General features: G+C 39.7%; 2 protein-coding genes and 2 pseudogenes across 4 annotated transcripts; all 4 read right to left on the reverse strand.

Moving 5' to 3' along the window:
• Positions 1–4,714: 4,714 nt before the first annotated feature.
• LOC118828299 (cytochrome P450 2C19-like) lies at positions 4,715–25,821 on the reverse strand. 3 transcript variants are annotated; one of them, XM_036734856.1, is made up of 9 exons: positions 25,642–25,821; positions 23,603–23,765; positions 17,756–17,905; positions 15,124–15,284; positions 14,069–14,245; positions 11,063–11,204; positions 10,140–10,327; positions 6,250–6,391; positions 4,715–4,926 (listed from the first exon to the last, which is right to left on the reverse strand). In XM_036734856.1, exons 1-9 carry the CDS (start codon positions 25,819–25,821, stop codon positions 4,736–4,738), a joined length of 1,494 nt encoding a protein of 497 aa, XP_036590751.1. In that variant the 3' UTR covers positions 4,715–4,735. The 3 variants fall into 3 exon arrangements, with proteins under 3 accessions (XP_036590751.1, XP_036590752.1, XP_036590753.1); XM_036734857.1 differs by having other exon boundaries at positions 23,603–23,761; positions 25,638–25,821; XM_036734858.1 differs by lacking the exon at positions 14,069–14,245.
• Positions 25,822–45,442: 19,621 nt separating this feature from the next.
• Positions 45,443–70,638, reverse strand: LOC118829564 (annotated as a pseudogene).
• Positions 70,639–72,627: 1,989 nt separating this feature from the next.
• Positions 72,628–81,437, reverse strand: LOC118829565 (annotated as a pseudogene).
• A 13,138-nt stretch (positions 81,438–94,575) lies between these two features.
• LOC118828301 (cytochrome P450 2C19-like) lies at positions 94,576–115,345 on the reverse strand. The gene is made up of 10 exons (XM_036734859.1): positions 115,256–115,345; positions 114,715–114,952; positions 112,642–112,804; positions 107,361–107,510; positions 104,625–104,785; positions 103,812–103,988; positions 100,824–100,965; positions 99,914–100,101; positions 96,221–96,362; positions 94,576–95,075 (listed from the first exon to the last, which is right to left on the reverse strand). The coding sequence occupies exons 2-10, from the start codon at positions 114,892–114,894 to the stop codon at positions 94,885–94,887; spliced, it is 1,494 nt and encodes a 497-aa protein (XP_036590754.1). The 5' UTR covers positions 114,895–114,952; positions 115,256–115,345; the 3' UTR covers positions 94,576–94,884.
• Between the last annotated feature and the right edge of the window lie 28,834 nt (positions 115,346–144,179).

Genomic DNA, 144,179 nt, shown 5'->3' on the forward strand with positions numbered 1-144,179 from the left:
ATCATGATACAGGGAAAGAATATAAAAGAAGTGGAGGAGAGTTTGGCATTATTAATTGACCATATGAAAAGCAAAGGATGGGAAATCAACGCCGCAAAGGTTCAAGGGTCAGCTCAAACTGTAAAATTCTTGGGGATACAGTGGAATAGAGGACTGTGAGAAATTCTCCCACAAGCTCAACAAAAAATCCAGGATTTTCCCACCCCTACTAATAAGAAAGAGGCCCAAAATTTCATAGGGCTATTTGGTTATTGGAGGCACCACATCCCACATTTCAGACAGATTTTATAACCCTTGTATAAAGTCACCAGAAAGAAATATGAATTTGATTGGGGCCTTGAACAAAGTAGAGCTTTTGAGGAAGCAAAGGCTGCTATACAATTAGCTCTGGACTTATGGCCTATGCAAAATGGGCCAGCGGAGTTACAAGTGACTGTATAAGATGACTATGCGAATTGGAGTCTGTGGCAAAAACAACAGAGCCAAAGTGTACCTTTAGGCTTTTGGTCAAGGAAACTGCCCTCATCTGGAGCACAATATACACCTTTTGAGAAATAGCTGTTAGCTGCACATTGGGCTTTAGTAGAAACTGAGCAACTAACTCTGGGTCATGAAGTGGTATTAAGGCCTGGAATTCCAATTATGACTTAGGTAATGAATACCCCAGCTTCTCACAGAATTGGACATGCACAAGAGGCAAGCATAATCAATGGAAGTGGTATATTCAGAATAGGTCCAGAGCAGGCAAATGAATCTGTGGCAAACATTGACACTGAGAGGAATGAAAAACCCCTTGAATCTAAGCAACAGATGGTACCATCCTTAGTGAAATGGAATAATGAATATGATGGACTAAATGAAGAACAGAAGAAACATGCTTGGTTTACTGACAGGACAGCAAAATATTTGGGACAGAAGAGACATTGGAAAGCAGTAGCCTATAACCCCTGTACTAGGCCAACTGTGGAAAATTCTGGAATAGGTGGAAGTAGCCAATATGCTGAACTGATGGCGGTGCATCAGGCCATCAGAATGGAGAAAGGAGGACAGTGTCATATATTTACTGACTCATGGGGAGTAGCTAATGGATTAACTACATGGATGCCTATATGGAGGAATCAGAATTGGGAGATTCATGGCAAACAAGTTTGGGGTAAAGAGTTATGGGAAAATATATGGGGCATGTCTTTGGTTACGGATTTGTCAGTTTTTCATGTTGATGCTCACGCGACCCTGACCACACCAGAACGTGAGTACAATGCACATGCAGATCAACTAGCAGAGATTGCTACTAAGTGTATTGTCCCTACTCCAACTCCAACTGATGACCCAGCCTTAGCAAGATGGGTCCACCAGACCGCCGGCCATTTAGGGGTCCAGGCCACCCATCGATGGACACAGGATCGAGATGTCAGTATCTCTCATGCATTGTTAAAACAAATAACAGAGGAGTGTTGTATATGCCAATTAGAAAAAGAACAAACTCTTCCTAGGATAGTAACTGGAGAAATAGCAAGAGGAAAAGTTCCAGCCCAAATTTGGCAGATAGATTGTATTGGCCCACTACCCCAGGATAAAGGATGTAAATATGTATGTACATGTGTTGACACCTATTCATGTGTGCTAGTGGCTTGTCCTTATAAGGATGCAACTCAGAAAAACACCTGTAAAACCCTAGATATTGTAAGTTTATACTATGGAACCCCTACACAGATTCAAAGTGACAATGGGTCACATTTCAAGGGCAAAGAAGTGAAAAGATATTGTGTGTTGAATAATATAGAATGGATTTATAATATTCCATATTACCCACAAGCATCTGGGCTAATTGAAAGAATGAATGGATTGTTGAAAGAACAGCTGAGAAAATTAAGCTCTAATAATTCATATCGACATTGGAAGGATAATTTGTCTATTGCCTTACCTAATTTGAATAATAGGCCCTTAGAGGGGAGTACACCTCTAGTCAGAATGATGACCCCACATCTGCAGATTAGAAAACAGCAAACACGTGAGATCCAAAATACTGAATTTTGGACTGTGAGGGAAGATGTCCCACTACCATGTCCAGGAACACATGGTTCAGCAGGATATGATTTACATTGTATAGAAAATTTTAGGTTGAATAGGAAAGAGATAAGAAAAACCCCTGCTGGAGTATGTATGAGAATCCCAAAGAATCATTTTGGATGGCTATTACCTAAACCAGGATTAGCAGCTCAAGGAGTACATGTATTGGCTGGAGTGATAGATGCTAATTACCAAAAAGAAATTGTTGTGACACTCCAGAATTTGGGTGAAAAACCTGTACAATTTTGTAGAAATGATAGGATAGTTCAAATGATTATTATCCCCTGTGAAAAAATACCCTTTGTGAAAACTGACCCTCCTCCAAAAATAACTACTAGAGGGGGAAAAGGGTCCTGCTCCATTGATAGAATAAAGTTTGGAGCTAAGGTATGGGTAAAACAGGAGCCAGATGATATTCCAAAGGCTGCAGAAGTCATAGCCCATGGGAAGGACAACACTGTAACAGTTGTCTGTTCAGGGGAAGATAATTACCAAATCGTACCCCTGAACCATATATTTTACCGCGAATCGGGCTATAGTAATAGATTCACGGACTCCACAGGTATGGCTGATGCTGATAAATGCCACAAGCCACTTGGAGGGAAGGTGACCCTGTGTGATTAACGGATGAAAGCTTGTACATCTGGGGAAAGGCTGGGAGGACAATCTTAGTCTCTATCTAGGATGGGATCCTCTTAGTTTAGTTTTCCCCTTGTGTTCCCTTGTACATCTGGGGAAAGGCTGGGAGGACAATCTTAGTCTCTATGTAGGATGGGATCCTCTTGGCTTAGTTTCCTCATTGTGTTCCTTTTGAAAAGAAGCATTTCCCACCTGAGTTTGGCTCTGATATTGGATCTTTGCATAACTGGAATCTCAACCAAACTGGAGATGATTTTATTTGAAGGATAATAACCCATACTTGCCTACTCTTTTTGTTCTTTGTTTTGGTTAACCTTGTTGCTAGTTCTGCCTCCTTTAGGCTTAAGCACCCAGCACTTTCCGGTGACTGCCTAAGCACATAGCATTCTTGGAATTCCTGCCAGCTCGTTAAAGAACTGACCTCTGGAATGGGACTCTTGAGGCAGGGACAGCTCTACGTCCAATTTCAGCAAGAAAAAGTTATGGAAAATGAGACCTTCACCCCTTACCCCAAGATTCTGAGCCCCAATCATTTTGGGGGGGGGAATGATGATACTGTTCTGTGTACTTATTTTGTATTATCCTTGCTGTATTGTTTTATTGTTATAAAATTATTGATCTTATGTAATGGATACAAAGATCTAGGGGTGGACATTTGAATTATTAACAAGTATTTTGGGAATGATTGATTGAAGAGATTATCTTGCTGGGACCTAGGGGTGGGTCACATTTGAATTGTAAACCAATATTTGGGAATCTCACTGAATGATATGTTTTGCTTTATTGTGAATGATATGTTTTGGTTCCCTTCATAATTAGATCATAATGTGTGTTCTGGGATACATAATCTAATCAGTCACATATCCTAGAACACAAAGGGTGGAGTGTGTTGGTAAGGAAAATGGTCTTTGTTTTCTTTGAGTAACTCAGTTTATCTCATTAAGCCTTACTAGGTGCTGGGCCCCAGGCCCAGAGCCCTATTAGGTGTAAAACCTTAGTGGGTGTGGATCAGCAACTAAGGTGTGGCCCAAGGTAGGGCTAACTCCAGGGAGGGCCTAGTTTACATGTCTGGGACAGCAGAGGCTTTTGGACCGTGGGTTTAAGTCCGCCTCTTTGTGACAATTCATGGGGCTGGCTAAGGGGAGGTGTTAACTCCATAGCCATGCCCTATTGGGTGTTAACCTAATCTATGTGGATGTGAACCTCCCAGGGTCCTAAGGGGAGGGGCCAACTCAAGAACCAATCGGCTCTGATCATTCAGGCAACACTTGGTGATGTCAAAAACTCTATAAGAGGAGAGGAGACAGCTTGAAGATCCCTTTTTGCCTTTGGAGCCAGATACAGCTACAGCCAAAGCTGAAGCAGGAGCTGCTGGTAGCAGAGCTGACCCACATGTGGACCGAGGAGTGCTGAGCAAGGACTTGAGGCCTGTGGGTAATCTTCTTACCGTAGAGGGGAAGCATGTATATGATTTTGCTTTATACCATCATGCTTCTCTGTGGCCTCCTGGTTACTCTTGTGAGGTGGACTTATTGGGCCTGCAAGCTTTTGATCAAAATATCAAAATGCGGACACTGGTTCGTGGGTCGGTTACTTTGGAGCTTAAATACATGCTTTAATTCTTCTGCCTTCTACCTAGAGAATTCTTTATATCCTGCGGTTCTGAACCTTTCAGACATATATATGATTCTCTTTGAAATCATAAATTCAGCCTTCATAATACCATAATTGAGGCTGAAATTGTGCAGTACAGACCGTAAGTACTGAAGAGGTAGCAGGGATATGGCATCTGAACTATTATTTGAAGGATGGGTAGGATTCCAATCAGTAGAGTTGAAGAAAAGAAATATTCCAGGAACAGAAAATTTCTGGGGAATGTTGGGGAAGATTGGGATTATTAGATTAAGCAAGAAGGGTATATTGGGCTGAAATCATAGAGGGCTTTCATTGCTGGGCAATGGAATGAATACAGTTTGTTCTTAGCACGTGAAGAGACTTTACAGCATTTGGAACCAGGGGTGGTCCTTCACATGTTTTTGTAAGGTAGAAAGCAGAGCTCATAGAAGGAGGGTATTTTGATAAATCCACTGGCAATTGGGGAGGTGTCAATATCTTTTGGGTCAATGAGAGATTTCAAGGTAAAATTCTGCAAGATGGTAGTAAAAAACAAAAATAATTCCATCCGAGCCAGGCTCTCACCAACACACATCCGTTTTCCTGAAAGTGAAAATACAAGGATTTAATATCCATACACTTCAAAATCATCTAGAGCAATTCTTCAGACTTATAGGGAGCCCACTAACACTCAGTGGCCTTAGTTAAAAGAGTGCATGCAATCTTTTCCTCTCCAGTCCTAGATTCCTTTGAAGAGCTAGTTCCTCCTAAACAGAGAGAGATGACCCCTCCAGTATCCACACTCTAAATTAATCCCCCTGAGCCAGAATAAATCATGAGATTTATATTCAGAGAAAAAGAGTCATTGCCCTAGGGAGAAAACAATCACTCATTTATAATCTCAACAATTAAATTTATGGCTATCCAGAGTAACTGCAATGGGGAAAGGTGACAGAAGAATGATCAAAGTTCCCATTGGGAAACTCCTGTCACCATTCTGGACAGAAATGCCTGTGGATTCTACCCTGGAACTTAATGGCCATCCAGCCACTTCTCTTAACTACTCACTCCTAGCTATAACACAAAAATTAGAACCAAGTGAGCAAGGCATGGCACTGGAGACCACAATATGAGGGACAGTTAGCTGCCTGCCAACATTCGTGTCTGCCAGTCCCAGACTTAGCTCTCACCAACATGACCTGATAAGCAATACAATCCCCCAAGACTTGGAAATGAAAGGACAAGACAGACCATCATCTGTAATTGAGTACCAATAGATCCCCATTAAAATCTGCATCACTAGGAAAGGAGGTTCAATACCTATGTGTCCTAGTCAGGAGTCATAGTTCTACAAAATTGTAAGCTCTCAGATTAGACCTTCAGTGTCCTTAGACATAATGGTACTTGAGTAATGGGACAACAGGATAGCCCAATCCCCTTCCTTGGCCTGATAAGATACAAGATTGTGCCATGCTAACATAAAAGCCTGGAAGACTATCTGAGAAGTAGATCCTGACTGAGGATGACTGGGAGGATAGTTTTTAATATGGAGAGACAGAGGAAGCTTTAGTTTTAGGTCTAGATGCAGAAGAGAGTGGTCACTATCTCAGTCCCGACACTTATTTACAATAAGCTCAGATAACTACCCTGAAACCCAACTGATTTAGTTGATGAACCATGGCACAAGGAAAATTAGAAGAATGATGTACTACGTCTCCACTGAGCCCCCAGGTTTTAGAACTTGGAAGGACCATAAAGGTCATCTAGTCCAACACAATCTTTTGGCATATAAGCTAACTAAAGCCCAGAGAAATGAAATAATTTGACCAAGGTCACACAATTAATTAGTTGCAAAGTAGGATTGTAACACAGGTCCTCTGAGTTATCAAACCAACTTTGATGCACACCTTTAGATGAATGTCTTACCTGCTGAAAAAGGCATGAAATAGTCACTCTTTTTAAACTTGCCACTTTTGTCCAGGAAGTGTCCTGGGTCAAACTTGTATGGATTGGGGAATTCTTCATCATCATGCAGAACAGAAGATAGTAATGGTATTATAGTGGTACCCTGAAATGAGAAGATAAAAACAAATAATTAGAAAATAAGAACCATAGAATGTTAGAGTTGAAAGAAAACATAGAACTATCATCTAGTCAAAACCCCTCATTTTTAAGTACAGAAAGAGTCAATAGTTTTAAATGCCTATGCTGATAGTAAAATAGAAAATCTGCAATATTATTGCAAAAAATAAAACTGAATTTTGACACCTTGTGGGACAGGACCAGTACTGATGAGTAAGAGACACAAGGAGGCAGATCTCAGATTATTAAAAGTTAAGAAAATAACTTGACCATTAGATCTATTAAAGAAGGAAAGAGCTGCTTGGGTGGACAATAACCGAATCCATAGATAGTAAATTCAAATATATGCCAGATGATCTGAAGAGGCAGAAATGAATTCTAACCTGTGTCAGGATGTTGAAGAATAACATAGTGCCACAAAGAAGAATAAGGATAAACAAATTAGTAGGGCCTCTTAAAGATGAAGAAAACAGATGCTTTGAGGAAGAAGCACTTGCTTGTATTCTAAAAAAAGGTAAAGTATCTTCACAGGTGTTATCTGGTAAGTTATCCAGGAAGAAGAGAAGAATAATGGTTGGTGACTCCTTGTGGAAACATACTGAAACATTGTTTGCTGACAAGCATAAAAATAGAGAGTTCTGCCATATTCTCAGACCACGTATCAAAGACATAACAGAGAACTTCCAAGACTTGGCAAGGGGGATGACTACTACTTGCCTCTAGTGATTCACATAAACAAAAATAATACTTCTCTAAGGAATCAGGGAAGCATTTCCATAGGTTTTGAGATTTAGGACCAAAAAAACCTAAATACCTTAGGAGTGCAGGTAGTTTTTTCATTGTGGCTATAAGTGGAAGCAAAAGATTCAGGAAGGAAAGGCAGATTTCAGAAATGGACATCTTGTAAGAGGGTGTTTGAGATTTGGATTTGGGTTTCTGAACCACATTTTCATAAAAAATATAAGAATGATAGACTCTTGGCCATGAATGGAATGATGCACCTAACAGAGGCTGGAAAGATTATTCTTTTGATTCCTCATAAATATAGTCAAAATGGGTTTTAAATGCTTCAAGTGTGCCTAATAAAAGAAGATGGATTGGATATTTTAAGACAAGGAAACAAATTCAACCTCAAAGCTATAACTAGGACTTGTTAGTAGAAGAACCTTAACAAGACTGAAGCTCTGGAATGAGCATACCTTATCCACAACAACCAGGATAGGAAAAAGAGGGTGGTGTAGTATAAATCAAGAAGGTATAAGAAGAAGAGGAAAGAAGAATGATGAGATGCACCTAGGTAAAGAAGAATGGAGGCAACATCAAGGGTGACATTGTCATGATAGTACTCTACAGACCTCTTAGAGAGAGAGAGAGAAGAAATAGACAAGGAATTCAGAAAACAGAGTATAATCCCCAGTTGTTAGACATGATAGAGCAGTGATGAAAGATTTCAATTATTCATTCACTTCTTTAAGTTTCTTTTCTGTCAAAAACAGAGCATCTCATAATTCCCTGACTTTCCTTAATGATAACTTCATCTTGCAAATGTAGCAGAACCAAAAAATGAAATTCTTTTATTGATCCAATTCTCACCATGTGAGAGGAACTTGGACAACATAGATGTGAATAGGGATAAGCGGAAACCCTCTGGCACATGATGTGTTGCAGTGGATACTATCACACTTGACACACTTTCTGTGCACAATATGGATGGTAATGATGGGAATTTTGTGGAATGTGACCAGTACATCTTAGAGTCTATAAAAGAGGCAATAAATGCCCCAATGTATAGAGTAGAGGACTTGGAGTCAGGAAGACCTAATGTGACCTCAAATATGCACTAATTGTGTGACCCTGGCCAAATTACTTATCACTTCTCAGACTCGGGTTCCTCATCTGTAAAATCAGAATAATAATAATGCCTACATTTCAGGGTTGTTTTGAGGATAAAAAGAGATAATATTTGTGAAAAGCTTCACAAACCTTAATGCTAGTTATTATTATTATCACCAAGAAAGAGAAGAGATATACCTCTGATGATGGAGGAAAAAGGACCATTCTCTAAAGGTACCAATGTGGATAAAATAGCCCGGTGGTACAGTGGAGACACTGTGAGACTTAAAATCAGAAATACCTTAGTACAAATCCTGACTTAGACACTTACTAGCTGCCTGACCCAAGAAAGCCAGGTGGTCTCTCTAAGATTCAGTTTCCTCAACTGTAAAATGGGGAGAATAATGGCATCTACACCCACAGAGTCATTGTAGAGATTAAATGAGATAATCCGTGTAAAGCAGACCTCAAAGTACTTTATAAACAATATATATTATTATGACAGGGAACTAACCAACCAACCTAGATTTTATTCAAAGACAAGGATGAGTAAAAGAAACATGTCACATTTCGATAAGAGTGACAGAAGTAGTAAAGCCCAGAATGAACAGAGGCTGGTGAGGCCAACAAAGGGCAACAAGAAGGGGTTTTAAAAAACTATATTGTACAAAGGAGGGGGATTAAAGAAAAGATAACCCAAAACTGAGAGGGTTATAGGATGAGGATGACAAATGACAAGAGAAGATACTAAACTTCTTAATTTTTCTTTTCATTTTGTTTTTTTTCTGACAAAGGAATGATCTGTGAACTGAAAAGGATAGAATAAATAAATCAATATGGGTGATAGGGATTTACTACCCAGAGAAATAAGAAGAAAATAAGAGAGCACCTAGATATCTGTGAAAGAAAAATAAAGTGAAAAAACTACATTTCAATGTGCACTCAGAGTCTAGAATATATTTCTAAAGAGATAATCTAGATAAGGAAGGAATCATAAAATTACTGTAGATAAGGAAGTGGTGGTCAGAAAGATCTGGAGAGGCATTATGATTATTTCTTTTTTTCAGGGTGTTAATACACTGGTAGATCAGGAGAATGCTGTACATAGAGTTTACTAAGATTTTACCAAAGCATTTGATAAAGATTTTCATGTTCTTCTTCTGAAAAAGATGGAAATATACAGGTTAGACCACCAGACAATAAAGTGGATTTAAAACTGGTTGACCATATACAAAGATTAATTATTGAATGTTCAGTGGCAGCTTGGAAGTAGGCACCATTGTACTATGATCTCATCAGCTCGCCAATGAGGATTGTATTCATTCTAGGAGTCATAACTTAGGAGGTTACTCAAAGAAAGACAACAAGATGGTAAAAATAACAAGTCCATGCCGTGTGAGGATGGGTTGAAGGAAATGGGGATATTTAGACAAGACAGCAGAAGACATAATAGAACCGGAGACATGATAGCTGATTTCAAGTGTTTTATGGACTGTTACTAGAAAGAGGGAGTAACTTTGTTGTTTTGTTCCAGAGGACAAAACCAAGAGCAATAAAGTTAGAAAACTGCAAACTTGGGCCAAAGGCAAGAAACAAAAATTACTTCAAATTAGGGCTGTGGAAGATTACAATGGAATGCTGCAGCATTCCATTAAGTGGCTCCTCCTCATTGAAACTCTTTAAGCAAAAATTAGATGACCACAAGGTGAACATAGTGGAGATGGAATTCTTTTTCAGATTGGGGATGGAAAATATGACCACTGAAATCCCTTCAAATTCTGAAATTCTGTGATAACTTCTCAAGGATGTAGATTGGCCTGAGGTTCCTTCTAACTCTAAGATTCTATAATTCAATGGGAGAGTGTAGAAAATCTTGTATTATGGTGAGAAGTGCTTCTGACCTTCGGGATAAGATATTGTCTAAATTGAACATCTTCTGATACTGCATGGGGCAGGTTGGTGGGAACCAAGTCAATGTAGCGCTGGATCTCGTGTACCACAGCATTGGTGTAAGGCATCTTGTTTCTGTCCTCCACACAGGGAGTACGATTTTGGCCAATCACACGATCAATCTCTTCATGAATTTTTCCTGTCATAATATGAAGGAAAATTGATCTGAAAAATTGAGACAAAAACTGCCTTCTCTCTTATTTCCTCTGAATTTGCACCAAGAGCTACCCTGGTAAATAATGCACTTGACCCTCACATTCTGATACATACATAGATACATAGATAGAGAGATAGAGATAGGTGAAAATTCCATTTTAGTCTCTTAAGCCAGCTCAGAATCCCTTGAGGGACTTATGCCCCATGCCCTCAGGACAGGCTCAAGTTGTCCTTTAAAAAATACGGGCCAAGCAGCACTTGGTTAAGGAAATGAGGATGGGTCTCAGTGTGGACCTGTTGCAGAACTCAACATGACCAATCATAAGCCCAAGGTACTGCCCTGAGTGGCTCTATGAGTGACAAGAATTCAGATGCACCAGCTCCTCCTGTGGCCAGGCAGGATCAATGAGCAATTAGGAAATACTGCCTCTCAATCACTCAGTTCCTCCTAATTCTATCAGTGGGCTATAGTCTCTATCCCTATCACTATCTCTATGCCTGTCTTTAATAATACCTCACAATTACATACCACTTAACTAAGTAGGTTGGAGGTAGTAATGAAGGCAGAGGAATAAGTAAACTTGAACCTATGATGACTTAAATACATGAAAATGAAAACAGAAAAGTTGCCAAGGAAAGTATCAAAAGGACAAGAAACTATTTCATGTTGACTAAATTATGGATATGTATTATTGCTTATATTCGCCTGTTATCCTACCTGTTATTTCAGGGTGTTTCAGGAGAAGCAGGAGTCCGTATCTCAGGGTGGTGCTTGTTGTCTCTGTTGCTGCACCAAATAGATCAACACCAGTACTGACCAAGTTTTCAATGGTAAATTCAGATTGTGGTTGTTGCTTTTCCTAGGAATAATTTGGATGATTGATTGAAAAGAAAGGGAGGCAGCAGGGCACAATGGAAAGTGTGATGGATTTGAAGGCAAACGTCTTTGGTTTGTATCCAAGTTCACATTTTTTTAAAAGACTGAGGGTGGGGGCAATCAGGATTAAGTGGCTTGGCCAGGGTCACACACCTAGTGGCTGAGGCCACATTTGAACTCAGATCCTCCTGACATCACAGTGCTTTGTACCCTATGCCACCTAGATGTCCCCACCCCAGCTATCTCTGATCTTGACCTTAGGAAAGTCATTTAATCTTTTTATCTTTCAGTTTCCTCATCTGTAAAATGAAGGGGTTGGATTCAATGACCTCCAAGATCCCTTTCAGTTCCAAATCTATGATCCTATAAATAAATTAAGTTTGAGCAACACAATCCAAAGAGGAAGGAGAAGCTGGCAGTTATTAAGGAAGTTTGGCCCTTGCAGATAATAAACTTGGGAGAGAAACAGAGAATAAAGAGAAAGAGAAAGAGACAAGGAGGGAGAGGGAGACGGAGAGAGAAAGGGAGAGAGAGAGAGAGAGACTAGACCTGCAATTTCATTGGCACAAGGAATTTCCAGGTTAAAAAATGCTCTCTATCAATGCAAGTAGACCCTTTCTCTGAAAAACTTAAAGTCTCAAGAGAGTTGCTAGCCCTAGGGTGTTATAAGGTTAAGTGACCTGCCCAGGATCACACAGACATTTTGTGTTAGAGAGGGGACTTGAACTCAGTTTTGCCTGACTCTGAGGCCAGCTCTGTATCTCCTACATCAGGGGTGTCAAATTCTCAGCCCTCAGGCCACAACCAACCAGCAAAACTGTGTAGGGCACAAACCAGATTAAAATGCAATTGGGAAATGTCTAGCAAAATAAATAAAGATACAATACAACATAGGTAATGTTAATTTGTGAGTTTTCTAAGTCAATATGAGGCCCACTGGGATCCATTTCTATTCATCTTCAAAACAACTATCCTATATCATGCTATCTCAGGATATCTATACCTATGTAATATATATCAATAATGTCTGTGGATATACACAAGCAGCTAGGTGGTACAGTGGATTGAGTGCTGGAGCTTGAGTCAGGAAGACTTATCTTCCTGTGTTCAAATCTGGCCTCAGACACTTACTGGCTGTGTTGCCCTGGACAAGTTATATAATCTTGTTTGCCTCAGTTTCTTCATCTTTAAAATGATTTTCAGGAGGAAATGGAAAACCACTCCAGTATCTTTGTCAAGAAAACACAAAATGAAGTCATGAAGAGCTGGAAACGTCAGTAATGATTAAACAACAAATACACAGGCGCCATATAAATGTAAGCTAGTACATTTTCCTCTTGATTTACAAGCCAATAAATCCTGTTATCAGTTTAGTGAAATATGAGATAAACTCTATATAAGTTTAGTTAGATAAACAGGATGTTTTCATTCAGCAAATAAAGAAGGAAAAAAATTATCAACTTACATATATATATAACAATTTATACAAAAAGGGTCCACGTATATTTTCCCATTTTATGAGCATCAAAATACTGTGATAGAGGTAGTGCATTATTATTGTCATTTTACTAATGAGGAAATTGAGATGCTAAATGCTTTGATCTTGACCATGAGGTGTTGGTATTGAGGAAAAGTCACCACTGAGGTCAGAAATTGAATATATAACACACACCCTATGGAATAAAAATAAGAAGAGTAAAAACATAGGAATACCAGACATGTACTAGAGGATATAAGTCAAGTTCAAGTCAATCAAGGCCTACTCCCACTGTGGGGATGAGGGGGGAAAAGCATATGGCATTCTTGAGATACTTATAAACTAAACAGAGAAATCTCTTGCTCCAGTCTACATATTTACCCTCTCCCATATTCCCTCATCTACAAATGGATTGGGAAACTGTGGGAGAATATGCCCTTATGTGCACGGGCTGAGGAAGGAAGGATTTTCCTTGGCAGTTATGTTGCTATATTGCTAAATTAAATGAGTTACCCTTTGAATTAATGTGTCTTCTGGTTGGTCTGGTAAGAAAACCATAAGTAGTGACCTCAGGGTTCACATATTCCTTTAAGTAGGTCATTGATCCATTTCAGGATGGCCAACAGCATTTAATTTACCTTCTGCCATATTTCTGGTACTTTTGAATCTTCATTTACTCCATGGGAATTATATTAACGTATTGCTTTGTTATAGTTTTCATTCTAATTTCATTGATTTTTTTTCTTTATGTAACTTTTCAGTAATTTTTTTTCCCTTTGGTTTTGCTCTTTGTTTGTGAAGGGGATGGAAAGTGAGGAACCTCTAACTCCAACATCTTGATTATAAAACCCACCAGCCTCCCCACAAGTACCTACCACAGAAGCCCCTCCATTCCAATCAGGCTGCTTAGACTAAAGTTCCCTATACCCCTCTATCTTTGCAGAGTTCTGAAATGTCTTGCCCGGTCCTTAATGCCTGGCTCTAGGACCTTCTTCAAGACCCAGAACAAAACCTAATTCTTCTAGAAGGAAGCTTTATATTATCCCTCCCCAAATAGCATATTTCTTGCCAATTTCAAATTCCTTCATCACTTAAATCTTCAATTTATAATTTATTTTTGTCTTTCCCTACGCAATCCAGATAATTATTCTCTTGTCCTTAAATGTGCTTCCTTCTTTTTGCTGGGTTAGAAATTCTATTAGGGCTTGGGCCATGTCTTCTAATTTGTCTATCTGCCCCGTATAGCTCTCTGAGCACGCTATGAATAATATGATTGTTTACTGCTGTATGTTTGTAAAAATTTCAGCCTCTAATACACAAGCCATTTCATGAACAAGAACTGAGATTCAGACCCACTGTTCACACTGTACCTGCTCCATTTTCATCAGGAAACAATCAATGAAGTCCCGAGGATTACTGGGGTCCAGTGTCCTTTGGTGTTCTTTCACTTCTTCCAAAATAAATTCATATAGTAAATGAAAATTTTTAATTGCCTTGTGATGAGATCCGGGGAGATAATGTGCTAGAGATGGAAAAAGATTGTAGACCTGAAAAGAAGAATTTTATATCATACTTTATTAGAGAGAAAAAAAAATTCTCTACTCTAGCATTTGGATAATGTTCAGAAAAGGGCTGAACGAGGGTGGGATAAATGTACTTTGTGAAATAGTGACTTTTCTCATAAATTCCTATACAAATTCCATAAAAATAATTTAGTATTCTGTTCCTTGGTTGCCTGAGAATATTTTGGCCATCATTCTCAATTCTTACTTCCTACAGGAAAGTTCTCATCCTTCTCATTATGAGGTCTTCTAAGAGCTCTACCTAAATGAGGTATGGAAATCTATCTTGCCCTACAAGAAAGTAAGGGGGAAAGGGATTGAAGGGTGGGGAGTGGTGATATAAAGGAGTGTAGATTGGGGAAAGGAGAAATTAGAATACATGCCACCTTGCGGTGGGGGGAGGGAGAGATGGGGAGAAAATCTGTAACTCGAAATCTTGTGGAAAATGAATGTGAAAACGTAAAAAAAAATTAATCTTAAAAAAGAGCTCTGCCTGCCTCCTTCCATAAGGACAGCTAGCTCATCTGCTAACCTGATCCAAACTCAAGTGCCCAAGGGAAAGGTCAGCTTCTCTATAGTAACATGAATTTTAATTTTAGTCCCTGTGATCAGTGAACTACCAAGTGAAGTACTCCAGGGAGGGGCTGTATAATGTCCCTCAAATCAGACCATATCGGGGTAACCTTCTCTGACTTTAGTCCCTATCAAAGAAGAAGAAAATGTGACCCCATCCCAGCGTGGCACTGTTGTACCTCCCAATGGAATGCATAATGAACTCTAGCCTAGCTCTTTGCTGCAGTTTCTTCAAAGTAAAGAAAAAAAAACATACTGTGAGTTCCAAAAGAAGAAAACACTACTCTCACCCGAATCCATGGCGAACTTGAAATCCTGATGTTTTCATTTAAAAGATTCAATAAACATAGAAATTTCTGGTCTTTATATTCAAAATGTTTCTGGAAGATGATAGAGCAGACTACATTGCAAGGAGCACACTCAAGGACGAACGTGGGGTCACATGGTAATCCTAAAGAAGAGAGAGAGACAGAAAGACTTTAATTCACCCTCTGTGATCAAAAGGAAGGGTTGCCTGCCTTTAGGTAGGATGTAACTGCCCTGCTTTCCCCTCTAGCTTACATTCTAGCTGACATTTATCTGGCAAAGCAAGGTTGAAAATAAAAAATTCTTTATGAACACTGATTTGATCCACATAAGAATCCTAAGTACAAATAGAATAATCCCCATTGTATAGACAAGGTTGCTGAGGTTCAAGAAAATTAGCTAATTTATGCCACAGGTAGGAGAGATCAAGAAGTAGGATCCAACCCAAATTCTCTTCCGGCCCCAGATACACTGCTCTTCCTACCATACTGCATCACTTCTTATTTCTAAATCCCTATTCGCCACCTCACCCAAACCTGCTTTTGCTTTCAGACTTCTTCATGTCTATTTTTAAACTATATTTCATTTTATTTCAATCAGTAATCCCAGGATGAAGGTTCCAGGCTGGAAGTCTTGCTGTTAGAAAAGCTTTTAGGTTCAGGGTCCTGTGACATCTAAGTAGTAATGATGTCAAGGTGGTGATGGTAGTTTGCTTGACTGGCATATGTTGCCTCTTGTCTCTCCTTCAGGGTGCTCCACTGCTTTAGCCATCTTGCTTGTTCCAGTATTGTTTCTAATTTGGTTGATTGTTTTAATCTACCTTATAGATAGCATTTGGCTGGTAATTGGCTGGCAATTGGTGGAGATGGCCAGCCTCTTCTCCATGGCAGTTGTTTCCTTGGATGGGAGCTATGAGGGCTGTGGTCTAAAGGATCAATGATCTAGAGATTTCTGCCACCTCTATGAACCTTGTACTTAGTATCTACATGTTGGTGGTAGCTGGTCAACAATTGTTGCTAGTGGTAATGAGAAAGATTTCTCCACAATGATTTATCCTCTCAATGAGAATTGGAGAGACTGGCCTAGAAGTGATTTGGTGGTTGGGAGGACACTGCTACTCCCAAGGTCTTAGGCTCAAGTGCCTGGGCTGTCTCCATCAGAGTCAGAAGGGAGATGATCTTCAAGGCACAGGTGGTTTCACCAGTCTGGATCATTCAGGTGTTCCCACTCCCCAAACTACTTTGTATTCATTTTGTAAATATTTTTCAATCTAGGTGACTTAGTCTCTGAGGGAGCAGTTGCTAGGCTGTATCTCCACAAGGGAGTGGCTATGGACACTGGAGTGAAAGTATTGCTTTTATCCAGGCTCTTGGTTTTGAAGGTCCTGGTCTGTCTCCATCAGGGTCATGGGTGAGATGGTTATATTAAAGAGGGCCAAGCACAGAGTCTTGGAGATATTTACCCTTAGATGACTACAAGTGGATAGTGATGCAGAAAAAGAGTATTGAGAAGCAAAAATCAGGCTGGAAGAAGATGCAGTAGAGAAAAGCATTATAGAGACAACTGAGGAGAGAGTATCAATCAACCAATCCACCAGCAGTTACTGAACTCTTACTGGGCTCTGAGATAAGCACCAGGGGTTTAGAGAAAAAAAGGAAACTGTCCATGCCCTCAAGGACCTTACATTATAATGGGGGAGAAAACATCTACACAGAGTAGTGGCAAAAGTCTCACATTCCACAGTGGGGTTGGAATATTGCTCTCATTTTATTCCTGTTATTCCTGGTGAAACATTCTGGAGTAGGAGAGGTCTTATAGCTAATTAGAAGCAACATTTGACAGTATCTTACTACTGCTCAGTTGCTGCCACCCAGCACACACATACACAAATTCACACATACACAAACACACACGGTACACATGGGCTTTGCCTTTTATGGTTAAAAAAGCAGTTGTCCCATAGAATTTATGGCATTGTAATCACTTTTTATGCCCTCTTCCAGTGCCCTGTGACCCACTAACTTTCAAATTTAATAAAATGAAGACAACGCCCCTGCTAAATGACTTACATAAGGGAAGAGGCGGAAGCCTGAAGAGAAAGAACTAACAAAAGAAGCTGCTGAGTCAGCTCATTGCCTTCCCAGCAAAGTTCTCAGTTCTGCTTCCCTTCCTTCAACTAGTCAGCAAAACATCAAGAAAATCCCTGGAGTCCCCAAAATGATCCTAAAGCAATGCCTTCTCCCCCTAGAACTGTTGACCTAAGGTAACAGAACCAGTGCTGCTAGGTTGTTGTGAGCTCTGCTCCATCTGAAAAAGAATAAAAACACAGAAAGTCATCTCCCTAAACTTTCCTCACCACACTGCCTCCCCACAAGATTAGCAAGAACTCATTAGCAGAGCTGGACTTCCTCTTACCTCCTCTCCAGGCTGTCCTGACCTTTCAGGGCTTCTAGTAATGAGCACATGGGTATGGGCATACCCCTGGATGGGCCCAAAGTACAAACATGGTGGTTTCAGACTAAAGTAAATTCTTGGATCAACCTCAGTCTGCAGAAGTTACCAGGGATAGCATGGATTTTTCTAAGGTCAGTGGTAACAAAGTAAAGACACACCAACCTTTTGTTTTTTTTAACTCCTCCACAAGGTATTTTGCTTCTTCTTGGACTCGTTCTTCAATGCTCTTCTTCCCCATCCCAAAATTCCTCAGGGTCATGAGGGAGAAGCGCCGGATTTGCTTCCATCTCTCTCCATTGCTTGCAATAATGCCTATAAAGGGGAGCAGGAAGAAGAGTAGCCTTAGACTCCAAAGTTCCTTATAATCCATGTAAAAATGTCCATGTCCAAGGGACCTTGGCCCACACCCCTTGTTCTAGGGGAATAGAATGAAATGGAGAAGGTGTCAATTTGCTTTCTCCTCTATCAATATTGTTTCCTGTCCCATCCCACACAACATTCTCTCTTCCCCATGGTCAGGTGGCCCTACACCCACATCTTCCTCCTAGAAATGAAGTGGCTACAAAGAGGGAGGCAAGGATAAAGACATATTTTGGAGACCCTGAATGGTTGTAGGCTTAGTTAGTTTGTATCTCGGCATCTTCTGACCCAAGGAACCTAAAGGATTAGGATGTCTTGAAGTACTAGTCTCCCTACTTCACACAGGGACCAAAGAGGGAGAGTCTCTGTTTCTGGTCTTTTTGTGGGTTACTAGGTGGTTCAGTGTATAGAATACTGGCCCTGGAGGCAGGAAGACTCATCTTCATGAGTTCAAATCCAGCCTCAGACACTTAGTATTTACATGACCCTGGACAAGTCACTTAACCCTGTCTGCCTCAGTCCTTCATCTGTAAAATGATCTGAAGAAGGAAATGGCAAACCATTCCAGTACCTTTGCCAAGAAATCCCCAAATGGGGTCACAGAGAGTTGGACAGGACTGAAATGACTGAGCAAAAAGATGTACCTTCAATAAGAATGGAAAGTTACATAAGTTCAGTAGCAATCCCTGTATCACATGGCTTTTCCAAGCTTCCTTTGTTCCTAAGGAAGCAAACAACTATGGAGCATGTTGTGTGTGAGGAAATGATTGTTGAGTCAGAACAAAATATAACAATTACATAAAAAATTGTAGTTAATTTGAGCGATGGCCAAGGTGTATACTTACCTTTATTGTACACACATGATACACACATACAAAAGCTTAACATATCATGTCCTTCTTTCCCTGAATACATCACACCTTCCTACCTCTAGATATCACCCTCTGATTCCAGACAGAGGATGAGGCCTTCACCCAATGACCTTTGAGATGGGAACTACATTTTTGCCTGTAATCTTATTTCCATAGGACCTTTATCAGGATCAAATTCTTCACCCTCTACTTCAAGATCCTTCATAAAGAAGCCTCAAACAAGAAATTGACTGATATTCTGAATGGACTTAAATTCATGTTGACTTCATTAAATACCTTCCGAAAAAAATAGAAGCTAACAGTGAGGCCTCCTAGCATCTGTGGCAAAGTTGAGATCCCCAACAAAGGGCTTCTGCTCTCTGCTCATTCTGTTAATCAATATGCTCATTGATGACAATCTCACAAATTACATTCACTAACAGATACTCTTGATTTCATAACACAACAAACTCTGGACCTTAAATAGCTCCTGCTCTGCCTCAGAATTACCTCAAAAAAAAAGAAAGAAAAGCGAGTCTCCTTCAGTGCAGCTGAAGACCTGAAGAAAGGGCTTTGCAAAATTTTGCTTCAGAAAATTTTAACTTTTGCCATTGTTCTGTACCTGACTTCACTAAATCATAGGCTGATATAGACAAGGGAGCTTAGAATTTGTCCGGTCCTCTCCTCTCATTTTATATATGGAGAATCTGAGAAAAATTAAGTGACTCACCTAAGGTCAGGAATGCTTATGTCTCAGACTAAGCCTAGAACTCAGAAATCCTGACCAAAATCCTAGATTCTTGCCACCCCAGATCATGAAATGAAATGAAGATAACAGGATAAACACTACCCTTCACAATCCCATGTCTTTACCTCTTATAGACATCTCAAATTCATTACATCAAAAATTCAATTCACTGTCTTCCTCACCCAAACCTCCCCTTCTTCTGTCCTTCCCAATTTTTGTTGATGGAACCACCACACTTCCAGTCACTCAGGTTACCAACCTCAGTGGGATCCTTGTTTCTTAACTCTTCCCTTACCTTCACATACTCTAGTCCATGCCATCACCACTGTTTTGCCTGGAATACTGCAATATTTCTGCTTCCAGTCTACTCTCTCTAATTCATCCTTCACCTAGCTACCAGAGTGATTAGACTGATCAGCCACAGTCAGACACACTGTACCTTGACCCTGATGCAGTGATACCATTTTAGTCCACTTCCAGCACGAAAGACAACAAAGTGATTTTGATAAAGTGAGAAGCTGAACATATCATTACCCTACTCAACAAACTCTGTGGTTCCATATCACATTCAGGATCAAATACATAAAATTCTGTTATGTTTTTACAGGCCTTCACAACCTGGCCCCAACCTACCCTTTCAACCTTACTACATATTATTCCCCTCCAAGCACACTAGGGTGAACAGGTCATTTTGCTGTTCCTTATACATGGCGCTCCACCTTGGTATCATGCCCCATTCTTGCCTCAGTCTCCCAGGATCCTCAGCTCAGGTCAAGTGCCACATTGTAGAATCAGATATTAGCTGATCTCCACAGCTGCTAGTGTCCTCTCCTTGCATCCATTTTGTGTGTGTGTGTGTGTGTGTGTGTGTGTGTGTGTATAATATGTGTATATAAATATATACATGTATATATGCATATATATGTACAGATATATACACATATATATGTACATACATATATACATATACATATACATATATATATATACATATATATATATATATATATATATATATATGACAATGTTCATGTTGCCTCTTCCCCACCCCATTCAATTGTAAAATCCTAGAGGGTGCTGACTGTATCCACATTTGTCTTTCCATCTCCCAACACCTCACCCAGCGCTCTGCACATGATAGGGGCAGATCTTCCTCCATCTCACTGCCTCCTACGAACTCTATGCTCTAGTTCCTCCCACACGGCACTCCATTTCCCATTTCTGCACCATCACACTGGCTTTCTTCTTCCCCTTTCCCTCCACCTGTGGCTTTAATGCTCTCCTTCATCATACTGTCTTTGGTCTTCTTTAATACTCAGCTCAAATCCCACCTTTTATAGGAGGTCATTATTGGCCTCTGTGGGCTTGTAACCAGAATGGCCTTTGTTTTCTTGAATGACTCAGCTTACCTCATTGAGCCTCACTGGCTGGATGCTGGGGCTTGCTCTTCCGGGGCAGGAAGCCCAGCGACCATGCCAGGAATCAGAGAACTTCCTGTGTGATGAGTCATGGGGCTGGCTGAGGGGAGGTGTTAACTCCAGAGCCACGCCCTATTGGGTGTTAACCTGGTCTACACTAGGGGGAGGGGCCAAGTCAAGAACCAATCGGCCCTGGTCATTCAGGCGGCGCTTCATGATGTCAAAAGCTCTATAAGAGGGGAGAGGACAGCTTGAAGATCCCTTTTTCCTTTTCCTGTTGGAGCCAGAGACACCTACAGCCAAGTTGAGCTGGCGGTAGCAAAGCTGAGCTGGCGGTAGCAGAGCTGACCCACGTGGAGCCAGGAGTGCTGAGCAAGGACTGGAGGCCAGTGGGTAATCTTCTTACCATAGAGGGGAAGCATGTACACGATTTTGCCTTATATCATCTCACTTCTCTGTGGCCTCCTGGTTACCCTTGTGAGGCGGACTTATTGGGCCTGGAAGCTTTTGATCAAAATATCAAAATGGGGATGCTGGTTTGTGGGCCTGTTACTGTGGAGTGTAAATACATGCTTTAGTTCTCCTGCCTTCTGCCTAGAGAATTCCTTATAGCCTGTGGTTCCAAACCTTTCAGGCACATATGAGATTCTCTTTGAAATCATAAATTCTGCCTTCCTAATATAGGGCTACCCTTTTGTGTTGCTCATTTATGTCAAACCTGCAATCCATTAAGATTTCACAGATCTTTCTTTCAGATAAACTGTTGTCTAATAACCAAAGCAGCTAGGTGGCACAATGGATAGAACAGTAGGCCTGCAGTCTGAAGATCTGAATTCAAATCTAACCTTAGATACTTTCTAGGTGAGCTAGTCACTTGACCTCTTTTTGCCTCAGTTTCCTCTCCTATAAAGTGAAGACTAACAATAGGAAGCACCTCCTGAAGTTGTTGCAAAGATCAAGTGAGATAATATTTATAAAGCACTTAGGACAGTTCCTGGCACATAGTAGGTACGGTATTTGTTGGCTGTTGTTGTTGTTACTTTTGATTCATTCATTCATTTCCCACCTTGATTTACTCAAGTATTCCTACCCCAAATATTCTACATTTGCTTTAACAGAGAAAGGGTTTTGCCTTCTAGTCAGTTATCGGGAGTGGTAATGAAAAATATTATCAGAGGCTTTTGCCAACCTGTAGCTGATAGAATGACATGAGAGAGGGATTTTTGTCCTAATTTTAGCTTTAGTAGCCTAAGCAAGACTACCCATTCCAGAAGTACTCAGATTATTATAATTTTTAACACTACTTCAAAAAGCATACATACCTTTCCTTCCTATGGATTCTGATCCACACTGGCTATACTCCACCTTGCTTAGTCTTCAAAGGCTTAATATTTTGGATGATCATTATCCTTGCAGACTGAAGTAATTTTGATTTACCTGTTACTGGTGGCAGGTAGCAAAATCCCTGACCACCAGCTTCATTTCATCCATTTTGTAGCAAAATTTCTAACCTTGTACATCTATTGGCTGCCACTCATCCTTTTCTGCTATGCCCAACAAGAGATAGCACAGGGAAAGACAGAGGTCTCAATGTCCTACACAGTGTGGGCTCTTGTCTCAGTTACCCGCTTTCTCACTACTCTTAAGGGAGGTAGATTTGTGAAAACTTACAAACAGTGGTCACTACAAGTCAGCATTTGTTCATCAAGAATAGGTCTTGCAAGCTTATCTAATTTATTTTTTTACAATATCATCAAACTAGTAGATCTCGGCAATGCCTTCCCAAACTAGAAACTTATTTCAGCAAGGCATCTGACAATGTCTCTTAATGACATATTCATAGAGAATATGGAGAAGACACTGGTCAAATTGCCAGAAGACATTTTCCTATGAATCACAGGCTACATAAAGTTGTGGTCATTGTCCACTAAGAAGACACAAATGGAGGTACTAGATAGCAGAGCACTGGATCTCTGAAAAGCAAGGAGAAACCTCCAACCAACTGGAAAATGAACTAGTGTAACAAACAGATCTTTGAAGATAAAAGTCACATGTGAAGGGTGAATGATTACTGTTTTCTTTAAAGGATAGGTGTGTGGGAGAAGTATGTCTCTCTTCTACCTCCAGGACTCTTCCACCCCACAATCATTCTCTTTCACTTTCCCTCTCTCATTCTTTCCCTCTTTCTTTCTTTCCTTGGTTCCATCTTTCCATTATTTCTCTCTCTCCCCTTCTGCTTTCTTCCTTCCTTTTTTCCCTCTTTCTTTCTTCCTTCCTGTCTCTTTCTTTCCCTCTCACCTTTCTTTTCTTTCTTTCCTTTTCTCTCTCTATCTCCATCTCTGTCTCTCTCTCTATGTCTCTGTCTCTGTCTGTCTATCTGTCTCTTTTTATTTTTCCCTTAGTCCATTTCTTCCTACTTTAGCTGCCTATAACATATAACATGACATTACACAGCTGCTGTCCTAGAGAAAAGAAAAATGGCTTCAACACCACTCATTATATCCTCCCCAATACACCACTTCTTTGGTGGATTTGGTTTGCAAGTGGGCTTATTTCCAACAATTTCTCAGAATACTATTCTTTTCCATATTTTTGTCTTTCTCTTCTCCCTCTTCACCAAGCAGAAACTTACCTAATCCTTTGCTTGACAGTTCAAAAAGTGGTTTATGTGCTCTGTCAGCAAACTTGTCCCCATGATCAATCAGAGCTTCTTTCACTGCCTGGTACCCATGTAACACGACAACACACTCAACACCCAATTGCAGAGTGAACACTGGGCCATACTCTTTTGCTAGCTGTGAAAAGAGAGGTGGGCACTGGTGAGAACATCATCACTGAATTAGGTAATAAACAGCTTGGATTACTGTTGTCGACCTTATTGCAGAAGTTGTCAATCCATTATCATCTCCTTCAAAACATTTCTGACATTTATTACAGAGAGCATGATGCAACCCATGATCTCAACCCAAAGCTTAGATGGTTCAAAAGGCTAAAATTTCATTCTGTTCCTTGGGCTAGAAGCCAGATGACTAATGAGGCACAGGATATGACCTCATTGCAGTATCCTCAATCTTCCTGAGAGGTTGAGCTTATCTTTCATAGCTGGGTGCCATAGTGGATGCAGGACTGGACCTGGAATCAAGAAGACATTATTCAAAATCCAGTTTCAAATAATTAAGAGCTATGTGAACCCAGGAAGTCCCTTAACCTCCATCTGCCTCAGTTTCCTCATCTGTAAACTGAGGATAATGATACCATCTAATTCCAAAAGTTCTTATGAGAATAATTAGATAATGTTTGGAAAATATTGGGTAAACCTCAAATCACTAAGTAATTGCTATTATTATCATTTTTATTATAATTCACTTAAAGATTTGAGAATAGCAGAGTTGGCAAATAGGGTCAATGCTGTCAGTGAAATTCTGGAGCAGAAAAGGGTCATGATTCCAAAACAAACACTACAAATCAGTATCATTGCATCATGGGTATAGATCCAGAAGGGACCTTAGAGAGCATTTAAAGCAGTGATTCTTATCCCTTTTTTCTCATGGACTCTTTCAACACTCTGGTGAACCCTATGTGCTCCTCTGAACAATATTTGTTTAGAATAAAATACATAGGATTACCAAGGAAACCATTTATATTAGAACAAAATAAAAATGTCATATTTCCCATCCAATCTCACAGATCTCTTGAAATATATCTATGGACCCACTGGGAGTTCATGGTCCAAAGATGAAGAACTCCTCTTTTAAACCAACTATAATTTTACAGATGAGGACACTGAGGCCCCAAAGATCAGGATATGTCCGGGGAGGATATGGCAAGGATATCAGTTTGGCAATCTACCAGGTCAAAAGGAAAACATATTTATCTTTTCACATGTTAACCTCACCTAATCTTTTCTCACAACCCTGTGAGGCAGATATAAAATTTATCGATCAAATCCTCACAGAGACCTGGGAAACTGAGGTCCACAGAGGTGGTCATGGCTTGCTCAAGGCACAAAGCTAGTAAATGTCAGAATCTGGACTTGAACCCAGGCCTTTCTACTCCCAAGTTCAATGCCTTTCCTACCACCCCAGGCTACCTTTCAAAGGCTTTGAGATCTACAGGTCTGAGTTCAGAACTTGCTAGTTCCTCTTGAGGCTGGGCTTGCTTTCCCCCAGTCACACTTCAGATTACATGCAAGGACTTGGATTGCAAAGGGAGGCTGCCTGACTCCTCCACTCTGATCCAACAAAGGCTGGAGGTCCCTACCTGCAGGCAGGACCTATTCCTTCCTCAGGCAGCAGAAATAACCAAGCACTTAAAAAACCCCCATTCTCCCTATGGTAGGCAATGAGCATTTTAAGTGGAAATGATGGCATTTTCTCCTAGAACTTGGCAATGCCAATGTGAGCAGTAATAGCAGAAAATAGCACTTTTTGTAGAATGGATCTCATCCATACCTACAGGGACTTGAGAACATCCAGCTACTGCTGAAACAGTGGGCCCAGACGGCCATTACAGTGAATCAAAAGATCGCCTAGAAAACCTACAAGATACCTACCTACATACTCTAACATGTTGTACTCATTAGAATAAGCAGCTTGAAAACAGTCTCCTAAAACAAACCGACTGCCACTAGAGTCACAAATGAAATCCACAGAAGAAAAATTGTTTACTTACCCTGCAAAGAGATTCTGGGATATTCTTAAGGTCCAATTGCAGTATATTGCCAATAATGGGAAGAGGAACAGGACCAGGTGGAAGCTTTCCTCTTCCAAAGCCCTTTTTCCATGATGAAATGAGAAGCAGACATGAGATACAGAGCAGTAAGCCGAGAGCAATGGCCACAGATGGATCCATTGATGCTCTTCCTTACTGCTAATGAAATACAGGGCTTAGAATCCAAAGCTGGGAAGGACTGTAAACATGAGATCAAGCAGCTAATAATTCCTTGGTATCCTGAATAAGCGTCCAACAGACTGGGGCCTGCCCATCAGATAAAGAGAACCCTACCCTTGTTCCAAAGCAGGGTATTTTAAAGTATCAGGAGACATTCAATTTGTTGTTTCAAGTTTTACTGATACTTTTTGTTCCTTATATACCACAGTTATTTCTTTATATGCCCCCACCTCCCCTTACAATCAATACTTTCAACAAATATTAAACAAAACAAATGATTTTAGGACTTTGAGAGTATATGTCATATCCTATAATACCTTACCACTCTGTGAGAGGAAGTGTATCTTGATGTGTTCCACATATGTGCCACTTTTATAACATAAAAAACTTTGTTGACCCATTGTTATTTATCTTTGCTTCTCAAAGAGGACCATGACAACAGGGAGGTGTTGCCATGACTTGCAAGTGAATCAGATTTAAGTGAGGGAGGGCTGTGCAAGGTCAACAGCCTCAGGTTCTCCTCTGGAGTCATCTGGGTCCATGGACAAGATATAGATCAGGACAACTGAAAATTACCTCAGATGCAGTGGGAGATCTTGGCCTTTATAAGCTGAGGTCTCTCCCAGGACTCATTGAAAGGACTTGGAGGACCCATTATACTTTTACTCAGGAAAACTTGAGTTGGTGGGAAGGAAGTGGCTAATTGTGGGTTCCTTCTTTATGAAAATGTTTAACATTTACAATGAACATCATGGAGGCATTTCATGTACATCTTCATTTTTTAAACAGATGCCAGCAGACCCTTTAAAACCAAGAATGCATAATTAATTTGCATAAGATCAAAGTGGGCATGGAGTAACAGTGTGGGACAGGTCAGCCATTCATTGTGCAGGTATAATATGTGAATGAGAGACAAATATATGACAACAAAGGCCAGGCCACAAGATGCTCCTGAATAACAGCAAAACACAAAGCTCATTGTGTTAATATCCTTCTGGGGTTTTTCAGCTTTGCAAATAAAACACAGCAAGCTTTTGATCTCTTTCCATCTGAAAAAGTAAGGAACTCATAGCAGATGAAAAAAGGCACTAAGGTTTAAAACATTTAAAATTCTTCATCAAGAAGATGGTGGCTGGAAAGCAGGGACCAGCTTGAGCTCCCTGCCGAGTCCCTCCAAAAACCTATAAAAAACGGCTCTGAACCAATTCTAGAACGGCAGAACCCACAGAACAGCAAAGGGAAGCAGGGCTCCAGCCCAGGACAGCCTGGATGGTCTCTGGGTGAGGTCTATCCCACACGAAGCTGGGAGCTGGGAACGGAGTGGAGCAGAGCCCAACCTGAGCAGCGTGGACAAACCAAACCAGAAGCCAGGCCCTAGCGCCCTGAATCAGTGAGCTTCGGCAGTTACCAGACTCCTCAACCCACAAACACTAAAGACTGCGGAGAAGGTTAGTGGGAAAAGCTGCAGGAGTGGAAGGAGTTCGCGGTTTGCTTCCAGCCCCGGGAGCAGTGGAGGTGGGGCAGCTACAACTGCTGCTGCTTCTGGCCCCAGGCCCACCTGGTGGGAGGAATTAAGTGGCGGATCAGAGCAGGGGTGCACAGCCTGCTGAAGATCTAAGCCCAGTTCGGGCTGGGGGTTCTTGGGGAAGGAGTAGTGCTGGTGTGACAGAGCTGGCACCTCCCCCCCAAACGTGGAACATAGAACTCATTAGTCTACAAGCAGTCATACCCCACTGAAAAACTCAAGGGTCAAGTTAGTTGGTTGGGAATATGGCCAGGGAGCGAAAACGTGCTCAGATTCAGTCTCAGACTTTGGATTCTTTCTTTGGTGACAAAGAAGACCAAAACATACAGCCTAAAGAAGACAACAAAGTCATAGAGCCTACACCAAAAGCCTCCAAGAAAACATGAACTGGTCCCAGGCCATGGAAGAGCTCAAAAAGGATTTGGAAAAGCAAGTTAGAGAAGTAGAGGAAAAATTGGGAAGAGAAATGAGAAGGATGCAAGAAAACCATGAAAAACAAGTCAATGACTTGCTAAAGGAGACCCAAAAAATACTGAAAAATATACTGAAGAAAACAACACCTTAAAAAGTAGATTAACTCAAATGGCAAAAGAGCTCCAAAAAGCCAATGAGGAGAAGAATGCCTTGAAAGGCAGAATTAGCCAAATGGAAAAGGAGGTCCAAAAGACCACTGAAGAAAATACTACTTTAAAAATTAGATTGGAGCAAGTGGAAGCTAGTGACTTTATGAGAAATCAAGATATTATAAAACAGAACCAAAGGAATGAAAAAATGGAAGACAACGTGAAATATCTCATTGGAAAAACCACTGACCTGGAAAATAGATCCAGGAGAGATAATTTAAAAATTATTGGACTACCTGAAAGGCATGATCAAAAAAAGAGCCTAGATCTCATCTTTCAAGAAATTATCAAGGAGAACTGCCCTGATATTCTAGAGCCACAGGGCAAAATAGAAATTGAAAGAATCCATCGTTAGCCTCCTCAAATAGATCCCAAAAAGAAATCTCCTAGGAATATTGTCGCCAAATTCCAGAGCTCCCAGATCAAGGAGAAAATACTGCAAGCAGCCAGAAAGAAACAATTTGAGTATTGTGGAAACCCAATCAGAATAACCCAAGATCTGGCAGCTTCTACATTAAGAGATCAAAGGGCTTGGAATATGATATCCCGGAGGTCAATGGAGCTAGGATTAAAACCTAGAATCACCCACCCAGCAAAACTGAGTATTATGCTCCAAGGCAAAATATGGACTTTCAATAAAATAGAGGACTTTCAAGCTTTCTCAGTGAAAAGACCAGAACTGAATAGAAAATTTGACTTTCCAACACAAGATTCAAGAGAAGCATGAAAAGGTAATCAAGAAAGAGAAATTGCAAGGGACTTACTAAAGTTGAACTGTTTTGTTTACATTCCTACATGGAAAGATGATGTGTTTGATTCATGAGATCTCAGTATTAGGGTAGCTGAAGGGAATGTGTATATATATATATATATATATATGTATGTATATATATATGTTTATGTATATATATATAAGTGAATGTGTATGTATATATCTATATATCTATGTATCTATATATCTATATCTATATGTGTGTGTGTGTGTGTGTGTATATATATATATATATATATATATATATATATATATATATATATAAGAGAGAGCAGACACAGGGTGAGTTGAAGATGAAGGGAAGATATCTTAAAGAAATAAAATCAAATTAAGGGGTGAGAGAGCAACATACTGAGAGAGGGAGATAGGGAGAGATAGAATGGGGTGGATTATCTCACATAAAGGTGGCAAGAGGAACCAGTTCTGGGGGAGGAGGGGAGAGGGCAGGTGAGGGGGGAATGAGTGAACTTTGCTCTCATCAGATTTGGCCTGAGGAGGGAATACCATACATACTCAGTTGGGTATCTTACCCCACAGGAAAGAAGATGGAGGAAGACAAAAAAAAATAAAAGGGGGGGAATGATGGAGGGGAGGGCAGATGGTGGTGGAGATAATCAAAAACAAACACTTTGGAAAGGGGACAGGGTCAAAGGAGAAAATTCAATGAAGCGGGATGGGTTGGGAAGGAGCAAAATATAGTTATTCTTTCACAACATGAGTATTGTGGAAGGGTTATACATAATGATACGCATGTGGCCTATATTGAATTGCTTGACTTCTTAGGGAGGGTGGGTGGGAAGGGAAGAGGGAAGAGAATTTGGAACTCAAAGTTTTAAAAACAGATGTTCAAATACAAAAAAAAAGTTTTTGCATGCAACTAGAAAATAAGATACACAGGCAATGGGGCATAGAAATTTATCTTGCCCTACAAGAAAGGAAGGGAAAAGGGGATGAGAGGGGAGGGGGGTGATAGAGGGGAGGGCTGACTGGGGAACAGTGCAACCAGAATATTTGCCATCTTGGAGTGGGGGGGAGGGTAGAAATGGGGAGAAAATTTGTAATTCAAACTATTGTGAAAATCAATGCTGAAAACTAAATATGTTAAATAAATACATTTAAATTTAAAAAAAAAAACAAAAAACAATTCTTCATCAAAATTAATATAAAACATTATTTCCAGTTCATCTTTATCTGATATTTTTGCCAAAATATCTATCAGTGACTGTAGATACATTCCTAGATACATCTCTAGATAGATTTCATTGACCCATAGATTATAATTTGACTATTAGTATTCATTAAAAACAAGTGATTACAAAAAGAGTATTTATATATTCAGCAATGAGTTTAAGTTAATTTTGTTTTTTAAAAAAAGTTGACTATAGTTTTGAAAAATAATATATATAGGTGTAAAACAATATTCTTTCAGTCTCTAATGCTTATTTTGCTATATCAAACTTTTTAAAAAAAAATGACAGTTCTTGGTGTGCATTTTTGATCTATGAGCCACTTGCAATTATTCCATTAGGTACACATAGCTTAGGAGAAAATGACCTTGAGTAAATTTTCATTGGAGACCACAACAAATAATAATAACTGTTCTTCCATGAGAAAAATGGTGCCTCAGCTCAAGGGGCATTTTTTTAAATGGCGAAACCTTCCCTTTTTATACATAGTGAATTTAAAAGGTGCTAGCAGGAAATAATAGCCAAGTGAAGAACAAAAAAGAACTCTAGTCTTAAAATTCTCCTTAATTTTCCTTAATCAGTTTGATGCCGAATCATTAAATGATGACAAAATGTAGTTTTCAAGTGCCTATTGCACACATAATGGAGAGCTGTAGCACTAGCAGTTTCTGAAGGGTAGAGGCAGGGATGTGCTGATAAATGTTTAACACTCAAAATTACCAGGAAAAAAAAATGCGTGTGTGTGTGTGTGTGTGTGTGTGTGTGTGTGTGTGTGTGAAATTATATAAGTTTAAGGTATATTATTAACAATTTCTTCTTCAATTTCTTAAGGCTAGACAATCAACAACAAAAAACTCACTCCATGATTTGTAACATTTGCTATAAAAGCTCACACTGGAAATTTGAGAATCAGATCCCATGAAATGGTACAGGATGGCTATAACATTTGTTCAGCCATTTCAGTTGTTTCTGACTTTTTGTGACCACATTTGGGTTTTCTTGGCAAATATACTGGAGCAGTTTAATATTTCCTTTTCCAGCTCATTTTACAGATGAAGAAACTGAGGCAAACAGGGTTAATTGACTAGCCTAGGGTCAGTGTCACACAGCTAGTGAGTGTCTGAGGGCAAAGTTAAACTCAGGTCTTCCCAACACCAGACCCAATGCTCTATCCACCGTGCCACCTAGCTGCCTGAGATGCAGCATACTCCTGGTCATACTCAACATAACCTCTAAGGTCCTTTTCAGGTCTACCCTTCTGTATTCTCTGATACTTTATAAGAAATTTCAAAGGGAACTCCAGGTAGGTACAGCATGGTGAACAGAAAGTAGAGAGTTCACCAAACAAACAGGCACAGAGAAAGAAGACACCTGTTCTGGACTAGGCTTAACTCAAGCCCATGGAAACATTCAGGTTTAGGACTGAAATACAAGGAGACACTTGTGGGACATGAAATATTGAACAAAATCAATCCTAAGGGACATGGTAAATGAACTAGAAACAGTCAGAATACATGTTCATCCTCCAAAGTAGAGAGTGGGATCTCCACTTTGCCCAGAAGCAGGCTCACCAAAGAGCCCTATGATCCCAGGACTGGGATTTTACTGGCCAGTCCCTCATTATTCCTTCCAACACCTCCCCACCACCATTTAAAAACTTTGCTGTCCTCAAAAACAAGCCATGAGGTGTTCTGAACAGATTACCCAGGTCCTCAATCCATAACTGTTTCCTAGGATGTCAAGGAAGCATATATTCTCTTTCTCGAAACCTGTCTCCTAGTACCATATGAGTCTAAAAGCAGTCACTGTGGCCCAGATCTTAAACAATCCTACATGTTTTCTTGAAAAATTACAATTGCCACGAATGCAGTTCTACAGATTCAACAAAACAAACTCAGGAACTATGTGAACTCAATTATAAAGCTCTTTTCACACAAATAAAGTCAGATCTAAATAATTGGAGAAATATGAATTGCTCATAAGCAGGCCAAGCAATATAATAAAAATGAAATTTCTACCTAAATTAATTTACTTATTCAGTGCTATACAATCCAATTACCAAAAACTGAAAAGATAACAACAAAATTCATCTGGAAGAACAAAAGCTCAAGAATATGAAAAGAATCAATGAAAAAATGTGAAGGAACGTGGTCTAGTAGCACTAAATCTCAACTGCATTACAAAGGGGTAATCATCAAAACAATCTGGTACTGGCTAAGAAACAGAGCAGCGGATCAGTGAAATAGATTAGGTATACAATAGATAGTGGTAAATGACTGTAATAATCTAGTATTTTTTTTAAAAAACACAAAGATCCAAGCTTTTGTGACAAGAACTCACAATTTGACAAAAATTGCTGGGAAAGCTGGAAAGCTGTGTGGCAGAAAATAGGTATAGAACATCTCATAACATATACTAAGATATAGTTGAAAGTGGTAGATGACATAAAGGGTGATCTCATAAGTAAGTTAAGGGAGCATGGTATACTTTACCTCTTAGATTTATGGTTAAGGAAAGAATTTGTGACCAAATAGGAGTAAATGAGCATTACAAGATATAAAGTAGGTCATTTTATTCCATTACATTAAAAAGTTTTTGCACACAGACACACACATACAGACACACCCACAAACACACACACACACAAACGAAACCAAGATTATAGGTAATGTAGGAAACTGGAGGATAGGGGAAATTTATAGAAAATTTGTCTGATAAAGGCCTCATTTCTCAAATATAAAAAGAACTGAGAGAAATATCTATTAATTTGAGTCATTCCCCATTTGATAAATGGTCAAATGATATGAACTGGCATTTTCCAGATAAAGAAATCAAAGCTATCTATATTCATATAAAATACTCCAAATTACTATTGATTAGAGAAATGAAAATTAAAACAACTCTGATGTACCACCTCATATCTATCAGATTGACTCATATGACAGAAAAGGAAAATAGCAAATGTCAGAGATGTAATAAAACTGAGACACAAATGCACTCACTGTTGGTAACAATGAACTCTTGTGAAATGATCTAAACCATTCCTGAGAGCAGTTTGGAACCATGCCCAAAAGGCTACAAAACTGTGCATACCCTTTGACCCAGCAATACCACTACTAGCTCTGTACCCCCAAAGAGATCAGAGAAAAGGAAAAGGTCCATATGGACAAAAATATTTTTGGCACCTGTTTTTGTGGTGGCAAAGAATTGGAAACTGAGGGAATGCCCATCAGTTGGGGAATGGCTGAACAAAGTGGTACATGATTGTTATGGAATATTATTGTGATATAAGAAATGATGAGCAGGGTGTTTTCAGAAAAACCTGGGAAGACATACGTGAATGGATGCAAAGAGAGATGAGCAAAACCAGAATATTGTACACAGAAACAGCAATATTGAATGATGACCAACTAGGAATGAGTTTAAAAATTGTGAGTGAAAGAGGGTCTGAGGCCCTTCACTCACAGGTAGGAGTATAGCAGCCCATGCCCCTCACTAGTCACTAAAAGGGTAAGAGACCAAGTGGCACCAAAGGGAATCTTTTGTATCGACTTTGGGTTCCACTAAACATCCATGTACTTCCAGGACTTCACTGGCCAGTTGCTTGTTATGCAAGGAAGGGAAGGGAAGAGAAGGGAAGGGAAGGGAAGGGAAGGGAAGGGAAGGGAAGGGAAGGGAAGGGAAGGGAAGGGAAGGGAAGGGAAGACAGAGAGGGAGAAAGGAGGAAAAGGAAGGGAAGAAGGGAGGGAAGAAGAGGGAAGAAAGGAAGGAATAAAGGAACAAAGGAAGGAAGGGAAGAAGGAAGGGAGAAAGGGAAGGAAATATAAGAGGGAACTATGGGTAAATGGCTTCAGTTCTTTCAGTGAAATATGAGATGAGGCAATATATGGTGGAAGTGATCTTACCCAGACTAGAACTTGGCAGGGTAAGAATAGAGAAAAGACAAGGGAATTTTCAATTAACATTAACAAACAATAATTGCAAAAGAGAGAGCAGTAAAGTTTGTTGTTGCAATCCCTTATACTTCAATGAACCCAAGAAATGATTACCTTATAACCCCAGAATAAAAAGAAGTTACTGGGGGAAAGGGAATAAGCATTTATATAGTGCTTACTAGGTACAAGACACTGTACCAAGTGCTGCACAAATATCATCTCATTGAATTCTCACAAGAACTTTGTGAGATGGATGATGTTATCTCCATTTCACAGTTGAGGAAACTGAGGATAACTGACTTGCTCAGAGTCACACAGCTAGTAAGTGTCTCAGGTCTTCCTAACTCCAGGTCCAGCTCTATCTACAGTGCAGCCTTAGTGGCTGGCTGCCTACTGGAATAATAGGGCTTGTAAAGCTCTGAATTCTAAGGGGATTGTCTCGTTTATAACTCAGATCCTAACAGGGTCAGACCTCTAGCAACGTAACCTCAGAAGTCCTCTTGCAGGGTAATTTCTGTCTTGTGCTTGTTTTTCCTTTCTCCTTGTAGAAATGTCTGTGTATGGTATGTCAGCCAATTAACATTTATTAAGTATATACTATGTGAGAAGCACTGCTTTGTGCTGGGGGTACACAAAGAGGGAAAAGACAAGCCCTGCACTCAAGGAGCTTACAGTCTAGTGGGGGAGACAACAGGGAAGCACAAACAAGCTATATACAGAATAAATAGAAAATAATCAAAAGAGGGAAGGACCTAGAAGTCAAAGGGGTTGGGAAAAGTTTCGTGTAAAAGATGGGATTTTAGTTGGTACTTAAAGGAAGTCAATAGCCACTGATGAGGAGGGAGAGCATTACAGGTATAGAGAACAGGCAGGGAAAATGCCCAGAGACAAGAGATGGATCATCTTTGTTGGTGGAACAGTCAAGAGGCCAGTGTCCCTATATGAAAGTACACGGTGAGGAATAAGGTATAAGAAGACAGGAAAGAAGGGAGGGCATTAGGTTATGAAGGACCTTGATGCCAAACAGAGGATTTTGCATTTGATCCTAGAGGGGATTGGGAGCTACTGGAGGTTATTGAGTAGGGGAGGTGACATAATCAGACCTGCACTTTAGGGAAATTACTTTGGTAGCTGAATGGAAGATGAATTGGATCAGGTAGATTTGAGGCAGGCAGATCCACTAGCAGGTGCAATAGTCCAGGCCTGAAGTGATGAGGGCCTGTACTAGAGTGGTGGCAATGTCTGAGAGAGGGGTCCTATTCAAGAGATGTTGCAAAGGTGAAATGGCTTTGGCAACAGATTGGATGGATATGGGGATGAGAGATAGTGTACACTGCAGGATGACACCTAGGTAGAGGGCCTAGGAAAATGGTGTTGCCCTCTACAATAAGAGAGAAGTTAGGAGGAGGGGGAGGGCTTAAGGGGAAAAATAATAAGTTCAATTTTGCACATTTTAAGGTTAAGACATCTGAAAGGCAATGGGAGATGGGAGATTGGAGGTCAGCAGAGTGACTGTGGTAGAATAGGTAGATTTGAGAATCATCAGCATAGAAATGGTAATGCAACCTATGGGAGCTGATGATGTAGAAGGAGAAATGAACCCAGAGATGTAGAGATCCCAAACCAAAATTCCCAAGGCAAGGCCACCTGGAATGAATTCACGGACCCAAGCATTCTTTAAGTCAAGGAGGCAAAGATACATTATGCTTTAATAAAGCAGGCAAGAGTTCTTAGGGAACCTGCAACCATGCAGGGCTACAGGGAAAGTTTAAGTACAAGATTTAGGGGTGAAATCTGTCAATCAGGTGTGTTGGGGTGGGATTAGAGAATGGTCAGGGCGTGCTTAGGGGTGGGTCAGTTCTTAAAGGAACATGCACTTTTTGTATCTACTGTGCAGGTATCTTACCCAGAGTTCACTGGGAAATAGCCCAAAGTGGGGCTAGCAGGAGGTGTGGTTTTGCCTGTGTAACATCAGTAGGTCACCAGGAGTTCAGGGCTAGCTGGAGATACTGGCTAGGTTCCATTCAGTGCCTTGTTAATGTTGTACCAGAAGCGAGAGAGACACACCACAGAGTATAAGTTTTAAGTGGAGAATTTATTAGCCGGCGGCCATTGGGGTACGGCACCACAAATCAATGGCAAATGTGTTGGGGTGATGGCTTGGCTTATATAGGATATGGGGGTACAGAGTGGGGGGGGAAAACAGGAACAAAGGTCCTGGCTGATCAAAAGATTCAGTCAGGTTATCGTACTAGTGGGATAATCTCATTTACATTCCTTGGTGGAGTCATGGAGCCCCAGGGATATCTCCTAGACAGGGTCTGCCAGGTTATCCTTCAGTAGGATGGTCCTATCTACTGACATTCCTTGGTGGAGTCATGGAGTCCCAGGGGGTTTGCTAAATGCCAAAGATATCTGATTCCATTCTTTCTGGGGGGGGCTTGTCAGTAGCTAGGGGTTACTCAGGGGTTCCTAATTTTCCTTGTATTACATTCCCCACTTTTTTTCTTCATGGGAATATCAAATCCTTGAAAAAAGGAACGATCTGATGGGGCATAGCAATAAAACTAGGAGGCCAACCAAAACGCTAAGCAGGGGTGACAATAAAAGGAACACTAGGTCGTTGGCCCCAGGGGAAGGCCAGACCTAGTTGGAAGACTCAAGGAGAGTCCAAGGAGCCACCCCAGGTACTGCACTCCATAAATTTTAAAAAATGGTATAAAACATCCCACATTTCCCCCTTTTTGGTCAAAGGCAAACTGAAAGTTTCACCTAAAGACCAAATAAAGGTATGGAAAAAACTCTATTTTCCACAGGGTGAAGTTTTAAAATCCCTATCTAGGTGGAGTCAGGTTTTCCCCTTTTCTGTATTTGGACATCCCCAGGGATGGGCAGAAATTGTAAACTAATTTTAAATAAGCAGAGGGAACATAATAAAAATTCAGGAAAAACGGTCTTGGGAACACAAGGACGCAGAAGGGAAAAAAGCAGGTCTTTGCTCAGGTTCTGGTTCCGGATCCCGTGAGAAAGCCCTCCGCGTCCGGTGCTGTCCCTCTCAGGCTCTTGGAACCGCAAGGTGAGGCTCCTATAGGCCCAGATGTCCACTCCTCACACAGGGTTCCCAGAACACATGTAATTTGATGATTAAGAAAGAAACACAACATAGGTCCCAGCCACGCAGGGCTAAGTTCTGCCTCTCTGGTTCAGATCTAGAAATTCTCAGACAATTTTAACTTACTGTAACTTACAGATACTTTACAAAGGGGATATATTTTCACTTGTACCATTATCTTATACGATTTTCTTGTATTAGCATCCAAATTTAAGATCTTATTACCAAAACACACTTATCAGCTCGAATTTCCAGAATTGATAAATTTTTAGAGCCAATCATACACATCTGTACATAATTGCCTTTTTCAAAATTCGCTGTCCCTTCCTTTTATTAGACATTGATCACATTACATCTTGGCCTTATTGCTTTGTCTAATCATTTTCCCTTTTTGGAGGATGTTATCCCTATATTATTTCAATGTTTTATTTGGTCATGAACATAGGTTAAAATTGTAAGCTATTCATACCTATATCCTATTATAATAACTCAGAGATATTTCAATATTCATCTATCTATTACCTAACAGATTTAGCATAGTGCTTACAAAACTTCTTGATAATTTAAATTTGCTATGAAAGAAATGAGGGACTATGTCATATAACTTAACAGAAGGAAAGAACTTCCTTAGCTCTGTTTGATTCCAGGCACGAGTCATATCTGATAGCCAATTTTATAGTCATCAGGTGCTGAAAGCAGGACTTAAGTGTAACCAGGTGGGGACTTTCCTTTTCAGAAAGGAAATAGCAGAGTTGGGAAATAAAGTCAGGAAGATCCTACCTAGGCTGTGACCAAGGTCATCTTCACGACTGCTCCCAGGCAGATCCACCTTAAATTCTCAGCTTGCAATGCCTGCCATGCCATTACCGGCTTCATGTGACCTAGTCCTGTAATCAGAGCTTAAGACAATATTAAATTGTAGTCCCATAAAATCTTAAATAGCAGATAAATATCCTTCAGATAAGACTGCCCAAATTTTATTGAGCTAATAATTATCAAATCAAGCTACATAACTTTTCCATCTTCTAAATACTTCCTCACACTCATCTCCAACTTACTTTGACCATCTGAAACTATCATTCTCGGGACAGGAGAGGCTTAGCTAACTCCCATTTGTCTCCAAACTTTCTTATCTGCCTTTCCTATTTTCCCTCAACCTTAATTTACCTTTCCAAATCTTTCAAACCCATTACTCATTTGTCTTCCTTTACATTTCAACCATAAGACAAAACAACTCATAAGTTAGTACTTTCATTGTCATAACTGTGTATACTGGAATCCCATTCCAGCTTCTTAAACACACAAAGACACAAAAAAAGGGGATTTGTTTTTCGTGATAACTCACTCTAAAAGAAGGGAACACTTATTAAGAGATCTTCCATCTCATCTCCCCCTGAGGGTGGGTTCTTCTCCATCAGATGGCAGACTTCATTAATTAAACTACCAGGCCAAACCCATCTCAAGTCTTAGTCTAATCTTATCAGTTTTTTAAGAAGCCAGGTTGGAGGCTTCTTGGCCCCTACTGTCCTCTTATTGCTACCCCTCCCCTTTCCTTCCCTTCCGACAGGTGGGCTAAGGTGAAATTCTTTTCTTCTTATCTAAACTAAGGGTGGGGAGGAGTAAGGAATTTAGACTGTCCTTTGGAACCTCCTTACTCAAAAAAAAACTTAAATAAGACATAGAATGGACACTTCTATAGATAAGCATTAATTCTAATAATTCTAATAAGGAAAAAGGCCTGCTCGCTAAACTTTCCTGAAGACAATTATTTAGAAGGTTTTAAAATGATAGACATCTCCTTCTTTTTCCTTAAAGCAAATTAACCCTTAAATGCTGGAATTCATTAACTAAGTTGGTGCCAAATGTCCTCATTCTCAAATATTGCACAGAATTCCTAGACATTACAAAGTTCCTTAATTGAAAAGTGTTATAATGGGAGAACGCTTAATTTCTATAAATTACATACTCAATTAATTAGCCTTATCACAATAGTAAGGTTTACCAGGACTTAAAAAAGCTTTTTTTTTTCCATAACAATTCCTCTAAAAAGAAAACCACACAAAATTGATGAGAATTCATGACTATATGGTTTCAAAAGTTCTTTAATCTAACAACATCCAGATTATAAGAGAAATTATTCTCTAACAGCACAGGTAATGCGATGTTAACCAATTTGTATATAATAACACTACAAGCACTTATCATGTACTTAAAACTTGAAACAGATTCCAATTAATTACCAATCTAGTGATCATAACTGAGTTGGATAAGCAAATCAAATCTGATTCATAACCACTAGTGGTAACATTTAATTTCTAAGGCCCAATACTCTCTGCATTGTAAAAGATTACCGCATTTTTAGGCAAATTTCACAATCTAAGAGAATTTTGGGAACGCAATGCAAGTTTAGAAATACAGAAACAATAATTTTCAGATGACATCTATTGCATTTCCAGATACACATATAAAAATTATTCAGCTTATTACTTTTGGTATTATATATTAATGTATTAATATATAAATACATGTATCACATATATTAATACATTAACATCCCAAATACACTTTATTTAGCTGTATATTCTTCAGCACCACTACCTCTGGCCCAGGTATAGGAACTTTTGCCTGGCCATGAATGAACTTATGAAAGAAAGAGAAACTTAATTTTGCACCCACTTTTTCCAAGCTTCATCTTATACAAAAATGCCTAAAAGGATTTTTTTCGGACTCCCAAGGAAGATAAGAGCAGGAAAAAAATCCCTTTTAGTTTTCTAAAGGGCTCCTCCCTAGGTGGGGCCTGGCAGCCCCTTGAGGGCAAGGAGCCTACCCTTCCAAGCACTAACTAACCAGCCCTATTTCTTTACAAGTTTCCTTTAGCTTCAGCTAAAGGGGGGGAAGGGTGAGGCCAGGAGCACATGGAGGAGCACATGGACTCCTGACTAGACAGGTAATCTCAAACTGCTATTCTACAACCCCCCTAAATTCCTTATACAGGTTTTCTATCTCTCTCTTTCACAAATTTACCTTTTAAACTTTACCACCAGGACGGGCTACAAAGGTACTCAGGGGCACAGGACTGACTGTCAGTCTGTGAATTTCTGTCCCTCTCCTCATTGCCCGGTGGGGAGGGCAATTTAAGTTTTTCCCTACAGTTCTCCAGCATTCTCTTCAAATCTGATCCGGGAGGAGAGGAGTTTGATTTAACTGCTCTAACTTTTACTGCAGCCCTAGTGAAAAGATCTCAATGATTGTAATTCAAGTAAAATTTCACCCCCTTGCTCACTCCCAAAAACCTCTTTTGTACTTGAATCTAAGGGAATCCGGGACTAAGACAAATGCAAGAGTCCCTCTGAAGACTTTAACTGAGGTTTTAGCCAGAAGGCATTCATTGAGAGGAGATGTTTTCAGCAAGAGTGAGCTCCTGGAATGGATTTACAATTTCAGGAGTTCTTTCTTCCCAAATTCAACTAACCAATTTCCAAACTTTTTAACAATTTAAAACCCAGAATTTGCCAAATTTTTAACCCATTCCCGTAGTTCCACGCTGGTCAAACGGGAGCCACAAGGAAGGGAGTCTGTTTCCCTAGTGGCAGCCTGATATCTCTGGCTGCCTATGTTTCAGATTTTTTTTTATATTTTTAACAAAACATAGACATTTCACAATTTTGACATAGACACACGAACAGAGACAAACTCAAAACGTAACAAAATTCGGGGCAGCTGGGTGGCGCAGAGAGTAGAGCACTGGCCCTGGAGTCAGGAGGACCTAAGTTCAAATCCGGCCTCAGACACTTGACACATGTACTAGCTGTGTGACCTTGGGCAAGTCACTTAACCCCAATTGCCCTGCCAAAAAGCAAAAAAATAAAAATAAAATGGGGATAATAGTACCTGCCAACAAAAAAATAAAGTTTAAATTTAAAAAAAAAACAAAACGTAACAAATTCACGGTGTGGATCGAATTGAAGGCTAAGCAGGCCCCCTCAGAGGAAAGATTTCCTCCTCAAAGATACGACCCCTAATCTCTCTCACACCTCCAACACAAAACGGAGACCAACAGCATGGGTTAATTGGAGGCTAAACAGGTCCCCTCAGAGGAAAGAAGATAAACCAGGTTTCCTCTTCTAGGAAAATACCCCCAATCTTCCCACACCCCAAACAGACCCGGTAGCATGGGTTAACTGAGGCTAAGCAGGTCCCTTCAGAGGGAAGAAAATAAACCAGGTTCCCTCTTCAAGGAAAACACCCCAATCTTCCCATACCCCAACACAAAACAGATAACCAATAGCATGAGTTAATTGGGGCTAAGCAGGTCCCCTCAGAGGAAAGAAAATAAACCAGGTTCCCTCTTCAAGGAAAACACCCCAATCTTCCCACACCCCAATAGGAAGGGTGGCGTCCCAGCCCCCCTAGCTCTGTACCACAGCCTCGTCAGGGTTTAGCATGGTATCAGAAACCCAAATGGCTAGCCCCAAACCAGAAACCAAACCAGAAAAACCTTACCTCTAGAGGTCTACAAAACCAGAATTCTCCGTAGGCCAAAAAGGGACAGGTCAGCAAAGAGCCCATTCTCTGAGACCATCACTCCACGTCAGAGTCCTAGGAAAAGAAATCCCCAGGAGCCGGCCCTCTGAAGTGAGAGAAGGTGGATCGGGGGCAGAGACTCCCTGTTGAGGTCCCGAATTCTGTGTGCGTCTCCAGGGCGGTAACACGAAATACCGCCTCATCTCGCTGGAGCCTCCAAAATGTTGTACCAGAAGCGAGCGAGACACGCCACAGAGTATAAGTTTTAAGTGGAGAATTTATTAGCCGGCGGCCATTGGGGTACGGCACCACAAATCAATGGCAAATGTGTTGGGGTGATGGCTTGGCTTATATAGGATATGGGGGTACAGAGTGGGGGGGGAAAACAGGAACAAAAGTCCTGGCTGATCAAAAGATTCAGTCAGGTTATTGTACTAGTGGGATAATCTCATTTACATTCCTTGGTAGAGTCATGGAGCCCCAGGGATATCTCCTAGACAGGTCCTATCTACTGACATTCCTTGGTGGAGTCATGGAGTCCCAGGGGGTTTGCTAAATGCCAAAGATATTCTTTCTGGGGGTGCTTGTCAATAGCTAGGGGTTACTCAGGGGTTCCTAATTTTCCTTGTATTACATTAGTCAAGATTAATGTAAGGGAGTATACATTTGAGAACTATGTCTAGGATACATGTAAGACTCAGTATATGGTCAGTTATCAACACCTGGGAATCAAACTATAATTGGGCATAGCTGCTTACTAAGGAAGAAGCAGAGATAATTTGGGAGCATGCTGTCCTTTAGTGAGAGAGGCTGCCTGGGAAAGAATGTTTGAGAACTAGATGTGTTCTGAAATTGGAATTCTGCCACAGGCACAGGCACCCAGGCACAGGCTAATGGGAAATGTGATGTTAGAATGAGGGTCCAAGCACAAGCACCCCATCAATGAGATCACCAAGTGAAGTAGTATAGCTGGAGAAGCAACCTGAAAGAATCCTCTGGGACACCTAGAGTTAAAAGACATCCTCTAGAAAAGGATCCATTGAAGGAGACTGAGAAGCAGACAGATTAGTAAGAGAACCAGGAATGATGTCTTGAAAACCTAGAAGAAAGTATCAAGGAGAAAAGTATCATTAACAATATCAAAGATTGCAAAGAAGTTTAGAATTAGGATTGAGAAAAGGCCATTGAATTTGGCAAATGAGATCCTTGGCAACTTTGGAGAGAGCAACTTTGGTGGAATGTTGAGGTTGGAGGCCAGATTGTAAGAATTAAGAAGAAAGTGAGAGGACAGAAAGTGGAAGCACCTATGAAGACAGATTTGTCAAGGATTTTAGTCGCAAAGGTTAAAAGAGACATAGGATGATCACTAGGAGGGATGGAATAATCAAGTGAAGATTTTTTTTGAGGTTGAAAGAGACTTGAGCATGTTTGTAGGTAGTAGGGAAGGAGCCAGTAGAGTGGGAGAGATTAGAGATGACAGAGGTGGAAATATGTTGAAGGAGATGGGATGGAATAAGATTACTTGTGCAGGTAAAGAGGGGTTAGCATTGGAAAGGAGTGAGATCATGTGAGACAGGGCAAGTCACTTAAACACTGTTTGCCTTGATTTCAATTGTAAAATACAGAATGAAGCACCCACCTGTATGGTTGCTGTGAGGATCAAATGAAGTACTTGTAAAGCACTTAGCCAATGCCTGGCACATGGTAGGCACTATTAAAAATTCTTATTCCCACCCCTCCTCTTCAGGCAGGTAGACCAACCAGAAAGCAATAGCATTAGACCAGTCATGAGGTGATGACCAATTGTACTAGAGTGGTGATAATATCAGAGGAGAGAAAGGGTTTATGAGAGCTATTGTAGAGAGAATTAAAAGGATTAGGGAACAGATTGGATATAGGGGCTAAATGTGAATGAGGAAGAATATGATGTCTAGGTTGGAAATCTAGGTAATGGTAAAATAGTTTCCTTAAGAGTCATGGGGAAGTTAGGGAGAGGGGAAATATTTGGGAGAGAAAAGCAGCACTGGACTCCTGTTTAGAAACCATCTGCATAGAGATGTCAATCCACAGGGAGCTGATGAAATAACCAAGTGCTACAGAGAAAGAAGGTCCATGGCAGAAGCTTCGAGGACATGTATAGATTATCAAGTATGTGGAGGGGGAGAGGCTATTACTCAAATTTTGTTGAATTGCTAGACAAACAAGGGGTGTCTACATGGCCCATTTGCAGTAATTACTCTTAGAAATCCAATATTTGTATGCGGTCTTGGTGAACTACAGATTGGTTGTCATTTTACTAGAAGACACATGTAACTGCCAAGATGTAAGCACTGTTTTTGACAAATTAAAGTTCATATCATTTCTGAATGAAATAAAATAGGAGGAAAATGAAAAAGATATCCAAGTCTATTTTTTTAATATTTTCCCGTGTGGATTTGTGCATATTTGAAAAACATTAAGTTTGCCCAATAACTGCTAGAGTTTGGACTACTGTTATTATTAATTATTGACTGAACCAAAAAGCTTTTTGAAAATCTGAGAACAATACCACTTCTAGGGTTATATCCCAAAAAGATCACACAAGTGGGAAAAGGACTTATATGTACAAAAATATTTATAGTGGCTCTTTTTGTAGTAGCAAAGAATTGGGAAATCAAGCAAAGATTGGAATTCCCATCAATTGGGGAATGACTGAACAAGTTATGGTATATCAATGTAGTGGAATACTACTGTGCTGTAAGAAATGGGGAAGACATGGACTTCATAATAACCTGGAAAACCCTACATGATATAATGCTGAGTGAGCTGAGCAGAAGTAGGAGAACATTGTACACAACCACAGATATATGGATTCTGTGATGACTAGCCTTGGTGGACTTTGCTGTTCTCACCAATACAAGGTTCAAAGACAACTCCAAAGGACTCATGATGGAGAGAGCTATCTACATACAGAAAAAGAACTATGGAATCTGAATACAGATTGAAGCAAACTGTTTGCTCTCCTTTTTTTCTTTTGTTTTTTTTTTCCTCTTTTGCTTTTGGTTTTTTGGGGGGTTTTGTTTCTTCATGATTCATTCCATTGGTCATACTTTTCAAATACAAGAATCAAGAGAAGCATGAAAAGGTAAACAAGAAAGTATTAGGGTAGTTGAAGGGAATATACATATATATAGACAGAGGGCATAGGGTGAGTTGAATATAAAGGGATGGTATCTAAAAAATAAAATAAAATTAAGGGGTGAGAGAGGGATACATTGAGAGAGGGAGAAAGAGAGAGAGAACGGGTTAAATTATCTCACATAAAAGTGGCAAGAAAAAATGTCCAAGGCTGGAGTTTAACTCAGGTCTTTCTACCTACAGGTCCTATACTCTGTTCAAGGTACCACCTCACTGGTATCACATTGTTAAGTTAAGCTGCCATCAGAGCAATATATATGTATGAATTGAAGTGTATGGCCTGAGACAATTAAGGAGTAGAAAAAGGCTTCTAACCCATTGGTGATGGATTATTACACACAAACATAGAATAAATGCCCTACTAATAAGGAGCTTAAGATACAGTAAGGAGCACAAGACAAGATAAACTAACGTATATGAAAGAATACACAATATAAGATGGGTATATAATTCAGGCTTAAATTGTATAGTACAGACTGTAAGTACTAAAGAGGTCACAGGGATACAGCATCTGAAATGTGATTTAAAGAATGGGTAGGATTCCAATCAGTAGAGTTGAAGAGAAAAAATTTTCCAGCAACAGGGAATTTCTGGGGAATGTTGGGGAAAATTGGGAGTATTAGATTAAGCAAGAAGGATATGTTGGGCTGAAATCATAGAGGGCTTTCACTGCCAAGCAATGGAATGAATACAGCTTATTCATAGAACATGAAGAGGTTCTACAGCATTTGGAACCAGGGGTGGTCCTTCACATGTTTTTGTAAGGTAGAAAGCAGAGCTCATAGAAGGAGGGTATTTGGGTAAATCCACTAGCAATTGGGGAGGTGTCAATATGTTTTGGGTCAATGAGAGATTTCATGGTAAAATTCTGCAAAATGGTAGTAAAAACAGAAATAATTCCATCCCAGGTAGGCTCTCACCAATACATATGCATTTTCCTGAAAGAGACAAATACAAGGATTTAATATCCATATACTTCAAAATCATCTAGAACAATTCTTTAGACTTATAGGGAGCCCACTAACACTCAGTGGCATTAGGTAAAAGAGTGCATGCAATCTTTTCCTCTCTGGTCCTAGATTCCTTTGAAGAGCCAGTTCCTCCTGAACAGAGATGACCCCTCCAGTATCCCCTCTCTAAATTATTCCCCCGAGCCAGAACAAATCCTGAGATTTATATTCAGAGGAAAGGAGTCATTGCTCTAGGGAGAAAACAATCACTCATTTATAATCTCAAGAATTAAATTTATTAAATTTACCCAGAGTAACTGTGACAGGAAAAGGTGACAGAAGAATGATCTAAATTCCCATTGGGAACCTCCTGTCACCATTCTGGACAGACAACACTTCTGGAATCTGCCCTGCAACTTAATGGCCAGCCAGCCACTTGTCTTATCTACTGACTCCTAGCTCTAACACAAAGACTAGAACCTAGTGAGTAGGGCATAGCTTTGGAGACCAAAATGTCAGGGACAGTTAGATGCCTGAGAACATTCATATCTGCCAGCACCAGACTTGGCTATCACTACCATTACCTGATAACTATTAGGATACTCAATAATTGAAGTTGTAAAGACAAGACATACCATCATCTTTAATTCAGTAGCAATAGATCCCTGTGAAAATGTGCATAATTAAGAAGTGAGGTTCCATACTTATGTGTCCTAGTGAGGAGTCACATTTCTACAAAATTGCAAACTCTAAGATTAGACCTTCAGTGTCCTCAGCTATGATGGCACCTGACTGAGTAATGGGCCTACAAGACAACCCAATCCCCTTCTGTGGCCTGATAAGAAACAAGATTGTAGCATGCTAACATAAAAGCCTGGAAGCCTTTATCTGAGAAGTAGATCCTAGTTGAGGGTGACTGGGAGGATAGTTTTTAATATGGGGAGATGGAGAGTATTTTAGTTTTGGGTCTGGATGCATAACAGAGTGGCCTCTGTCTCAATTCTCACACTTATTTGGAATAAGCTCAGACAACTACCCTGAAACCCAAGTGATTTAGTTGAAGAACCATGGCCCAAGGAAAATTAGAAGAATGATGCACTATGTCTCCACCCAACTCCAAGGTTTAAGAACTTGGAAGTAATAAGGGTCATCTAGTCCAACCCAATCTTTTGGCATATAAGGTATTGGAAGCCCAGAGAAATGAAATAATTTGAGAAAGGTTGCACAGTTAATAAGTAGCAAAGCAAGACTGAAACACAGGTCCTCTGAGTTATCAATCCATCTTTGATGCACACTTTTAGGTGAATACCTTACCTTCTGAAAAAGGCATGAAATAGTCACTCTTTTTAAACTTGCCACTTTCATTCAGGAAGTGTCTTGGTTCAAACTTGTATGAATTGGTGAACTTTTCTTCATCATGCAGAACAGAAGATAGGAATAGTATTACAGTGGTACCCTGAAATGAGAAGATACAAACAAATAATTAGAAAATAAGAACCAGATTGTGGAAGGACGGAGCCAACTTGGCAGCATGAAAACAGGGACTCCCTTGAGCTCTCCCCCAAATCCCTCCAAACACCTGTAAAAAATTACTCTAAACAAACTCTAGAGCTACATAACTCACTAAATGACAAAGTGAAACAAGTCTCTAGCCCAAGAAAACCTGTATGGTTGCAGGGAAGGGTCTATCACTGCTTCTAGGAGCAGAGCACAGCCCAGCATGGGCCACACCAGAAGATACCAGCCAGAGTAGACCAGGCAGAGCAGGCTTCAGGGCCCTGAATCATTGAGCTCTGGCACTTTCCAGACTTCTCAACCCACAAATGCCAAAGACAGTGGAGCAGGTCAGTGGGAAATCTGTTGGACCTGGGCGAGAGAAGTGCAAGGTCAGGCTCCACCCCCAGGCTGGCGGAGGTGGCCACAGCTGTGGTGGCTACTTCTGGAGCTCTAGGCCCACAGATGGTGGAGGGAATCAAGCAGTTGATCACAGCAGGAGTGCAGGGATCTCTTTGATGGCACTGAGGCAGGGCTTTCTTGCTTTGCCCTGTTTGGATCTGGGTTGCAGTCTTGGTTGGCAGTCCCTGGGGGAGGAGGAGCACTAGTGTGGCAAAGCTAGTGGTGGCTGTGGAAAGGGAGTCTTCCTGGTAGTTACATGGCAGAAAGGAGTTCTTGCACTCACAGACCAGAACACAGGCCAGGAGAGGAGTATCATACCATCTCAGAATGGAAATAGCTCTGAAAACAGCAGCACAAAAACCCTGAAGCTTGGGACAAAGCACTCTCCACTCTGAAAGCAGTCAGACCCTGACAAAGACCTCAAAAGTCAAGTAATTGGCAGGGAAAGTGAGCAAAGAGCATGAAAGAACTCAGACTATAGAATATTTCTTTGGTGACAAAGATCAAAATATACAGCCAGAAGAAGTCAACAAAGTCATAGAGATTACATCAAAAACCTGCAAGAAAAATATAAATTGGTCTCAAGCAATGAAAGAGCTCAAAAAGTATTTGGAAAATCGAGTTAGAGAAATAGAGGAAAAATTGGGAAGAGAAATGAGAGTGATACAAGAAAACCATGAAAAAATGCATCAACAACTTGCTAAAGGAGACCCCAAAAATACTGAAGAAAATAACACCTTAAAAAATAGACTAACCAGGGCAGAGCCAAGATGGCAGTTGGAAAGCAGGGACTGGCATGAGCTCCCTGCAAAGTCCCTCCAAAAACCTATAAAAAATGGCTCTGAACCAATTCTAGAACTGCAGAACCCTCAAAATAGCAGAGAGAAGCAGGGCTCCAGCCCAGGACAGCCTGGATGGTTGCTGGGTAAGGTCTATCCTGCACAGAGCTGGAAGCGGAGCAGAGCAGAGCAGAGTCCAGCATGGGCCGCACAGACCAACCAGACCAGGAGCCAGGTGGAGTGGGGCCTAGCACCCTGAATCAGTGAGCTGTGGCAGTTCCCAGACTTCTCAACCCACAAACACCAAAGACAACAGAGAAGAACTGCAGAACCCACAAAATAGCAGAGGGAAGGAGGACTCTAGCCCAGGCCAGCCTGGATGGTCTCTGGGTAAGGTATATCACACACGGAGCTGGGAGCCGAGCGGAGTGGAATGGAGCAGAGCCCAGCATGGGCGGCGTGGACCAAGCAGACCAGGAGCCAGGCAGAGCGTACCCTAGCTCCCTGAATCAGTGAGCTGCAGCAGTTACCAGACTCCTCAACCCACAAACACCAAAGACAACAGAGAAGGTTAGTGGGAAAAACTGCTGGGGACAGAGTGAAAGAAGGGGTTCGTTGTTCAGCCACCACCCCAGGGGCAGCGGAGGTGGGGCAGCTACAGAACTACAGCTGCAGTTGCTTCCGGACCCAGGCCCACCTGGTGGGAGGAATTAAGTGGCAGATCAGAGCAGAAGTGCAGAGCCTGCTGAAGATCTGAGTCCAATCTGGGTTGGGGATTCTAGGGGAAGGAGGAGTGCTGGTGTGGCAGCGCATCCCCTCAAGCTTGGAACATAGTACTCTTTACTCTACAAGCAGTCACACCCTGACGAAAAACTCAAGGGTCAAGTAAGCTGGCTGGGAACATGGACAGGCAGTGAAAATGCACCCAGATTCAGTCTCAGACTTTGGAATCCTTCTTTGGTGAAAAAGAAGACCAAAACATACAGCCAGAAGAACTCAACAAAGTCAAAGAGCCTACAACAAAAGCCTCCAAGAAAAACATGAGCTAGTCTCAGGCCATGGAACAGCTCAAAAAGGATTTGGAAAAGCAAGTTAGAGAAGTAGAGGAAAAATTGGGAAGAGAAATGAGAAGGATGCAAGAAAACCATGAAAAACAAGTCAATGACTTGCTAAAGGAGACCCAAAAAAATACTGAAAAATATACTGAAGAAAACAACACCTTAAAAAAAAGACAAACTCAAATGGCAAAAGAGCTCCAAAAGCCAATGAAGAGAAGAATGTCTTGAAAGGCAGAATTAGCCAAATGGAAAAGGAGGTCCAAAAGACCACTGAAGAAAATACTACCTTAAAAATTAGTTGGAGCAAGCGGGAGCTAAGGACTTTATGAGAAATCAAGATATTATCAAACAGAACCAAAGGAATGAAAAAGTGGAAGACAATGTGAAATATCTCATTGGAAAAACCACTGACCTGGAAAATAGATCCAGGAGAGATAATTTAAAATTATTGGACTACCTGAAAGCCATGATCAAAAAAAGAGCCTAGATATCATCTTTCAAGGAATTATCAAGGAGAATTGCCCTGATATTCTAGAGCCAGGGGGTAAAATAGAAATTGAAAAAATCCACAGATTGCCTCCTCAAATAGATCCCAAAAAGAAATGTACTATTGTTGCCAAATTCCAGAGCTCCCAGATCAAGGAGAAAATACTCAAGCAGCCAGAAAGAAACAATTTGAGTATTGTGGAAACACAATCAAGATAACAAAAGATCTAGCAGCTTCTACATTAAGGGATCGAAGGGCTTGGAATATGATATTTCAGAGGTCAATGGAGCTAGGATTAAAACCTAGAATCACCTACCCAGCAAAACTGAGTATCATGCTCCAAGGCAAAATATGGATTTTCAATAAAATAGAGGACTTTCAAGCTTTCTCAATGAAAAGACCAGAGCTGAATAAAAAATTTGACTTTAAACACTAGAATCAAGAGAAGCATGAAAATGTAATCAAGAAAAAGAACAAGAAAAAGAAATCACAAGGGACTTACTAACTTGAACTATTTACATTCCTACATGGAAAGATGATGTGTTTGATTCATGAGACCTCAGTATTAGGGTACCTGAAGGGAATATGCATGTGTGTATATATATATATATATATATATGTGTGTGTGTGTGTGTGTGTGTGTGTGTGTGTGTGTGTGTTTGTGTGTGTGTATGTATGTATGTATATATGTGGGTGTATGTGTGTATATATGTATGTGTATATATATATATATATATATATATATATAGAGAGAGAGAGAGAGAGAGAGAGAGAGTGGGCACAGGGTGACTTGAAGATGAAGGGATGATATCTAAAAGAAACAAAATCAAATTAAGGGATGATAGAGGAATATATTGAGAGAGGGAGAAAGGGAGAGACAGAATGGGGTAAATTATCTCGCATTAAAGTGGCAAGAAAAAGCAGTTCTGTAGGAAGAGAAGAGAAGGCAGGTGAGGGGGAATGAGTGAATCTTGCTCTCATCAGATTTGACCTGAGGAGGGAATACCATACACACTCAATTGGGTATCTTACCCCACAGGAAAGAAGATAAAAAAGGGGGGGTGATAGAAGGGAGGGCAGATGGGGGAGGAGGTAATCAAAAACAAACACTTTCGAAAAGGGACAGGGTCAAGGGAGAAAACTGGATAAAGGGGGATAGGTCAGGAAGAAGCAAAATATAGTAAGTCTTTCACAACATGAGTATTGTGGAAGGGTTATACATAATGATATGCATGTGGCCTATGTTGAATTGCTTGACTTCTTAGGGAGGGTGGGTGGGAAGGGAAGAGGGGAGAGAATTTGGAACTCAAAGTTTTAAAAACAGATGTTCAAAAAAAAAACAAAGGAAAAGTTTTTGCATGCAGCTAGAAAATAAGTACACAGGCAATGGGGCGTAGAATTTATCTTGCCCTATAAGAAAGGAAGGGAAAGGGGGATGGGAGGGGAGTGGGGTGACAGAAGGGAGGGCTGACTGGGGAAAAGGGCAACCAGAATATATGCCATCTTGGAGTGGGGGAAGGATAGAAATGGGGAGAAAATTTGTAATTCACACTCCTGTGAAAATCAATGCTGAAAACTAAATATATTAAATAAATTAAATTTTAAAAAATAGACTAACCCAAATGGCAAAAGAGCTCTAAGAAGCCAATGAGGAGATGAATGCCTTAAAAAGCAGAATTAGCCAAATGAAAAAGGAGGTCCAAAACACCACTAAGGAAAATACTGCCTGAAAAATTAGAACGAAACAAGTGGAAGCTAATGACTTTATGAGAAATCAAGAAATTATAAAGCAGAACCAAAAGAATGAAAAAATAGAAGGCAATACAAAATATCTTATTGGAAAAACCACTGACCTGGAAAATAGATCCAGGAGAAATCACTTTAAAATTATTGGACTACATGAAACCCTACACACCATCTTTCAAGAAATTATTAAGGAAACCTACCCTTATATTCTAGAATCAGAGGGCAAAACAGAAATTGAAAGAATCCATTGATTGCCTCTTGAAAAAGATCCCAAAAAGAAAAGTCCTAGGAATATTGTCACCAAATTCCAGAGCTCCCAGGTCATGGAGAAAATATTGCAAGCAGACAGAAAGAAATAAGTTGAATATTTTGGAAATATAATCAGGATAACTCAAGATCTAGCAGCTTCTACATTAAGGGATCAGAAGGCTTGGAATATGGCATTCCAGAGGTCAAAGGAGCTAGAATTAAAATCAAGAACCACCTACCCAGCAAAACTGAGTATAATACTTCAGGGCAAAATATGGATTTTCAATGAAATAGAGGAGCTTCAAACATTCTTGATGAAAAAACAAGAGCTGAATAGAAAAGTTGACTTTCAAATATAAGAATCAAGAGAAGGATGAAAGGGGGAGGAGATGGTCAAAAGCAAACTCTGTTTAAAAGGGACAGGGTTGAATGAGAAAACCGAATAAAATGTGACAGGATAGGATGGACGGAAATATAATTAATCTTTCACAGCACAACTATTATGGAAGTGTTTTGCATAATGATACATATATAACCTATATTGAATTGCTTGCCTTCTCAAGGAGGTTTGGTGGGGAAGAAAGAAGGGAGAGAATTTGGAACCCAAAGTTCTAAAAACAAATGTTTAAAAAAAAACTCTTTCTTACATGCAACTGGGAAATAAGGTATACAGGCAATGGGGTATAGAAATCTATCTTGCCCTAAAAGAAAGTAAAGGGAATGGGGATAAGGGGTGGGGGAGTGGGGTGATAGAAGGGAGGGCAGATTGGGGAAAAGGGCAATCAGAATGCATGCCATCTAGGAGTGAGGGGGGAGGGTAGAGATGGTGAGAAAATTTTTAACTCAAAGTCTTGTGGAAATGAATGTTTAAAAGCTAAAAATAAAAAATAAATTTTAAAAAGAAAATAAGATTCATAGAATGTTACAGTTGAAAGAGAACTTAGAACTATCATCTAGTTAAAACCCCTCATTTTTCAGTAGGGAAAGAGTCAATATTTTTTAAATGCCTGTGCTGATAGTAAATTAGAAAATCTGCAATGTTGTTGTGAAAAATAAAACTGAATTTTGACACCTTGTAGGACAGGACCAGTACTGATGAGTGAAAGACACAAGGAGGCAGATCTCAGATTATTAAAAGTTAAGAAAATAACTGGACCATTAGATATACCAAAGATGGAAAGAGTAAGCTGGGTGGACAATGACCACACCAAAAGTGGATAAATTCAAATATATTCCAGATGATCTGAAGAGGCAGAAATTCATTCTAACCTGTGTCAGGATGTTGAAGAATAAAATAATGTCACAAAGAAGAATAAGGATAAACAAGTTGGTAGCTCCTCTTGAAGGCAAAGAAACCAGATACTTTGAGGTACAAGCACTTGCTTATATGCTAAAGAAAGGTAAAGTATCTTCACAGGTGTTATCTGGTAAGTTATTCAGGAAGAAGGGAAGAACAATGGTTGGTGACTCCTTGTGGAAAGATAATGAAACAGTTGCATGCTGACAATAACAAAAATAGATAGTTTTGTCATATTCTCAGAACACATATCAAAGACATGACAGAATCTCCCAAGACTTGGCAAGGGGTTGACTACTACCTGTCTCTGGTGATTCACATGAGCAAAAATAATATTTCTATAAGGAATCAGGGAAGCATTTCCAAAGGTTTTGACATTTAGGACCAAAAAAACTAAAGGCTTTAGGAGTACAGGTAGTATATTTATTATGGCCATAAGTGGAAGCAAAAGATTCAGAAAAGAATAGCAAATTTCAGAAATGGACATATTGTAAGAGAATAAGACTGGGATTTTGGTTTCTGGACCACATTTTAATTAAAATATAGGAATGATAGACTGCTAGCCATAAATGGAATGATGCACCTGACAAAAGCTGGAAAATTTATTCTTTTGATTTCTCACAAATATAGTCAAAATGGGTTATTAACTGCTTAAGGTATGGCTAATTAAAGAAGATGGATTGGATATTTTAAGACAAGGAAGCAAATTTGATCTCAAAGTTATGACTAGGACTTGTTAGTAGGAGATCCTTAACAAGACTAAAGTTCTGGAAAGAGTATATCTTAGTCAAAACTAACAGGACAGGAAAAAGAGCATGGTGTAGTACAAATTAAGAAGATATAGGAAGCAGAGGGGAAAAAATGATGAGAAGCATCTAGGTAAAGAGAAGTGAAGGCAACATCAAGAGTGATATTTTCATGATAGTATTCTACAGACCTTTTGGAGAGAAAAGAAATAGACAAGAAATAAAGAAAACAGACTCTAAGCCCTGGTTGTTAGACATGGTATAGCAGTAATGGAAGATTTAATTTTTTCCTTCAGTTCTTTAAATTTCCTTTCTGTCAAAAACAGAGCATCTCATGATTTACTGACTTTTCTTAATAATTTTATCCTGAAAATGCAGCAGAACCAAAAAAGGAAATTCTTTTACTTATCTAATTCTCACCATCTGAGAGGAACTTGGACAACATAGATGTGAATACAGATCTGTAGAACTCCTGTGGCACAACATTCTTCCTCTGAAGGGATCATGCTGTGTTGCAGGGGATGCTATCATACTTGACACACTTTCTGTGCACACTATGGATGGCAACGATGGGAATTTTGTGGAAAGTGACGAGTATGTCTTAGAGTTCATAACAGAGGCAATAAGTGGCCCAGTGTATAGAGTACAGGACTTGGAGTCAGGAAGACCTGCTCTGACCTCAAATACACACTAGCTGTATGACCCTGGACAAATCACTTAACCTCTCTCAGACTCAGTTTCCTCATCTGTAAAATGAGAATAATAATAGTGCCTATATTTCAGGATTCTTTTGAGGATAAAAAGAGATAATATTGGTTAAGTGCTTCATAAAGTTAATACTAGTTATTATTATTATCATCATCATCAAGAAAGACAAGACTTAGTTTCTGACATACAAAGAAAAATATTTCTGTTGGTGGAAGGAAAAGAAACATTCTCTAAAGACACCAATGTGGATAAGATAGCCCAGTAGTGCAGTGGAGAGACTACCAGACCTGAAATCAGAGACCTTAGTACAAATACCAACTGATACGTACTAGCTGCATGATCCTAGGAAAGCCAGGTAGTATCTCTAAGACTTAGTTTCCTCATCTGTAAAATGGGGATAATAATGGCATCTACTCCTACAGAGATGTTGTAAAGATTAAATGAGATAGTCTATGTAAAGTAAACCTCACAGTCCTTTATAAACGATAGCTATTATCACTACAGGGAACTCACCAACCAACTTAGATTTTTCAAAGACAAGGATGAGTAAAAGAAGCATGTCACCGTTCCATAAGAATGACAGAAGTAGTGAAGCCCAGAATGAACAGAGGCTGGTGAGGCTAACAAAGGGCAACAAGAAGCCATTTTTTAAAAACTATATGGCGGAAAAAGAGGAGGATTAAAGAAGGATTGCCCCACAACTGAGAGGATTATAAGATGAGGATGACAATGACAAGAGAAGATACAAAACTTATCAATTTTTCTTTTGATTCTGTTGTTGTTTCTGACAAAGGAATGATCTTTGAACTGAAAAGGATAGAATAAAAAATCAACAATGGCGGGATAAGGATTTAATACCCAGAGAAGTAAGAGAAAACAAGAGAGCAACTTGTAACAACAATGTTGCTAGCAGCTGCTGTGGAGGTGGAAAGACCAACAACATCACAGCCCACAGGAGGGCTGCTAGCACAGGTTCTTTGATCTGCTTTTTAAGGAAAGCAACTTTAAGAGGTTTACAATCTCATTTTAATCAAGTGTGTGTGTGGTGTGTGTGTGAGATTCACCTAGCTCAAGGGAAAAAGGTCAGCACCCTGAACTTCAGAACAAATACAGAACAGAAATTACCAAACAGAGAAAATATAAACAGAGAGATACATACATATTTACCAGAGAGAAAGAACACCAACATCTGTGTTTTCAAAGCTGGGGGCTCCTTAATGGCTACACCACCAATCTTCCAAAGAACGAGCATCAAACAAAACCTCTCCTCCCACAGTTCTAAGAGCTCTTAATTCTCAATTCTCAGTTCTGACTTCAATGGCTATCCTCTGGCTATATACACTCTTTTTCAGCACCCCCCATCACTTCACACCTCTTAAGGATTTCATACCTCCTAAGGGTTTCACACTTCTTGAGGGATTCACACCTCTCCTGACCTAACTAGCTAAAGGATGTGAGCCTTCCTACAAACAAAGGCAAGACTCAATCAAAGGCACTCGTTGCCTTGCTGCTGTGAAGCATTACAAAGGAAAACCGGTAAAAAGAGTCCCACTTTGCTTGCCCTTACACACCTAGACACCAGTGCAAGAAAAAATAAAGTAAGAAAAGTACGCTTCAATTTGCACTCAGAGTTTAGAATATATTTTAAAGAGATAATCTAGATAAGAAAGGAATAAGGAAGTGACTCTAGATAAGGAATTGGGGGGTCACAAGATCTGGAGAGGCATCATCATTGTTTCTTTTTTTGAGGGTATTAATAAACTGGTAGATCAAGAGATGCTGCACATAGAGTTTGCTAAGATGTTAGCAAAGAATTGGTAAAGATTTTTTCATATTCTTGTTCTGAAAAAGATGGAAATATACAGGTTATACTATCATGCAATTAAGTGGATTTAAAACTGATTGACCATATACAAAGGTTACTATAGAATGTCAAATGGCAACTTGGAAGTAGGCACTGTTCTACCATGACCTCATCAGATCAAAAATGAAGATTGAATCTTTCTACGAGTCATATTCTAGGAGGACACTGTAGAGATGGAGATTACTCAAAGGAGGGAAACCAGGATAGCAAGCATAACAAGTCCATGCCATGTGAGGATGTGTTGAAGGAAATGGGGATATTTAGACAAGAGAGCAGAAGATGTAATAGAACGGGAGACATAATAGCTGATTTCAAGTGTTTTATGGACTGTTACTAGAAAGAGAGAGTAACTTTGTTCTGTTTGTTCCAGAGGACAAAACCAAGAACAATACAGTTACAAAGCTGCAAACTAGGCCAAAAGCAAGAAAGAAAACTTACTTCAAATTAGGGCTGTCCAAGATTAGAATGGAATACTACAGCATTCCATTAAGTGGCTTGCCCTCACTGAAAGTTTTTAAGCACAGATGGATGACCACAAGGTGAATATACTGTAGATAGAAGTCTTCTTCAGATTGGGGATGGGCAATATGACCACTGAAATCCCTTCAAATTCTGAAATTCTGTGATCGTTTCTCAGGTATGTATATTATCCTGAGGTTCCTTCTAACTCTAAGATTCTGCAATTCAATGGGAGAGTGTACAAAATCATGTGTTATACTGAGAAATACTTCTGACCTTCGGGATAAGATCTTGTCTAAATTGAACATCTTCTGATACTGCATGGGGCAGGTTCGTGGGAACCAAGTCCATGTAGCGCTGGATCTCATGTACCACAGCATTGGTGTAAGGCATCTTGTTTCTGTCCTCCTATGCAGGGACTTCGATTTCAGCCAATCATATGATCAATCTCTTCTTGAATTAATCCTGTCACAATATGAATGAAAATTGATCTGAAAAGTATGGACAAAAACTGCCTTCTCTCTTATTTTCTCTGAATTTGTGCCAAGAGCTACACTGGTAAATGATGCAGTTGACTCTCACATTCTGATAGATACATAGATGTAGACAGATAGATGAAAATCCCATTTAAGTGTCTTAAGCCAGCTGAGAATCCCTCCAGGTACTCATGCCCCTTGCCCTGAGGACAGCCTCAAGTTGTCCTTAAAAAATGCAGGCCAAGCAGCACTTCGTTAAGGAAATGAGGATGAGTCTCAATCTGGACCTGTTCCTGAACTCAATGTGACCAACCATAGGCCCAAGGTATTTCCCTGAGTGGCTCTATTAGCAACAGGAATCTAGGTGCACCAGCTCCTCCTGTGGTCAGGCAGGATCAATGAGCAATCAGGAAATACTGCCTCTCAGTCACTCAGTTCCTTCCAGTTCTATCACTGGGCTACAGTCTCTAACCCTATTACTATCTCTATAACTGTCTCTAATAATAATTCACAATTACATACCACTAAATTAATCAAGGTGGAGGTAGTAATGGAAAAGGAGGAATAAGTAAACTTGAATGGTTAATGACTTAAATATATTAAAATGACAACAGAAAAGTTTATAGGGAAAGTATCAAAAAGACCATGAACCTCTTTCATGCTGACTTAATTATGGGTGTGTAGTATTAGCCTGTTATCCTATCTGTTATCTCAGGGTGTTTCAGGAGAAGGAGGATTCCATATCTTAAGATGGTGCGTGTTGTCTCTGTTCCTGCAGCAAATAGATCACTTGCAGTACAGACCAGGTTTTCAATGTTAAATTCAGACTGTGGTTGTTGCTTTTCCTAGGAATAATTTGGGATGTTTAATTGAAAAGTAAGGGAGGCAGCAGGGCACAATGGAAACTGTGATGAATTTGGAGGCAGAGAACCTTTGCTTGAATCCCAGTACAGATTTAAAAAAAAAAATTGGAGGTCGGGACAATCAGGCAATCAGGTTTGGCCAGGGTCACACAGATAGTAAGTGTCTGAGGCCAGATTTGAACTCAGGTCCTCCTGACTTCAGGAACAGGGATCTATTCACTGTGCCACCCAGCTGCCACCACCCCATCACCCCCAGCTCTGATCTTGACCTTAGGCAAGTCGTTTTATTTTTTATATTTCAGTTTTGTCATCAGTAAAATGTGGGGGTTGAATTCAATGACCTCCAAGATCCCTTTTAGTTCTAAATCTATGAGCCTGTAAATAAATTAAGTTTGAGCAATACAATCTAATGTGGTAGAAAAAGCTGGCAATTATCAAGGCAGTTTGGCCTTTGCTGATGTTACACAGGAGAAAGAAAAAAAGGAGAGAGAGAGAGAGAGAGAGAGAGAGAGAGAGAGAGAGAGAGAGAGGAGAAAGACAGAGACAGAGACAGAGAGAGACTAGACTTGTAATAGACCTAAAAAGAAGAATTTTATATCATACTTTACTAGAAAGAGAAAATAATTTTCTACTCTAGCATCTGGATAATGTTCAGAAGAGGGCTGAATAAGGCTGCAACAAAGCATTTGTAAAATGGTGACTTTTCTCATCAATTCCTATACAAACTCCCTAAAAATAATGTAGTAACGTGTTCCTTGTTTGCCTGAGAATACCGTGGTCTTCACTCTCAATGCTTACTTCCTAAAGAAAAGCTCTCATACTCTCTTATTAGGAGGTCTTCTAAGACCTCTGTCTGCCTCCTTCCATTGGGACAGCTAGCTCATCTGCTAACCTGATCCAAACTCATGTGCTCAAGGGAAAAGTCAGCTTCTCTGTAATAACTATAATAACATGAATTTTAACATTCAGTCCCTGGGATCAGTGGGTGAACTACCCCAGGGAAGGGCCTTATAATGTCCCTCAAATCATACCATATCGGGATAACCTTTTCTGTCCTTAGTCCCTGTCAGTGAAGAAGAAAATGTGACCCCATCCCAGCGTGGTACTGTTGTACCTGCCAATGGAATGCATGATGAACTCTAGCCTAGTTCCTTGCAGTGGTTTCTTTGAAGCAAAGAAAAAAAATATTGTGAGCTCCAATAGGAGAGAGCGTTGCTTTCACCTGAATCCACTGGGAACTTACAATCTTGATGTTTTTCATTTAAAATCCTTTATTAAAGATAAATTTCTGGTCTTTATATTCAAAACATTTCGGGAAAATTATAGAGCAGATTACGTTGCAAGGAGCACACTCAAGGATGAATGTGGGGTCATATGGTAATCCTAAAGAGGACAGAGAGAGAGAGAGAGAGAGAGAGAGAGAGAGAGAGAGAGAGAGAGGAGAGAGAGAGAGTTTAACACTGCCATAGTGATCAAAAGGAAGTCTTGCTTGCCTTTAGGTAGGACCTGACTGTACTGCTTTCCCCTCTAGCTTACATTCTAGCTGACATTTATTTAGCACAGCAAGGTTGAAAATAAACAAGGCTTTATAAATCATCTGATTTGATCCACATAAGAATCCTATGTGTAAATAGAATAATTCACATTGTACAGATGAAGTTGCTGAGGCCCAAGAAAATCAGGTAATTTATTCCACAAGCAGGAAGGATTAAGAAGTGGGATTCAACCCAAATTCTCTCCTGGCCCCAGAATCACTGCTCTTCATACCATACTGCATCACTTCCCATTTCTAAATCCTTATTCATCACCTCACACTAACCAGCTTTTCTTTCACACTTCTTCATGTTTATTTTAAATTATATTTCATTTTATTTCAATCAATAATCCCAGGATGAGGGTTGCAGGCATGGGACTGTAAGCCTTGCTATTCCAAATGTTCTTAGGTTCAGAGTTCTAGGCTGTCTAAGGAGTGATGATGTCGAGGCGGTGATGGTAGGTTGCCATGACTGGCATATGTTGCTTCTTGTCTCTCCCTCAGGGTGCTCAACTGCTTTAGCCATTTTGCTTGGTCTAGTTTTGTTTCTAATTTGGTTGGTTATTTTTTTTTTGTCTGCCTTATAAATAGCAATTGGCTGGTAATTGGCTGGCAATTGGTGGAGATGGCCAGCCCCTTCTCCACAGGAGTTTTCCCAAAATAGGAGCTATGAAGTCTGTGGTCTAAAATACCAATGGTCTAGAGATTGCTGTCACCCCTATGACCCTTGTACTTATCTACCTGTTGGTGGTAGCTGGTCATCAATTGTTGGTAGTGGTAATGAGAAAGATTTCTCCACAATGATTTATCCTCTCAATGAGAACTGGAGAGACTGGCCTAGAAATGATTTGGTGGTTGGGAGGGCACTGCTATTCCCAAGGTTTTAGGCCCAAGTGCCTGGGCTGTCTCCATCAGAGTCAGAGGGGAGATGATCTTCAAGGCACAGGTGGTTTGACCAGTCTGGATCATTCAGGTGTTCCCACTCCCCAAACTACTTTGTATTCATTTTTTAAATATTTTTTTCAATCTAGGTGGCTTAGTCTCTGTAGGAGCAGTTGCTAGGCTGCATCTCCACAAGGGAGTGGCTATGGACACTGGAGTGAAAGTATTGCTTTTATCCAGGCTCTTGGGTTTGAAGGTCCTGGGCTGTCGCCATCAGAGTTAGAGGGGAAATGGTTATATTAAACAGTGCCAAGGACAGAGTCTTGGAGATATCCACTCTTAGGGAAATGAAGGCGGATAGTGATCCAGCAAAAGAATATTGAAAAGAAAAAATCAGACAGGAAGAAGAACCAGTAGAGAAAAGCATTATAGAAGCAATTGAGGAGACAATCAATTGACCAATTGACCAGCAGTTACCGAGCTCTTACTAGACTCTGGGCTAAGCACCAGCAATTCAGGGACAAAAGGGAAATTGTCCCTGCCTTCAAAAAGCTTACATTATAATAGGGGAGAAAAAATCTACACAGAGTAGTGGCAAAAGTCCCAAATTCCACAGAGAGGTAGAAATGCTGGTCTCATTTTATTCCTGTTATCCTGTTATTCCTGGTGAAACATTCTGGGGTAGAAGAGCTCATATAGCTAATTGGGAGCAACATCTGACAGTACCCTACCACTGCCAAATTTTTGCATCCAACACACACATACACACACACACACACACACACACACACGCACACGCACACATACACACACACACATGATACACATAGGTGTTGCCTTCTACAAATTAAAAGTACTTATCCCACAAAATTCATGGCATCAGCATCTCTGTATATGCCCTCCTCCAGGGCATTGTGCCCCCCTAACTTTCAGATTTCATAGAACAAAGAAAACCCCTTTGCAAAATAACGTAGATGAGGGAGGAAGAGGAAGCCTGAAGAACTTCCAAGAGATGCTGCTGAGTCAACTCATTGCCTTCCTAGCAATGTTCTCAGCCCTGCTTCCCTTCCTTCAACAAGTCAGCAAAACATCAAGAAAATCCCTGGACTCCCCAAAATGACCTAAAGCAATTCCTTTTCCCCCTGGAACTGTTGAATAAAGGTAACAAAACTGGTACAGCTAGGTTCTTGAGAGCACTGCTACATCTGAAAAGGAATAAAAACATAGAAAGTCATCTCCCAAATGCTCCTCACCACACTGCCTCCTCACAAGATTACCATGAAATCATTAGCATAGCTGCACTGCCTCTCATCTCTTCTCTCAGCTGTCTTGACCCTTCAGGGCTTCTAGGAATGACCACATAGTTATGGGCATATCCCCAGGATCAGCCCAAAGTACAAACATGGTGGTTTCAGACTACAATAAATTCTTGGACCAAACTCAGTCTGCAGAAGTAACCAGGGATAGGGTGGATTTTTCTAAGGTCAATGGTAACAAAGTAAAGAAACATCAACCTTTTGTTTTTTTAAACTCCTCCACAAGGTATTTAGCCTCTTCTTGGACTCACTCTTCAATGCTCTTCTTCCCCATCCCAAAATTCCTCAGGGTCATGTGGGAGAAGCACCAGATTTGCTTCCATCTCTCTCCATCGCTTACAATAATGCTTATAAAGGGGAGCAAGAAGAAGAGTAGCCTTAGAATACAAAGTTCCTTACACTCCATGTAAAAAAGTCCAAAGGCAGGGCCCTTGGCCCACATCCCTTGTTCTAAGAGAACAGAATGAAATATGGGAGGTGTCAGTTTGCTTTCTCCTCTATCAATACTGTTTACTGTCCCATTCCACACATCATTCTCACTTTCTCACAGTCATAAACACATTAAGTGGCCCTACATCCACATCCTCCTCCTGGAAATGAAGAGGCTACAAAGAGGGAAGCAGGATAAGGATGTATTTTTGAGACCATGAATGGTTGTAGGGTAAGTTAGTTTGTATCTCTGCATCTTTTGACCCAAGGACAGTAAAGGATTAGGACGTCTTGAAGTGCTAGTTTCCCTATTTCACACTGGGACCAAAGAGTGAGAGTCTCTGTTTCTTGTCTTTTTGTGGGTTACCAGGTTGCATTGTGTATAGATTACCCAGCCTGGAGTCAGGAAGACTCATCTTCATGAGTTGAAATCCAGTCCCAGACACTTACTATTTACGTGACCTTGGGCAAGTCACTTACCCCTACTTGCCTCAGTTCTTCATCTGTGAAATGATCTGGAAAAGGAAACGGCAAACCATTCCAGTACCTTTGCCAAGAAATCCCCAAATGAGGTCACAGAGAGTCAGACAGACTGAAATGACTGAGCAACCTAAGATATCTTCAGTAAGAATAAAAAGTTATTCTTCAACAAGAATAGAAAGCTGAGTAGCAATCCCTACATCAGATGGCTTTTCTGAGATTCTTGTTTTTCCTCAGGAAATTTATTATGTAGCATTGTCATTTGTGGGGAAATTATTGTTGAGTCAAAACAAAATAAAACAATTACACAAAGAATTATAGTTAGTTTGAGCAAAGGTCAGGGTGTACACTTTGGTACACACATGATACACACATACAAAAGCTCAACATGTCATGTCCTTCCTTCCCTGAATACGTCACACATTCCTACCTCCAGATATCACCCTCTGATTCCACATATAGAATGAGGATTTCACCCAATTACCCTTGCATTGGGAACTACAGTTTTGCCTGTAATCTAATTTCCATAGAATCTTTATCAGCATCAAATTCTTCACCCTTTACATCAAGATCCTCCATAAAGGAAGCCTCAAACAAGAAATTGACTGATATTCCTTGGAATGGACTAAATTTATGTTGGTTTAATTAAATATCTCTGAAAAAGTAGAAGCTAACACAGTGAGGCCTCCTAGCATCTCTGGCAAAGTTGAGATCCCCAGCAAAGGGCTTCTCTTCTCTGCTCATTATGCTAATCAATATGCTCATTGATACCAATCTCACAAACTGAATTCACTAACACATACTCCTTATTTCATAACACAACTAATTCTGGACCCTAAGTAGCTCCTGCTCTGCCTCAGAATCCCCTCAGAAAAGAAAAACAGAAAGAAAAGCAAATCCCCTTCAGTGCAGCTGAAGACCTGAAGAAAGGGCTTTGCAAAATTTTGCTTCTGAAAATTTTAACTTTTGCCATTGTTCTGTATCTGATTTCACTAAATCATAGGCTGATATAGGCAACAGATCTCAGAAATTGTCCATTCTTCTCCTCTCATTTTATACATGATGAATCTGAGAAAGATTAAGTGACTCACCTAGAGTCAGGAATGTTTAAGTCTCAGACTAAGCCTAGGACTCAGAAATCCTGACCAAAATCCTGGATTCTTGCCACTCCAGATCATGAAATGAAATGAAAATAACAGGCTAAACACTACCCTTCACAATCCCGTGTCTTTACTTCTTATAGACATCTCAAATTCATTACATCCAAAAATCAATTTGCTGTCTTCCTCGCCCAAACCTCCTCTTTTTCTGTCTTTGCCTATTTCTGTTGAGGGGACCACCACACTTCCAGTCACTCAGGTTACCAACCTCAGTAGGATCCTTGATTCCTAACTCTTCCCTTACCCTCACATCTAATTAGTTGCCTAAGCATTCCTATCTCTACATCAACTTTCTTTCATTTTTGTTTGGTGAGGCAATTAGGGTGAAGTAACATACCCAGGGTCACACAGTTAGGAAGTGGCAGGTGTCTAAATCCTTCACCTAGCTGCCAGACTTACTGGACTGATCAGCCACAGTGAGACACACTGTACCTTGACCCTGATATAATGATATCATTTTGGTCCTCTTCCAGCATGAAAGACAAAAAAGTGATTTCTCTCAAGGGAGAAACTGAACAAATTGTTTGCCTGCTCAACAAGATCTGTGGTTCCCTATCACATCCAGGATCAAATGCATAAACTTCTGTTAGGTTTTTACAAGCCTTGACAACCTGGCCCCAAACTACCCTTTCAAACTTACTGCACGTTATTCCCCTCCAAGCACACTAGGGTGAACAAGGCATTTGGCTGTTCCTCACACATGGTTCTCCCCCCGGTATCATGCCCCATCCTTGCCTCAGTCTCCCAGAATCCTCAGCCCAGCTCAAGTGCCACCTTGGAGAATCAGCTGCTAGTGTCTTTTCCTTGCATCCATTTTGCATATATGTGTGGCTGCATGGCTGTGTGGCTATGTGTGTGTGTGTGTGTGTGTGTGTGTGTGTGTGTATAATATGTATGGTGTCTATATAAATATATACATAATATATATATACATATATCTAACTATCTATCTATATATATGTGTGTGTGTGTGTGTGTGTGTGTGTGTGTGTGTGTGTGTGTGTGTATGAAAATGTACATGTTGTCTCTCTCCCAACCCATACAACTGCTGACTCCTAGAGGGCACTGACTATATTCACATGTGTCTTTGCATCTCCCAACACCTAACCCAGTGCCTGGCACATGATAGGTGCAGATCTTCCTCCATCTCACTCCCTTCTACAAACTCTATGCTCCAGTTCATCCCACATGGCACTCCATTTCCATTTCTGTAGCTTCACATAGGCTTTCTTCTTCGCCTTTCCCTCTCCCCATGGCTTTCATGCTCTCCTTCCTCCTAGTATCTTTGGTCTCCTTTAATACTCAGCTCAAATCCCACCTTTTATAAGAAGTTATTATTGGCCTCCATGGGCTACCATTTTGTGCTACTCATGTATGTCAAGCATACACAGTTCATTAAGATTTCCCAGGTCTGGGGGCAGAGCCAAGATGGCAGCTGGAAAGCAGGGACTTGAGTGAGCTCCCTGCCAGGTCCCTCCAAACACCTATAAAAATGGCTCTGGACATATTCTAGAGCTGTAGAATCCAAAAAATAGCAGAGGGAAGCAGAGTTCCAGCCCAGGACAGCCTGGATAGTCGTGGGGTAAGGTCTTTCCCATCATGCTGGAAGCAAAGCAGAGCAGAGCGTGAGCCACGCCTGAACCAATCAGACTGGGAGCTGGGCGGAACAGGCCCTAGCCCCTGAATCAGTCTGTGCAGTTACCAGAGTTCTCAACCCACAAACACCAAACAACAGAGAAGGTTAGTGGGAAAAGCTTCTGGGACAGAGTGAAAGGAGTTCCTGGTTTGGGCACCACCCCAGGGGCAGGAGAGGTGATGCAGCTCTGAGGCTGCTTGTGGAGCTACTTCTGCACTTGCTTCCAGCCCCAGGTCCACCTTGTGGGAGGAATTAAGCAGCAGATCTGAGTGGGAGTGCAGTGCCGGCTTAGATCTGAGTCTGGTCAGGGTTGGCGGTTCTTGGGGAAGGAGGAGTGCTGGTGTGGCAAGGCTTGCTGTGTAGAAATAGCTCTGAAAACAACCGCACAGCCCCTCAAGCTGGGAACAAAGTACTCTCTACTCTACAAGTACCCTGATGAAAAACTCAAGGGACAAGTAAGTTGGCTGGGAACATGGCCAGGCAGTGAAAACAGACTCAGATTCAGACTCAGACCTTGGAATCTTTCTTGGTGATAAAGAAGACTAAAACAATGGCCAGAAGAAGTCAACAAAGTCAAAGAGCCTACATCAAAAGCCTCCAAGAAAAATGAACTTGTCTCAGGCCATGGAAGAGCTCAAAAAGGATTTGGAAAAGCAAGTTAGAGAAGTAGAGGAAAATTGGGAAGAGAAATGAGAATGATACAAGAAAACCATGAAAAACAAGTCAATGACTTGCTAAAGGAGACCAACAAAAATACTGAAGAAAATAACACCTTAAAAATAGACTAACTCAAATGGCAAAAAGCTCCAAAAAGCCAATGAGGAGAAGAAAGCCTTGAAAGGCAGAATTACCCATTTGGAAAAGGAGGTCAAAAAGACCACTGAAGAAAATACCACCTTAAAAATTACATTGGATCAAGTGGAAGCTAGTGACTTTATGAGAAATCAAGATATTATAAACACGACCAAAGGAATAAAGGAATGAAAAATGGAAGACAATGTGAAGTATCTCATTGGAAAAACCACTGACCTGGAAAATAGATCCAGGAGAGATAACTTAAAAATTATTGGACTACCTGGAAGCCATGATCAAAAAAGAGCCTAGATATCATCTTTCAAGAAATTATCAAGGAGAACTGCCCTGATATTCTAGAACCAGAAGGTAAAATAGAAATTGAAAAATCCACCAATTGCCTCTTGAAAAAAATCCCAAAAAGAAAACTCCTAGGAATATTGTTGCCAAATTCCAGAGCTCCCAGGTCGCGGAGAAATACTGCAAGTAGCTAGAAAGAACAATTTGAGTATTGTGGAAACACAATCAGGATAACACAAGATCTAGCAGCTTCTACATTAAGGGATCAAAGGGCTTGGAATATGATATTGTGCAGTTCAGTGAGAGCTATTGAAACCAAGAATCACCTAGCCAGCAAAACTGAGTATCATCCTCCAAGGCAAATATGGACTTTCAATAAAATAGGACTTTCAAGCTTTCTCACTGAAAAGCCCAGATGCTGAATAGAAAATTTGACTTTCAAACACAAGAATCAAGAGAAGAATGAAAAGGTAAACAAGAAAGAAAATCATAAGGGACTTACTAAAGTTGAACTGTTTTGTTTATATTCCTACATGGAAAGATGATGTGTAATTCATGACACCTCAGTATTGGGGCAGCTGAAGGGAATATACATATAGAAGAGACAGAGAGCACAGGGTGAGTTGAATATGAAGGGATGATATCTAAAAAATAAAATTAAATTAAAGGATGAGAGAGGAATATATTGAGAGAGGAGAAGGGAGAGATGTAATGGGTAAATTATCTCACATAAAAGTGGCAAGAAAAAGCAGTTCTGTAGGAAGGGAAGAGGGAGCAGGTGAGGGGAATGAGTGAATCTTGCTGTCATCACATTTGACCTGAGGAGGGAATACCATACACACTCAATTGGGTATCTTACCCCACAGGAAAGAAGGAAGGAGATAAAAAAGGAGGGATGACAGAAGGGAGCATATAGGTGGAGGAGGTAATCAAAGAAAACACTTTTCAAAAGGTTCAGGATCAAGGGAGAAAATTGAACAAAAGGGGATAGAACAGGAAGGAGCAAAATATAGCTAATCTTTCACAACATGAGTATTGTGGAAGGGTTTTACATAATGATACACATGTGGCCTATGTTGAATTGCTTGCCTCCTTGGGGTGGCTGGGTAGGAAGGACAGAGGAAAGAGAATTTGGAACTCAAAGTTTTAAAAACAGATGTTCAAAAAAAGGTTTTGCATGCAACTAGGAAATAAGATATACAGGCAATGGGGCATAGAAATTTATCTGGCCCTACAAGAAAGTAAGGGAAAAGTGGATAGAGTCAGAGTGGGGTGACAGAAGAGAGGGCTTACTGGGGAATGGGACAACCAGAATATATGCCATCTTGGAGTGGGGGAGGGTGGAAATGGGGAGAAAATTTGTAATTCAACTTTGTGAAAATTAATGCTGAAAACTAGAAATATTAAATAAATCAACAAAACACAAAGACTTCCCACATCTTTTTTTCAGATAAACTGCTCTCTAATAACCAAACTAGCTAGGTGGAACAATGGATAGAACACTTGCCCTGCAGTCCAAAGATCTGAGTTCAAATCTAGCCTTAAATACTTACTAGCTGAGCTAGTCACTTGACCTATTTTTGCCTCAGTTTCTTCACCTGTAAATGAAGAGTAACAATAGCACCCACCTCCTGGAGTTGTTGCAAATATCAAGTGAGATAATATTTATTAAGCACTTAGCACTGTGCCTGGCACATAGTAGGTACTGTATTTGTTAGCTGTCGTTGTTGCTGTTGAGTCATTTATTCATTTCCCACCTTGATTTACTCAAATGTCCCTACTACAAGTGTTCTACATTTGCTGTAAAAGAGAAATGGGTTTGCCTTCTAGTCAGTTATCAGGATTGGTAATGAAAATACTGTCAGAGACTTTTGCAGGCCATAGCTTATAGAATGCCATTAGAGAGGGATTTTGTTTCTAATTTTAGCTCTAGTAGCCTAAGCAAGGTGACCTATTCCAGAAGCAGCCAGATTATTATAATTTTTAAGACTATTTAAAAAAGTATAGATAACATTCCTTCATGTGGATTCTGATCCACATTGGCTATATTACACCTTGCTTGATCTTCAAAGACTCAATATTTTGGATTATCATTATCCTTGCAGACTGAAGTAATTTTGTTTTACCTGTTACTTGTGGCAGGCAGAAAATTCCTGACCTCCAGCTTTATTTCATCCATTTTGTGGTAAATTTTCTAACCTTCTACATCTACTGGCTGCCACTCATCCTTTTCTGCTATGTCTAACAAGAGATATAAGGAAGGACAAAGGTCTCAATGGCCTACATAGTGTGGTGTCTAGTCTCAGTTACTCACTTTCTTACTACTCTTAAGAGAGGTTGATCTGTGAACTCTTAAAAAGGCTGGTCACTAAGAGTCAAAATTAGGTCTTGCTACCTTAATCTAATTTCTTTTCTTACATTTTTATCAAACAAATGTCAATGCCTTGATTAACTAGACACAGATTCCAGCAAGGCATCTGACAATGTCTCTTAATGACATATTTATAGAGAATATGGAGAAGACAAAGGTCAAATTGTCAGAAGACATGTTCCTAGGAATCCTAGGCTACATAAAGTTGTGGTCATTGTCCAGTAAGAAGACACTAATGTAGGTGCTAGATACCTGAGGACTAGATCTCTGAAAAGCAAGGAGAACCTTCCAAACAACTGTAAAATGAACTAGAGTACTGAATCTTTGAAGATAAAAGTCACACCTGAGGGGTGAGTGATTACAGGAAACTGTAAAGGATAGATGGATGTGAGTAGTACATCGCTCTTCTCCTTCCAGGACGCTTCCACCCCACAGTTATTTTCTTTTTCTTCCTTTTCCTCCTTTTTTTCTTTTCTTTTTTCTTTCCTTTGTATTTCTTTCTTATTTCTTCTCTCTTTTTTTTTCCCTCTTTCTTTCTTTCCTTGGTTGTATCTTTCAATTCTTTCTCTCTCTCTTTCTGCTTTCTTTCCTTATTTTCCCTCTCTCTTTCTTCTTTCCTTCCTCTCTTTTCCTTTCTTTCTCTCTCTCTCTCTTTTCTTTCTTTCCTTTTCTCTCTCTTTCTATCTCCTTCTCTCTGTCTGTCTCTCTCTGTGTCTATGTCTTTGTCTGTATCTTTTATTTTTCTCTTAGTCTCTGTCTGACTACTTTAACTAGCTATAACAATAATATGATGTTATGCAGCTGTTACCCTGGAGAAAAGAAAAACGGCTTCCAGGCCACTCGTTGTATCCTCCCCAATATGCCACTGCTTTGGTGGCTTTAGTTTGAAAATGGGTCTACTTCCACCAATTTCTCAGAATACTACTCTTTTCCTTATTCTTGTTTTACTCTTCTTCCTCTACACTAAGCAGAAACTTATCTACTCCTTTGTTTGCCAAATCAAAATTGGTTTATGTGCTCTGTCAGCAAACTTGTCCCCATGATCAATCGGAGCTTCTTTCACTGCCTGGTACCCATGTAACAAGACAACACAACACCCAATTGCAGAGTGAACACTGAGCCATACTTTTTTGCTAGCTGTGAAAAGACACTTGGGCAGTAGTGAGAGAGTCATCACTGAATCAGGTGATAAACAGCTTGGATTACTATTGTTGACATTATTGAAGAAGTTCTCAATCCATTATCAGCTCCTTCAAAACATTTCTGACATTTTTTGAAGATGAGACCATGAGAGGATGATGTAATCCGTGAGTCCAAGCCAAGCCACAGATGGTTCAAAAAGCTAAAATTTCATTCTTTTTCTTGGGCTAGCAGCCAGAAAACTGGCTAATGAGGTACATATATGACCTTGGTGCAGTATTTCCCACCTTCCTAAGATGTTCCATAGCTGGGTGCCATAGAGGATATTGAGCTGGACTTGGAATCAAGAAAACATTACTCAAAATCTAGTTTCAGATAGTTAAGAGCTATGCAACTCCAGGAAGTCCCTTAACCTCCATCTGCCTCAGTTTCCTCATCTGCAAACTGAGGCTAATAATAACACCTAATTCTAAGGGGTCTTGTGAGAATAATTACAAAATGTTTGGAAAACATTGGGCAAACCTTAAACCACTAAGTAATTGCTATTATTATCATTTTTATTATAATTCACTTAAAGATTTGAGAATAGCAGAGTTGGCAAATAGGGACAATGATGTCAGTGAAATTCTGGAGCAGAAAGGGGTCATGATTCCCTTAAAAACCCTACAAATTGGGAACTGAGCCAAATATATAGAAATATAAGTCATTCCCCAATTGGGAAATGGTCAAAGGATATGAACAGGCAGTTTTCAGAGGAAGAAATTAAAGATATCTACAGGCATATGAAAAAATGATCGAAATCACTACTGATTAGAGAAATACAAATCAGAACAACTCTTAGGTACCACATCTCCTGTCAGATTTTCCAAAATGACAAAACAGGAAAATAATAAATGCTGGAGAGGATGGGAAATTTGGAACATTGTTACATTGCTGGTGGAGTTGTGAACTGATCTAGCCATTCTGGAGAGCAATTTGGAACTAGGGCCAAAGGCTATAAAATGTTTCATACCCTTTAACCCAGCAATACTACTTCTAGGGTTGTATCCCAAAGAGATCACACAGGTGGGAAAGGACCCATATGTACAAAAATATTTATAGCAGCTCTGTTTGTAGTAGCAAAGAATTGGAAATCAAGGGGATGCCCATAAGTTGGGGAATGGCTGAACAAGTTGTGGTATGAGAAGGTAATGGAATACTATTTTGCTATAAGAAATGGGGAAGACACGGAATTCATAGCAACCTGGAAAAACCTACATGATATAATGCTGAGTGAGTGGATCAGAACCAGGAAAACATTATACACAACCACAGATATATGGATTCTGTGATGAGTAACCTTGATAGACTTAGCTGTTCTCAGTAATACAAGGTTCAAAGACAACTCCAAAGGACTCATAATGGAGAGAGCTATCTACATCCAGAGAAAGAACTGTGCAGTCTGAATGTAGGTTGAGGCAAACTACTTGCTCTCTTTTTTCTCTTTTGTTTTTCTTTTTATTTTTTTTTGGTTTTGTTCTTCTTTCTCATGATTCATTCCATTGGTCATAATTCTTCATTACAACTTACTATTGTGTAAATAAGTTTAATGCAAAGTTATATGTAGAAGATATATAGGAATCCATTCCGTCTTGGGGAAGGAGTGGGGCGGGGGAAAGAAAATCTGGAACTCAAAATGATACAAAACTGAGTGTTATAAAAAAAAATAAATATTGTAATTTAAAAAAGAAATATGAAAGACAATGTAAGGTTGGAGGTCAGCAGAGAGAATAGGGTAGAATAGGTGGATTTGAGAATCATCAGAATAAAGATGGTAATTAAACCCATGGGAGCTGAAGAAATCGCCAAGTGGAGTAGTATAGATAGAGAAGCAGTCCTGACAGAACCCTCTGGGACACCTAGAGTTAAAAGGCATTCTCTGGAAAAACATCCATTGAAGGGGACTGAGGAGCAGACAGTGTAGTAGCAGAACCAGGAATGGTGACCTGAAAACCTAGAGAAAAGAGACTCTCAAGGACAAGAAGGTAATTAATAGCATCAAAGTTTGCAAAGAAATTGAGAATTAGATTGAGAAAAGGCCATTGGATTTGGCTTCCAGGAACAGGGAATTTCTGGGGAATGTTGGGGGAAATTGGGAGTATTAGATTAAGCAAGAAGGGCATATTAGGCTGAAATCATAGAGGGTTTTCATTGCCAGGCAATGGAATGAATACAGCTTGTTCATGGCACATGAAGAGATAACATTTGAACCAGGGTGGTCCTTCACAATATTTTTGTGGGGTAGAAAGCAGAGCTCATAGAAGGAGGTATTGGGGTAATCCACTGGCAATTGGGGAGGTGTCAATATCTTTGGGTCAATGAGAGATTTCAAGGTAAAATTCTGCAAGATGGTAGTAAAAAACAGAAATAATTCCATCCGAGCCAGACTCTCGCCAACACATATCTGTTTTCCTGAAAGAGATAAATACAAGATTTTAATATTCATACACTTCAAAATCATCTAGACCACTTCTTCAGAATTATAGGGAAGCTACTAACATCAGTGGCATTAGCTAAAATACTGCATGCAATCTTTTCCTCTCTAGTCCTAGACTCCTTGAAGAGACAATTACTCCTTAGCAGAGAGGGAAACACCTCTAGGATACTCTTTCTAAATTATTCTCCCTGAGCCAGAACAATAGTGGGATTTATATTCAGAGCCATTGCCTAGGGAGAAACAGTCACTCATTTATAGTCTGAAGGACTAAGTTCATGGCTACCCAGAGTAACTGTGCTAGGAAAAGGTACAGAAGAAGGATCAAGGTTCCCTTTGGGAACCTCCGTCACCAATTCTAGACAGAAAATCTTCTGAGTCTACACTACTCAAACTTCATTGCCATCCAGCCACTTCTCTTAACTACTCACTCCTGGCTGTAACCCCAAATATTAGGGCCAAGTGAATTGGGCATGGCATTGGACACCACAATGTCAGGGACAGTTAGCTGCCTGCCAACATTCATGTCTGACAGCCCCAGACTTAACTATCACCACCATTACCTAATAACCAATAGGATCACCCAAGAATCAAAGTTAAAAGGACAAGCAGACCATCAACTATACTTCACTTGCAACAGATGCCCATTGAAATCTACATAGCTAGGAAAGGAGGTTCCATACTTATATGTCCTAGTCAGGAGTCACTTTTCTACAAAATCGAATATGTAAGCTTAGACCTTCAGTGTCCTTAGCCATAATGGTACCTGAGTAATGGGCCTACAAGAAAACCCAGTCCTCTTCCTTGGACTGATAAGATACAAGATTGTACCATGCTAACATAAAAGCCTGGAAGACTTTATCTGAGAAGTAGATCCTGGTTGAGGGTGAGTGGGAGGACAGTATTTAATATGGGGAGGTGGAGGAAGCTTTACTTGTAGTCCTGGATGCAGAACAGTGTGGCAACTATCTCTGTCCTGACACTTATTTGGAATGAACTCAGATAACCACCCTGAAATCCAACTGATTTAGCTGATGAATCATGGACCAAAGGAAATTAGAAGAATGGTGTACTCTGTCTCCATCTGACTCCTAGGTGTTAGAACTTGGAAGGACCAATTCCTATTCTATTCTAACCCAATCTTTTGGTATATGAGGTAACTGAAGCCAAGAGAAATGAAATAATTTCACCAAGGTCACACAGTTAATAAATAGCAAAACAGGATCAAAACAGAAGTCCTCTGAGTTATCAATCCATCTTCGATGTACACCTTTAGATGAATGTCTTACCTGCTGAAAAAGGCATGAAATAGTCACTCTTTTTGAACTTGCCACTTTCATCCAGGAAGTGTCCTAGGTCAAACTTGTCTGGATTGGGGAACTCTTCCTCATCATAGAGAACAGAATACAATAATGGTATTATACTGGCACCCTGAAATGAGAAGATGCAAAAAATAATTACAAAATAAGAACGATAGAATGTTCGAATTGAAAGAGTACTTGGAGCTATCATCTAGTCGAAACACCTCATCTTTAAGTATGGAAAGAGCCAATATTTTTTAAACACCGGTGCTAACAGTAAATGAGAAAATCTGCAATAATATTGTGAGAAATGAAACTGAATTTTGATATCTCTTGGGGCAGAAAAGTACTTATGAGAAAAAGATGCTAGGATCACAGATTACTAAAAGTTAAGAATAGGGAGGGGGGAAGGAGGGGAGAAAATCTGGAACTCAAAATTATGTAGAACCATGTGTTGTATACTAAAACTAAAAATTAAAAAAACAAAAGAAGCATGCAACAGTTCCATATAAATGATAGAAGTAGTGAAGTCCAGAATGAACAGAGACTGGTGATGCTAACAAGGGCAACAAGGAGTTGTAAAAACTATATTGTGGAAAAAAGGAGGATTAAGAAAGGATAATTCCAAACCTGAAAGGGTTATAGGATGGGGATGACAAATAAGAAGATACAAAGCTTATCAATTTTTCTTTTGATTCTGTTTTGTTTTCTGACCAAGGGAATGATCTTTGAACTGAAAAGGATAGAATAAATAAATCATGTGGCTGATAGGGATTTAATACCCAGAGAATAAAGAGAAAATAAGAGGGTACCTAGACACCTGTGCAAGAAAAATAAAGTGAACAAAACTGCACTTCAATTTGCACTCAAGATCCAGATATATTTCTAAAGAGATAATTAATCTAGATAAAGAAGGAATAGGAAGTGATTCTAGATAAGGAAGTGGAGGTCACAAAATTTAGAGCAAGAAGCATACTTATTCCTTTTTGAGGGTTTTAATAAAAGTGGTCGATCAAGAGAATGCTGTACATAGAGTTTGCTAAAATTTAGCTAAGCATTGGATAAAAATTTTCATGTTCTTCTTCTGAAAAGATGGAAATATACAGGTTAGACCTATGATATAATTACATGGATTTAAAACTGATTGACCATATACAAAGGTTAATTATTGAATGTTCAATGGCAGCTTGCAAGTAGCACTGTTGTACTATGATCTCATCAGATCACCAATGAGGACTGTATTCATTCTGAGTCAAAATTTAGGAGGACTTTGAGAGCTGGCAGTTACTTAAAGGAAGGCAACAGATGGTAAGAATAATAAGTCCATGCCATGTGAGGATGGTTGAAGAAAATGGAGATATTTAGACAAGAGAGCAGAAGACAGAACAGTAGACATAATAGCTGATTTCAAATGTTTTATGGACCGTGACTAGAAAGAGAGAGTGACTTTGTTCTGTTTTGTTCCAGAGGACAAAACCAAGAGCAATACAGTTACAAAACTGCAAACTTAGGCCAAAGGCAAGAAAGAAAATTTACTTCAAATTAAGGCTGATTAGAATGGTATGCTACAGCCTTCCATTAAGTGGCTCCCCATCATTGAAAGTCTTTCAACGAAGATTTGATGACCAGAATGTGAACATACTAGAGATGTAATTCTTTTTCATATTGGGGATGGACAATACAACCACTGAAATCCCTTCAGATTCTGAACTTTTGTGATCACTTCTCAGGGACATAGGTTTGCCTGAGGTTCCTTCTAACTCTAAGATTCTGCAATTCAATGGGAGAGTGTACAAAATCTTGTGTTAGAGTGAGAAATACTTCTGACCTTGGGGATGAGATATTGTCTAAATTGAACATCTTCTGATACTGCATGGGGCAGGTTCGTGGGAACCAAGTCCATGTAGCGCTGGATCTCGTGTATCACGGCATTGGTATAAGGCATCTTGGTACTGTCCTCCATGCAGGGACTTTGATTTCGGCCAATCACACGATCAATTTCTTCATGCATTTTTCCTGTCAATATGTGAATGAAAATTGATTTGAAAAGTATAGAGAAAAACTACCTTCTCTCATATTTTCTCTGAATTTGTACCAGGAGCTACACTGGAAAATAATGGACTTGACCCTCACATTCTCATAGATACATAGATATCGATAGATAGGTGAAAGTTCCATTTTAGTCTCTTAAGCCAGAGAATCCCTTCAGGTACCTATGTCCCATGCCCTCAGGACAGGTTTAAGTCATCCTTAAAAAAACACAGGACAAGCAGCACTTGGTTAAGTAAACGAAGAGAGATCTCAGTCTGGACCTGTTCCAGAACTCAGTGACCAATCATAGGCCCAAGGCACTATCCTGCCCTGTTCTGTGAGTGACAGGAATCCAGATGCACCAGCTCCTCCTGTGGTCAGGCTGGATCAATGAGCAATCAGGAAACACTGCCTCTCAATCAATCAATCAAACAGTTCCTCCCAGTTCTATCACTTGGTATAGTCTCTACCTCTATCACTATCTCTATGCATGTCTCTAATAACTCACAATTCCATATCACTTAATTAAGCAGGGGGCAGGTAGTAGTGGAGGAGGAGGAATAAGTAAACTTGAACCTGTGATGACTTAAATATATTAAAATGAAAACAGAAAAGTTTCCAAGGAAAGTCTCAAAAGAACAAGAACCTCTTTCATGTTGACTAAATTATGGCTTTGTATTATTGCTTATATTTGCGTGTTATCCTACCTGTTATCTCAGGGTGTTTCAGGAGAAGCATGAGTCCATATCTCAGGGTGGTGCTTGTTGTCTTTGTTCCTGCACCAAATAGATCAACAGCAGTACCGACCAAGTTTTCAATGGGAAATTCAGACTGCGGTTGTTGCTTTTCCTAGGAATAATGTGGGATGATTAATTGAAAAGTAATGGAGGCAGCAGGGCATAATGGAAAGTGCAATGGATTTGAAGGCAAAAGACCTTGGTTTGAATCCCAGTTCACATTAAAAAAAAAAAAACTGGGGATGGGGGCAATCCAGGTTAAGTGACTTGGCCAAGGTCACACAGCTAGTAAATGTCTGAGTCCAGATTTGAACTCAGATGCTCCTGAAGTCATAGTCACAGTCATTCACTGTGCCACCTAGATGCTTCCCCCCCGCCTCTTCCAGCCAGTTCTGATCTTGACCTTGGGCAAGTCATTTAATTTTTTATGTTTCAGTTTCCTCATCTGTAAATTGGATTCAATGACCTCCAAGATCCCTTTCAGTTCCAAATCTATGATCCTATAAATAAAGTTTGAGCAACACAATCTAAAGTGGAAGGAAAAGCTGACAATTATCAAGGCAGTTGGCCTTTCTAGATGTTAAAAAGGGGAGAAAGAGAGAGAGAGAGAGAGAGAGAGAGAGAGAGAGAAAGAGAGACAGACAGACAGACAGAAAAAGAGAGAATGCCTGCATTTTCACAGGAACAAGGAATTTCCAGGTTAAAAAAAATGCTCTCTGCCAATTCAAGTCTGCCCGTTATCTGAAAAAATTAAAGTCTCAGGAGATTTGCCTAGCCCTAGGGCACTATAAAGTTAAGTGACCTGCCCAGGATCACATAGACATTTTGTGTCAGAGAGGGGACTTGAACTCAGTTTTGCTGGCTCTGAAGCCAGCCCTTTCTCTCCTACATCAGGGCTGTCAAATTCTCAGCCCTCAGGACACAAGAAACCAGCAAAACTGTGTGGGAAACAAACCAGGTTAAAATGTAATTGGGAAATATTTAGCAAAATAAATACACAATGTAACACTGATAATGTTAATTTGTGGATTTTCTGTGTCAATACGAGGCCCACTGGGATCCATTTCTATTCATGTTTGAAACAACTGTACTGTATCATGCTATCTTTCAAGATATATATATAGCTATATAGTATATACCAATAGTATCTGTGGATATACATGAGCAGCTAGGTGGGGCAGTGGATTGAGTGCTGGACCTTGAGTCAGAAAGACTCATCTTCCTAAGGGGAAATCTGGCTTCAGACATTTACTGGCTGTGTGGCCCTGGACAAGTTATATAACCTTGTTTGCCTCAGTTTCCTCATCTGTAAAATGAGCTGGAGAAGGAAATAGAAAATCACTTCAGTATCTTTGTCAAGAAAACACAAAATGGAGTCATGAGAGTTGGACACGACAGAAATGACTAAACAAATTCACAAGGTCTATATAAACGTAAACCATTGTATTTTCCTCCTGATTTATGAAGCTAATAAATCCTGTTATGAGTTTAGTGAGATATGAGATAAACTCTATATAAGTTGAGCAAGATAAACAGGATTCAGTAGTTTAGCAAATGAGGAAGGAAAAAAAAATTATCAACTTACATATACATAACAATTTATACAAAAGGGATCCGTGTATATTTTCCCATTTTATGCACATCAAAATACTGTGATACAGGTAGTGCATTATTATTGTCATTTTGCTAATGAGGAAATTTAGAGGCTAAATGCTTTGCCCCTAACCATGAAGTATTGGTATTGAGGAAAAGTCACCAATGAGGTCAGAAATTGAATATACAACACATACCCTATGGAATAAAGGCAAGAAAGGTAAAAATTTAGGAATACCAGACAGGTGCCAGAGGCCATAATTCAAGTTCAAGTCCACCAAGGCCTACTCCCACTGTGGGTGATGAGGGGGAAACAAGCATACGGCATTATTGAGATACTCATAAAATAACTGGAGCATTACAAGAGACTATTGTATGTTAATCGTCTTAAAAATCTCTTGCTCTAGTCTACATATTTGCCCTCTCCCACATTCCCTTATCTACTAATGGCTTGGGAATCTATGCAAGAATATACCCTTATTAGATAGGCTGAAGAAAGAGGGATTTTTCTTGTCAGTTATGCTTCCATATTGCTAAATTAAATGTGTATGCTTTGAATTAATGTGTCTTCTGGTTGGTCTGGTAGGAAGCCATAAGTGGTAACCTCAGACTATATTTCATCCCTTAAGTGGGATCCATTTCAGGCTGTCCTTCAGCACATCTTTTACCATTTACCACATTTCTGGTGCTTTCAGCGTTTCATTTACTCCATGAGGAATACATTACCATACTGTTTGTTCTAGTTTTCATTCTAATTTCAGTGTTTTTTTTTTCTTTATGTAACTTTTCAATGATTTTCTTCCCTTTGCTTTTCCTCTTTGTTGTTTGTGGTGGAAAGTGAGGAGCCTCTAACTCCACCATCTCTACTGTAAAACTCATCACCCTCCCCACAAGTACCTACCACAGCAGCCCCTCCATTCCAATCAGGAAGCTCAGACTGAAGTTCCCTATACCCTCCTGTCTTTGCAGAGTCTTAAATTGTCCTGCCCAGTCCTCACTGCCTAGCTCTAGGAGCTTCTTCAAGACCCAGATCAAAACCTAAGTCTTCCAGGAGGAAGCCTTATGTTACCGCTCCCCAAATAGTATATTTCTTGCAAATTCTAGATTATTTCATCACTTAAAGCTTCAGTTATAATCTATTTTGTCTTTCCCTATACATTCCTGATTTTTATTCTCTTGTCCTTACATTTACTTACTTCCATTAGGGCTAGGAACATGTCTTCTAATTTGCCAATGTGCCCTATACAGTGCTCTGAGCACATTACAATTAATATATGAGTATTTACTGCTATAGGTTTGTGAAAATGTCAGCCTCTAACACAAGACATTTCATGTACAAGAACAGAGATTCCGAAAAACTGCTCACACTGTACCTGCTCCATTTTGATCAGGAAACAGTCAATGAAGTCCCGAGGATTACTGGGGTCCAGAGTCCTTTGGTGTTCCTTCACTTCTTCCAAAATAAATTCATGCAGTGAATGAGTATTTTTAATTGCTTTGTGATGAGATCCAGGGAGATAATATACTAGAGAAGGAAAAGAATTGTAGACCTAAAAAGAAGAAGTTTACATCATGCTTTATTAGAAAGAGAAAATAATTTTCTACTTTAACATTTGGATAATGTTCAGAAGAGGGCTGAATAAGGCTGGGAAAATGCCCTTTGTAAAATAGTGACTTCTCTCATTGTTTCCTATACAAACTCCCTAAAAATAATTTAGTATTCTGTTCCTTGGTACGTTGGCCTTCACTCTCAATTCTTACTTCCTACAGAAAAGTTCTTATCCTTTCTCATTATGAGGTTTTCTAATACCTCTGCCTACCTCCTTCAATTGGGACAGCTAGCTCATCTGCTGAACTTTTCCAAACTCGTGTGCTCAAGGGAAAAGTCAGCTTTGCTAAAATAACATGAATTTTAACATTCAGTACCAGGGATGAGTAGGTGAACTATCCCAGGGAGGGGCCTTATAATGTCCTTCAAATCTGACCATATCAGGGTAACCTTCTCCATCTTTAGTCCATGTCAATAAAGAAGAAATTGTGAACCCATCCCAGTGTGACACTGTTGTACCTGCCAATGGAATGCATGATGAACCCTAGCCTAGCTTGTTGCAGTAGTGCTCTCACCTGAATCCATGGAGAACTTACGATCTTGACGTTTTCATTTAAAATCTTCATTAAAAGTAGAAATTTCTGGTCTTTATATTCAAAGTGTGTCTGGAAAATTATAGAGCAAATTACATTGCAGGGAGCACACCCAAGGATGAATGTGGGGTCACACGGCAATCCTAAAAGAGAGAGAGAGACAGAGAAATAGACAGAGAAAGAGAGAGAGAGAGAGAGAGAGAGAGAGAGAGAGAGACTTTAATGTGGCAATTGTGATCAAAAGGAAAGCTTGCCTGCCTTTGGGTAGGACCTGCTTATCCTGCTTTCCCCTCTAGCTTACATTCTAGCTGACAGTTATTTGGTACAGACAGGTTGAAACATGAACCACCCTTTATGAAGCATCTGATTTGATACATGTAAGAATCCTAAGTGTAAATGGAATAATTCCCATTTTATACATGAGGTTGCTGAGGCTCAAGAAAATTAGCTAACTTATGCCACAACTAGGAAGGATCAAGAAGTGGACTTCAACCCAAATTCTATCCTGGCCCCAGAATCACTGCTCTTCCTACCATACTGCATCACTTCCCATTTCTAAATCCCTATTTGTCATCTCACCGTAACCAGCTTTTGCTTTTAGACTTCTTCATGTCTATCTTAAATTTTATTTCATTTTATTTCAATCAGTAATTGCAGGATGAGGGTTGCAGGCACTGGACTGGAAGCCTTGCTATTCCAAATGCTCTTAGGTTCAGAGTCCTGGGCTGTCCAAGGAGTGATGATGTCAAGGCGGTGATGGTAGTTTGCCATGACTGGTACATGTCACCCCTTGTCTCTCCCTTAGGGTGCTCCACTGCTTTAGCCATCTTGCTTGTTCTAGATTCGTTTCTAATTTTGTTGATTATTTTTATCTGCCTTATGAATAGCAATTGGCTGGTAATTGCCTAGCAATTAGTGGAGATGGTCAGCCCCTTCTCCCGGAGAGTTGTTTCCCCAATGTGAGCTATGAGGGCTGTGTTATAAAGCACCAAAGGTCTAGAGATTGCTCCCACCCCTGCTACACCCGTACTTATCTACCTGTTGGTGGCAACTGGTCATCAACTGTTGCTAGTGGTATTGAGAAAGATTTCTCCACAATGATTAATCCCCTCAATGAGAACTGGAGAGACTGGCCTAGAAGTGATTTGGTGGTTGGGAGGACACTGCTACTCCCAAGTCCTTGGGCTCAAGGGCCTGCGCTGTCTCCATCAGAGTCAGAGGGGAGATGATCTTCAAGGCAGAAGCAGTTTAACCAGCCTGGATCATTCAGGTCTTCCCCCTCCCCAAACTATTTTGCATCCATTTTGTAAATATTTTTCAATCTAGGTGGCTTAGCCTCTGTGGGAGCAGTTGCTAGGCTGTGTCTACACAACAGAATGGCTAAGGACACTAGAGTGAAAGAATTGCGTTCTCCAGGCTCTTGGGTTTGAAGGCCATGGGCTGTCTCCATCAGAGGCAGAGGGGAGATGGTTATATTAAAGAGGGCCAAGGATGGAGTTTTGGAGATATTCACCCTTAGGGGACTGAAGGTGAATAGTGATCCAGCAAAATAATATTGAGAAGCAATTTGTAACAATACACTATGACCAAGGAGAATTTATTCCAGGAATGCAAGGCTGGTTCAATATTAGGAAAGCTATCAGCATAATTGATTACATCAACAACAAAACTAGCAGAAACCATATGATCATCTCAATAGATGTAGAAAAAGTTTTTGACAAAATACAACACCTGTTCCTATTAAAAACACTAGAAAGCATAGGAATAAATGGAGCCTTCCTTAAAATTATAAATGCTATCTACCTAAAACAATCAACAAGCATTGCTTGTAATGGGAATAAGCTAGATGCATTACCAATAAGTTGAGTAGTGAAACAGTGATGTCCATTATCACCCCTACTATTCAGTTTGGTACTAGAAACATTAGCTGTAGCAGTAAGAGAAGAAAAAGAAATTGAAGGAATTAGAATGGGCAAAGAAGAAACTAAATTATCACTTTTTGCAGATTATATGATGATTTACTTAGAGAATCCTAGAGAATCAAGTAATAAAACTAGTTGAAATAATAAACAACTTTAACAAAGTTGCAAACCCACACAATTCCTCACCATTCCTATACATTACTAACAAAGCCCAACCGCAAGAGATAGAAAGAAAAATTCCATTCAAAGTTATTGTAAACACTACAAAATATTTGGGAGTCTATCTGCCAAGACAAACCCAGGGCCTATATGAACATAATTATGAAACACTTTTCACACAAATAAAGTCAGATCTAAATAAGTGGGAAAATATTGGTATCTCATGGTTAGGCCAAGATAGTACAATAAAAATGACAATTTTACTTAAATTAATCTATCTATTCAGTGCCATACGAATCTAACTACCAAAAAATTATTTTACAGAGCCGGATTAAATAATAACAAAATTCATCTGGAAGAACAAGAGGTCTAGAATATCTAGGGTACTAATGAAAAGAAATGCTAGGGAAGATGTCCTAGCCATACCAGATATTAAACTGTACTATAAAGCAGCAATCATCAAAACTACTTGGTACTGGCTAAGAAACAGAGTCATGGATCAGTGGAATAGGATAAGTACACAAGACACTATATCAATCTACCCTTTGATAAACCCAAAGAATCTAGCTTCTGGGCTAAAAATTCACTATTTCACAAGAACTTCTGGGAAAATTGGAAAATGGGCAGAAACTGGGCATAGACCAATATCTTACACCATATACCAAAATAAAGTCAAAATGGGTTCATGGTTTATGAATAAAGATTGACACTATAAGCAATTTGGAAGAGCATGGAATAGTTTACCTATCGGATTTATGGAAAAGCAAAGAATTCATGACCCAACAGGAGATAGAGAGCATTACAAAATGCAAAATGGATAATTTTGATTATGTTAAATTGAAAGGTTTTTGTATTTAAAAAGGCAATGCAACAAAGTTTAGGAGGGAAGCAGAAAATTGGGAGAAAATCTTTACAAACCATTATCTCTGATAAAGGCCTCATCTCTAAAATATACAGGGAACTGAGCTAAATCTGTAGGAATAAAAGTCATTCCCCAATTGAGAAATGGTCAAAGGATATGAAGAGGTAGTTTTCAGAGGAAGAACTTAAAGATATCAATAGGCATATGAAAAAATGCTCAAAATCACTACTGATTAGAGAAATGCAAATCAAAACAACTCTTAGATACCACATTTCTCCTGTCAGATTGGCTAAAATAACAAAAAAGGAAAATGATAAATGCTGGAGAGGATGTGGAAAAATTGGAGCATTGTTACATTGCTGGGAGAGATGTGAACTGATTCAGTCATTCTGGAGAGCAATTTGGAACTATGCCCAAAGGCCTATAATCTTTTTTGATACTGGTAATTTGATTTTCTTCTTTCTTTTTTTTAATCAAATTGACCAAAGGTTTATCAATTTTATTGGTTTTTTCATAAAACCAGCTTTTTCTTTTATTTAATAATTCAATAGTTTTCTTGGTTTCAATTTTATTAATCTCTCCTTTGATTTTCAGCATTTCTAATTTGGTATTTAATTGGGGATTTTCAATTTTCTCTTTTTCTAGCTTTTTTAGTTGTATGCCCAGATCATTGATCTCCTTTTTCCCCATCTTATTTATGTAAGCATTTAGGGATATAAAACTTCCCCTAAGAACTACTTTTGCTGCATCCCATAAGATTTGGTATGTGGTTTCATTATTGTCATTCTCTTGAATGAATTATTAATTGTATCTCTGATTTGTTCTTTGGCCCACTCATTCTTTAGAATTAGATTATTTAGTTTCCAATTAATTTTTAGTTTATTTTTCCATGATTCTTTGTTACAAATAATTCTTATTACATCATGATCTGAAAAGTGTGCTTTGACTACTTCTGCCTTTCTGCACTGGATTGTGAGGTTTTTATGCCCTAGTACATGGTCAATTCTTGAGTATGTGCCATGTACCACTGAGAAGAAAGTGTATTCCTTTTGATCCCCTTTCAGTTTTCTCCAGAGGTCTATCATATCTGCCTTTTCTAAAATTCTGTTTACCTCCTTAACTTCTTATTTATTTTGAGGTTAGATTTATTGAGTTCAGAAAGGGGAAGGTTGAGGTCTCCCAGTATTATAGTTTTGCTGTCTATTTCTTCCTGTAACTCCCTTAACCTCTCCTCTAAGAATTCGTATGCCTTACCACTTGGTGCATATATGTTAAACAATGATATCGCTTCATCGTTTATGGTGTCTTTTAGCAGGATATAATGTCCTTCCTTATCTCTTTTAATTAAAACTACCTTTAGTTTTGCTTTGTCTGAGATTAGGATTGCTACAATTGCTTTTTTTACTTTAGCTGAGGCACAATATATTTTACTCCAGCCTTTTACCTTTACCCTGTGTGTATCCCCCTGTTTCAAATGTGTTTCTTGTAAACAGCATATTGTAGAATTATGGTTTTTAATCCATTCTGCTCTCCACTTCTGTTTTACGAGAGAGTTCATCCCCTTCACATTCAGAGTTATGATTTCTATCTGTGTCTTTTTCTCCATCCTATTTCCCCATTAATGCTTTTATTTCTCCCTTTCCCCTTCTCCTCCTCAACAAAGTTTTGCTTTTGACCACCACCCTCCTCAGTTTACCCTCCCTCTGTATTCCCCTCCCTTATCTTACCGTTTCCCACTTGCTACTTCTCCCCTCCCTTCTGACCACCCCCCTCCCTTTTTTTGCCCACCCTTCCCCTCCTACTTCCCATAGGACAAGTTAGATTTCTAAACTTATCAGGGTATGTTATTCCCTTCTTGAACCAGATCAGTTGACAGTAAAGCTCAAATACTGCTCTTCTCCTTCCCTTCTTTCCCTCTACTATTATATGGTTTTGTGCCTCTTCATTTGGTGTAATTTACCCTTTTCTACTACCTCCTTACCTCATCTCTCATAGCCCTCCCTTTACATCTCTTAATTATGTTTTTTATCCTTACATCAGTTAATTTATACAGGCATTCACAATCTATGTGTATCCCTTTCAATTGTCATAATAGCTATACCATTCTCAAAACTGACATATATATCTGTGTGTGTGTGTATATATATATATAAAACATACATAAGATGATATAATCCCACATAAAGATGCAAACAACCTGCCCTTATTGGTTAATAAGGTTTGTTGGGGTTTTTCCCCCTGGTTACCTTTTTATGTTTCTCTTGAGTTTTGTATTTGGAGATCAAATTTTCCATTGAGTTCTGGCCTTTTCATCAGGAAGGTCTGGAATTCCCTTATTTCATTGAATGTCCATCTCCTTGCCTGAAAAATTATGCTTAGTTTTTCTGGGTAGTTGATCCTTGGTTGTAGTCCCAGCTCCTTTGCCCTTCAGAATATCATATTCCAATTTCTCCTGTCTTTTAACGTGGAAGCTGAGAGATCCTGCGTGATCCTGACTGTAGTTCCACGTTATTTGAATTGCTTCTTTTTGGCTGCTTGCAGTATTTTCTCCTTTAGTTTATAGTTCTGAAATTTGGCTATAATATTTCTTGGTGTTTTCAGTTTGGGATCTCTTTCAAGGGGGTGATCGGTGAATTCTTTCAATGACTATTTTGCCCTCTGGTTCTAGGACCTCTGGGCAGTTGTCTTTAATAATTTCTTCAAAGATACTGTCAAGGCTCTTTTATTCATCGTGGATTTCCAGTAGACCAATAACTCTTAAATTGTCTCTCCTGAATCTATTTTCCAGGTCAGTTATTTTCCCAATCAGATATTTCACATTTCTTTCTATTTTTTCATTCTTTACATTTTGTTTTACTACTTCTTGGTGCCTCATAGATTCATTAGCTTCCACTTGCTCAACTCTGATTTTTAATGAGTTAGTGTTTTCATTTTGCATTTGAGTCCCCTTTTCCAATTGGTTGATTTTACCTCTCAGGGTGTCATTTTCTCTCTTTAGATTATGTATCTCCATAGCCATTTCACCAATCTTATCCTTTAGGGACTTGATGTCATCTTCTTTTAGCTCCCTAATTTAGTTTTTAAATTCCTCCTTTAGCTCTTCCAGCAATGCTTTTTGGGCTGGAGACCAGTGCACATTACCTTTTGAGGTATCAGACAGGTCTATAATGTCATTGCTGTCCTCTTCCAAATTGGTGTTTTGATCATTCCTGTCTCCATAAAAAGAATCTATAGTCCTCGGTTTTTTTGTGTTTTTCTTCATGTTGGTTAGCCTTTTCCTGGATATACAACAAATTTCTGCCTCTAGTGCTCAGAGCTCTCTGTCCCATCTTTCTTATTCTGGGGATTGTGAGTCTACAATTATAGCCTTCAAGGGGCGGAGCCAAGATGGCAGCTGATAAGCAGGGAATAGTGTGAGCTCCGTACCAAGTCCCTCCAAAAACTTATAAAAAATGGCTCTGAACCAATTCTAGAACGGCAGAACCCACAAAACAGCAGAGGGAAGCAGGGCTCCAGCCCAGGACAGCCTGGATGGTCTCTGGGTGAGGTCTATCCCACACGGAGCTGGGAGCTGGGAGCTGGCAACGGAGTGGAGCAGAGCCCAGCCTGAGCGGTGTGAACCAACAAGACCAGCAACCAGGCAGAGCATGCCCTAGCACCCTGAATCAGTGAGCTGCGGCAGTTACGAGACTTCTCAACCCACAAACACCAAAGACTGTTGAGAAGGTTAGTGGGAAAAGCTGCAGGAGTGGAAGGAGTTCGCGGTTCGGCTTCAAGCCCCGGGGGCAGTGGAGGTGGGGCACCTACGGCTGTTGCTGCTTCTGGCCCCAGGCCCACCTGGTGTGAGGAATTAAGTGGCCGATCAGAGCAGGGGTGCACAGCCTGCTGAAGATCTAAGCCCAGGTCGGGTTGGGGGTTCTTGAGGAAGGAGCAGTGCTGGTGTGGTAGAGCTGGCACCTCCCCCCCAAACGTGGAACATAGAACTCTGTAGTCTACAAGCAGTCATACCCCACTGAAAAACTCAAAGGTCAAGTTAGTTGGCTGGGAATATGGCCAGGCAGTGAAAACGCACCGAGATTCAGTCTCAGACTTTGCATTCTTTCTTTGCTGACAAAGAAGACCAAAACATACAGACAGAAGAAATTAATAAAGTCAAAGAGCCTACAACAGAAACCTCCAAGAAAAACATGAACTGGTCCCAGGCCATGGAAGAGCTCAAAAAGGATTTGGAAAAGCAAGTTAGAGAAGTAGAGGAAAAATTGGGAAGAGAAATGAGAAGGATGCGAGAAAACCATGAAAAACAAGTCAATGACTTGCTAAAGGAGACCTAAAAAAATACTGAAAAATACACTGAAGAAAACAACACCTTAAAAAACAGACTAACTCAAATGGCAAAAGAGCTCCAAAAAGCCAATGAGGAGAAGAGTACCTTGAAAGGCTGAATTAGCCAAATGGAAAACGAGGTCCAAAAGACTACTGAAGAAAATACTACTTTAAAAATTAGATTGGAGCAAGTGGAAGCTAGTGATTTTATGAGAAATCAAGATATTATAAAACAGAACCAGAGGAATGAAAAAATGGAAGACAATGTGAAATATCTCCTTGGAAAAACCACTGACCTGGAAAATAGATCCAGGAGAGATAATTTAAAAATTATTGGACTACCTGAAAGCCATGATCAAAAAAAGAGCCTAGATATCATCTTTCAAGAAATTATCAAGGAGAACTGCCCTGATATTCTACAGTCACAGGGCAAAATAGAAATTGAAAGAATCCATCGATCGCCTCCTCAAATAGATCCCAAAAAGAAATCTCCCAGGAATATTGTTGCCAAATTCCAGAGCTCCCAGATCAAGGAGAAAATACTGCAAGCAGCCAGAAAGAAACAATTTGAGTATTGTGGAAACCCAATCAGAATAACCCAAGATCTGGCAGCCTCTACATTAAGAGATCGAAGGGCTTGGAATACGATATTCCGGAGGTCAATGGAGCTAGGATTAAAACCTAGAATCACCTACCCAGCAAAACTGAGTATGATGCTCCAAGGCAAAATATGGATTTTCAATAAAATAGAGGACTTTCAAGCTTTCTCAGTGAAAAGACCAGAACTGAATAGAAAATTTGACTTTCAAACACAAGAATCAAGAGAAGCATGAAAAGGTAATCAAGAAAAAGAACAAGAAAATGAAATTGCAAGGAACTTACTAAAGGTGAACTGTTTTGTTGACATTCCTACATGGAAAGATGATGAGTGTGATTCATGAGACCTCAGTATTAGGGTAGGTGAAGGGAATATGCATACATATATGTTTATGTATATATATGGGTGAATGTGTATGTATGTATATATCTATGTGTGTGTGTGTGTGTGTATATATATATATATATATGTATATATATATATATATATGTATATATATGTATATGTAGAGAGAGAGGGACAGAGAGAGAGAGACAGAGAGAGCAGACACAGGGTGAGTTGAAGATGAAGGGAAGATATCTAAAGGAAATAAAATCAAATTAAGGGATGAGAGAGGAACATACTGAGAGAGGGAGATAAGGAGAGATAGAATGGAGTGGATTATCTCCCATAAAGGTGGCAAGAGGAAGCAGTTCTGTGGGAGGAAGGGAGAGGGCAGATGAGGGGGGAATGAGTGAACTTTGCTCTCATCAGATTTGGCCTAAGGAGGGAATACCATACATACCCAATTGGGAATCTTACCCCACAGGAAAGAAGAGGGAAGAAGAAAAATAAATGGGGGGGATGATGGAGGGGAGGGCTGATGGGTGTGGAGGTCATCAAAAACAAACACTATCGAAAGGGGACAGGGTCAAGGGAGAAAATTCAATAAAGGGTGAGGGGTTGGGAAGGAGCAAAATATAGTTAGTCTTTCACAACATGAGTATTGTGGAAGGGTTATACATAATGATACACATGTGGCCTATGTTGAATTGCTTGTCTTCTTAGGGAGGGTGGGTGGGAAGGAAAGAGGGGAGAGAATTTGGAACTCAAAGTTTTAAAAGCAGATGTTCAAAAACAAACAAAAATGTTTTTGCATGCAACTAGAAAATAAGATACACAGATAATGGAGTGCATAAATTTATCTTTCCCTACAAGAAAGGAAGGGAAAAGGGGATGGGAGGGGAGTGGGGTGACAGAGGAGAGTGCTGACTGGGGAATAGGGCAACCAGAATATATGCCATCTTGGAGTGGGTGGGAGGGTAGAAATGGGGAGAAAATTTGTAATTCAAACTCTTGTGAAAATCGATGCTGAAAACTAAATATGTTAAATAAATTTAAAAAAATAAAATAAAAAAAAAGAATTATAGCCTTCAGTTTCCTGAGGTGTGGGGGCGGGGTCTGGCTCACTGACATCTCACTGCCTGGGGGTGCTCTCCAGCACTGTTGCTCTTCAGCAATGGTCTCAGCTATTTGTTGTTTGAGCTGATGTCTGGCACTTCCCCTGGGGGAGCAAGATTACGTCTGGGCTCCTGGTGTTGACCCCTGCCGGCTCTGCCCCTCTGGGACTGATGAACTTCTACTATTTGTCCACTGAAGCCCCACTTCTTTCTCCTCTGTTCCAGCGTTCTTTTGTTTTTTTTTTTCCTCTGAGGAATTCTCTGGGTGGGGAGGGGAGGGATTAGAGCCATTTACCTGGCCACTATGTCTCCCAGAAGTTCAAGAATCCGAGTTTCTGGGCTGCAAGCATCATGAGTCGATGTTTCCCGGCCAGTGGCATTGTGCTGCCTCTCGTCACTTCCACAGACTGCCATCCTGTGTTGGGAGGCCTGGGGATCTCCGCCGGTTTCAGGCGCCCAGCTTTCTCCCAGCCTGTCTCCCACGTGGGTTTCCCAGCCAGTCGCTTCAGCTTTGGTCTGGATCAGCTCTGCACACCGAGCACTCTCCAAGTCTACAGATTCGTGCCTTCAGCCTTTCAGACTCTCGTGGCTTGGACATTTGTCCCACTCAGACTGCTCGCAGCTTCTAACTCTCTCAAATCTGCTCAAGTTCGCTTTTTTATAGGAATCTAACAGACCTTGTGAGAGAGCTCCGGTAAGAGGGTGCCTTCATGCGGCCATCTTGTCTCCTCCCTGGTTTTACTTTTTAAATTAATATCATAGTCAGGTTTACCTCAATCTTTCTTACGAGCTACCCAATTATTAATAAGTATCTTAGACATACATTTTACATATGTAAAAGGTAAAAAGTCTGTCCTTATGAATCCCTTATAATCAGTCTTTGGTATGTAACTAATGTTTCTCTTAGTTCTTGTCTGCTAAAGCTTCTATTATGTTCAGGATATTTTTAGTGAAGGTTTCAAGTCTGAGTTTATCAAATGTCCATTTTGTTTCATTCAAGATAATACTTAACTGTGCAGGGTGATATTTTCACCACAGCCCCAGGTCTTTTGCTCTTCAATGTATTGCGTTCTAAGACCTGTGGTAATTTAATGTCTCTGCTACTAGGTATTGTGTAATTCTGATTGTGGCACCATCTTATTTAAATTGTTTTAATCTTGATGCTTTTAATATTTTATCCTTGAGCTAGTGGTTTCTGAATTTGACTATGATATTCCTATGAGTTTTGCTCAAAGGATCTTTTCGAAGTGGTGATAGATGGATTTTTTCTATTTCTACTTTCCCTCGTTGTTCAAATGCTTCAGGAAAAAATATCCTCAATTATTTCTTATATTATTTTATCAAGATTCTTTTTATCTTAACTTTCATTTAGTCTGATTATTCTTATATATTCTCTCCTTGATCTATTCTCCTAACTGGTTGTTTTTCTTATGTGATGTTTCACTTTCTCTTCTACTTTTTCATTATTCATATTTTGTTTAATTATTTCTTGATCTCTTACAATTTCACTGGCTTCACTTTTCCCAATTCTATTTTTTAAAGTGTCATTTTCTTCCTTAAGATTCTGGATCTCCTTTTCTAATTGGTTGACTTTCTTTTCATAACCTTCTTAGTTTTCTTTGGATTATTTTTTCTTTAGTGTTTCCTCCATGTCTGTCATTTGATTTTTAAAGTCTTTTTTAAGATCTTCTAAAAATTCTTTTTGGACAAGTGACCACTTGACATTATTCTTTGGGGATTTCTTTACTTCACTATCCTCCTCTGAAGATGAACTCTGGTCATCTCTATTCCCATAATAGTTTCCTATGGTTGGATTCTTTCTCCTTTCCCTGTGCATTTTTTTGTGATAATAGCTTGATTTTTGTAAGCACTTCTATATAGCCATGAAGTATGGGAAATGGTGCCTCTTGACCAAGATTTCACTTCTGCAACAGAAATGCAACCGACAATGTCCCAATGGGAAAAGGGGGTTGGTCTTTGATTTTGAATGTCCTAATGAATGACTGAATGAACAAATGTATGAATGAATGAAAAAGCATTGATGAAGCATTTTTATATACCAGGGACTGTGAAAGCTAGGAGATTGGTTATCTCTTCAAATCTTCATCCTTTCCTCAAACAGGATCAGAGTCAACCAAGATTGACCATGTGGCTGAAGGGAGAAGAACTCTTACCATTTTTCAGAGGCTGCTAACAGTAATCTCACTGCTAGCTTGCTTTTTGTACCTTTTAGATACCCACAAGTACTTGTGCATAGAGCAAATCCTAAGTTCCCAGACTCTTAGGCAAAAAGAAAACTGGACTATTTGTGTGTATTTTGGAAGTATGTCATGATAGGTAAATAAAGAATCCCTTCTCAGTAGCATTTTGTATCATGAGAAATTTGAGCATCCTGCTCATATGATAGCTTTAAAAGTGAATGAATGTCTCCATATCAGTTTTCTATGGATAGAAGACTTTCCTCCAGAAAGAAATTGTAAGAATCTGTATACAAAGAATGAGAGACCAGTGGGTGTGCTCCTTACTTGACATGTGAACAGATATTGTTCTGTATTAAAGATCAGGATATAACTGTTAATAACAAGCTAGATTAATGTATAGGTAATGATAGGCCTTTGAAAAATATTTGTATCTTTGGACGATGAGCACCTGGGGACATTACCTCTAAAATTAATGATATGGACTAGTGGACATTGCCTTTGGGAAACTTCTTCCTTTAGAAGGCTACAAGAGGGATGAAGAACAAAGAGTGGGCAGGTAACTTGGAGCCTGACCTTTGCTTACAAGGAACTGGACTTGCCAACTAAATAACTCTGTATGGCCCAGTTGAAAATCCTCAGCTAGATGCATAATTTATTGGAATTGAAAACCGGTAGAATCCTATCTACCACCTTCATTAAATCAATCATTGTGATGTGCGTGTCAAATAATTACATTCCCCAAATCCTGAAATGACCTGGCCTACTTGACTTTGTATAGTTGCAAAAGCCATCTCCCCCATAAAATACGTTCCTCACATACTGTCCAACTAACCTTCCTTATGTATAGATGAGGCCAATATTCAGTTCACTTTTGTTTACTGAGTAAACTTGAAACTCTTCTTCCTGACATTCAAGGTCTCTCCCACTTTCCAGGCTATCCTCACATTAATATCCTCTAGGCACTCACTGCTTCATGGAAACTGAACTACTCAAGTGTGCCCTGCATTTTTTTTTGTATATATTCCACTTTTAATAAATTCTGAGAAAGATCAGACTGGGCAAGATAGTCCTGGTTTTTAAGGACTCCCGTGGTCTGAGACAAGGAAACATCTGTTGGTTCAGATAAAGTGCTTTTTTTTTTTTAACTTCGCATTGAATTAATTTATGCACTAGTCAAGTCGTGGAGAAGAATTTTGACCAATGGAATGAATCATGAGAAAGAAGAAACAGAACCAAAAAAGAAAACAAAAACAAAAAAAAAACCCCAAAAACTAAAGAGAAGCAGAAAAGGCGAGCATGTAGTGTGCCTCAGTCTGTATTCAAACTTTGCAGTTCTTTGTCTCGATGAAGATAGCATTCTCCATCGTGAGTCCCTGGAGTTGTCCTTGCCCCTTGGGTTGCTGAGAAAAGCACAGTTTGTCAGGGTTGGTCCTCACGGAATCCATATGTCTGTGGCTGTGCACAACGTTCTCCTGGCTCTGCTCCGCTCACTCAGCATTATGTCGTGTAGGTTTTTCCAGGTTGTTATGAAGTCTGCATCATCCCCATTTCTTATGGCACAATAGTATTCCATTACCTTCATGTACCACAGTTTGTTCAGCCATTCCCCAATTGATGGGTATCCCTTTGATTTCCAATTCTTGGCTACCACAAAGAGAGCTGCTATAAATATTCTTGTACATATCGGTCCCTTTCCCGCTTGCGTGATTTCTTTGGGATACAACCCTAGAAGTGGTATTACTGGGTCAAAGGGTATGAACATTTCTATAGCCCTTTGGGCATAGTTCCACACCGCCCTCCAAAATGGCCGGATCAGCTCACAACTCCACCAGCAACTGCATTTTTTTTACATACATATTTTGTAACTAAAGTAGGCTGGTGAAATACATAGTACTGGTAGTGGTACTAGTAGTAGTGGTAGTAGTACTACTAGTAGTGGTAGTTGTCTTCATTGTTGTAATAATAATAATAACACTTGCAGATAACATTTATAGAGCACTTACTATATGCCAGATATTTTGCGAAATGCTTGGCAATTATTGTCTCCTTTGATACTCAGGACAACTCTGGGAGATAAATGCGATGATTATTCCCATTTTACACATAAGGAAATTGAAACAAACAGAGATGAAGTGACTTGCCCAGGGTTATACCGTCAGGAAATGTCCAAGGCTGGATTTTAACTCAGGTCTTCCTATCTCCAGGTTCTACACTCTGTCCAAGGTACCACCGCACTGCCATCATATCATGAGTAGTTAAGTTGCCATCAGAGTAGGCTATGTGTATGTGTTGATGTGTATGGCCAGGGACATTTAAGGAGTAGAAAATCACTTCTAAAACACTGGTGGTGGATAGTTGCACAAAAGTATAGGATAAAAGCCCTAACTAATAAGAAGAAAGTTAAGATCTGGTGCGGAGCACAAGAGAGGATCAAGTAACGTTACTGAAAGAATACACAACATAAGATGGCAATATAATTCACTCTTAAAATGTGTGGATTGTGTGGTACAAACTGCAAGTACTAATGAGGTCACTGGGATAGGGCATCTGAACTGTGATTTGAAGGATGTGTAGGATTCCAATTAGTGTAGTGGAAGAGAGGAGAAGAAATATTCCAAGAACAGGGAATTTTTAGGGAATGCTGGGGAAAATTGGAAGTATTGGATTAAGCAAGAAGGATATAGTAGACTGAAATCATAGAGGGCTTTCAATGCAGCTTCTTCATAGCACAAGAAGAGACTCTACAGCATTTGGAACCAGGGGTGGTCCTTCACATGTTTTTGTAAGGTAGAAAGCAGAGCTCATAGAAGGAGGGTATTTTGGTAAATCCACTGTAAATTGGGGAGGTATCAATATCTTTTGGGTCAATGAGAGATTTCAAGGTAAAATTCTGCAAGATGGTAGTAAAAAACAGAAATAATTCCATCCGAGCCAGGCTCTCGCCAACACATATCCGTTTTCCTGAAAGAGACAAATGCAAGGTTTTAATATTCATACACTTCAAATCATCTAGACCACTTCTTCACTAACACTCAGTGGCATTAGGTAAAACTCTGCACCCAATCTTTTCATCTCTGGCCCTAGACTCCATTGAAGAGCTAGTTCCTCCTGAACAGAGAGGGAAGACACCTCCAGGATCTGCTTTCTAAATCATTCTCCCTGAGCCAGAACAAATCCTGGGATTTATATTCAGAGGAAAGGGGTCATTGCCCTAGGGAGAAAACAACCACTCATTTATAATCTGAAGGACTAAGTTTATGATCATTTATAATCTGAAAGACTAAATTCATTGCTACCCAGAGTAACTGCAAAGCAGAAAGGTGACAGAAGAAAGATCAACATTCCCTTTGGGCCTCAGACTTAACTACCACCACTATTACCTTATAACCAATAGGATCACCCAAGAATTGAAGGGGAAAGGACAAGCAGACCATCAACTATAATTCATTACCAATAGATAACCATTGAAACCTACAAAATTAGGAAAGGAGGTTCCATACTTATGTGTCCTAGTCAGGAGTCACATTTCTACAAAATCAAAAATGTAAGCTTAGACCTTCAGTGTCCTTAGCCATAATGGTGCTTGAGTAATGGGCCTACAAAACAACCCAATCCCCTTCCTTGGACTGATAAGATACAAGAGTGTACCATGCTAACATAAAAGCCTGGAAGACTTTATCTGAGAAGTAGCTCCTGCTTGAGGGTGACCGGGAATATACTATTTAATATCGGGAGGTGGAGGAAGCTTTACTTGTAGGTCTGGATGCAGAACAGTGTGGCAACTATCTCAGTCCTGACACTTATTTGGAATAAGCTCAGATAACCACCCTGAAATCCAACTGATTTAGTTGATGAACCACGGCCCAAGGAGAATTAGAAGAACGTTGTACTCTGTCTCCACCTAACTCCTAGGTGTTACAACTTGGAAGAACCAAAGAGTCACCTATTCTAACCCAATCTTTTCATATGTGAGGTAACTGAAGCCCAGAGAAATGAAACAATTTCACCAAGGTTGCACAGTTAATAAGTAGCAAAGTAGGATCAAAACACATGTCCTCTGAGTTATCAATCCATCTTTGATGCACACCTTTAGATGACTGTCTTACCTGCTGAAAAAGGCATAAAATAGTCACTCTTTTTAAACTTGCCACTTTCATCTAGGAAGTGTCCTGGGTCAAACTTGTGTGGATTGGGGAACTCTTCTTCATCATAGAGAACAGAAGACAATAATGGTATTATAGTGGTACCCTGAAATGAAAAGATACAAACAAATAGTTAGAAAATAAGAAACTGAATTTTTATATCTTGAGGGGCAGAAAAGTAATGATGTGAAAAAGACCCAAGGAGGCAGATCGCAGATTCCTAAAAGTTAAGAAAATAACTTGACCATTAGATCTATCAAAGAAGGAAAGAGCCACCTGGCTGGACAATAACCACACCAACAATGGGTAAATTCAAATATGTGCCAGATAATCCAAAGGGGGAGAAAAGAATTCTGACCTGCGTCAGGATGTTGAAGAATAAAAGAATGTCACAAAGAATAATAAGTATAAACAAATTGGTAGTCTTCTTAAAGATGAAGAAACCACAGGTTTTGAGGAAGAAGCACTTGCTACAGTTCTAAAGAATGGTAAAGGAGCTACACAGGTGTTATCTGCTAAGACATCCAGGAAGAAAACAAGAACAATGGCTGGTGACTCCTTGTGGAAAGATACTGAAACAGTTGTTTGCTGACAGTGATAAAAATACAGAGTTCTGCCATATTCTCAGACTACATAACAAAGACATAACAGAGAAGCTCCCAAGACTGGATAAAGAGGATGACTACTACTTGTCTCCAGTGATTCACATGAGCAAAAATAATACTTCCATAAGGGACCAGGGAAGCATTTCCAAAGGTTTTCACATTTAGGACAAAAAAAACTAAAGACCTTAGTAGTAGGGGTAATGCATGCATTGTGGCAGTAGTGAAAGCAAAAGATTCAGAAAGGAAAGGCAGACTTCAGAAATGGACATCTAGTGAGAGGACATTTGAGAATGGGATTTGGATTTCCGGACCACATTTTAATTAAAATTTAGGAATGAGAGACTCCTAGACAGAAATGGAATGATGCACCTAACAAAGGCTGGAAAGATTATTCTTTCGATTTCTCACAAATATAGTTGAAATGGGTTTTTAAATACTTAAAGTATGGCTAATAAAAGAAAATGGATTAGAGATTTTAACACAAGGAAGCAAATTTGACCTCAAAGTTATAACAAGGACTCGTTAGTATGAGATCCTTAACAAGACTGAAGTTGTGGAAGGAGCATACCTTATTCAAAACAAATAGGACTGGAAAAAGAGGGTAGTGTAGTATAAATCAAGAAGATATAGGAAGAAGAGAAAAGAAGAATTATGAGAAGCATCTATGTAAAGAGAAGTGGAGGCAACATCAAGGGTGACATTATCATGAGAGTGTTCTACAGGCCACTTGGAAAGAGAGAAGAAATGGACAAGGAATACAGAAAGCAGATGATAAAGCCTGGGCGTTAGACACGGTAGAGCAGTGATGAAAGATTACAATTATTCATTCCTTTCCTTAATTTTCCTTTCTATCAAAAATAGAGCATCTCATAATTCCCCAACTTTTCTTAATAATTTTATCCTGCAAAGGTAGCAGAACCAAAGAAGGAAATTCTTTTGTGGATCAAATTCTCACCATCCGAGAGGAACTCGGACAACAAAAATGTGAATACAGATCTATTGAACCCCTGTGGCACAACATTATTCCTCTGAAGGGATCATGCTGTATTACAGGGGATGCTATCAGACACTTGACACTCTTTCAGTGCACACTATGGATGGTAATGATGGGAATTTTGTGGAAAGTGACAAGTCCATCTTGGAGTGCGTAACAGAGGCAAAAGTGTCCCAATGTATAAATTATAGGACTTGGAGTCATGAAGACCTGATCTGACCTCAAATAGGCACTAGTTGTGTGACCCTGGTCAAATCATTTAACCTATCTCAGACTCAGTTTCCTCATCTGTAAAATGACAATAACAATATCACCTACATTTCAGGGTTGTTTGGAGGACAAAAAGAGATAATATTTGTAAAGTGCTCCACAAACCTTAACACGAGTTATAATTATTATCACCAAGAAAGACAAGAGTTAGTTTCTGAACACACAAAGAAAAATACGTCTGATGATAGAAGAAAAAGGACCATTCTCTAAAGATAACAATGTGGATAAGGTGGCCAGGTGGTGCAGTGGGGAGATTGCAAGACCTGAAATCAGAAAGACCTTAGTACAACTCCTCACTCAGACACTTATTGGTGCATGACCCTAGGGAAGCCAGGTGGTCTCTCTGAGTTTACTCTCTGTAAAATAGGCAGAAAAAAAGGCATCTACTCCTACAGAGATGTTGTAAATATTAAATGAGATAATCTATGTAAAGTAAACATTAAAGTCCTCTATAAACAATAGCTAGTATTATTACAGGGAACTCACCACACAACTTAGATTTTTGAAAGACATGGATGAGCAACAGAAGCATGTCACAGTTCCATAAGAATGACAGAAGTGGTGAAGCCCAGAACGAACAGAGGCTGGTGAGACTAACAAAGGGCAACAAGAAGGGGTTTGTAAAAACTATATGGTGGAAAAGAGGAAGATTAAAGAAAGGATAATTCCACACCCGAGAGGGTTATAGGATGAGGATAGAATAAATAAATCAATATGGCTTACAGGGATTTAATACCCAGAGAAGTAAGGAGAAAATAAGAGAGCACCTAGACACCTGTGCAACAAAAATAAAGTGAAAAAACTGCACTTCAATTTGCACTCAGAGTCTAAAATATATTTCTAAAGAGATAATTAATCTAGATTAGGAAGGAATAAGGAAGTGACACTACATAAGGAAGTGGTGATCACAAAGATCTGGAGAGGCATCATGACTATTTCTGTTTTTTGAGGGTGTTAATAAAAGTGGTAGATCAGGAGAATGCTGTACATAGAGTTTGCTAAGATTTTAGCAAAGCATTTGATAAAGATTTTTACTTTCTTCTGAAAGAGATGGAAATGTAGAAGTTATACTATCATATACTTAAGTGGATTTCAAATGGATTGACTAACAATATAGAACAGGTAATTACTGAATGCTCACTGGCAGCTTGGCAGTAGTCACCATTGTACTACAATCTCATCAGATCACAAATGACGATTGTATTCATTCTCAGAGTCATATTTTAGGAGGACACTGAAGAGCTGGAGGATACTCAAAGGAGGGCAGCAAGATGGTAAGAATAACAAGTCAGTGCCATGTGAGGATGGGTTGAAGGAAATGGGGATATTTAGAAACCATAATAGAACAGGAGACATAATACCTGATTTCAAGTGTTTTATGGAAAGTTACTAGAAAGAGAGAGTAACTTTGTTCTGTTTTGTTCCACCGGACGAAACCAAGAGCAATAAAGTTACAAAACTGCCAACTTATGCCAAAGGCAAGAGAGAAAATTTACTTCAAATTAGGACTGATTAGAATGGTATGATACAGGCTTCCATTAAGTGGCTCCCCTTCATGGATAGTTTTTTAACAAAGATTGGATAACCAGAGTGTGAACATGCTGGAGACAGAATTCTTTTTCAGATTGGGGATGGACAAAATGACCACTGAAATTCCTTAAGATTCTGAACTTTTGTGATCACTTCTCAGGAATGTAGGTTGGCCTGAGGTTCCTTCTAACCCTAAGATTCTGCAACTCAATGGGAAAGTGCACAAAATCTTGTGTTAAAGTGAGAAATACTTCTGACCTTTGGGATAAGATATTGTCTAAATTGAACATCTTCTGATACTGCATGGGGTACACTGGTGGGAACCAGGTCAATGTAGCGCTGGATCTCGTGTATCACAGCATTGGTGTAAGGCATTTTGTTTCTGTCCTCCATGCAGGGACTTCGATTTCGGCCAATCACACGATCAATCTCTTCATGCATTTTTCCTGTCAATACATGAATGAAAATCGATCTCAAAAGTACAGACAAAAACTACCTTCTCTCATATTTTCTCTGAATTTGCACCAAGAGCTACACTGGAAAATAATGGATTTGACCCTCACATTCTCATAGATACATAGATATCGATAGATAGATGAAAATTCCATTTTAGTCTCTTAAGCCTGCTGAGAATCCCTTCAGGTACCTATGTCCCATGACCCCAGGACAGTCTCAAGTCATCCTTAAAACAACACAGGACAAGCAGCACTTGTTTGAGGAAATGAGGAGGGCTCTCAGTCTAGACCTGTTCCAGAACTCAACATGACCAATCATAGGCCCAAGGCACTGTCCTACAAAGTTCTATGAGTGACAAGAATCCAGATGCACCAGCTCCTCCTGTGGTCAGGCAGGATCAATGAGCAATCAGAAAACGCTGCCTCTCAATCGCTCAGTTCCTCCCAGTTCTATCACTGGCTATAGTCTCTACCATAATCACTATCTCTATGCCTGTCTCTAATAACAACACACAGTTACATACCACTTAATGAAGCAGGGTGCAGCTAGTAGTGGAAGAGGAGGAATAAGTAAACTTGAACCTGTGATGACATCAATATATGAAAATGACAACAGAAAACTTTCCAAGGAAAGCCTCAAAAGAACAAGAACCTCTTTCATGTTGACTAAATTATGGCTTTGTATTATTGCTTATATTTGCATGTTATCCTACCTGTTATCTCAGGGTGTTTCAGGAGAAGCAGGAGTCCATATCTCAAGGTGGTGCTTGTTGTCTCTGTTCCTGCAGCAAATAGATCAACAGCAGTACGGACCAAGTTGTCAATGGGAAATTCAGACTGCGGTTGTTGCTTTTCCTGGGAATAATTTGGGATAATTAATTGAAAAGTAATGGGGGCAGCAGGGCACAATGGAAAGTGTGATGGATTTGAAGGCAAAAGACCTTGGTTTGAATCCCAGTTCACATTTAAAAAAATAATTGGGGATGGGAGCAATCAGGGTTAAGGGCCTTGGCCAAGGTCATACAGCTAGTAAGTGTCTGAGGCCAGATTTGAACTGAGATGCTCCTAAAGTCACAGTGCTCTATTCACTTTACCACCTAAATGCCCCTAACCCCAGGCAGCTCTGATCTTGATCTTGGGCAAGTTATTTAGTCTTTTTATATTTCAGTTTCCTCATGTGTAAAATGAGGTGGTTGGATTCAATGACCTGCAAGATCCCTTTCAGTTCCAAATCTAAGATCGTATAAACAAAGTTTGAGCAACACAATCTAAAGTGGAAGAAAAAGCTGGCAATTATCAAGGCAATTTGGCCTTTGTCAATGTTACAAAGAAGAGAAAGTGAGACAGACAGACAGACAGACAGAGAAAGAGAGGATACCTGCATTTTCACAGGCACAAGGAATTTCCAGGTTTAAAAAAAATGTTCTCTACCAATTCAAGTCTGCCCTTTATCACAAAAAATTAAAGTCTCAAGAGAGTTACCTAGCCCTAGGGAACTCTAAAGTAAAGTGACCTGCCCAAGATCACATAGACATTTTGTGTCACAGAGGGGACTTGAACTCAGTTTGACCTGGCTCTGAGGCCAGCACTTTCTCTCCTATATCAGGGGTGTCAAATTCTCAGCCGTCAGGCCACAAGAAACCAGCAAAACCGTGTGGGATACAAACCAGATTAAAATGTAATTCAGAAATATTTAGCAAAATAAGTAGACAAAACAACATCGATAATGTTAATTGGTGGGTTTTCTATGTCAATGTGAGGTCCACTGGGATCCATTTCTATTCATGTTTGAAACAACTGTACCGTATCGTGCTATCTTTCAAGATATCTATACCTATATAGAATATACCAATAATATCTGTGGATATACACAAGCAGCTAGGTGGGGCAGTGGATTGAGTGCTGGACCTTGAGTCAGGAAGACTCATCTTCCTAAGGTGAAATCTGGCTTCAGACATGTACTGGCTATGGGGCCCTGGACAAGTTATATAACCTTGTTTGCCACAGTTTCCTCATCTGTAAAATAAGCTGGAGAAGGAAATGGAAAATCACTCCAGTATCTTTGTCAAGAAAACACAAAATGGAATCATGAGAGTTGGACATGACAGAAATGACTAAACAAATGCACAAGGATGCTACAAACATAAGCCATTGTATTTTCCTCCTGATTTATGAAGCTGATAAATCCTGTTATGAGTTTAGCGAGATATGAGATAAACTCTGTATAAGTTTAGAAAGATAAACAGGATTTATTAGTTTGGCAAATGAGGAAGGAAAAAAAGTTACCAACTTACATAAACATAACAATTTATACAAGAGGGATCCATGTATATTTTCTCCCTTTGTGCTCATCAAAATACTGTGACGGAGGTAGTGCATTGTTATTGTCATTTTACTAATGAGGAAATTGAGATGCTAAAGGCGTTGCCCCTGACCATGAGGTGTTGGTATTGAGGAAAAGTCACCACTGAGGTCAGAAATTGAACATATAACACACAGCCTGTGGAATAAAGGTAAGAAAGGTAAAACGTAGGAATACCAGGCAGGTGCTAGAGGACATAATTCAAGTTCAAATCCACCAAGGCCTACTCCCACTGTGGGTGACGAGGGGGAAAAGAACATATGGTGTTCTCGAGATATAAACTAAACTCAGAGCATTACAAGACTATGTTAATTGTCCTAAAAATCTCTTGCTCTGGTCTACATATTTGCCCTCTCCCACATTCCCTCATCTACTAATGGGTTGGGAATCTATGGAAGAATACACCCTTATGTAGATAGGCTAAGGAAAGAGGGATTTCCTTGTCAGTTATGTTGCTATATTGCTAAATTAAATGTGTTATGCTTTGAATTAATGTGTCTTCTGGTTGGTCTGGTAAGAAGACCATAAGTGGTGACCTGAGAGTACATTTCATTCCTTTAAGTGGGTCATTGATCCATTTCAGGATGTCCATCAGCATATCTTTTACCTTTTACCATATTTCTGGTATTTTCAGGGTTTCATTTACTCCATGAGAATTACATTAACGTGTGGTTTGTTTTAGTTTACATTCTAATTTCAGAGTTTTTTTTTTCTTTATGTAAGTTTTCAATGATTTTCTTCCCTTTTGTTTTCCTTTGTTGTTTGTGAAGGGGATGGAAAGTGAGGAGCTTCTAACTTCACCATCTTGACTGTAAAACCCACCATCCTCCCCACAAGTACGTACCATAGCAACCCCTCCATTCCAATCAGGCAGCTCAGACTGAAGTTCCCTATACCCTCCTGTCTTTCCAGTGTCCTGAAATCTCCTGCCCACTCCTCACTGCCTAGCTCTAGGCCCTTCTTCAAGACCCTGAACAAAACCTAACTCTTCTAGAAGGAAGCTTTATATTATCCCTCCCCAAATAGTATATTTCTTGCTAATGCCAAATTCCTCCATCAATTAAGTCTTAAATTTATAATCTATTTGGTCTTTCCCTACACATTCCTGATAAATATTCACTTATCCTTACATGTCCCACCTTCTTTCTGTTGGGATAGAAATTCCATTAGGGCTAGGACCATGTCTTCTAATTTGCCAGTCTGCCCTATATAATGCTCTGAGCACATTTACAATAAATATGTTTATTTACTGTTATACATTTGTGAAAATGTCTGCTTCTAATACACAAGTCATTTCACATACAAGAATGGAGATTCAGAAAAACTGCTCACACTGTACCTGCTCCATTTTGATCAGGAAACAGTCAATGAAGTCCTGAGGATTACTGGGGTCCAGTGTCGTTTGGTGTTCCTTCACTTCCTCCAAAATAAATTTACGTAGTGAATGCATATTTTTAATTGCTTTGTGATGAGATCCAGGGAGATAACGTGCTAGAGATGGAAAAGAATTGTAGACCTAAAAAGAAGAATTTGATATCATGCTTTATTAGAAAGAGAAAATAATTTTCTCCTCTAACGTTTGGATAATGATCAGAAGAAGATTGAATAAGGCTGGGGAAATGCCCTTTGTAAAATAGTGACTTTTCTCATCATTTCCTGTAAAAACCTCCCTAAGAATAATTTATTATTCTGTTCCTTAGTTGCCAGAGCCTACCTTGGCCTTCATTCTCAATTCCTACTTCCTACAGAAAAGTTCTCATCCTTTCTCATTATGAGATCTTCTAGGAGCTCTGCCTACTTCCTTCCATTGGGACAGCTACCTCATCTGCTGAACTGATTCAGACCCAGGTGCTCAAGGGAAAAGTCAGCTTCTCTAAAGTAACATGAATCCTAATATTCAGCCTCTGTGAGCAGTTAGTGAATTACCCCAGGGAGGGGCCTTATAATGTCCCTCCAATCAGACCATATCAGGGTAACCTTCTCCATCATAAAGTCTGTCAATAAAGAAGAAAATGTGAACCCATCCCAGTGTGGCACTGTTGTACCTCCCAAAAGAATGCATGATTAACTCTAGCCTACCTCCTTGCAGTAGTTTCTTTGAAGTAAAGAAAAAATTATTGTGAGCTCCAAAAGGAGAGAACATTGCTCTCACCTGAAACCACGGGGAACTTATGATCTTGATATTTTCATTTAAAATCTTCATTAAAAATATAAACTTCTGGTCTTTATATTCAAAATGTTTCTGGAATATGACAGAGCAGATTACATTGCAGGGAGCACACCCGAGGGTGAATGTGGGGTCACATGGCAATCCTAAAGGAGAGAGAGAGAGAGAGAGAGAGAGAGAGAGAGAGAGAGAGAGGGAGGGAGGGAGATAAAGTCTTTAATGCTGCCATTCTGATCAAAAGGAAAGTTGCCTACCTTTAGGTAGGACCTGACTTCTGCTTTCCCCTCTAGTTTACATTGTAGCTGACACTTATTTGACACAGTCAGGTTGAACATGAATCAGCCTTTATGAAGCATCTGATTTGATCCACATAAGTATGCTAAGTGCAAATAGCATAATTTCCATTTTATAGATGAGGTTGCTGAGGCTCAAAACCATTTGCTAATTTATGCCACAACTAGGAAGGAACAAGAAGTGGAATTCAACCCAAATTCTCTCCTGGCCCCAGATACACTGCTCTTCCTATCATACAGCATTACTTCCCTTTTCTAAATCACTATTCATCACCTCACTGTAACCAGCTTTTGCTTTCAGACTTCTTCATGTCTGTTTTAACTTATATTTCATTTTATTTCAATCAGTAATTCCAGAATGAGGGTGGCAGGCACTGGACTAGAAGACTTGCTATGTCAAATGCTCTTAGGTACAGAGTCCTCAGCTGTCTAAGGAGTGATGATGTCGAGGTGGTGATGGTAGGATGGCATGACTGACGTATGTTGCCTCTTGTCTCTCCCTCAGGGTGCTCCACTGCTTCAGCCATCTTGCTTCGTCTAGTTTTCTTTCCAATTTTGTTGATAATTTTTTATCTGCCTTATGAACAGCAATTGGCTGGTAATTGCCTGGCAATTAGTGGAGATGACCAGCCCCTGCTCCAGGAGAGTTGTTTCCCCAATTGGAGCTATGAGGGCTGTGGTCCAAAGACCAATGATCTAGAGATTGCTGCCATCGCTCTGGCCCTTGTACTTACCTAACTGTTAGTGGTAGCTGGTCATCAATTGTTGCTAGTGGTAATGAAAAAGATTTCTCCTCAATGATTTATTCTCTCAAAGAGAATTGGAGAGACTGGTCTAGAAGTGATTTGGTGGTTAGGAGGACAATGCTATTCCCAAGTCCTTGGTCTCAAAGGCCTGGACTGTCTCCATCAGAGTTAGAGGGGAGATGATCTTCAAGGCAGAAGTAGTTTGACCAGCCTGGATCATTCAGGTCTTCCCCCTCACCAAACTACTTTGTATCCATTTTGTAAATGGTTTTCAATCTAGGTGGCTTAGCCTCCGTGGGAACAGTTGCTAGGCTGTATCTCCACAAGGGAGTAGCTGTGGACACTAGAGCGAAAGCATTGCTGTTCACCAGGCTATTGAGTTTGAAGTTCCTGGGCTGTCTCCATTAGAGTCAGAGGGGAGATGGTTATGTTGAAGAAGGCCAAGGACAAAGTCTTGGAGATATTCACCCTTAGGGGACTGAAGGTGAATAGTGGTCCAGCAAAAGGATATTGAGAAGCAAAAGTCAGGCAGGAGGAAGAACCAGTAGAGAAAAGCATTATAGGAGCAATTGAGGAGAGCATCAATGTACCTAATAACCAGCACCTACAAAGCTCTTACTGGGCTCTGGGCAAAGCACCAGGGAAACACCAACAAAAGTGAAACTGTCCCTACCCTCAGAGAGCTTACATTATAATGGGGGAGAAAACATCTACACAGAGTAGTGCCAAAAGACCCAGATTCCCCAGGAGAGTGGTATGTTGCTCTCATTTTATCCCTATATTATTCCTGGTGAAATATTCTGGAATAGGAGAGCTCATACAACTAATTAGGACCAACGTCTGACAGTACACTACTAATACGCAATTACTGCCACCAAACGCACACACACACACAGACACAGACGCACACACACAGAGACACACCTACATACAGACACATAGACACGACACAAACACACACATAGACACACACACACACTACACATAGCCTTTGCCTTTTATGGTTTAAAAGTAGTTATCCCATAGAATTTATGGCATCGGCATCTCTATTCATGCCCTCCTTCAGTGTCCTGTAGCCCCACTAAGTTTCAGATTTCATAAAAGGAAGACCACCCCTCTGCTAGATAGCTTAGATAAGGGAGAAGGAGAAAGACTGAAAGGAAAGAGCTTCCAAGAGAAGCTACTGAGTCCGCTCACTGCCTTCCTAGCAATGTTCGCAGCTCTGCTTCCCTTCCTTCAACTAGTCACCAAAATATCAAGAAAATCCCTGGATTCCTAAAAATGATCCTAAAGCAATGCCTTCTCCCCCTGGAACTGTTGACCAGAGGTAACAGAACTGGTGCAGCTAGGTTCTTGTGAGCTCTGCTCCATCTGAAAAGGATAAAAACATAGAAAGTCATCCCCCAAACACTCCTTACCACACTGCCTCCCAACAAGATTAGCATGAACTCATTAGCAGAGCTACACTTCCTCCCACCTCTCCTCTCTTCAGCTGTCATGATCCTTCAGGGCTTCTGGGAACGAGCACACAGTTATGGGCATATTCCCAGGATGGACCCAAAATGCAAACATGGTGAGTTCAGACTAAAGTAACTTCTTGGATCAACCTCAGTCTGCAGAAGTTAACAGGGACAGAATGGATTTTTCTAAGGTCAGTGGTAACAAAGTAAAAACACACCAACCTTTTGTTTTTTTTAACTCCTCCACAAGATGCCTGGCCTCTTCTTGGACTCGCTCTTCAATGCTCTTCTTCCCCATCCCAAAATTCCTCAGGGTCATGAGGGAGAAGCGCCGGATTTGCTTCCATGTCTCTCCATTGCTTACAATAATGCCTATGAAGGGGGGCAGAAAGAAGAAAAGCCTGAGACTCCAAAGTTCCTTATAATCCATGTAAACAAGTCCATGCCCAGAGCCCTTGGCCCACATCCCTTCTTCTAGCAGAATAGAATGAAATAGCACGGGTGTCAGTTTGCTTTCTCCTCTATCAGTACCCTTTCTTGTCCCATCCCACACATCATTCTCTCTTCCTCACAGTCACAAACATCAGGTGGCCCTCCACCCACATCCTCCTCCTGGAAATGTAGTGGCTACAAGGAGGGAGGCCAGGATAAAGACCTATTTTGGAGACCCTGAATGGTTGTAGGGTTAGTTAGTTTGTATCTCTGCTTGTTTTGACCCAAGGAACCTAAAGGATTATGATGTCTTGAAGTGCTAGTCTCCCTACTTCACACAGGGACCAAAGAGTGCAAGTCTCTGTTTCTTGCCTTTGTATGGCTTACTAGGTGGGGGACTGGATAGAGTATAGGGCCTGGAGTAAGGAAGACTCATCTTCATGAGTTCAAATCCAGCCTCAGACACTTAGTATTTACATGACCCTGGACAAGTCACTTGACCCTGTCTGCCTCAGTTCTTCATCTGTGAAATGATCTGGAGAAGGGAATGGTAAACTGTTCTAGTATCTTTGCGAAGAAGACCCCAAATGGGTTCAAGGAGAGTTGGATAGGACTGAAACGGCTGAGTGACAAAAGGTACTCTCAATAAAAATGGAAAGTTGCCTAAGCTCACTAGCAATCCTTACATCAGATAGTTTTCCTGAGCTTCCTTTTTATCCCTAAGGATAGGTACTATGTAGGAATGTTGTTTGTGGGGAAAGGATTGTTGAGTCAGAAGAAAATACAAGAATAACACAAAGACTTGTAGTTAATTTGAGCAATGGTCAAGGTGTACACATACCTTTATGGTACATGTATGAAAAATACATACTGAAGTTAACATGTCATGTCCTTCTTTCCCTGAATGCATCATACCTTCCTAACTCCAGATATCACCCTCTGATTCCAGACATAGGATGAGAACTTCACCCAATTACGCGTAAATCATGAACTATATTTGCTGGCAATATTATTTCCATAGGATCTTTATCCGGAACAAGTTCTTCACATGCTCTTTCAAGATCCTTCTTACAGGAACCCTCAAACAAGAAAGTGATTGATATTCATTGGAATGGACTTTAATTCATGTTGGTTTCATTAAATACCTCTCTGAAAAAGTAGAAGCTAACACAGTGAGGCCTCCTAGGGTCTGTGGCAGAGTTGGGATCCCCAGCAAAGGGTTTCTGCCCTCTGCTAATTCTGCTAATCAATGTGCATTCACTGACACATACTCTCGATTTCATAACACAAAAAATTCTGGACCTTAAGTAGCTGCTACTCTGCCTCAGAATACCCTCAAAAAAAAGAAAAAAAACTAAGAATGTTTCAGGGTAGGTAAAGACCTAAAAAATGGGTTTGGAAAAAATTTGTTTCAGAAAATTTAAACTTCTGCCATTGTTCTGTATCTGATTTCACTGAATCATACATTGATATAGGCAAGGGATCTTAGAAATTGTCCAGTCTTCTCCTCTCATTTTATACATAAAAAATCAGAGAGAGATTAAGTGACTCACCTAAAATCAGGAATAGTTAAATCTCACACTAAGCCTAGGACTCAAGAATCCTGACCAAAATCCTGGATTCTTGCCACACCACATCATGAAATGAAAGGAAAATAACAGGAAAAACACTACCCTTAGTACTCGCATTTCTTTACTAATATAGACATATCAAATTCATCACATTCACACTTGAACTTACTATCTTCCTCATCCACACCTCCCCTTCTTCTGTCCTGTATTTCTGTCGAGGGAACCACCACCCTTCCAGTCATTGAGGTTAGTAATCTCATTCGGTCCTTGATTCCTAATTCTATCCTTACCCTCATATCTAATTAGTTGCCTAAGCATTCTTATCTCTACAACAGCTTTCTTTCATTTTGTTGGTGAGGTAATTGGGGTGAAGTGACTTGCCCAGGGTCACACAGCTAGGAAGTGGCAAGTGTCTGAAGCCAGAATTGAACTTAACTTCTCCTAACTCCCGAACCAGGGATCTATCCAAGGAAACAACTAGTTGCCCCTACATCAGTTTTCACAACTGTTCCCCTCCCTTCACTCATGTATCCACCACTCTAGTCCACAACTTCATCACTGCTTTGCCTGGAATATTGCAATATTTCTGCCTCCAGTCTACTCTCTCCAATTCATCCTTCACCTAGCTACCAGAGTGATTTTACTGATCAGCCACAGTCAGACACGCTGTACCTTGACCCTGACATAGTGATATCATTTTGCTGCTCTTCCAGCATGAAACACAATAAACAAAGTGATTTTTCTCAAGTGAGAATCTGAACGTATCATGACCTTACTCAACAAACTCTTTGGTTCCCTACCACATTCAGGATCAAATACATAAACTTCTGTTAGGTTTTTACAAGCCTTCACAACCTGGCCCCAACCTAACCTTACAGCCTTACTGCACATTATTCCCTTCCAAGCATACTAGGATGAACAAGGCATTTGGCTATTCCTCATACATGGTGCAGCTCCCTGGAATCCTGCCCCATCCTTGCCTCAGTCTCCCAGAATCCTCAGCTCAGCTAAAGTACCACATTGTAAAATCAGATGTTAGCAGATCTCCACAGTTTCTAGTGTCCTCTCCTTGCACCTATTTTGTGTCTGTGTGTGTGTCTGTGTGTGTGTCTGTGTGCACAAAATGTACGTATAGTGTCTATATAAATATATGTATATATATATATATACATATATATCGTGTGTGTATGTACATATATACGTGTGTGTGTGTATATGTATCTATCTATCCATATATATGTGAAAATGTACATGTTGTCTCTTCCCCACCCCATCCAACTGTAAACCCCTAGAGGGCACTGACTATATTAAAGTTTGTCTTTTCATCTCCCAGCACCTCACCCACTGCTCTGCACATGATAGATGCAGATCTTCCTCCACTTCACTCCCTTCTACAAACGATATGCTCTAGTTCCTCCCACATGGCACTCCACTTTTCATTTCAGTACCTTCACACTGGCTTTTTTATTCCCTTTTCCCTTCCCTCAGGGCTTTAATGCTCTCCTTCCTCCCAGTATCTTTCTTCTCCTTTAATACTCAACTCAAGTCCCACCTTTTATAGGAGGTCATTATGGGCCTACATGGGCTACCATTTTGTGCTGCTCATTTATGTCAAGCCTGCAATCCATTAAGATTTCCCAGATCTTTTGTTCAGATAAATCGCTGTCTAATAACCAAAGCTGCTAGGTGGAACAAAGGATAGAATGCTGGCCCTGCAGTCAAGACATCTGAGCTCAAATCTAGCCTTAGATCCTTACCAGGTGAGCTAGTCACTTAACTTCTTTTTGCCTCAGTTTCCTCACCTGCAAAATGAAGAATAACAATAGCACACACCTCCTGGAGTTGTTGCAAAGATCAAGTGAGATAGTATTTATAAAGCACTTAGCAAAGTGCTGGCACATAGTAGGCACTGTATCTGTTAGCTGCCTTGTTGCTAGTGTTGATTCATTCATTTCCCACTTTGGTTTACTCAAATATCCCTACCCCAAGTGTTCGACATTTGCTGTAAAAGGAAATTGCCTTCTAGTCAGGTTATCAAGGGTGGTAATCAAAAATATTGTCAGAGACTTTTGCCAGGCTGTAGCTTATAGAATACCATGAGAGAGGGATTTTGGTCTTCATTTTAGCTCTAGTAGCCTAAGAAAGGTGACCTATTCCAGAAGTAGCCAGATTATTACAATTTGCAAGACTATTTCACAAAGCATAGATAACTTTCCTTCATATGGATTCTGATCCACATTGGCTATACTACATCTTGCTTGGTATTCAAAGGCTTAACATTTTGGATGATCATCATCCTTGCAGACTGAAGCAATTTTGATTTACCTGTTATTGGTGGCAGGTAGTAAATCGCTCACCACCAGCTTTATTTCATCTGTTTTGTAGCAAATTTTGTAACCTTGTACATCTATTGACTGCCATTGATCTTTTTCTCCTATGCCCACCAATAGGTGCAAGGCAAGTCAAAGGTATCAGTGGCGTACGCAGTGTGGGGTCTTGTCTCAGTCTCTTTCTTACTACTCTTAGAAATTGATTTGTGAACACTTAAAAAGGGTGGTCACTAAAAGTCAGTATGGGTTCTTCAAGAATAGGTATTGCTAGCCTAATCTAATATCTTTTTTTACATTAGTATCAGACTAGTAGATCTAGATAATGTCTTGCCAGACTAGACACAGAATTTAGCAAGGCATCTGACAATGTCTCTTAATGATATATTCATATAGTACATGGAGAAGACACTAGTCAGATTGCCAGAAAACATGTTCCTAGGAATCTCAGGCTACATAACCTTGTAGTCATTGTCCAGTAAGAAGACACTAATGCAGGTGTTAAAAGCTGAACACTAGATCTCTGAAAAACAAGGAAAAACCTCAACCAACTGGAACATGAACTAGAGTAATGGATCTTTGAAGCTAAAAGTCACACTTGAGGGGCAAATGATTACAGGAAACTGTAAAGGATGGATGGATGGCAGAAGGACATCTCTCTTCTCCCTCCAGCACTCTTCCATCTCCAAATCATTCTCTTTCTCTCTTCCTTTCTCTAGTTCTTTCCCTCTTTCATTCTTTCTTTCCTTGGTTCAATCTTTCCATTCTTTCTCTCTCTCTTTCAGCTTTTCTTCCTTATTTTCATTCTCTTTCTTCCTTCCTTTCTCTCTCTTCTTTGTTTTCTTTCACTCCCTCCCCTCTTTTCTTTCTTTCCTTTTCTCTCTTTCTATCTCTGTCTCTGTCTCTCTCTGTGTGTATCTGTCTCTGTCTCTTTTTATTTTTCCCTTAGTCTCTTTCTTCCTACTTTAACTGGCTATAACATAAAACATGACATTATTCAGTTGCCACCATGGAGAAAAGACAAACGGCTTCCGTACCACTCATTACATCCTACCCAGCATGCCACTGCTTTGGTGGCTTTGGTTTGAAAGTGGATCCACCAATTTCTCAGAATACTATTCTTTTCCCTATTCTTGTCTTTCTCTTCTTCCTATACACCAAGAAGAAACTTACCTGATCCTTGGTTCACCAAATTGAAAGTCAGTTTCTGTGCTCTGTCAGCAAACTTGTCCCCATGATCAATCAGAGCTTCTTTCACTGCCTGGTACCCATGTAACACCACAACACGCTCAACACCCAACTTCAGAGTGAACACTGGGCCATATTTTTTTGCTATCTGTGAAAAGAGAGGTGGGCATTGGTGAGAAGGTCATCACTGAATTAGGTGATAAAGAGCTTGGATTACCATTGTTGACCTTATTGCAGAAGTTCTCAGTCCATTATCATCTGCTTCAACATATTTCTGACATTTATTACAGAGAAGGATGATGCAATCCATGAACCCAACCCAAACCATAGATGGTTCAAAAGGCTAAAATTTCATCCCGTTCCTTGGGTTAGCGGTCAGAAAACTGGCTAATGAGGTACAGTATATGACCTTGGTGCAGTGTCCCCAAACTTCCTGAGAGGTTGAGCTAATATTTCATAGCTGGGTACCATAGTGGACACAGCACTGGACCTGGGATCAAGAAGACCTTACTCATAATCCAGTTTCAGATACTTCATAGCTATGTGACTCCAGGAAGTCCATTAACCTCTGTCTACCTCACTCTCCTCAACTGTAAAGTGAGGATAATAATAACAGCTTATTTTAAGGGTTTGTGAGAATAATTAGATAGTGTTTGTAAAATATTGAGCAAACTTCAAATCACTATATACATGCTATTATTATCATTATTATTAGTATTACCATTCATCTAAAGCTTTCAGAATAGCACAGTTGGGAAATAGAGACAATGCCATCACTGAAACCCTGGTTCCAATAGAATCCTGATTCCAATAGAAATCCTACAAATCAGTATCACTGGATCATGGTTATACATCCAGAACCAACCTTAGGGATCATTTAAACCACAGGTTCTTAACCCTTTTCTTGTTATGGATGCATTCAATAGTTTTGTGAAGCCTATGAGCTACTCTGAATGATATTTTTAGAATAAAACACATAGGATTAAAACTAGAAAAACATAATTAGAATAAAATAAAGGATGTTATTTTTCCCATCTGAGCTCAGAGAACCTCTGAAATATATCTATGGACCCACTGGGAAGTCATGGAACCAAGATGAAGAACTCCTTTTCTAAACAAATCATAATTTTACAGATGAGAACACTGAGGCCCCAAAGATCAGGGTATATCTGGATAGAACATAGTAAAAATATCAGTTAGGAAATCTACAAGGTCAAAATGAGAGCATATTTTTGTTTTCACATGTTAAACTCACCTAATCTCTTCTCACAACTCTGTGAGGCAGATAGGACAATTATTGATAATGTTCTCATACAGACCTAGGAAATTGAGGTCCACAGAGGTGATCATACTTGCCCAAGGGACAAAGCTAGGAATATCTGAATCTGGAGTTGAACCCAGGCCTTTCTAATACCAACTTCAATGCCTTTTCTACTACCCAGGCTACCTTCAAAGGCTTTGAGATCTACAGGTTTGAGTTAAGAAACTGCTGGTTCCTCTGCAGGCTACGCTTGCTTTCAGCCAGGCACATTTAAGACTACATGAAAGGAATGGAGTTGCACACAGAAGCTGTCTTTGTGCTCCTTTGAAGGAATGTGCAAAGAAAACATTCTCCACTCTGATCCAACAAGGACTGGAGGGCCCTACCTGTTGGCAGGACGTATTCATTCCTCAGGCAGCAGAAATAATCAGGTACATTAAATACCCCTTTTCTTCCTATGGTGGGGAATGAGTATTTTAAGTGGGGATGATTGAATTTCCTTCTAGATCTTTGCAGGGTCAATGGGAGCACTAATAGGACGGGATGGCACTTTTTGTTGAATGGATTTCATCCAGACCTACAGGAACTTGATAGCACCAGTTACTGCTGAAGGAGTGGGCCCTGATGGACACTATAATAAATCAAAATATGGTCTAGAAAACCTACAAGGTACCTACCTACCTACTCTAACATGCTGTACTGATTAGAATAAGCTGTGTGAAAACAGTCTCTCAAAATCAATTGAAAGCCACTAGAGTCAGGAACAAAACCAACAGAAGAGAGAGTTGTTTACTTACCATGCAAAGAGATTCAGGGATATTCTTAAGGTCCACCTGCAGTATATTGCCAATAATGGGAAGAGGAATAGGACCAGGTGGAAGCTTTCCTCTTCCAAAGCCCGTTCTCCAAGATGAAATATGAAGCAGACATGAGATACAGAGCAGTAAGCCAAGGGCAATGGCCACAGATGGATCCATTGACACTCTTCCTCACTACTAATGCAGTACAAGGCTTAGTATCCAAAGCTGGGGAGCACTGCAAACACAAGATCAATCAGCTAATAATTCTTTGATATCCTGAGTAATTGTCCAATGGACTTGGGTCTGCCCATAAAATAAAGAGAACCCTACCCTTGTTGCAAAGAAGGATATTTTAAAGTATCAAGAGTCATTCAATTTGTTGTTTAAAATTTTACTGATTTATTTTGCTCCTTATATACCACAATTATTTGCCTATATGGCCCCACCTCCCCTTACAATCAATACTTTTAACAAACATTAAACAAAACCAATGATTCTAGGACTTGGAGAATATATGTCATATGCCACAGTATCTTACCAGTCTGCTCAGAGGAGGTGTTTCTTATAAGATTGGTAACACTTTTATAACATAAAAATCTTTGATGACTCATTGTAGTTTGACCTTCCTTCTTGAAGAGTCCCATGACAACAGGAAGGTGATGCCATGACTTGCAAGTGAATTCCTTGTTATTACCCATGTGGAAATTTGAGAATCCAATGCCTGTACAAAGTGTAAACACAAAGTTAAACAATTAATGAATCCACCTTTTCTAGCAAAAGAGAGTTTTACTTCTAATGAACTCTGACCTGCTAATAAACATAAGAAGGGTAAGCTCATTCCCCAGTTGGCACATGGCCAAAGCATATGGAAAGGCAATTTTCTTTTTCTTCTTTTCTTTTAAATTTTACTTTAGACTCAAGGGCCAGAACACAAATACAGAATAGAGAAAAGAAACAAAACTTTATCAAAAACTTAAATGTCGAAATTTAAATACAAAGTAAGAAAGGAAAAAAGCATATCATGTGCATAGCAGAACATAAGAGAGGATTCAAAATATGGAACAATAAATTTTCATTTCAAGAAAGGCTATATGATAAATAGTACATGTTGTATTGAGAATTGTCCATCTTTTCTTCCTTCCTTGTGAGTTTGCTTTTGTTCTCTGCTATGCACTTTTACTTTGTTCTTTTTCCCTCCCCCAACCACCAGAAGGCTACAATAAAGTTTAGATGTGTTTCTCTATAGCTATAGATAGATACATATGCATCATACATATATACATACATACATAGACATATACTTTCCCAAACATATTCTACTCCTGATCTTTGTTTTTAATGTTTGTGCATATCTCCTGTTTCCTATCCCTGCTTCCTCCTATACTTTACTTCTACCCACTACCTTGCCCTCTTATTATTTACCTACCCCCCTCCAAGGTTCCCTCCCCTATCCTCCCAATCCCATGAATTTAAACACCCTTCTATACCACCCTTTTACCTATTCCCTCATTCTCCCCTCTAAAAATCTCTCCCTTGTCCTCTCCCCTCTCCCTAGGTACCTACCATTTTATTTCTTATGAATTTTGAACACATTTATACTCTTCTAAATATATATGTATTGTTTCTTCTTAAACCCATTCCCAATGAAACTAGGTTACCAGAACTACCAGTCCTCCCTCCACATCTAATTCCTCTGTATTCATTCTTCCTCTTGCACCTCATTTGTATAATTACTCCTTTTAGCTGTTCCTAAATGGTTTTACTTTTTAAATTCATATCATAGGTTTACCTCAATGTTTCTTATGAGTTACCCAATTATTGATGAGAATCTTAGACATACATTTTACATACATAAAAGGTAAACAGTCTGTCGTTATGAATCCCCTATAATTAGTCTTTGCTATGTACATTATGTTTCTCTTGGTTCTTGTCTGCTGAATCTTCTGTTAAGCTCAGGATTTTTTTAATGAAATCTTCAAAGTCTGACAGTTTATCAAACATCCATTTTGTTTCATTCAGGATAATACTTAACTTTGCAGGGCATAATATTTTCACCACAGCCCCAGGTCTTTTGCTGTTCAATATATCAAGTTCTAAGACCTGTGGTATTTTAATGTCTCTGCTACTAGGTCTTCTGTAATTCTGATTGTGGCACCATCATATTTAAATTATTTTAATCTTGCAGCGTTTCACATTTTATCCTTGAGCTAGTGGTTTCTGAATTTGACTATGATATTGCTATGAGTTTTCCTCAAAGGATCTTTTTATAGTGGTTTTCGATGGATTTTTTCTATTTCTACTTCCCCTCCTTGTTCTAATGCTTCAGGATAAAATATCTTTAATTACTTCTTATATTATTATATCAAGATTCTCTTTTACCATAACTTTAAGTTAGTCCAATTATTCTTATATTTTCTCTTCTTGATCTAGTCTCCAAATCTATTGTTTTTCTTATACAATGTTTCACTTTCTTTTCTCTTTTTTCATTATTCCTTTTTTGATTAATTATTTCTTGATCTCTTATAATTTCACGGGCTTCTCTTTGCCCAGTTCTAATTTTCAGGTGTCATTTTCTTCCTTAAGATTCTGGAGCTCCTTTTCTAATTGGTTGACTTTCCTTTCATAACCTTCTTGGTTTTCTTTGGATTATATTTTTTTTTAATTTTTCATCCATCTCTGTCATTTGATTTTTAAATTTTTTTTTAAGATCTTCTATAAATTCTTTTTGGGCAAACTATCAGCTATCTTTTTTTAATGTTTGATTTTGTTACATCTTTCTCATAGCTCAATTCATTGGTTATAATCCTTTATAATTTGATTATTGGGAAAAGAAGCTTAATGTGAAGCTATATGTGAAACTACATCATATTACATACCATCTTGGAGGAAGATGTGGCGGAAATTTAGAACTCAAAAACTTGTGGAACTGAGTGTTATAAACTAAAACAAAATAATTAATTAATGAAAAATGTATATATAAGTTTAAGGTGTATTATTATCATTTTATCCTTCACTTTCTTAAGGCTAGACAATCAACAACAAAAATGACAACACCTTTATTTGTAACATTTGCTACAATGGATCACACTGGAATTTTGAGAATCATATCTCATGAGATGCTACAAGTTGGATATAGCATTTGTTCAGTCATTTCAGTTCTTTCTGACTCCATTTGGGATTTTCTTGGCAAAGATACTGGAGTGGTTTTCAATTTCCTTCTCCATCTTACTTTACAGATGAGAAAACTGAGGCAACCAGGGTTAATTGATTAGCCTAGGGCCATGGTCACACAGCTAGTAAGTGTGTGACAGTCAATTAAAACTCAGGTCTTCTTGACACCAGACCCAGTGCTCCAGCCACTGTGCTTACTAGCTGCCCAAGATCCAACATAATCTTGTTCACATTCTACACAACCTCTAAAGTCCTTTCCAGGTCTACCCTTCTGTGATTCTCTCACTGAATTTATTATAAGAAATTTCAGAGGGAGCACTAGGCAGGTACAGCATGGTGGACAGAAAGTAGAGTTCACCACACAAACTGACACAGAGAAAGAAGACACGTGTTCTGGACTATGCTTAACTCAATCCAGTGGAAATATTCAAGTTTAGGACTAAAATGCAATGACACACTGGTGGGCCATGAAATATTGAACAAAGTTAATCAAAAGGGACATGGCAAATGAACTAGAAACAGTCATAATACATGTTCAGCCTCCAAAGTAGAAAGTGGAGAGGATTTTGGGAAGATGGAGGACTAGGTCAGAAAATTCCAAGCTCTCAAGATTTGCCCCTGGCAAAAGAGTTAAAATAGCACTTTAGGGTGAACAAAGTATGGGTGGAGACAAAGAGCAATAGGGGCACAACCAGGTTCTTCCTGGGAAAACTTGAGAAGATCTGAAGAAAAATCCCAAGGTGAGGTTTGGTCCCTGGGAAGAGTGAACACCTCCAGGCTAAATTCCATTTTAACAATAAGCAGCAAGCTGCTTACACAGCAAACATCAAATCCTGGTTTAGGTGGTCTGAGAGGCTGCCTAGGCCCAAGTCATAGGAACTTTTCACCCTGGAATCGTGATGGGAGTTGGGCATTTGAGCCCAGCAAGATTGAGGGAATGTGTGCTGATGAAGAACACCAGACCCAGCTGTGCTGCAAAGAGTGGTGGATGTGAGAAGTAACTGTTGAGGTTTGAAGGAGCCACAGTCCAGGAACCCCAAGACTGAAGTACCCAGATGGGATCATGGAGGGGAAGTGCCCTTCAAGGACCCCAGTACTGGAGAGGGTTGGGGCTGTCTCGAATGAATTCATGCACACAAGCATTCTTTAAGTCAACATGGCAAAGATTTATTACGATTTACAGTGGACAAGAGGTCTCAGGGAATCTGCAACCTTACAGGGGTACAGGAAAAGGTTTTATGGAAGATTTGAGGGTGAAACACGACGATTAGGTGTTTTGAGGTGGGATTAGGGAGTGGTTAAGGGGTGGTCAGTTCTTAAAGTGATATAAAGAATAACCCAGACTCAGTTCTGAAGTTGCCATCAAAAGGGTTTCATTTCAGAGGCTGAGGGGTTTCCCCTTTTGGTTCTTGAGAAGCAGGCACAGATCCTCAAGAAGGAAAAGTGTATCTTACAGAGGCAGAAATTGAGCTTTTATGGGATTAGTGCCCCCCTGAACATCCCCTGTCTTCTTGGTCGGGATTGGTCCCCAGTTACACCATTCCCTATATGCCATGTTAGTTATTATGTTGCTGACCAAGGCAAGGCTTCTGAGCACCCCTTTCCATACATTGCTGAATGGTCAGGTTCTTTTTAAGGTTTTTTTCTTATCTCAGCAATCCTTGAGCTGTCACAAGGTCAGAGCCCTCTATATGGAAACTTGTTTCATAAGATGGACCCAGTGGTTCCAACTGTGCAGAAGCTTATTTCACAAGAAATAAATTGTAGGAGGGGGAAAAAAGAACAAGGTTTAAAACTGCACAAAAGAAAACAAAAGACAACACAAGGAAGTAAAGAAAAGATGGACAATTCCCAATGCAAGGTGTATTATTTATCACACAAGCTTTCTTGAAATGAAAATTTATCATTACATATTTTGAATCCTCTCTTATGTTCTGCTATGCAAATGACATGCTTTTTTTTCTTTGCTTGTATTTAAGTTTCAATATTTAAGTTTATGATATCTTATTGTTTCTTTTCTCTATTCTGCATTTGTATTCTGGTCCGTAAGTCTAAAATTAAATTTAAAAAATAATTGAGGGGGTATAGGTAGCCCAGTGAGTAGAGCACTGGCCCTGAAGTCAGGAGGACCTGAGTTCAAATCCGGCATCAGATACTTGACAAATGTACTAGCTGTGTGACCTTGGGCAAGTCACTTAACCCCAATTGGCCTGCCAAAAAAAAAAAAGTGGAATCTCCAGCTTTGTCCAGCAGCAGGCTTGCCAGACAGCCATATGGTCATAAGACTGGGTTCTTACTGGCCAATCCCCCACTACTCCTTCCAAAACCTCCCCACTACCATTTAAAAATTTTACTGTCCTCAACAAACAAGCCATGGGGTGTTCTGGACAGATTGCTCATGTCCTCAATCCATAATTGTTTCCTAGGATCTCAAGGAGGCATAAATTCTCTTTCTTGAATGCTTTTCCCCACTGCCATAAGAATCTTAAACAATTCTACATGTTTTCTTGGAAACTTACAATTGTCCCAAATGCAGTTCTACAGATTCAACAAAAAGCTCAGGAACTATGTGAACACAATTACAAAACACTTTTCACACAAATAGAGTCAGATCTAAATAAGTGGAGAAATATGAATTGCTCATGAGTAGGCCAAGCAATATAATAAAACAGAAATTCTATCAAAATTAATTTACTTATTCAGTGCTATACAATCCAACTAACAAAAACTGTTTTACAGAGCTAAGAAAGACAATTTTAAAATTCATCTGGGAAACCAAAAGATCAAGAATATCATGAGAATCAGTGAAAAAAAAATGTGAAGGAAGGTGGCCTAGCAGGACTAAATTTCACCTGCATTAAAAGTGGTAATCATCAAAATAATCTGATACTGGCTAAGAATTAGAGTGGTGCATCAGTGGAATAAATTAGGTACACAATACATAGTAGTAAATGGCCATAGTAATCCAGTTTTTAACAAACTCCGAAGTACAAGCTTTTGTGACAACAACACACAATTTGACAAAAATTGCTGGGAAAGCTGGAAAGCTGTGTGGTAGAAAATAGGTATAGAACAACACCTCATACCATATACTAAGATAAAGTCGAAGGGGGTGGATGACATAAAGGGTGATCTCATAAGGAAATTAAGGGAGCATGGAATGCTTTACCTTTTAGATTTATGGTTGAGGAAAGAATTTATGACCAAATAAGAGTAAAAGAGCATTATGGATATAAAGTGAGTCTTTTATTACTTTATATTAAAAGGTTTTCACCCACATGCGCATGCACACACACACACACACACATACACACACACACACACACATACACACACACACACACACACACACACAAATACAACCAAGATTAGAAGGAAAGCACAAAACTGCAGAATGGGGAAAAGTTCTAGCAAGCTGGTCTGAAAAAGGCCTTATTTCTCAAATATATGAGGAATTAAGTAAAACATCTATGAATGAGTCATTCCCCAACTGATGAATGGTCAGATGATCTGAACAGGCAGTTTCCAGATAAAGAAATCAAAGCCATCTATATTCATATAAAATACCCTAAATTATTATTGATTAGAGAAATGCAAATTAAAATAATTCTGAGGAACCACTTCATATCTATCAGATTGACTAATATGACAGAAAAGGAAAACAGCAAATATTAGAGGGAGTGTGGGAAAACTGAGACAAAATGCACTGTTGGTAACAGTGAACTCTTGTGAACTGATCCAAACCATTGTTGAGAGCACTTTGGAACTATGCCCAAAAGGCCATAAAACTGTGCATACCCTTTGACCCAACATTACCACTACCAGGGCTGTACCCCAAAGAGATCAGAGAAAAAGGAAAAGGACCATACTTACAAAAATATTTATGGCACCTGTTTTTGTGGTGGCAAAGAATTGGAAACTGAAGGAATGCCCATCAGTTTGGGAATGGCTGAACAAGTGATGGCACATGATTGTGATGGAATACTCCTGTGATATGAGAAATGATGAGCAGGATGTTTTCAGAAAAACCTGGGAAGACATATATGAACAAATGCAAAGAGAGATGAGCAGAATGAGGAGAATATTGTACACAAAAAGAGCAATATTGTATGATGACCAACTGGGAATGACTTAGCTATTCTCAGCAATACAATGATCCAAGACGATTCTAAAGAACTCTTGGTTAAAATACCTTTCCACCTCCAGAGAAAAAACTGATGGAGTCTGAATGAAGATCAAATTTATTTAACTTTCCTCTTTTTTCTTGTTGGGTTTTTTTTTCTTTTTGCCTGTGTTTTCTTTTGTAACTTGGCTAATATAGAAATATGTTTTACACGATTGCACCAGTATTTAATATATATACATACATATGCATACATACATATATACATACACATATAGTGTTTGGAACTTAAAATTTTCTTAAATAAATGCTTAAAATTGTGTTTATATGTAGTTAAGAAAAAAATTGAAATAAATAAAATGAGAGAAAAAGAATTGCCAGTTATTTACTAGTGGTTCTCAATTCAAAGAATCCAATAACAAAAGTTCCAGGAGAAGGATTTCTTCAAGAGCTTCCTAAAAATGTAAGGGTCCAATATTTATGCCAGGCAAGCTGGCATGTATAAGACTTTAAAAAATTGTGAGTGAAAGAGGGTCTGAGGCCCTTCCCTGACAGGGAGGAGTACAGCAACTCATCCTCCTCCCTAACCACTAAAAGGGTAAGAGACGAACTTGTCCCAAACAGAATCTTTTGTATCCACTCTGGATTCCACTCAACATTCATGTTCCTCCAGGACTGCAGCTTCACTGGCCAGTTGTTGAATGAGGAAGAAAAGAAGAAAAGAGGGAAAGAAGGAAGGAAGGAAGGAAGGAAGGAAAGAAGGAACGAACGAACGAGCAAACGAATGAAGGGAGTAGGGGAAGGAGATATAAGAGGGAGCTAAGGGCAAGTGACTTCAGTTCTTTCAGTGAAATATGAGATGAGGGGGCAGCTAGGGGGTGCAGGGAGTAGAGCACTGGCCCTAGAGTCAGGAGGACCTAAATTCAAATCTGGCTTCAGACACTTGACACACTTACTAGCTGTGTGACCTGGGGCAAGTCACTTAACCCCAACTGCCTTGCCTTCCCCCCTTCAACAAAACAAACAAACAAAAGAAGTATGACATAAGGAGAGGGGTGTGAGGAGAGGGAGTCTGAGGGAATTGACTGAAGACAAATAAGGCTTGGGAAAACCATCTTACTAAGATAGATAGTTTATCATGGGGGCACAACAGGATTGCTCTGCCATATTGGGGGCCCAATTGAGATGATATATAAAGTCTGTAGTGGACCCAATAGGCACATTTTCACGCTTCTCTCCAGCTTCATTCACTAGTACAAGAATAAGAGCAAAGGCAGTAAATGGTGGGAGTAAACTTACCCGGACTGAGACTTGGCCAGGGAAGACTAGAGAAAAGGCAAGAGAATTTTCAATTAAATATTAACTAACAATAATTGCAAAAGAGAGAGCAGTAAAGTTTGTTGTTGCAATCCCTTGTACTTCAATGAACCCAAGAAATGATTACCTTATGACCCTCGAATGAACAGAAGTTATTAGGGGAAAGGGAATAAGCCTTGATACAGGACCTACTAGGCAGGAGACACTATACCAAGTGCTACAAGAGCTTTGTGAGATGGGTCATGTTATCCCCATTTGACAGTTGAGGAAACTCAGGTTAACTGACTTGTCCAGAGTCACACAGCTAGAAAGTGTCTCAGGTCTTCCCAACTCTAGGCCTAGCTTTATCCACAGCAGCACCTTAGTGGCTGGCTGCCTGCCATCTAAGGGGATTTCTAAGGGGATTGTCATGTTTATAGCTCAGATCCTGACTGGATCAGAAGTCCAGCAATGTAACCTCAGGAATCCTCTTGCTGGGTAATTTCTATCTCGTGTTTGTTTTTCCTTCTTCTTTGTAAAAATGACTGTGTAGGATATGTCAGTCAATTAACATTTATTAAGTAAATACTATGTGAGAAGCACTGCTATGTGCTGGGGGTACAAAAAGAGGCAAAAGACAAGCCCTGCACTCAAGGAGCTTAAGGTCTAGGGTAGGGAGACAACAAGGAAGCACAAACAAGCTATATACAGAATAAATAGAAAATAATTAAAAGAGGGAAGGACCTAGAAGTCAAAGGGGTTAGGAAAAGCTTCTTGTAAAAGATGAAATTTTAGTTGGGATTTAAAGGAAGCCCATAGGTACTGATGACGAGGGAGAACATTGCAAGTATAGAGAACAGGCACGGAAAATGCCCTTGGAAAAGAGATGGAGCATCTTTGCTGGTGGAACAGTCAAGAGGCCAGTGTCCATATATAAAAGTACATGATGAGGAATAATGTATAAGAAGACAAGAAAGAAGAGAGGGCATTAGCTTATGAAGGGCCTTGAATGCCAAACAGAAGATTTTGCATTTGTTCCTAGAGGGGTTAGAGAGCCACTGGAGTTTATTGAGTAGGGAAGGTGACATAATCAGACCTGCACTGTAGGGAAATTTCTTTGGTGGCTGAATGGAAGATAAATTGGAGCAGGGAGACTTGAGGCAGGCAGATCTACTAGCAGGTTATTGCAACTGTCCAGACATGAACTGGTGAGGGCCTGTACTAGAGTGGTGGCAGTATCTGAGAAAATTGGGCTGCTCAAGAGATGTTGAAAAAGTGAAATGGGCCTTGTCAACAGATTGGATGTGGAGGAGTGAGAGATAGTGAATACTCCAGGATGACACCTAAGGAGGGAGCCTAGGACAATGGTGCTGCCCTCTACAATAAGAGGGAAGTTGGGAGGAAGAGAGGGTTTAGGGGAAAAGGCAATGAGTTCAATTTTGGTCATGTTGTGGTTAGGAAATATGAAAGATGGAGAGGATTCTGGGAAGATGGCAGACTAGGTCAGAAAATTCCAAGCTCTCAAGATTTGCCCCCACAAAAGAGTTAAAATATCACCTTAGGGCAAACAAAGTGTGGGTGGAGACAAAGAAAAACAGGGGCACAACCCGGGTTTTCCTCAGACTGTTTGAGAAGATCTGAAGTGAAACCCCAGGACTAGGTTTGGTCCCTGCCAGGAGTAAACACCTCCAGGCTAGCTCAGTTTTAACAACCTCTGCTGAGGAGAATAGCCAAATAGCCAGACTCAACTGTGCTCTGAAGAGCAGTGGGGGCAAGAAGGAACCAGCACAGGCTGGGTGAGTTGCTAAGGCAATCAGTAAATAAGAAGATCTTTTTTTGCCCATTTGAATAGGCTTAGGGTGGGGCCCCAGGTGGGGCCAAAGAAGGGAGGTCTGATCATAGCTTCCCTCCCTAGTAGGCCTAAAACCCTTATCTATTAGGTCCTAAGCTGATGTGGGCGTAAAGCCCCCAGGGTCCTAAGGGGAGGTGCCAAGACCAGAGCCAGTCATAGGAGCTTAAGTTCTGGTCCCTCAGATGAAGACAGCTGAAGCTGTATAAAAAGAGAGAACACAGCTTGGAGATTTAGACCTGGTGAAGGCAGGCTAAGCAGCAGCAGTGGCAGCAGTGGCAGCAGCAGCAGCAGCAACAGTGGCAGCAGCAGAAGCAGAAGAAGCAGAAGAAGCTGAAGCAGCAGATGCTGCTGAGAGCAGGGCTGACCCAAGTGCTGACCCAGAGATGGGGGTGTGAGAGATAGTGAATAGTCCAGGATGGCACCTAGATAGGGAGCCTAGGAATATAATGTTGCCCTCTACAGTAATAGGGAAGTTAGGAGGAGGAGGAGGGTTAAGGGGGAAAGACAGTGAGTTCAATTTTGGACTTGCTGAGGTTAAGAAATATGAAAGGCAATGGGAGATAGGAGATTGGAGGTTAGCAGAGAGATTGGGGTAGAATTGATAGATTTGAGAATCATCAGTATAGAGATGGTAATTAAACCAATGGGAGCTGATGAGATCACCAAGTGAAATAGGAAAGAAGGAGAAGCAGGCCTCACAGAACTCTCTGGGACACCTGGAGTTAAAGTGCATTCTCTGCTAAAGGATCGATTGAAGGGGAATGAGGAACAGACAGATTAGTAAGAGAACCAGGAATGTCTTGAAAACCTAGAGAGAAGAAAGTATCAAGGAGATTAACAGCGTCTAAACTTGCAAAGAAGTTGAGAATTAGGATTGAGAAAAGACCATTGGATTTGGCTACTGAGATCATCAGCAACTTTGGAGAGAGCAATTTTGGTGAAATGATGAGGTATAGCCAGAATGGACTTTGTTTTCTTTGAATGACTCAGCTTGCCTCGTTGAGCTTCCCTGGACGCTGGGGCTTGCTCTTCTGGGGCAGGACCAGAGCTTCCTGTGTGATGAGTCGTGGAGCTGGCTGAGGGGAGGTGTGTTAACGTGGTCTATGCTGGGGGAGGGGCCAAGTCAAGAACCAATCGGCCCTGGTCGTTCAGGCGGCGCTTGATGATGTCAAAAACTCTATAAGAGGGGAGAGGACAGCTTGAAGATCCTCCTTTCCTTTTCCGGTTGGAGCCAGAGACACCTACAGCCGAAGGTGAGCTGCCGGTAGGAAAGCTGACTAGAGGCTAGTGGGTAATCTTCTTACCGTAGAGGGGAAGCATGTATACGATTTTGCCTTATACCATCTCGCTTCTCTGTGGCCTTCTGATTACCCTTGTAAGGCGGACTTATTGGGCCTGGAAGCTTTTGATGAAAATATCAAAATGGGGACGCTGGTTTGTGGGCTTGTTATCGTGGAGTGTAAATACATGCTTTAGTTCTCCTGCATTCTGCCTAGAGAATTCCTTATATCCTGCGGTTCCGGACCTTTTAGGCACATATGAGATTCTCTTTGAAATCATAAATTCTGCCTTCCTAATATATGAGGTTGGAAGCCAGATTGTAAGGGTTAAGAAGAAAGTGAGAGGACAGAAAGTGGAGACATCAATTGAAGACAGAGTTTTTCGAAGTTTAGTTGCAAAGCATGGAAGAGACATAGGATGATCATTAGCAGGGATGGACTTGAGTGGGGATTTTTTGAGGTTGAGAGAGATGTGGGCATGTTTGTAGGTAGTAGGGAAGGAGCCAGTAGAGTGGGAGAGATTGGGGATGACAGAGGTGGAAATCTGTTGAAGGAGATGGGATGGAGTAAGTTTCCCTCTGCAGACAGAGAGGCGTTAGTCTCAGAAAGGAGGGAGATCACTTCTTCATTGAGATAGGTATGAAGGACATAGTGGCAGAAGTCATATGAGTGATACTACACTGACGTCCCTGGTTTCCTTTAAGACCCAAGTAAAATACCATCTTTTACACAAAGGCTTTCAGATGCTCTCTTAATTATACTGCCTTCTTTCTGTTAATTATTTCCTATTTATCTTTCAAATAGCTCGCTTGTATATTTCTTTGCATGTTGACTCCCCCATTACATTATAAGCTCCTTAGAGAGGCTACTGTCCTTTCCCTCTTTTTATTGCCCCGGTGTTTCCTGGCACACAGTAGGCACTTAACAAATGTTTATTGCTTGAGATGAGGAAAAGGAGAGGAGGGAGCTCATGATGAAGGAACTCAATTTATACTGTAAAAGTAGGGGGGCAGATTCTCAGCTGAAAGTGGAGGAGGGGGAGCCATGGGAAACTGAAGGAGGGATGAAAAGGTTTAGAAGAATTGCTCTGGTAAGTGGGGTAGTGATAAGATAAAGAAGGTACAGAGGGACTGCTTAGCCCAGCAGAGGTTGTTTGAAATAGATCTGCAGTGGACCTGATCAGAATGGTCATGTTATCTTATCCACCTTCATTCAGCAGCACCATGTGAAGTAGCAAAGGTGATGTAGTGAGAATGATCCAAGGCTCAGGATTGGCAGGATAAATCAATCAAACACTTACTGAGCACCTCCTATGTGTCAGGTACTGTGCTTAGTGCTGGGGATACAAAAAGAGGCAAAAGACAACCAACAAATAAAGGGAGTGGCACTCAAGGGGACAGTGTAGAGTTGAACTGGTTTACCAAGAGGTGAAGAAGGAGTAAAAGAAAAGAGTGCAGTTGATGCAAGGGTGATGGCCTAGGGAAAAAAACCAAAGGGCTGAGGGATTGAAGGTATGGGTGTAGAGTCAAGAGTAAGAATAGAGTTTGGTAAGGGAGGAGAGAAAGGGTCTATGAGAGCTATTGTAGAGAGAATCAAAAGAACTTGGCCACAGATTGGATATAGGGGTTAAATGAGAATGAGGAAGAATATGACATCTAGGTTGGAAACCTAGAGACTAGTAAAATGATTTCCTTGAGAATAATGCGGAAGTTAGGGAAATGGGAAATCCTGATCAGCACTGAACTTGGGGTTAGGAAGCATCTGCTTAGAGATGTCACTCCATGAGAAACTGATGAAATAACCAAATGAAATAGAGAAAGAAGGTGGTCCAGAGCAGAATCTTGGAGGACATGTATAGATTATAGACTATGTGGAGGGGAGTAGGCTATTACTCAAATTTTACTGAGTTGCTAGACAAGCAAGGGGTATCTACATGGCACCATGAACTAGTTCCATCCTTCTCTTTCTCTTGGGAGGGGAAATAAAAGAGAAATAAATATCCAGACTTTCAGACTTTCTGCACAGCAGCATGCATGCAAACATACATATACACATACATACAGTGATATTTTTCAGGTTCATAGTGACAGAAAATAAAAATTAAAATCCCTAAAAAAAAAGATTGATTCATTTACAGAACTGATATCTGAAGACTTTTATAAAAACTGATAGTGCCCTGCTTCTACTAAAGCAATGGTCCATGATGACCACAAATGAATTAAAATATGGAATAATCTGTATAGCAGCTCCTTTTTCTAACATATACCATGGCCATTAGGATAACTTCCGTGAAGTTGGTCTCCCAAAACACACTGCCATTGGAAGCCAGAAATAAAACGAATCATCATTTACCATGAATAGGAATTTGGGAATATTCTTGGTATCCAACTGCAACACGGTACCAATAACTGGAAGAGGAACAGGGCCAGGAGGGAGCTTTCCTCTTCCAAATGCCTTCCTCCATGCTGAAATAAGCAGCAGACAGGAGATAAAGAACACTAGGCCAAAATCAGTCACCATAGATTGATCCACTGAAATCTTTCCTTGTTGTTACCCATGTGGAAGGTTGAGAATCCAATGCCTGTACGAAGTGTAAACAGAAAGCTAATCAATTAATGACTCCACATTTTCTAGCAATGGAGTTTTACTTCTAATGAATGCTGACCTGCTAATAAATATAAGAAAGGTAAGCTAATTCCCCAGTTGGCACATGGCCAAAGCACATGAAAAGGCAATTTTCTTTTTCTTCTTTTTTTTTAAATTTTACTTTAGACTCAAGGGCCAGAACACAAATACAGAACAGAGAAAAGAAACTTAAATACAAAGTAAGGAAGAAAAAAAGCATGTCATGTGCATAGCAGAACATAAGGGAGGATTCAAAATATGGAAGAACAAATTTTCATTTTCATTGGCATCTTCATTTCTAAACAGATGCCAACAGACCCTTGAAAACCTAGAATGCATAATTAATTTGCATACGATCAAAGCAGGCATGGAGTAACAGTGTGGGACACTTCAGCTACTCATTGTACAGGCATACCATGTGAATGAGAGATGTATATATAACAACAAAGACTAGGCCATATGCTGCTCCTGAATATCTGCAGTACACAAAGCTCACTGCGTTAATGTTCTTCTGGGATTTTTCTTCTTTATAAATAAAACATAGTAAGGTTTCAATCTCTTTCCATCTGAAAAGTAAGGAAATCATGACAGCCTAAAAAAAGGCACTAGTGTTTAAAGCTTTTAAAATTTCCCATCAAAGGTAATATAAAACATTGTTTCCTATTTATCTTTATCTGATATTTTTTCCCAAAATATTGAGCTATTGCTGATTGTAGACACATTCCTAGAAACATCTGGAGATAGATTTCATTGACCCATACATTATAATTTGACTATTAGTATTCATTAAAAACAACTAACTACAGAAGAAGCTATTTATATATTCAACAATGCTTTTAATTTTGTTTTTTAAAAAGTTGACTACAATTTTGAAAAACAGTATTTATAAACATATGTGTATGTGAAAAAACAGCATTCTTTCAGTCTATAGTGCTTCTTTTGCTGTATCAAACTTTTTTTAAAGAATGACAGTGCTTGGGGTGCATCTTCATCCATGGGCCACGTGAAATTCTGTACGTACAACTTAGGAAACAATGACCTAGAGTAAACCTTCATTGGAGACCACAACTAAAAATAACTATCCTTCCTTTCAGAAAAATGGTGCCTCAGTTCAAGGGAAAGTTTTTTAAATGGTGAAACCCTCTTTTTTTTATACATAGTGAATTTAAAAGGTCCTAGCAGGAAATAATAGACAAGAGGAGAAAAAGAACTTGCCTCAAAATTCTCTTTAATTTTCCTTAATCAGTTTATTGCTGAATCATTAAATAATGACCAAATGTAGTTTTGAAGTGCTTATTGCACACACAACAGAGAGAGTTGTAGCACCTGCAGGTTCGGAATGTTAGAGGCAGGGATGCACCGATAAATGTTTAACACCCAAAATCTCCAGGAAAAAAATGTATATATAGGTGCGAACTGATCCAATTCTTCTGGAGAGCAATTTGGAACTATGCCCAAAGGGCTATAAAAATGTACATACCCTTTCACCCAGCAATACCACTTCTATGGTTGTATCCCAAATACATTAAACAAGGTGGAAAAGGACCCATATGTACAAAAATATTTATAGCAGCCATTTTCGTGGGGGCAAAGAATTACAAATCAAGGAAATGCCTGTGAATTGGGGAATGGCTACACAAATTGTGGTATATGAATGGAATGGAATACTATCATGCTGTAAGAAATGAGGAGCAGATGGACTTCATAAGAACCTGGAGAGTCTTATATGATCTGTAGATGAGTGAAGGGAGCAGAACCAGGAGAACATTGTACACAACGGCAGACACATTGTTTCTGTGATGACTAACTTTGATAGACTTGACTCTTCTCAACAATGCAAGGTTCTAAGACAGCTCCAAAAGACTAACGATGGAAAGGACTATCCGTGTCCAGAGAAAGAATTAAGGAATCTGAATGCAAATTGAAGCAAATCATCAGCTCTCTTTTTTTTAATTTTTGGTTTTGTTATATCTTTCTCATGGTTCATTTCATTGGTTATAATTATTTATTATTTGATTATTGGGAAAAGAAGGTTAATGTGAAGGTATATGTAGTACCTATATAGGAATACATGCTGTCTTGGAGAGGGTTGGGGCTGGGGGGAGGGGGAAGATTTGGGACTCAAAACCTTGTAGAACTGAGTGTTGTAAATAAAAATTTTAATTAATTGTTGGAAAAAATATATATACATATAATTTAGGGGTTTTATTAATATTAATATATATATTAATATTTATATATATAACTTTAGGGGTTTTATTAACATGTTCTCCTGCATTTCTTAAGGCTAGACAACACCTTTCTTTGTAACATTTGCTATAATGGATTACACTGGAATTTTGAGAATCAGATCTCATGACATGCTACAAGTTGGATATAGCATTTGTTCAGTCATTTCAGTTCTTTCTGACACTTTGTGACCCCATTTGGGGGTTTCTTGGCAAAGATACTGGAGTGGTTTTCCATTTCCTTCTCCAACTCATTTTACAAATGACAAAACTGAGGCAAATAGGGTTAATTGACTAGCCTAGGGTCATGGTCACACAGCTAGTAAGTGTGTGAGGGTCAAATAAAACTCAGGTCTTCCTGACAGCAGACCCAGTGCTCTGTCCACTATGCCAACTACCTGCCCAAAATACAACATATTCTTGGTCATATTCCACATAACCTCTAAGTTCCTTTTCAGGTCTACCTTTCTGTGGTTCTCTCTCTGAATTTATTAGAAGAAATTTCAGAGGGAGCACTAGGTAGGTACAGCATGGTGGACAGAAAATAGAGAGTTCACCAAACAAACAGACACAGAGAAAGAAGACACCTGTTCTAGACTATGCTTAACTCAAGCCAGTGGAAATATTCAGGTTTAGGACGAAAATGAAATGGCACACTTGTGGGCCATGAAATATTGAACGAAGTCAATCAAAAGGGACATGGTAAATGAACTTGAAACCATCAGAATGTGTGTTCAGCCTCCAAAGTAGAAAGTGGAGAGGATTCTGGGGAGATGGAGGAGTAGGTCAGAAAATTCCAAGGTCTCAAGATTTGCCCCCATAAAAAAGTTAAAATAGCGACTTAGGGTGAACAAAGTATGAGTGGAGACAAAGAGCAATAGGGACACAACCAGGGCCTTCCTGGGAAACCTGGAGAAGATCTGAAGAAAAATCCCAAGATGAGGTTTGGTCCCTGAGAAGAGTAAACACCTCCAGTCTAAGTTCCATTTTAACAATAAGCAGCAAGCTGCTTACACAATAAGCATCAAATCTTGAGTTTGTTGGTCTGAGAGGCTGCCTAGGCCCCAGCCACAGGGACTTTTCACCCTGGGATAGTGAGGGGAGTTGCACATTTGAGCCCAACCAGATTGAGGGAATGTCTGCTGATGAGGAATGCCAGACCCAGCTGTGTTGCAGAGAGTGGTGGGGGTGAGAAGGAACTGTTGAGGGTTGAAGGAACTAAGGTCCAGGAACCCCAAGACTGGAGTTCCCAGATAGGGGTCATTGAGGGGGAGTACCCCTCAAGGACCCCAGTACAGGAGAGGGTCAGGGCTGTCTCAAATGAATTCATGAACACAAGCATTCTTTAAGTCAAGGTGACAAAGATTTATTATGTTTTACAGCGGTCAAAAGGTCTTAGGGAACCTGCAACCTTACAGGGGTGCAGGAAAAGGTTTTGTAGGAGATTTGGGGGTGAAACATGACAATTAGGTGCTTTGGGGTGGGATTAGGGAGTGGTTAAGGGGTGGTCAGTTCTTAAAGTGATATAAAGAAGACACCAGACTCAATTCTGAAGTTGGCATCTCAAGCGTTTTGTTTAAGAGGCTGAAGGGTTTCCCCTTCTGGTTCTTGAGAAGTGGGTACAAATCCTCAGAAAGGAAAAGTGTGTCTTACAGAGGCAGAAATTGAGCTTTTATGGGATCAGTGCCCCCTTTATAAACCCCCTCCCCTCTTGGTCAGGACTGGTCCCCAGTTACATCATTCCCTATATGCCACATTAGTTATTATGTTGCTGACCAAGGCAAGGTTTCTGAGCCACCCCTTTCCATACATTGCTGAGTGGTCAGGTTCTTTTTAAGGTCTTTTTCTTATCTCAGCAATCCTTGGGCTATCACAAGGTCAGGGCCCTCTATAAGGAAACTTGTTTCACAAGAGGGACCCTATGGTTCCCTCTCTGCAGAAACTTATTTCACAAGACTGTCACAGACCCTATGTCAGCAACCTTCAGGCTGTCAAGTCCTCTGTGTGGAAAATTTCACAAGAGGGGCCCTATGGCTTCATCTGTGTGGAAACGGAACTTTAAATTTCATAATATAACACAAACAACATGCACTTTTGTGTCTACTGCACAGGTATCTTACCCAGAGTTCACTGGGAAATAGCCGGGGTGGGGGAGCACCTGGAGGTATGATTTTGACCATGAAATGTCACTAAGTCAACTAATGGTCAGGGCTGACTGGAAATATCCAGGTGGCTCTCATCAAATGTCTTGTTAAACAAGATGAATGGGCAGTATACATTAGACTATGTCTAGGATACTTATCAGCAAGTTAGTAAATATTGTTATGGCCCCAGTGCACAGCCAATTAGGATGTACAAAGGGAGTCCAAACCAACAAATTCTATAGGTAAAGCTGGCTGTAATATCAGGAGAGATAAGTGTTTTGTTAAGGCATGCTGCCCTTGAACTGGAGAGGAAATGCCTAAGACAGTATTTTGAGTCCAGGGATAGATGTGATTTTAGAACTGGATGTGATTTTGGAATTGGGGTCCAGGCAAAAGCACTCAAGCAGAGGTTAAGGAGAAATGTTAGAATTAGGGTCCAAGCACAAGCTCCCAAGCACCCCATAAGAACCAGCACTCACCTGCTGAGTGCAGAAGCAGTGAAGCTGAAAGCCCCTGTCTTTGGGCACTTACAGGAGGTTGGACTATAGGCTTTGGTTCCAGGCTAGAGCTGAAAACTAAAAATCTGGGGCAAGTGATACCACTTCCCATACCCCAGGGCTAGAGGTGATTACAAAAATCAAGCTATTACCAAAAAAATGCACAGCAAAGGAGAAAGAATCCAATCACATAGCTATTATGGGAATAGAGAAGACCAAGGTTCATCTTCAGAGGAGGATATTGAAGTAAAGAAACCCCCAAAGAGTAATGTCAAGTGGTCACCTGCCCAAAAAGAATTTATAGATCTTAAAAAAGACTTTAAAAATCAAATGACAGAGATGGAGGAAAAAAATTTAAAAAAGGAATACTCCAAGAAAAACAGGACAGTTATGAAAGGAAAGTTAATCAATTGGAAAAGAAGATGTTACAAAGAGGAGAAAGAGAGACAGAGAGAAAGAGAGAGAAAGTGACACAGACAGAGAGACAGACAGACAGAGAAAGAGAGAATATCTGCATTTACACAGGCACAAGGAGTTTCCAGGTTAAAAAAAAATGCTCTCTGCCAATTCAGGTCTGCCTGTTATCTGAAAATATTAAAGTCTCAAGAAAGATACCTAGCCCTAGGGCACTCTAAGGTTAAGTGACCTGCCCAGGATCACATAGACATTTTGTGTCAGAGAGGGGACTTAAACTCAGTTTTGCCTGGCTCTGAGGCCAGCACTTTCTCTCCTATGTCAGGGGTGTCAAATTCTCAGCCCTCAGGCCACAAGAAACCAGCAAAACTGTGTGGGATACAAACCAGATTAAAATGTAATTCATAAATATTTAGCAAAATAAGTAGACAAAACAACATCAATAATGTTAATTTGTGGGTTTTCTATGTCAATATGATGTCCACTGGGATCCATTTCTATTCATCTTTGAAACAATTGTACTGTATCAGGCTATCTTTCAAGACATCTATACCTATATAGATTATACCAAAAATATCAATGGATATACACAAGCAGCTAGGTGGGGCAGTTGATTGAGTGCTGGACTTTGAGTCAGGAAGTCTCATCTTGCTAGGGTGAAATCTGGCTTCAGATATGTACTGGCTGTGGGGCCCTGGATAAGTTATATAACCTTGTTTGCCACAGTTTTCTCATATGTAAAATGAGCTGGAGAAGGAAATGGAAAATCACTCCAGTATCTTTGTCAAGAAAACACAAAATTGAATCATGAGAGTTGGACATGACAGAAGTGACTAAACAAATACACAAGGACTATAGAAATGTAAGCCATTTTATTTTCCTCCTGATGCATGAAACTAATAAATCTGTTATGAGTTTAGCAAGATATGAGATAAACTCTACATAAGTTTAGCAAGATAAACAGGATTTATCTTTAGTTTAGCAAATGAGGAAGGAAAAAATTACCAACTTACATGTACATAACAATTTATACAAGAGGGATCCATGTACATTTTCCCATTTTGTGCTCATCAAAATACTGTGATAGAGGTAGTGCATTATTATCGTCATTTTACTAATGAGGAAATTGAGATGCTAAATGCTTTGCCCCTTACCATGAGGTGTTGGTATTGAGGAAAAGTCACCACTGAGGTCAGAAATTGAATATATAATACATACCCTGTGGAATAAAGGTAAGAAAGGTAAAAACGTAGGAATACCAGGCTGGTGCTAGTGGACATTATTCAACTTCAAATCCACCAAGGCCTACTCCCACTGTGGGTGATGAGGGGGAAAAGAACATATGGCATTCTTGAGATATAAACTAAACTGAGAGCATTACAAGAGACTACTGTATGTTAATTGTCCTAAAAATCTCTTGCTCTAGTCTACATATTTGCCCTCTCCCACATTCTCTCATCTACTAATGGGTAGGGGAATCTAAGGAAGAATATACCCTTATGCAGATAGGCTGAGGAAAAAGGGATTTTTCTTGTCAGTTATGTTGCTATATTGCTAAATTAAATATGTTATGCCTTGAATTAATGTGTCTTCTGGTTGGTCTGGTAAAAAACTATAAACGGTGACCTCAGAGTACATTTCATCCCTTTCAGTGGGTCATTGATCCATTTCAGGATGTCCATCAGCATATCTTTTACCTTTTACCACATTTCTGGTAGTTTCAGTGTTTCCTTTACTCCATGAGGATTACATTAGCGTATTGTTGTTCTAGTTTTCATTCTAATTTCATTGATTTTTTGTCTTTATGTAATTTTTCAATGATTTTTGTTCCCTTCCTTAAAATTATAAAATTATAAATAACATCTATCTAAAACCATCAACAAGCATTATTCGTAATGGGGATAAGCTAGATGCATTCCCAATAAGATCAGGGGTGAAACAAGGATGTCCATTATCACCCCTACTATTCAATTTGGTACTAGAAATGTTAGCTGTAGCAATAAGATAAGAAAAAGAAATTGAAGGAACTGGAATAGGCAAAGAAGAAGCTAAATTATCACTTTTTGCAGATGATATGATGATTTACTTAGAGAATCCTAGAGAATCAAGTAAAAAACTACTTGAAATAATAAACAACTTCAGCAAAAATAAACCCACATAAATCCTCAGCATTCCTATACATTACGAACAAAGCCCAACAGCAAGAGATAGAAAGAGAAATTCCATTCAAAGTTACTGTAGATGCTATAAAATATTTGGGAGTCAATCTGCCAAGAGAAACCCAGGGCCTATATGAACATAATTATGAAACACTTTTCACACGAATAAAGTCAGATCTAAATAAATGGAAAAATATCAGTTGCTTATGGTTAGGCCGAGCTAATATAATAAAAATGACAATTTTACCTAAATTAATCCATCTATTCAGTGCCCTACCAATTGAACTACCAAAAAATTATTTTACAGAGCTGGATAAAATAATAACAAAATTCATCTGGAAGAACAAGAGGTGTAGAATATCTAGGGTATTAATGAAAAGAAATGCTAGAGAAGGTGGCTTACCACACCAGATATTAAACTGTACTATAGAGCAGCAGTCATCAAAACTACCTGGTACTGGCTAAGAAACAGAGTTGTGGATCATTGGAATAGGACAGGTACATAAGATGGAGAAGTCAACGACTATAGCAATCTACTCTTTGATAAACACAAAGAGGCCGGCTTCTGGGCTAAGAATTCACTATTTCACAAAAACTGCTGGGAAACCTGGAAAATGGTAGGGCAGAAACTGGGCATTGACCAATGTCTTACACCATATACCAAAATAAAGTCAAAATGGGTTCATGATTGAGGAATAAAGGCTGATGCTATAAGCAATTTAGGAGAGCAAGGAATAGTTTACCTATCAGATTTAGGGGAAAGAAAAGAATTCATGACCAAACAAGAGATAGAGAGCATTACAAAATGCAAAGTGGATAATTTTGATTATGTTAAATTGAAATGTTTTTGTACAAAAAAAAAGCCAATGAAACAAAGATTAGGAAGGAAGCAGAAAATTGGGAGAAAATCTTCACACCTAGTGTCTCTGATAAAGGCCTCATTTCTAGAATATACAGGGAACTGAGCCAAATATATAGGAATACAAGCCATTCCCCAATTGAGAAATGGTCAAAGGATATGAACAGGAAGTTTTCAGAGGAAGAAATTAAAGATATCTATAGGCATATGAAAAAATGCTCGAAATCACTACTGATTAGAGAAATGCAAATCAAAACAGCTTTTAGGTACCACATCTCTCCTGTGAGATTGGCTAAAATAACAAAACAGGAAAATGACATGTGCTGAAGAGGATGTGGGAAAATTGGAACATTGTTACATTGCTAGTGGAGTTGTGAACTGATTGAGTCATTTTGGAGAGCAATTTGGAAGTATGCCCAAAGGGCTATAAAAATGTTCATACCCTTGACCTAGCAATACCACTTCCAGGGTTGTATCCCAAAGAGATCACACAAGTGGGAAAAGGACCCATATGTACAAAAATATTTATAGCAGCTCTTTTTGTGGTAGCATAGAATTGGAAATCAAAGGGATGCCCATCAATTGGGGAATGGCTGAACAAGCTGTGGTATATTAAGGTAATGAAATACTATTGTGCTATAAGAAATGGGGATAATACGGACTTCATAACAACCTGGAAAAACCTACACTACATAATGCTGAGTGAGCGGAGCATAGCCAGGAGAACATTGTACACAACCACAGATTTATGGATTCTGTGAGGACTAATCCTGACAGACTTTGCTCTTCTCAGCACCACAAGGTGCAAAGACAATTCCAAAGGACTCACGATGGAGAATACTACCTACATCCAGAGAAAGAACTATGAAGTATCAATGCAGATTGAAGCACACTTCATGCTCACCTCTTTTTCCCTCTTTTTTTTCTCCTTTTTGTTTTTGTTTTTGGGTTGTTTTTTTTTCATTCTGTTTCTTCTTTCTCATGATTCATTTCACTGGTCATAATTCTTCTCTACAACTTGACTAGTGTGCAAATTAATTCAATGCGAAGTTTTACTTGGAAGATATATGGGATTCCATGCCGTCTTGGGGAGGGAGGAGGGGAGGGAGGAAAGAAAATCTGGAACTCAAAATTATGTAGAACTGAGTGTTGTACACTAAAAATAAAAACAAAATTAAAATAAAATTAAAATATTAAAAAAGAGGAAAAAAAAGAATTTCCTCCTAGATCTTTGCAGGGTCAATGGGAGCACTGATAGCACAGGATGGCACTTTTGGAGAATGGATTTCATCCAGACCTACAGGAACTTGATAGCACCAGTTACTGCTGAAGCAGTGGGCCATGATGGACACTATAATAAATCAAAATATGGTCTAGAAAACCTACAAAGTACCTACCTACCTACTTTAACATGCTGTACTCATTAGAATAAGCTGTGTGAAAACAGTCTGTCAAAATCAATTGACAGCCATTAGAGTCAGGAACGAAACCAACAGAAGAGAGAGTTGTTTACTTACCATGCAAAGAGATTCAGGGATATTCTTAAGGTCCACCTGCAGTATATTGCCAATAATGGGAAGAGGAACAGGACCAGGTGGAAGCTTTTCTCTTCCAAAGCCCTTTCTCCATGATGAAATGAGAAGCAGACAGGAGATACAGAGCAGTATGCCAAGAGCAATGGCCACAGATGGATCTATTGACACTGTTCCTTACTTCTAATGCAATACAAGGCTTAGAATTCAAAGCTGGGGAGCCCTGAAAACACAAGATCAATCGGCTAATAATTCCTTGGTATCCTCAGTAAGCTTCCAGTGGACTTGGGCCTGCCCATAAGGTAAAGAGAACCCTACCTTTGTTCCAAAGCAGGGTATTTTAAAGTATGAGGAGCCACTCAATCTGTTGTTTAAAACTGTACTGATTTATTTTGCTCCTTATATACCACAATTATTTCCCTATATGGCCCCACCTCCCCTTACAATCAATACTTTTAACAAACATTAAACAAAACCAATGATTCTAGGACTTGGAGAATATATGTCATATCCCATAGTATCTTGCCACTCTGCTGAGAGGAGGTGTTTCTTAATCTCTTCCAAGATTGGTAACACTTTTATAACATAAAAAACTTTGTTGACCCATTGTAGTTTGAGCTTCGATCTTAAAGGCGCCATGACAACAAGGAGGTGATGCCATGACTTGCAAGTGAATTCCTTGTTATTACCCATGTGGAAATTTGAGAATCCAATGCCTGTACAAAGTGTAAACACAGAGCTAATCAATTAATGATGCCACCTTTTCTAGCAAAATTGAGCTTTACTTCTAATGAACTCTGACCTGCTAATAAATGTAAGAAGGGTAAGCTCATTCCCCAGTTGGCACATGGCCAAAGCATATGGAAAGGCAATTTTCTTTTTCTTCTTTTTTTTAATTTTCCTTTAGACTCAAGGGCCAGAACACAAATACAGAATAGAGAAAAGAAACAAAAATGTGTCATAAATTTAAATGTTGAAACTTAAATACAAAGTAAGAAAGAAAAACAAGCAGGTCATGTGCATAGCAGAACATAAGAGAGGATTCAAAATATGGAACAATAAATTTTCATTTTCATGGGCATCTTCATTTTTAAACAGATGCCAACAGACCCTCAAATACCTCAAATGCATAATTAATTTGCATAAGATCAAAGCAGCCATGGAGTAACAATTTGGGACAGGTAAGCCACTCATTGTACCATGTGAATGAGAGATGGATATATGATAACAAAGACCAGGCCATATGCTGCTCCTGAATGTCTGCAAAACACAAAGTTCACTGTGTTAACGTTCTTCTGGGGCTTTACTGCTTTACAAATAAAACACAGTAAGGTTTCAATCTCTTTCTGTCTGAAAAGTAAGGAAATCATGACAGCTGTAAAAAGCACTAGGGTTTAAAACTTTTAAAATTTCCCATCAAAAGTAATATAAAACATTATTTCCTGTTTATCTTTATCTGATATTTTTTTCCCAAAATATCAAGCTTTTCTGGCTGTAGACACATCCCTAGAAACATCTGGAGATAGATTTCATTGACCCATACATTATAATTTGACTATTAGTATTCATTAAAAACAACTAATTACACAAAAAGCTATTTTATATATTCAACAATGCTTTTAATTTTGCTTTCTAAAAAAATTTGACTACAGTTTTGAAAAATAACATGAGTATGTGTGTACGTGTGTATGTGCAAAACAATATTCTTTCAGTCTATAATGCTTATTTTGCTGTATCAAACTTCTTTTTAAAATGACAGTGTTTGGGGTGCACTTTGATCCACGGGCCACTTGCAATTAGGTACGTACAACTTAGGAAACAATGACCTAGAGTAAACCTTCATTGGAGACCACAACTAAAAATAACTATCCTTCCTTGAGAAAAATGGTGCCTAAGTTCAAGGGTCATTTTTTTAAATGGTGAATTTTTTATACATGGTGAATTTAAAAGGTGCTAGCAGGAAATAATAGACAAGAGAAGAAGAAAAAACAAAGTCATGTCAAAATTCTCTTTAATTCTCCTTAATCAGTTTATTGCTGAATCATTAACTGATGACAAAATGTGGTCTTGAAGTGCTTATTGCACACATAACAGAGAGAGTTGTAGCATCTACAGGTTCTGAATGTTAGAGGCAGAGACACACTTAGCACGCAAAATCTCCAGGAAAAAAATGTATATATAGGTGCAAACTGATCCAATCCTTCTGGAGACCAATTTGGAACTATGCCCAAAGGGCTATAAAAATGTGCATACCCTTTCACCCAGCAATACCACTTCTGTGGCTGTATCCCAAATGGATCAAACAAGGTGGAAAAGGACCCATATGTACAAAAATATTTATAGCAGTCCTTTTCGTGGGGACAAAGAATTAAAGATCAAGGAGATGCCTATGAATTGGGGAATGGCTAAACAAATTGTGGTATATGCATGTAATGGAATACTATCATACTGTAAGAAATGAGGAGCAAAGTAAAAGAATATAGTTTAATCCTAAACTAAGACAAGGAAAATCTAATTAACTTTACTTTTGCTTCTGTATCCTTATTATCCTATTTATATAAACTACATAACCTAGGAAAACTATGTAAAAAGCAAAGATTGTAAACTAACCATGACTCTAGCAGGAGTGGAGGGAATGGTTACCCCTGCTCCTGCAGCTGTATCGGTGTGTGTGTTCCCGCAAGCACTACACCCGCTCTCTCAGGGAGCATAATAAAATGCCTTCCTCTGCCCAAAAAAAGAAAAAAAAAGAAATGAGGAGCAGATGGACTTCATAAGAATCTGGAGAATCTTATATGATCTGTAGGTGAGTGAAGGGAGCAGAACCAGGAGAACATTGTACACAACGGCAGACACATTGTTTCTGTGATGACTAACTTTGATAGACTTGACTCTTCTCAACAATGCAAGGTTCTAAGACAGCTCCAAAAGACTAATGATGGAAAGGACTATCCGTGTCCAGAGAAAGAATTAAGGAATCTGAATGCAAATTGAAGCAAATTGTCAGCTCTCTTTTCTTTAAATTTTTGGTTTTGTTACATCTTTCTCATGGTTCATTTCATTGGTTCTAATTCTTCTTTATAATTTGATTATTGGAGAAAGAAGCTTAATGTGAAGGTACATGTAGAATCTATAACAAATTATGTGCCATCTTCGAGAGGGTTGCTGGGGAAATTTGGAACTCAAAAAATTGTGGAATTGAGTGTTGTAAACTAAAAAAATTAATTAATGGAAAAATATATGTATGTAGATATATAAAAATATGCTTAAGGTGTATTGTTAACATTTTCTCCTTCACTTTCTTAAGGCTAGACAATCAACAACAAAAATAGCAACACCTTTATTTGTAACATTTGCTATAATGGATCACACTGGAATTTTGAGAATCAGATCTCATGTGATGCTACAAGTTGGATATAGCATTTGTTCAGTCCTTTCAGTTCTTTCTGACTCTTTGTGACCCCATTGGGGGTTTTCTTGGCAAAGGTACTGGAGCAGTTTTCCATTTCCTTCTCAAGCTCACTTTACAGATGAGAAAACTGAGGCAAACAGGGTTAATTGACTAGCCTAGGGCCATGGTCACACAGCTAGTAAGTGTGTGAGGGTCAATCAAAAGTCAGGTCTTCCTGACACCAGACCCAGTGCTCCAGCCACTGTGCCTACTAGCTGCGCAAGATCCAATATACTCTTTGTTCATATTCTACATAACCTCTAAGTTCCTTTCCAGGTCTACCCTTCTGTGATTATCTCTCTGAATTTATTATAAGAAATTTCAGAGGGAGCACTGGGTAGGTACAGTATGGTGGACAGAAAGTAGAGGGTTCACCAAACAAACAGACACAGAGAAAGAAGACGCCTGTTCTGGACTACGCTTAACAAAAGCCAGTGGAAATATTCAGGTTTACGATGAAAATGCAATAACACACTTATGGGGCATGAATTATTGAACAAACTTAATCAAAAGGAACATGGTAAATGAACCAGAAACAGTCAGAACACATGTTCAGCCTCCAAAGTAGAAAGTGGAGAGGATTCTGGGAAGATGGAGGAGTAGGTTAGAAAATTCCAAGGTGTCAAGATTTGCCCCCACAAGAGAGTTAAAATAGCACCTTAGGGTGAACAAAGTATGGGTGGAGACAAAGAACAATATGGGCACAACCAGCGTCTTCCTGGGAAAACTTGAGAAGATCTGAAGAAAATTCCCAAGCTAAGGTTTGCTCCCTGGGAAGAGTAATCACCTCTAGCCTATGTTCCATTTTAACAATAAGCAGCAAGCTGCTTACACAATAAGCATCAAATCTTGAGTTTGTGGGTCTGAGAGGCTGCCTAGGCCCCAGCCTCAGGAACTTTTCACCCTGGGATAGTGATGGGAGTTGGGCATTTGAGCCCAGCAAGTCTGAGGGAATGTCTGCTGATGAGGAATACCAGAACCAGCTGTGTTGCAGAGAGTGGTGGGGGTGAGAAGGAACTGTTGAGGGTTGAAGGAGCCGAGGTCCAGGAACCCCAAGACTGGAGTTCCCAGATGGGGTCGTTGATGGGGACTAAAACTCAGGGACTTCCGTATTGGAGAGAGCCAGGGCTGTCTGGAATGAATTCATGACCACAAGCATTCTTTAAGTCAAGCTGGCAAAGATTTACTATGCTTTACAGCAGGCAAGAGTTCTTAGGGAACCTGCAAACTTACAGGGGTGCAAGAAAAGTTTTTCTAGCAGATTTGGGGGTTAAACATGTCAATTAGGTGTTTGGGGGTGGGATTAGGGAGTGGTTGAGGGGTGGTCAGTTCTTAAAGTGATATAAAGAAGACCCCAGACTCAGTTCTGAAGTTGGCATTTCAAGTGTCTTATTTAAGAGCCTGAAGGGTTTCCCCTTTTGGTTCTTGAGTAGCAGGCACAAATCCTCAGAAAGGAAAAGTGTGTCTTGCAGAAGCAGAAATTAAGCCTTTATGGGACTAGTGCCCCCCTAGAAAACCCCCAGTCCTCTTGGTCAGAACTGGTCCCCAGTTACATCATTCCCTATATGCTATGTTAGTTATTATGCTGCTGACCAGGACAAGGCTTCTGAGCCCCCCTTTCCCTACATTGTTGAGTGGTCAGGTTCTTTTTAAGGTCTTTTTCTTATCTCAGCAATCCTTGGGCTGTCACAAGACCAGGGCCCTCTATATGGAAACTTATTTCACAAGAGGGGCCCTATGGTTCCCTCTGTGCAGAAACTTATTTCACAAGACTGTCACAGACCCTATGTCACCAATCTTCAGGTTGTCAAGTCCTCTGTATGGAAAAATT

Source organism: Trichosurus vulpecula, chromosome 8 (genome assembly GCF_011100635.1).
Source record: "Trichosurus vulpecula isolate mTriVul1 chromosome 8, mTriVul1.pri, whole genome shotgun sequence".
Lineage (NCBI taxonomy): Eukaryota > Metazoa > Chordata > Mammalia > Diprotodontia > Phalangeridae > Trichosurus > Trichosurus vulpecula.

Excerpts from the sequence above, each read along its gene's own strand:
- LOC118828299 (XM_036734856.1), bottom strand. The coding sequence starts at position 25,821 with ATGGATCCATCTGTGGCCATTGCTCTCGGCTTACTGCTCTGTATCTCA. Across the intron at positions 17,906-23,602 it reads ACTGTCAAGCAAAGGATTAG|GCATTATTGCAAGCAATGGA; the intron begins GTAAGTTTCTGC and ends TCCCCTTTATAG. Across the intron at positions 14,246-15,123 it reads CAAGTTCGCCATGGATTCGG|GTCTACAATCTTTTTCCATC; the intron begins GTGAGAGTAGTG and ends TCTTCTTTTCAG.
- LOC118828301 (XM_036734859.1), bottom strand. The coding sequence starts at position 114,894 with ATGGATCCATCTGTGGCCATTGCCCTTGGCTTACTGCTCTGTATCTCA. Across the intron at positions 107,511-112,641 it reads TTTGGTGAACCAAGGATCAG|GCATTATTGTAAGCAATGGA; the intron begins GTAAGTTTCTTC and ends CCCCCTTCATAG. Across the intron at positions 103,989-104,624 it reads TAAGTTCCCCGTGGTTTCAG|GTCTACAATTCTTTTCCATC; the intron begins GTGAGAGCAATG and ends TCTTCTTTTTAG.